The sequence below is a fragment of the Diuraphis noxia genome, unplaced genomic scaffold (genome assembly GCF_037042655.1).
Source record: "Diuraphis noxia isolate RWA-SAM2 unplaced genomic scaffold, SU_Dnox_SAM2 contig0001, whole genome shotgun sequence".
Classification (NCBI taxonomy): Eukaryota; Metazoa; Arthropoda; class Insecta; order Hemiptera; family Aphididae; genus Diuraphis; species Diuraphis noxia.
In genome coordinates, this window is record NW_028301711.1 from 48,299,504 (window position 1) to 48,428,944 (window position 129,441).

The window sequence follows — 129,441 nt, forward strand, 5'->3', positions numbered from 1 at the left end:
TTAAATATATAACAATTTACATAATATATTATACTACAGTTTCTCATTTCATGAACTATCGTCATTGAAATAATATATTTAAAAAAAAATCGAGGATTATTATAACAACCTACATACGATTACCGACATTAAAAATCGAAATTATTATTCATAAAAAAGCGGGTAAGTAAGTGGATGTCGCTCTACCGTACAGTAGGTTATAAGTGGGTTACTGCAATGGATTGTATTAAACTCGAATTCAATGATATAGGTAATATCATTGTATACGAAAAACGATTCTGAGCGTAGACGGTTTGTCAGTCTAGGAAATGCAGGTACTTATAAAATAAATTCCAAATTAATCAAATCAGATTCATTATTTATCGACTCACTCAGTCATTAACAGCATCACCTATGTTATATGTTATTCTTGGTGATTTAATATGTGATTTCATTCAAATTTTACCCAAATTTAAAGTAAGTATAAAAAATAACCTGTGTATGTATAGTTTTTAGATTTTATTAGCAACAGAATTCATTACATACGTGTAACCTTGTTTTAAAATTTTTAAAACATTAAAGAATTAGTAAATTTTCTATTAAATAAATGTTTTGAAAATAATTTAAATTTTCAAGTATTAAATTTAAAAGGATAAATTTTTACGAATTTTTTACTCAAAAGAAATTACAATTTTTTGTGATTTTTAAGTATTTTGTCTATATATTGTATCTAAAATCGATTTTCTCAAAAATTAATTTTGTGAAAAAATTGCCGTTTTTTCTTAACTTTTTTTTTGTTTTACTGGTGCTTTTCAAAATTACTGGGAATTTCAAAATTTTACCTCTCAAATGCATAAATTAAATTCACTTTTATACTGGAAAAGCTACTGAAGTTGAAAATCAAGCACTATTTCGACAAATGATCGTGTAAATAAGCACAAAAATAAAATAAAATGTAATTATATATAAACACACATCATTTTAAAATCAATTCATTCAGAATCTAAAATGTAACATTTTTAATAATATGGTAGGTACATCTATATTAAATTTTTAAACATTTTATACACTTTTTTAATTTTCTTCCCTAATGAACATTACCGAGTTTTGATTATGACTCCCATCAAATATTATAAATTACATTTATATCACCTGTACCTACATACCTATAATAATAAGTATGTTGGTCGTCACCACATCCACAACAGATCTGTGATCAGATTTGTGATAACTGTAATTCGTATTAAATAGTATAAGCGTATAATAAAAAACAATTAAATATTAATAATAATTTATATAATGCCGGTACTCGTAAATCCATATTATATCTATTGTACCTACAGGGTAAGTGTACCGCAAGTATAGGAATAATAATTAAGTATTGATCACATGTAATATTGATTATAGGGGAGAGGTGAAAAGGAATTAATTTCCCCCAAAAATAATTACAATTCAAGTTCTTTTTTGATTTTCTTGATCTGATGATTTTTAGCATGTAATGTTAAGTTTTTGTGTGTAATCTTCAAAAATACATGACGTACATTTTATAAACAATAATTTTATAAACGTGTTGTGTTAATTTAGGGTTTGACGATTATTGGTTCTATATTCATTTTTTTTTTACTTGAGTAACAACTTAAATACTATACAAACTATATTAACATAAGAATACGTCCACATAAAACGACATGTATAGTACCTATAATATAAAGATACCAATAAGAACCAATAGGTTCCCATCATTCTCTAAGATTTGATGTGGGTACATGTCGCACTGTAGTTAATTACGACAGTTTATTTACCTACGTATATAATTGTATATTATTATAACTGGTTGGCACAGTTTTGGGGGTCTCGCTTTCATCAACCATTAAGTTCAACAATTATAAGTATAATTTATTATAAAATGAAATTATATAATTTATGAAGGTTGTTTCACAGTGATGATTGCCGCCCAAGTAAATAACTTTGTTATAAATTTATAATATACAAAATATGAGTTAGGTACTTTTTCCTATTTTTTCAATCTAGATATTAAGGTTCCTTCTAACTGTAAGTTAGTGTATGTATATTTTAGAAAAGATGTAAACTTCATAGAAAATATAACAGGATCATATGAATTTACAGTGTTTGGTTATATGAAATAAATGTAGATATTTTTTAAAACAAGGATTGTCATATGAGGTCGGTAAGTTAAGTTATACTTTTGCCTCTCCATTAGCGAATAGGTAAACATATTTATTTGTTTATTATTATTTTTTACTAGCTTTTAATATCAACTATTACAGCTCGACAATTATATTATATACATCTTAGTTAGGTAGTTAGTTAATTTAACAATACGATATTAGATCATAATATTGAGTATACGGAATAGGAGAAAACTTACCGACATATTTCACATAATATCGTTTACATCGTGAATATTATACAATAGGTATTACTCATTAGGTTTGGATAGGGTTGGTTGGGTTTGGTAGTTTGGTCATCAAAATAATACAATTTGAATTCAAATGTACTCAATGACAGCAGAACTAATAGATATTATTAGTGCTGCAACGTTACTTTGAAATCTTGACGTACATACTGAACACAATGACAGGCTCCCTCTCTCACATAGACGATTTATTATTATTTTTTTTTATGTCTGTAATCTTATATAGTTAGTAATATTATTCTTGATTTCGTTTTTTAAATATATAATTTCTATGACGATAGCTTATCAAAATGAGAAACAACATTAATATAAACTAGTTTAATATTTTATGTATATTGATACCTACATATTTAATGTACTTTTTTACTCCTAACTTTTTTATCGCAATCCCCAATATATATGTACATCAATATTTTTGTAATACTATAATCTTGTTTAATCTCTAGTGTATACCTTAATATATTATGGTTATTATTATTTTTATTATCACTTTTCAAATTGACTAAAGAATTTTCTGTTCTCAAACGAAGTTTACCTTAACCTGTTTTTATTCAATTTCACTAGACGAGGACTATGATTATTGTGTCAAAACTTATGTACTGTGATCTGTGAATAAATTAAAAATCATCTGTGAATAAGATAGATTAGGTATCCTTAGAACATCTATATAATTAAATTCTCCCACGTCTCTTATATAAATCGGACTCTTGTGTCTAAACGGTTTCTCTACAGATTCGCAGAGGTACACCATCGAAAAAAAATTTCAAGAATTTATTAGTTACCAATCTTTAACGATAATACTGCTTTATATTATATTATATTAGCCGACATATTTGAATAGAATTCTCAGACGAAATTCGTTCAAGCGACTTATTTGTAATGGCCTATACAAATATAATAAATGAATGGACACGACACCATTTATTCTTATTGCAGTGAAATCTCCTTGTGTGGTCGTATGTCATCCCATGTCATCCCAAGTATATCGCCAATATAATATAAAAACATTTTTAAATCCACCGTGCACATACAACCCTGCGTAGCCCATCATATATTATTGTATTATACTACAATATTCGTTTTTTTTTTTTTTTTTACATGGGTAACAACTCGAATATGACTATAGAGGATAACAAAAGCAACAGCTGCTGGCAAAAGTAAAACGTGATATATTGTAAAACAAAAAAAATATTATATAAAAAAATATTAATATTTGGACTTTGACCCACGAAAACGTCGCGTACGGTATACACCACGCGACTGTTCCGACATCTCCGGACGACTCCCGACTCCGAGTCATTATTGTTGGCAGTGGCGAACCCAGGGGGGTGGACCCCGGGTCCGGACCCCCCCCCCCCCTTGGCTTATGTCATAGTTTTATTTTTATTTTTAAATGTTTCCGTGAAATGTTCATCGAAACTTATCGAAACGTTATCAATATATTAACTGAAGAAAAACGGCGCTTGGATTTTACACTTTAAATACCTAATAAGACTTATGAGTTATGACTATACCATAATTTAATTGGCATGATAATAATAATTAATTGACATACATTGTAAATATAAATTTAAAAATGTAAATAATATAATTGTGTGTATATAATATAATATATTATAATATAATTGTTTTTTGTATTGGTCTTAAACCCGGCAAATTGTGTTTATTAAGAAATGAAATGTATGTATATACTCAGGAAAAGGGCATAAAAACAGTAGTTAAATACATTTTTTTGGACCCCCCCCCCCTTGAATAAATCCTGGTTGCGCCACTGATTGTTGGTGTGCTGCCGATGGTCACATCCCCACCACAAGCTAGTCGCATTGAGCTTTTAGTCGTCTTGACAATATTATCGTCGTTCGTCTGTGTATTCGCTATAATATCTGCGAACCGGTGTGACGCCGCCGTCAATATATCCATTCATGATTCCGTGCTTGAATGGCTAAATGTTATTCAGTGTGTATTTTATGTGTTTTTTTTTTCGTACTAATTTTTTTCACTCCTTCCCTATCTCACTTATGATTTAACTGACCCAATACTTATGAAAGAAGTTTTACTTCCCCAGAGTGTAACTCACATACTCTCATTTTTTAAATTAATTTAACGTCAAAGCATTTGTATAATAACATTACGAATATTTGTTGATTTGCTTCTACTTTCTAGATAACTTGTAACTTTTATAAGTTTTACAACATATAACATTTAAACTCAACTTATATTATTCTGTATTAACTTGCACAGCCTTGCCATATACTGTACATACCTATAATAATAAATATGTTGGTCTTTACTGCAACCACAACAAATCTCATTTAATTTGCAAAAACTTTAATGCGTATTATATATAGTATAATAAAAAACAATTAAGTATTAATAATAATCAATAATATTTAATTAATTTTCCCAATTGGAAAGGTCGAGGGAAGAAGACCTTTATCTCTCATCTTTTAAAAAGATAAATTACTCTCGGAACATCTATATAATAATAAAATGCTACCTCGTCTCTCATATAAAACGGACCCCTGTGTAGTTTTATATATCTTTACGATAATATTGCTTTATATTATGTTAACCGATATATTTGAATAGAATTCCCAGACGGCATTCCTTCAGTCGCCATATTCGTGATGCTCTTTATAAATATAATAATATCAATGGGACTGGACACTATTCATTCGTATGCCAGTGGAATCTCTGTGTGCAGCCATATACTTCATCCCATGTCATCCCAAATATATCACCAAAATAATATAAAAACATTATTAAACCCTGCGTGGCATCCATTTTCTACTCCTACATGCTGCGTAGCCAATTCTATATTGAATTATTATAATATTCACTTATTTTTACATGGGTAACGAGTACCTAACAACTCGAATATGGCTATAGGGAATAACAAAAGCAACAGCTGATGCTGGCAAAAGTACAACGTGATATATTTAAAAGAAAATAAAATAAAATTTAAAAAAATATTAATATGACTGTTGGGTTTAAGATTTGGACTTAAATAACCCACAAAATCGTCGCATACGGTATACACCACGCAACTGTTTTGACATCTCTGGTGAGGGAGTCGTAGTCATTATCATCGGTGTGCCGCCGACGGTCACATCTCCGCCACAAGCTATAGCCGCAGTGAGCTTTATATCGTCGTTCGTCTGTGTATTCGCTATATATGTGCGACCCGGTGTGACGCCGCCGTCAACATATCCATTCATGGTTCCGTGTCCGCCGAGCCGTTGTGTTTGTAATCATCCTACTACTCGCCTTCCGTCGCATTTCGCCTATTACGACAGCGTTTAACATTTTATTAGACCTCCGTTCGAAAGGATTTATTGTTTGTGTTTACTCTCATGTATTGTTTCATTCGACTATCGAGTTATATTTTGTAATTTAATTTTTTTTTAATATTTTTTGTCCCGTTGTACATGCAAGCGACCGTCTTGCGGGGCATGTACCAGTTGCCCCAAAAAATACCTTTTTTATAACAATTCCCCCCAAACTACTTAGAACAAAATGTACCAGTTGCCCTCAATCAAATGTACCAGTTTCCCTGACATGTTAATATATACACGATAACAATATATAGCCAGTAAAATAGGGGAGGTAGACATACAAATAATAATAAAATTATTTATAAAAATAATGCAAAATAGTATAAAATGATAAAATCAAATTTTGATATTTACAATTATATATGATATTGTATTTTGTAATAAATAATAAATATAATTTATTATACAAATAGTACGGATAAAATGAAAATTGTATTAATAATAATAGCCTACTACTATAGGTGCAAAGCCAGGATTTTACAAAAACGCGTAAATTTAGACGCGTCAAAATGGATAGCCGCGATTTACATAATTATTATACTTATTTTATTTTTTTTGACAAATTATGCCACATAGTTATAATATTTATTATTTTGTTAAAAATTGCCTCATAATTATAATATTATTATTTCATTGACTTTTTCATATTATTTTGTTGGTAATTATTATAAGCATATGAATATTTTCTATAATTTTATACAAATTAGGTATCACATATTTTAATATGCCACTTATCATTATAACTATATTATTTATCATGAATTTTTTATTTCTATCGTTTTATACTATTTTACAATATTTTTATAAATAATTATATTTATTATTTGTATATTTACCTTCCCTATTTTACAGGGAATACTTTTATATTGTAATCGTGTATATATTAACATTTGAGGGCAACTGGTACATTTTGTCGAGGGCAACTGGTATATTTTAAAAATCCGATAACAGCCGTGGGGGGGGGGGGGCAACTGGTCAACCCCGTCTTGTGGTCGGCCTATACCTGCTACTAACATAGAGTTAAGTAATCACCTTTAGCGACGTATAATATATCTGTCACACTAGTTAGATAATTTTTACACAGTAACTTTTCATTATATTGTACTGTCATCCATTTGTTCCTAATACTACACAATCCATTACCATTCGAATAACAATTAACCACACACCAGCGATAGTTCGTGAGTGGACAATACCTGACGACAATATATATTATACACTCGTCGAGTTGCACGGCACGGCTGCTCTAATCAGGTTGCCCCTCACACATTTTTGTCCCACGGTCCGGATATTTCGCACATTTGTTGTTTTTCGTTCAAATTTGTTATTGAAGTAAAACTTCTTTCGTGAGGTATGGATGGAGAAAAAAATAGTCACGAAAAATGAAACGCCACGAAAGAATGAAACGTCACGAAAAAATGAATCGGTGTATGAATGCGTGTGTATGACTGCGACAGAAATCGCTTGAATGGTTAAATGTTATTCAGTGTGTATTTTATGTGTTTTTTTTCGTACTGGTTTTTTTCACTCCTTCCCTATCTCACTTATGATTTAACTGACCCAATACTTATGAAAGAAGTTTTACTTCCCCAGAGTGTAACTCACATACTCTCATTTTTTAAATTAATTTAACGTCAAAGCATTTGTATAATAACATTACGAATATTTGTTGATTTGCTTCTACTTTCTAACTTGTAACTTTTAAAAGTTTTACAACATATAACACTTAAATTCAACTTATATTATTCTATATTAACTTTCACAGCCTTATTGCCATATACTGTACATACCTATAATAATAAATATGTTGGTCTTTACTGCAACCACAACAGATCTAATTTAATTTGCAAAAACTTTAATGCGTATTATATATAGTATAATAAAAAAACAATTAAGTATTAATAATAATCAATAATATTTAATTATATTATGCTGGTATTCGTAAATGCATAATATATATTCTATGGTACGGTGGTAAGTGTACCACTAGGCACTAGTACAGGATTTAAGTATCGATTGCATGTAATTTATTCACGTAATATCAAATATAGTTGGAGAGGTAAAAAGGAATTAATTGTCCCAATTGGAAAGGTCGAGGGAAGAAGACCTTTATCTCTCATCTTTTAAAAAGATAAATTCTTTTAGAACATCTATATACATCTATATAATAATAATAAGTGCTACCTCGTCTCTCATATAAAACGGACCCCTGTGTAGTTATATATATCTTTACGATAATATTGCTTTATATTATATTAACCGATATATTTGAATAGAGTTCCCAGACGGCATTCCTTCAGTCGCCATATTCGTGATGCTCTTTATAAATATAATAATATCAATGGGACTGGACACTATTCATTCGTATGACAATGGAATCTCTGTGTGCAGCCATACTTCATCCCATGTCATCCCATGTATATCGCCAATATAATATAAAAACATTGTTAAACCCTGCGTGGCATCCATTTTCTACTCCTACATGCTGCGTAGCCAATTCTATATTGTATTATTATAATATTCACTTATTTTTACATGGGTAACGAGTACCTAACAACTCGAATATGGCTATAGGGAATAACAAAAGCAACAGCTGATGCTGGCAAAAGTACAACGTGATATATTTAAAAGAAAATAAAATAAAATTTTAAAAAATATTAATATGACTGTTGGGTTTAAGATTTGGACTTAAATAACCCACAAAATCGTCGCATACGGTATACACCACGCAACTGTTCTGACATCTCCGGTGAGGGAGTCGTAGTCATTATCATCGGTGTGCCGCCGACGGTCACATCTCCGCCACAATAGCTTTAGCCGCAGTGAGCTTTATATCGTCGTTCGTCTGTGTATTCGCTATAATATGCGCGACCCGGTGCGCTGCGCCGTCAATATTTGTCCATGATTCCGTGTCCGCCCGAGCCGTTGTGCTTGTAATCGTTATCCAAATATTATTTCGACTACTTATCGTGTATCTCTACAAAAACAATTGCAATGCTGTACAGTATAGACCACGGGTTACCAACATTAATACGTCCACGAACCACATGGATAAATATACAATGATATAAAGAGCCAACATTTTTATAAATATATTTTAACTCTAATTTTTATGATTTATCGTATTTTATCGTTAGTAAAAAAATATTGGTTTTTTTTTTTAAATAAGATATGAGCTGTATACGACTGTGACGAGAGTTGCGTGGCTTACGAACTGCAAGTTGGCCACCTCCAGTATAGGCGTATATAGGTATAGATATAGAACATATTATGATGAATGATTTGAATTCTATGAAAAATTATTTTGAGTGATTATTGTGTGTCATCTGACATCTGTTTTAAAAAATGTTTTGTTTTAATTATCAAAGTTGTAGGTTTGATTTAGTAAATACTACGTGGTTCTACGTGTGGATTAGGGGCTTTAACTGCACTGCGAAAATAGTTGTGTTCGTTGGCAGAACATAACTTACAAAAAAATTATCAAAGCTTTAAATTAATTGTTTTTATTAAATCGAAAATACTAAAATATTAAAATAATTGATAATAATAAGTTATAATAAAGGAACTATAAAAAACTAATACTGTACAATTTGGTATAAAATATAGAAATAATGATTAATAAGTGATAATAATATATGGTTATTGCTCATATAAAATGTTTATATTTATGTAGCACTGCTTACGAATTCCATCCCGTATAAAAAGGTATAACAATTTTAGATGTCACAGGTACCTATTTCATATTTGTACCTTTTTATATTGGACACAATTCGTAAGCAGTGCTACATGTACATAAACATTTTATATGTTATGATTATAATATAGTTATAATTTATAAAGGTTGTTTCACAGTGATGATTACAGGCCAATCAAATAACTTTGTCTTAAAGGTGTATTGGCGTATACGACGTATACCCTACCACCAGTTTACTGATTTAGCGTATACCCTGTATAATCAATAGAGATAACTATTAACTATTGACTATTGTTACATTTTTAATACTTTTTTATCGTGATTCCTATATTATATATTATTTATATATCAATATTTTTTTATAATACTTTAATTTTGTCTAAACTCTAGTGTATACCTACTATAATAAGTGGATTACTGATTAATTATTATTTTTTTAATCGCTCTTAAAATTGGTTAAAAATGGTTCTTTCTGATTTTAAACGAAGTTTGGCTTAAAATCGGACCCCTGTGTATATACGATTTCTCCACTGATTCGCAAAAGTCTATCCGGTACACCTATGAAAATAATATTTCAAGAATTTATTAGTTTTCCATATCTTTACGATAATACTGTTTTATATTATATTAACCGATATATTTGAATAGAATCCCCAGACGGAATTCCTTCAGTCGCCTTATTTGTGATGCTCTATATCAGGGGTGTCCAACCTTTTGTGAAGACTGGGCCACATATATTTTTTTAATAATAATACATTCAAATTTAATGATTAAATTATATTCCATAATACAACAATACATTTTTTAATAATTTTAGTATAGCAAATAATAAGCAGAAATATTTTTACAAGTGATGGGAGAGTGGTCACCTTCATTTAAAATGTTTGTCAGAATGTATATTTTAAAAAAAATATATAATAATTGCAATTACATACACATAAAATCCGTACATTTGTAATAAAGTGTCCTACTCAGTACTCGGCCTACTCGGCAAACGAGTGTAGACAGACTGCCATGACAATACTACAGACATAATAAAAATGTATAAAAAAAATAATCCTTATCGTCGTGGTCGGTTCGAGTCGTCGATCGACGCACGACGACAACATATACAAAATAATATTATAATAAAAAGTAAATCAAACAATCAAAAAATAGACTGTTAATACTGTCGCTGTGGTCTGCACAACGCACGGCGATAACACAGAATAATACTCAACATAATAATAATAATAATAATCATATTTAAAATCACTACAGTTCGGCCAATCCTGACATTTTGTTCGTCTCAAACAAGGTTTGTAGTAATTATGAACAATGAAATAAAACATAATAAAAATAATTTGATATAAAATAATAATACAATCAAATAAAATATAATACAAACAATATGATATAAAATAATAATAATACATAAAAAAAAAATATATATAATATAATAATAATAATTGAAACGGTGAAAGAAAACGTGTTATCTGCGCTCCTTTATGTATAACAACAATTAAGCATATTTATTATATTCGTTTTTTTTATAGATAATGAGAAAAAAAAATTAGACCTTAATCCACATTTTCATTCTATCGGGACCGACGATAGTTTCAAACGGGCGTTGTGTTACCTGAAGCCCATCTATATCACCAATAACGTATCTATCATGATCTAAAACTTTACGTACTACATATTTCTTGTAATTTCTTGTTGTGTCCTACAGTTACGTCCACATTAGTGATCATTACATAATCACCAATTTTATAAATAGTCGGCATCTTTCGTTTTGAGTTGTACTGAGTTGCGTTAACCTCTTACACACAGACCTTAAGTACACAGAAAACAATATTTATTTATAATAAACGTGTGCATCGGCCTTTACAGTTTATTTGATATTTTATAATTTTATATTCTTAAAATAAATTTGTATCGTGATATTCATATATATTATCTACAATTAATTCATGGTTTTTAAATTGAAGCGAGGGCCGCAATTTCGTAATCAAAAATGGTCATTCCCTAAATTAATAAAATAATAAAATACATTAATAAAATTGTTATTTACAAAATGTGTACATGTATTTCTGAAGAGTACACATCAAGACATTACATGCTAAAAATCATCAGAAAAAGAAAATTTAAATTTAAAAAAGATAATGTTTGAACTTTTAATTATTTTTTGGAACAGTTAATTCCTTTTTACTTCTCCTCTTATATTTTATAAATTACACGCGATCAATACTTAAATCCTGTACTAATGGTAAACTTACCCTGTAGGTACCATAGATATATCATGCATTTACGAGTACCATCATAATATAAAATATTATTAATTATTACTATGATACCTAATGTTTTTTTACTATATTATGCTTATACTACATAATACGCATTTAAGTTGTCGCAAATTAAATGAGATTTGTTGTGGTTGCAGTGAAGACCAACATATTTATTATTAAAGGTATGTACCTACAGTGTATCGCAAGGCTGGGCAAGTTAATATAGAATGATATAAGTTAAGTTTAATGTTAAATGTTATTTTTCGTACAACTTATAAAAGTTACAAACTATCTAGAAAGTTGAAGCTTAAAATAACTTAACCTCATTAAAAATTCAGTTATTTTTTTAAGACATGGTCGTGAAATACTGGTTTGTAAAGCGACACATAGGCACATGGAGATATCTATATCATGTGGAATGATATTACTATATTAGTACAATAGTACTGTACTATCTGAGTTCAAGATATTGCTTGAAAGATCTCCGATGAATAACTGCATAGGCAAGTATATTGTGAAAAATATTATTAGTTATTTCTAGGGCTGGAATTTTGATGCAAAGGCATCTTCTTTCTGGTGTCGAAACACTTAAAACGTCGATCCTTAACCGTAAGTATAAAATGTGTTTTGGGTGATATTGATTATTTTAAAGTAGTTTTTTTTTATTGCACTTTTGACAATTTTAGCGTATTGTTTTAGCTTTTAGAATATTTTTTACAATTTGTTCATAAAATAAACCAAAATTGTTCCAATTAACAATTAGACACTATGGACAATAACAGCTGATGGTACGAATAATAAAATGTTTAGCACAACTAATTATTATCGATTACAATTTTACTTGGCTAGGCTTCCCGCTCAAATTATCGTCGTATCTATTATTTCTTATTAATTTTATAATTCCTTACATACATAAAAAAAGCGGGTAAGTGGGTATCGCTCTACTGTACATTGGGGGTGGGGTGGACCTCTGACTAAGGTAGGTTAAATTTGAATGCAATGATAGGTATCATTGTATACGAAAAACAATTCTGAACGGAGACGGTTTATCTGTCTAGGATATATTATAGATTATTAAAAATTTTCAAATCTTAGATTTAAAAAGAAAATTTTTTATGAATTTCTAGCTTAAAATAATTTGCGAATTTTCGTGATTTTTACGTGTATTGTCAAAATTTAAATTTAAATGCTTGTAAAAAAAAAATGTGACTATTCATTTCTTTTATTTTTCAACTGCTATTGTAAAAATATTTTAGGAACCTTGTATTAAATTCTCAAATCTTAGAATTAAAAAGAAAAACTTTTATGAATTTCTATCTAAGATAATTTGAACTTTTAAACATTGCCGTAATTTTAACGTATTTAGTCAATATTTGAACTGTAAATGCTTAAAAAAAAAAATAAAAATGTGTGACTATATATTTCTCTTATTTTTCAACTGCTATTGTAAAAATATGTTAGGAGCCTTGTATCAAATTTTAAAATATTAGATCTAAAAAGAAAAACTTTTATGAAATTCTATCTAAGGTAATTTGAAAATTGCCGTAATTTTTACGTATTAAGTCAATATTTGAACTTCAAATGCTAATAAAAAAAAACTGTGCCTATTTATTCATATAACTTTTTAATCAATATAAGAATAACTTATGAGGAACTTTGTATTAAATTTTCAAGTATTTTGATTGAGCCAAAAAAAAATTATCGACAATTCAAAAAAAAACTTTCAGAAAAATTGAAAATTTCAGTCGTCTATAAATATCTCAAAAAAAGTCAAAATATTTTGAAAATTAAATCATGTAAAGAAAATGCCAATCTAAATAACTGATCAAATTTTCAAGTATCTACGACTTATAATTTTTGAATAATAAAAAATGTTTAAATCGTTTGAGGATAAATCGTTATTGTTTACACTATTTCGTAAAAATTTAAAATTCAAACGCACTTAACATTTTTCCTATAATGATGCTTCGAGTTTTCTCTATAGCTACTTGAAGGAAAACTTATGGAAAACTTAGTGTTGTATTTTTAATCCTTAGTTATAAACGCAAAAAAATTTATGATTTTTCAACTTCAAAATTACTTGCAAATTTTCGCGTTTTCGACAGATTTTGTAAAATTTTGAACTGTAAACGCTTATTAAAAAAAATTGTGACTTACGAGTTTTAATTTTTTTTAGCTACAATAAGAACAACTCATAAGGAACCGTGTATTAAATTTTCAAGTTTTTTTGGTAGTCCAACATTTTTTTACCGACACTTCAAAAAAAAATTCTCAAAAAAATCGTAAATTTCAGTGGTCTATTAATAACTCAAAAAAAGTAGAAAATTTTTGAAAATTAAACTGTATATAGATATTACTAACATTAACATTTGGTGAAAATTTCAAGTATTTACAGTTATTAGTTTTTGAATTACAACCATATAAAAATATCGATTTGGTCGAAAACTGGTTTTGAGTAAAAATTCCCGTTTTCTGTCATTTCTTTTTGTTTTTCTTGATTTTTTTGAAAATTGTTGGAAAGTGTTTACTTTTGACCTATAATGCACCAATGATATTCACTTTTACATCGGAAACCACCCCCAAAGTTTGAAATTGAAGCATTATTTTAACTAGTTATGCTGTACACAGACACACAAAAAATAAAACACACATCATTCTAAAATCAATACATTCATCACTTCGTTCAGAATCTAAAATAAATTACTGTAGTATCATTTATAAATATATTTCCATTGTTTAACCTATAATAATTTAAATTAATTTATATAGCCTAGTGCATTTTTTTGAGTTTTTAAGTCATTTTTGCATTTTTGAGATTTTTTAAGGACATCAAAATTCCAGCCATAGTTATTACATTATTATATTTTTTAAATCCTAACGTAACCTTTGTAAATTAGTTAAGAATTTATAATTTATATTTTATTTTATTCATACTTCTTGTTTTCGTTGGGTACCTATATTATAATATATCTGTACCTAAAACAAAAACGAGTGAAGCGAATAAAAGAAAAAAGGCGGGTAAGTCGTGGATGTCGCTCTGCTGTACAGTAGGTTACAAGTGGGTTACTGTAATGGATGGAATTAAATTTGAATCCACTGATATTATATCATTGTATACGAAAAACGATTCTGAGCGAAGACGGTTTATCTGTCTTGGATATATTATAGATTATTAAAAATTTTCAAATCTTAGATTTAAAAAGAAGATTTTTTATGAATTTCTAGTTTGAAATAATTTGCGAATTTTCGTGATTTTTACATATGTTATCAAAATTCAAACTTTGAATGCTTGTAAAAAAAAATTGTGACTACGCATTTCTTTTATTTTTCAATTGCTATTGTAAAAATACGATAAGAGCTATGTATTAAATTTTCAAATCTTAGATATAAAAGGAACATTTTTTATGAATTTCTAGCTTAAAATAATATATGAATTTTTGTAATTTTTACGTATGTTGTCAAAATTCAAACTTTGAATCCTTGTAAAAAAAAAATTGTGACTATGAATTTATTTCATTTTTCAACTGCTATTGTTAAAATGTGTTAGAAGCCTTGTACTAAATTTTAAAGTTTTTCTACCGAACAAATAAATTTTTATCGATATTTATAGAAAAAAAAACTAAAAAAGTTGAAAAATTAAAATGTCAGTAAACAGCTCAAAACAAATCTAAATATTTTGAAAATGTTATCAAATATAGAAAATGTCTATATAAATATTCAGAGAAAATTTCAAGAATCTGCGGTCATTTGTTTTAGACTTTTAGAGTTAAACCAAAATAAGAAAATCACTAAATGTGAAATCCAGTGGATATCCAATGTTGTAAAAATTTAAATTTCAAATGCTCATAAAAATTTAATTTTAATTTCCGGTGGAATTTTTATTGGTGATAAAGATTCAAAAACTTGTAAGGAAACTTTTATTAAATTTTCAAATCTTAGATTTAAAAGGAACATTTTTTATGAATTTCTAGCTTAAAATAATTTGTGAATTTTTGTGATTTTTACATAATATGTTGTCAAAACTCAAACTTTGAATGCTTAAAAAAAAATTATGAGTATGTATTCCTTTTATTTTTCAAACTGCTATTGTAACAATATGTTAAGAGCCTTGTAATAATTTTTCAAGCTTTTCTGCCTTACAAATACATTTTTATCGTTATTAATTTTAAAAAAACTAAAAATGATCGAAAATTTCAAATGCCTATGAATAATTCAACTTAAGTCGAAATATTTTGAAAATTGCATGGTGGATAGAATTTACTTATATAAACATTCGATGAATATTTCATGTATCTACGGTCATTCGTTTTAACGTTACATCAAAAACCAAAATCGATTTTGTCGAAAAATGAGTGTGCGTAAAATTTCCCGTTTTTCCCTTAATTTTTAGTTTGTTTTTCTCGATTATTTAGAAAAGTATTGAGAATTTTTTACTTTTGACTCCCCAAAGTACCAACTAGATTCACTTTCTGATCGAACGAGGTACTGAAGTCAAAAATTGAAGCATTTTTACTGCCCCAAAACGTGATGACAGACACAAAAAAAAAAACACACATCATGGTAAAATCAATACATTCATCGCTCCGCTCAGAATCTAAAATACAACGTGTAAAAATGAAATGCTTGGAATCTGGTAGTCAAATCAATGATGATTTTTAAAAAAATCACGACGAAAAATTGCATCATGGTAAAAAAGTAAATATATATTAAATATAATATTGTCTCGCCCAATAGTCCGTTTGAAAGTGCAACTGCAACTGCAATATTTTGGAAACGGTTGATCAGGCGCGGACAAAACAGAGCGATGCCCCCCCCCCAGTGGCGTATTTACGAGGGGGGATCAAGGGGATCAACCCCCCCCCCATAAACTGTATACACACAATTAATTATAGTCGTTACTCGTTATAATTTGATGATTACTATTTAAAAAATTATGATTTTTTTTTTTCAATTCCTAATTGATTAAATTTGCAAGAATAAAACCGCTGAGCGCTGTTCAGACGGGCAAGATTTTTATTATTCCCAATAGAAAGTAACGTTTTATGCTTGCAGACTGCAGTTCAGTCTTGTAAAATTGTTAAGTATTCGAATAAATGTAATAATATGAATATGTATTCAAATACTTTTTTTTTAGATTCTGAGCGAAGCGATGAATGTATTGATTTTACAATGATGTGTGCTTTTTTACTTTTTAACTTTTTTGTGTCTGTCATCACGTTTTAGGAGAGTAAAAATGCTTAGATATTCTTTAACAGCATCTTTTCTGATAGGAAAGTGAACCTATATGGTACTTTGGGGGTCAAAAGTAAAAGTTTCCCAGTAGTTTTCAAAAGCGCCGTGAAAAACAAATGAAAAATTAAGGAAAAAACGGGAATTTTTACGCAAACTCTATTTTGGTCAAAATCGATTACGGTTTTTGGTGTAATTCTAAAAAAAAATGTCTGTAGATACATGAAATTTTCACTGGTTGTTTATATTAACACTTTCTATATTTGATACAATTTTTAAAATATTTTGACTTGTTTTAAGCTGTTTACGGATATACTTATAGTTTCCAACTTTTTAGGTTTTTTTTTTGAATGTCAATAAATCTTTATTTGTGGGGTAAAAAAGCTTGAAAATTTAATACGATGCTTCTTATATATTGACACAATAGTGGTTGAAAAATATTAAAAATCCTTAGTCACGGTTTTCTTTTTAAAACCATTTAAAGTTCAAATTTTGACAAAATACTGAAAAAACACGAAAATTAGCAAATTATTTTGAGTTAGAAATTCATAAAAATTTGTCTTTTTGAATCTAACAATTGAAAATTTAATATAAGATTCTTCATAAGTACGCCTAATTTTATCAAAAAAAATCTCTACCGAAAAGTCAAATTAAATTTTTATGAGCATTTGAAGTTCATATTTTGTATCTTGTATTGTAATAACATGATTTTGATAATAAAACATTGAACCTCAAGTAATGTGTTGTGTATTATAATTTTGGCAAACGTAGAATGTATATTTAATATTAATAAGCTTTTATAATTCCTGGAAACTTGGGGGGGGGGGGGGGCGTAGCCACTCTCAAGTTTGTAATTATCATAAAAAGTCATACCCCCCCACATGACAAAAACCTAAATACACCAGTGCTCTCCCCCAATATCACGAAACGAAAAAAATAAACATATTTAATATGTCAATCAATATTTAAAATTATATTTTTTATAGAAAATATGAAAAAACTGTTTAGGCTGTTATTTTTTAGTTTTAATGTACATCATAAATATTAAATAATAATAAATTACTACATTTTTCTGTGGATCGTTGAATAGTTCTATTTATAATTCGGTAATATCTAATCGCGCCGACTGATTTTATTATATTCCTTAGTGGAACCTGAGTTATCCAGGACATTTGGAATGGCCCATTCCCTGCATCAGTTGTTATTTTTAAATTGAATGGGCACAAAATAACATTTATAATCAATAGTATTTACTATATTTTAGTATTAATTATAGTAGTTAATATAATATACTATATAAATAGGTAAATTAAATATATTTGAATCAAATTATTGGATCGAAATAATGATAATCATTTTAATATCTATCATTATTGAATTGTTCACAGACACAATCATCAAATGAAAAAAGAAATATAATATTGATGTACCTAGACGTGAATAAAGCCATTATGTTTTCAAAAATCAACAGAAAATTAGATTTTGTTCTATAATTTTTATTTTTATTTCATTTTTAATATTTTTTGATTTGTTTTTTTTTATATTTAATAAAGAGTTTTCTTTTCAATGTACCTACCAACGATTTTTTATATTTTTAGTTTTTAGTCGCCGCTTAGTGTTCACTGGTTATAAGAATCAGCCACTCATATATAGCGATCAAAAATGCCATGAACGGAACAAACAGTCGTTATAAGAGAATTTTTCGTCGAATACAGTGTTCAGGTTTTCGGTTATTGTGATCAGAAATATAAAATATAAATACAATTTAAAATAATACCTATCACCTTTTTGTTTACAGGGAAACTATTACGAATGACAATTATCTTAATCATGAACTTTAATCAAGCTTATATTTTCTAATGTAACCACGTAATAAGCGATACTCCATAATAACATAACATTTCGTAACGGGGTTGGTAAATTGAGAGGGGAAAAATCACAAATAAAAATTTTATAGTGCAAATTTTTAAATATTTAATGCATATAAATCGTTTTTTCCTGGGACTCAAATTACCTACTACCTTATTTTTTCCGGGACTCAACTTACCTACTACTTATTTATCCCCGGGACTCAATTTAACACTTTCAAAATGTACCAAACTTATCTCGGACTCAATTTACCTAGCCCCATTCGTACATGTTTGAAACCGTTTTTGTTCTGACAAGCACCAATATTTTACACTTTATACGCAGTTTGTTTTCGTTCGTTGTTCAGTCACTATAAGTGGCGAAAACTGTACCTAATATATAATAATGATAATAATTCGAGTGGAGTAATACATTTTTATTATTGAAAAAAGCTCTCCCACCAAGACTTATTGTCTAGGGACAACTCCGGATTTAACAAAATTATAGTATTATAAAATATTGATGTACATAAATAATAGAAATCACGGTAAAAAAGTCCGGGATAAAATAAGTCCGTTAAATATATAACAATAAACATAATATATTATAGGTACTAATTTCTCATTTTGATGAACTATCGTTATAGAAATTATATATATTTTTAAAAAAAGTCATGAATTATAATAACTACCTATATAAAATTGAAATTATTATTTATATAAAAACAATATATACAATATAATATGTATTTTAAAGATGTATTTCGTCATACAGAAATTAACTTTATTATTTTTTTTTTATAATATATACGTTAAGGAGTATGTTAAGTGACTGCAGCTTTTTGAATTTCGAATTAATCGATTTCACCCGTTAATTTACCTTTTTGTTTAAATGTGTATTGTGTAAGTAATGTTATAAATTTGTATAGTTATATGTACTTATAATTACTTTTGGTATGATTATACGTAAATATTTTAAAGACAAATTACGTCGTTATGATTTATAGATCATAATAAATAATTCGTTTAAACGATACCACAACAAACGATAGATCGCCGTTAATACTTTTTAGTGAAGAATAATATATTTTAATACAAGTACTAGCCGGCGAACTCTTAAGTAATATAAATTTATATTATGTTTAATACTTTTTCTCTATTCCTAAGTATTATAAAAATTATGAACAAGCTTAACTATGGTAACTTTACTGATGATGTTTAAAAGTATATGAAAATTGTTCTCATTCAAATACCCATCAATATAAAAAAAAAAAAAAAACAAATACAATACAAATGGAATTATTGATGAACTTTTTATTGTATATTTTAAAATATATGTAGGTAAGTATACATAAATGTGTTTTAATTATAAATTAAATTACATGTATGTTTTCATAATGTAATGATGTAAAGGTACCTATACACATATTTATGGACGATAGGTGGTAGTAGTTGGATTAGTGTAAAAGATTTTTGCCTTTCTTCCTAATAAATATAGGTACATCGATCCGTCAGGCCAATATCGAGATCCCTCGTGGACGAATGGCAGCTCATCCCGATCTAAAAGCTCTGAGAGCCCTTTGCACAGGGTTTTGTTGAATGTACCTGCTGCTACCACTGGCTTGCTAATCACTATTCGGATTATTCTGAGCATCTTGTCGTCCACGTCCCTCACATCGTACAACTGTGGACAGAAAGGAAAAATACAGATAGAGAGAAATAAATTAAATCAACTATAAATTATGTGTATGTAAATATAGGTACACTGAATCCCCCCTCCCCAATCTACAACCACAAATGTCGAGGTCACTGTTTTTTAGACCTTCAGATTTTACAATAAGATTAAAGTTAATACACGACACAGGAGTGATATTAGTGTAAATACGGCAGCACGAAGGACAACAATTAGAAACACTGCTGATGAATATTGTAATTATAATGGGGCTTTCCCCGGAATAGTTGGTGATGGTGAATGTTTATTAGATACTATGGTTACTATGGTTAACACAATGTATTATATTTACTCGGTGTAAAAAAAATTGGCGTAATTCCATTAAATTTCAGCAGGTGTAAAATTGTTATCAATAATTATAAATTAGGTAAGTCATATTACTCATATTTAAAGCTAATTGCATTGCTCGCATGTACTAAATAGGTATCTTTTTATATTTGATAACAATATAACATAAACAAAGATAAAAATCTGTAGGTACCTACATTTTAAATACTATATGAGCTGTATCTGTACTATGATACATTATGCATATAAAAATATAATATTTATATAATAAATATTTTATAAATTAATATTTATAAAATTAATTAAAGTGATAACAACATTCTTAAATAAGTTTAAAAAAAATTCAACAAATCAATGAAATATAGATGATATTGTATTTAAAGAGGTATAAAGTTCAGTATATGCTGGCACAAAAGTATATCTTTTAATCTTCAACATAATACCAGGGGGTCCAAGTGCACTGTCGTGCACCTCCGTAATTATGCCACTGATAATAAATATATATGAAATATAAATCATCAAACCGTTTAAAAACATTTGGGATTGTATACATATACAATACGAGGGCTTTAAATCTCAAATGGTTTGACTAGGTATGGAAAATAAGAAGTTCAATTATTTAAAGAGAGGTATGTGGTGGTTTAGTTATCGCATATAATAATTACAAGTAAGAACTTTTATTAGTTTTGAATTATTAAAATAAAATTTTCCCTGAAAATAGAATTAGTATACAATGATCAATTACACAAATAATAAGTATTATTCTACCAACCACCCACTTAAAAATTTTAAATCCATAATAGTTAATATTTCATGCGTGTACATAAGAATGTTCTTCAACCACATACTCACTACAACCCCCCCCCCCCCACACACACACACACACACACAAATTACCATTCAAATAATCAGATTGATTGCATGAATTCGTCTACATTATAAAGAATATATAGAATAATATAATATAATATAAAATAACGTGTAATATACTCACGGCACATCTGTGGGATCGTGGTTTGGATGGTTGACTCTGCATATTTTCTGCATTAGTATGTTCCAGTAGTGATATGTACTTAAAACCCAATTTAACTTCGTCCATGTTGGGTTGTTTAATGTTTGCCAAGCACTCAAAAGTAAAGTGGTCCATATCTGATAGAAACAATTAGATGAAATATTCATGAGTATGATTAAAGATATTGCTTGGCAAAAAATACTAGGTATAGCATTAATTATAGTACATTAATATTCAATATAATATTAAAATACATTTATATTATACTCCCCAATAAAGTAGGTACTTAATATCCTTTTAAAATAAAGAAATATGTGTGCAAAGCGCAAGTCAATCTGATAATGTTATTATATAAACATACAATATGCTGTAGAATAACGAAAATTAATACTATTGTAATTAATTTTATTTGAGTTTTATGCAGAGTTTGGTGACCGCAAATTTTAAAAAGCACGAGTCCAATACCCACCCACGCAACCCACCTTACCACCCCCCCGACCACAATTATTATGTTACAGTTGTAGTAGTTCGTTATACGTACTAGTCATGTTTCTGCAATGGCCATGTATATTTGTTGGTTCGGGACGCTCCAACCACAAATGTAACAACGGAACAGCGCTTTGTTGAGTTTTGTTTGCCATATAGGCACATCCGTACATCGGCGACTTCGTTTGTATAGTCTCTACCTCGAATTTCGCCTTTTTTCCAAATGGAGGACATACACGACCATTGAGACTATCCATTACTAAAAAAACACAAGAAGACAATTAGTACCTTATTACACTATTAGGTAAATTATACTGTTTGGTGTTTGTAATATTAAAAATAATAAATATTCTATTCTAAATGTTATTATGAGGACCACCAAAATTCTGTGCATTCCTTCGTGTGACGGTCTGCCACCGATACCGATTCTACTATTATCAGTCCCATGTGAGGATGCTTAGAAGGGGAATCCGATAATTACCTCACAATATTAACCTTTTTTTCCAAAAGGTAACGGTAATTGGGTCACTTAATTTTTATATTTATAACAGGTAGACTCGGTGATTTTATCACTTTTTCAACGATTTATTTATATTGTATGACTAATCTATAGAATGATTAAAAACTTGAAAATAAAAAATAAAACTTAAATTCGAAGTATATAACACATATCAAATATTTAGAGACGTAAAACAATAAATATACATTTTAAACATAATACAGATTTCTCAAACATCTGAATGATACATTGTAATTATTCATAAGTAACATGTGTGTTTTAAAAATAATACATAATGCTATTTACTCACTATTTTGGCGGTTTTCAATATCTTCTGTCGACCACATCCGTTCTACGTAACCATTATTTGGCAATGCCACAATCGATGAGATGATGGCAAGCGTGACGATTGTAAATGCCGTATATTTCATCGTGTAATGTAGATTTAATGAGATATAAATACTATGTTAAAAATTACGGAAAAAAATAAAGCCTATCTTGACCAAGTCTGCAAGTGGCGAGAACAATTTTAAATTAAATAGCACTGTTAGCATACGAATGACGATCTGAATTCTGCGTCCCTTTTTATGTTTCACGACGGTGGTGGCAACAGTAATGGTGTTGGTTCCTACCACCAGTTGAGCATCGAAATGTTATTGTATTATACATATATATATGAACACTTGACGCTACCTATACGCTGGTCAAGGTACCTACCTACCTACCTACCCCCACTGTAGTGCAAGAAACATATAACACAATAAGTACAATGGGCAAATGTACGTACCTACAAACGACATAGCAGGTAAAAAATATATACATTCATATATATATATATATTTTTGTATATTATTTCCTACTCAATAGAAAAAGGTACATTTGGAAGTTTCTAAACTGTAAAAAAAAGTGTGTACCTATATAAGGTCCTACACCGCAGAAAAATATATTTTTAAACATCATTATAATTTTAAATTACTTATATTACGAAATAAAGGTTGATTTGTTTTTTCGTTGAATATTTATTATTTTGAAAAGTATTAACTTTTTTCCTAATTTTTTTAAAACTACTTTTAGTCATATGTTTCCTACAGTTGTATACATTTTAAATATTTTTTACCCTTATATTTATTAAGTAAACCACTATCAACTTTTGATTTCCAAATGACAACCCATACTAAAAATTATATAAACTAATTAAGCTATTTTTTTAATGATTTATTACGTTTAAATTTTCATTTTTCATTTATCCGCTGACGATATATAGCTCCTCAAAGCTGGGTGGTTTTGGAATGTTGTGATTGAGTGTAAATGTATAATACCTTGTCATTTAGTAGATGCCCCACTATTATGATTTTTATGTCCCAGGGCAATAGATATTACACTTTTAAGATCAATTCAAGTAGTACAGTAAGCTTAAGTTGTGCCTTTAAAAATATATTGTATCATATCCATTTGACTGGGGGTCGCGCAGTACGTCTCCACTGAAGGTAATCTCGTCATAATAATAATTATCAAATATAAACACCAGAAGTTAAAAGTAATAAACTCAATATCATTTGAGCCTAATACCGAGGTATTATAGTGGTAATCATAGTACTTACTTGCTTAAATATTTTATTATAATTTTTGACGTACGATAGTAAATATAAATAGATTATTCATTTTATTTACTGATTTACTGATTTATATATATTTTTTTTTTTTTTGACTTCCAATTGTCCCCACGTCCAAACGGCTACGTTCAAATGGCTAAATCCATTTGTCCTAGATTTGATAAACTGTTGTATTTAACAACGGTGTGACACGTACCAACATCAAATCTTAGAAAATGATGGAAACCAATACTATCTTTATTTTATAAGTGTCGTTTTATGTGGACGAATAATTATTGTTATATTAATATAATTTATATAATGTATAATTCTATATTTTTCATTTTACAATACATCACGTTGTATTTTTGCCAGCAGCTTTTGTGATTATTATAATCGCAAAGACCAGCGCTTCTCAAAAGAACACTATTTTTATAAAAATATGATATTTAGCAACTTACACTTAAGCTTGTTCAGTTCATAACAGGAATATTATAACATTGTATATACTACAAAATATGTACAATTATATGAATAAAAATATTATTATACATGCCTCCCGGATATGCGGAAATCTGGGTTTTTAAATACTCGTTCGTTCAAAAGTCACAAATCACAATTATTATTTGGTATATATATATATACATTATATAATAATTATTATATACTCTGTTACTCGCTTAATCGCTCATAATGTTTTTCATATACATCTTTAAAGCCAAATTTGACAGGTGTGTACAATAAAGTGAGGTACTCACAGACCTAATTTCCAATTTCTAATCCTTTTTAGGTATCTACAACATACATTATTCTGGAAATTTACCGCAACGAGATCATTATTGATCATAATAATTTAAACATAAAATTATTATTCTCTATAGCCATATTCAAGTCATTACCCATGTAAAAATAAGTGAATATTTTAATAATACAATATATAATCGGCTACGCAGCATGTAGGTGTAGAAAATGGATGCCACAGAGGATTTAAGAATGTTTTTATATTATGTTGGCGATTTATTTGGGATGATATGGGATGACATACGACCGCACATGGAGATTTCACTGTCATCAGAATGAATAGGGTCCAGCTCCGGCAGCTCCATTATTGATTCATTACATTTGTATAGGGCATCACAAATAAGACACCTGTGCGAATTTAGTCTGAGAATTCGATTCAAGTGTATCGGCTATAATATAATATAAAGCAGTATTATAGTAAAGATAACTAATAAATTCTTGAAATATGTTTTCGGTGATGTGCCGGATGGACTTCTGCAAATCAGTGGAGAAATCGTGTATACACTGGGGTCCAATTTTATTTGAAAGATGAAAGAGCATTTTATTATATAGATTTTTCAAAAAATATTTATCTTATTCACAAATAATTTTTAATTTATTCTCAGAACACAGTACTTATAAGTTTTGTCATCATAATCATAGTCCTCGTCTAATCAAAATTGAAGAAAAACGTTTTAATGTCATACTTCATTTGAAAGCAGAATTGAACCCTTTTTAATAAATGTTCAGAGTAATTATAAAAATAATAAATCAAGAATCACTTATTAATTATTAATTACTATAGTATACACAACAGATTAGGCAAAATTAAAGTATTATCAAATATTGATATACATATAGATAATAGAAATCGCAGTATTTAAATATATAACAATTTACATAATATATTATACTACAGTTTCTCATTTCATGAACTATCGTCATTGAAATAATATATTTAAAAAAAAATCGAGGATTATTATAACAACCTACATACGATTACCGACATTAAAAATCGAAATTATTATTCATAAAAAAGCGGGTAAGTAAGTGGATGTCGCTCTACCGTACAGTAGGTTATAAGTGGGTTACTGCAATGGATTGTATTAAACTCGAATTCAATGATATAGGTAATATCATTGTATACGAAAAACGATTCTGAGCGTAGACGGTTTGTCAGTCTAGGAAATGCAGGTACTTATAAAATAAATTCCAAATTAATCAAATCAGATTCATTATTTATCGACTCACTCAGTCATTAACAGCATCACCTATGTTAAGGTAATGAAATAAATATAAAAATATAGCATTATCAATTTAGTAGGAATTTACAGTAATAACAATCTAATCGCAATTATATTTTTTTATGGGCAATCAGCTTAGGTACCTATGTTGATTAATGAATTCAATAAATATATTGAGATCTGAGTAAAAACAATATTAATGAAATTTAAAAATCAACAGGATGAGTATCAGATGACTTAAAGTTTAAAATTATTAGTATTAGCCAATAAGTAGGTACACTCGATTGCCCCATTCCACTGAGGCATAAAAAACAATGTATCAAAAGTACATAATATTATAAATACGGGACTGATATTATATTTGCCCGACACTCGAATAACAAGACACTTTATATGTGGTATAGGTTGTAAGTACAAATTTAGTACAAATTCTACTTCTTTCTTTAAATTTTTAAAAATACTATAATTTTGATTTCATTCCGTTTGTTTCTATTTTAATAATTTTTCTAATATAAATCGGTAGATGACACAAATCCGTGAAACTATATCATCAAAATATAGTGGTTAAATATTAGATTGTAAATTTTATAAAGAACCTATTTATTTAATTAAATATGTAAATATAAAAATAATCTAGTAGGTACAGTAAAGATATCAGATATCTATGCATTTATTAAAGACCTAGTCAATAGCTGCAGAAGGGGCTTATCCCCCTTGCGAATGACTATGATTGTATTTTATAATCATAGGTGCTAATAGGGGGGCTTAGGGGGTATAGCATTCCCAATCACCCTTAAATAATGTCCGTGTTTATGTATCAAAAACATATTTAAAAAAAAAAAACTAAGATCAGAAAATACATAATAGCTTAAGCACATTATTATACTATTCTAAATATTGTAATTTAATAACATTTATATTATTATACAGCAGAAACCCCTTTGGGACCAAGGTGAAATGTATCAAATAACCGATTGTTTCTAATATGCGGTTTCTACAGAATTAATAATTATAGTATTATTATACATATTGTATGCATATTTTGTATATTTAAATGCACTTATTAATACTTAAAAACAATATAAAACGGTAAGAAATTATTTTAAAAAATGAACAAACGAAAATGGTTCAACGAAAAAACAAATACAACTATATTTTTTTTTTATCGTAACGGTACCAATAACTAATAATAACATAAAAATGTGTACTTTGAAACGGTAATTAAATCATAAACATACCACATGTTTATATGTTTAAACTTTGAATAAACGTTTGTTTTTTATCTGTCAACTTATTAATCCATGCGAGTTAATTGAGTATTTCGATATATTTAATAAGACATCGATCATCCAAATAAACGGAACAATCATTCTACATGTGTGCAATGATGGCAATAAATACACGTCATATACAATATAATATAAAATCATGTTTAAATATTCACATGAGAGCTCAAATCACGATGGGTACCTATTGTACCTATGTGGCAACAGGTTATATATATAATAAAATGTCACAATTGTTTAATCTATCCATCATTAATGCTCAATCCCACATTCTAAACTTTGGGTTTACAAATACAAAATGTATTTACTAAATCGTTTGATTAACAAATTTGATGTATCATATTATGTTTATTCGTAAATATTGGTAATTCTATAATAGGTATTGGTCGCCCGAAGTTCAAACATTATTAACACAATTAATAAATTCTATTCTATAAAAAGGGCGTAGGCACGTATTTCATGACTCAACATTAGTCATAACTCATAAGACATGAGTGAAAACCAAGATAGTTAATGATTTATATATATATGTAACATAGCAATTAGGTACCTATTATCGATTATCATAGAAATTATCTCCAATTAAAGTGCCATTAAAAAAATATTTTTCTTTAAGAAAAATTCTTTAAATTCATTTGGCGAACAATAAGTATTTAGTTTATATAATTAAAATATTTGGCTTCATACAAATTCCGATCGACTGCCACTAATTGCATTTCGATTTTTTTTTCGTGTAGGTACCGCCTACTTCATATTTGTGTATAAACTGTCAGTTGCAATTATTGTGATTTATTAATTAGTTACTATCATAATTAAATTAAAATATTAAAGCATACCTACATACAAATGTAAACGAGAATTGTTTAATGAATTGGAATCTGCTAGACATCTGGAAGACAAGTACATACCTATCTAAAAAAAATATTCTATATTTTGTATATAGTATTATAAGTTTTATTATATATTTTACTTTCATAAATTTTAATAGTAAGAAAAAAAATATATATTTCAGTTTTATAATATTATAACTATAATAGGTCATCAAATTGATGATATTAAAATTATAGGTATTTAGAAAAATATAGGTAATAATGTGGGGTAAGTGATGAAATGATATAATCACATTTGTTTCAATCGCTATACATAATGGTGCCTATAAAATTATAAAAGTATAGAATCTATGAATATAGATTATCGATAAAGCTGACAAGATAACTTTTACATTGAAAACTTATAATTATAGATTACATTATTATTACCTATATTAAAATGTATGCCGATATCGTATGATAAATTGTAACCTAAATTTCTGATATTAGATTGATAACATAAATTATGTATAATATTTTATAATATATATTAATATATATTATAATTATAAAAATAATATACGCAGTATGGGAACTTACATACGTACCTATTTGTTATATAGTGTTGGAAATTACATATGTCTCTTTTTTACCTGTTAGGTCTCATTTAAGAACTTAAATTCGCCCTCATAAGTATTATACCTTTTTATTCCTTTTTATTTGGGTTGCAATAAAAACGCAGCATAATCATTTGGTTAAAGATTTACTTATTAAAATATTATATTAATTATACTCACTAGACACTTGTTAGCTAGTGGAATACAATTAATGTGGTTAATGTTACATATAATATTACATTTATATTAAAAAGACGACACACCAGCATATGCGCTGTCTTCGTCTTACAACCGTAAAACTGTAGATACCTAATAATAGATAACAACTATGTATGTGTCATAGCGTTGTTATATTTTTGATAACATGAATATAACTAAAGTTATCAGCTTTAGAAAATACATTTATTTTTTATTTTTTCATATTTTAATTATTAAAAATTATTGGCTTGTGCCATCAACAAACTAACATATAAAGCTTTTACCTATGTGTTGTGGAATTCTGATAATGCTACCATAAATACTGAGGGAGAAAAGTTGTCATGCGCAAATACAGTTTTTAAGTAGATAGGTATATAAAATGTTGTATTTTATTTAATATTATAAAAGTGTATTCTTTAGGTGTTTGTGTGCATCCGTGCAGAATACTAACTGTTGTCCATTGTGTGACACATGTATAGAGCATGTTATTATACACAATATATATATATATATATTCTAAAATGTATATACCTCAGGGGTTCAAACAGATCCTACAAAAATATTTTTTCCACCGATACAATATAAATGCCCATCACAATAAATTACACACACGTAAGACATATGTATAGACGTTTGAGATGTTTTGTTAAGTGAAAGGTCAAAACGAACTATTTCGTTTTATCTCATTATTTGGTTTTAATCAGCGGGGGGTGAATTCGGGTCGTTTGGGATTATAGTACATTGATATACAATATAATATAGACACGAAAAAATAGTGCGCAGTGTCTTATCGTATCGGCATGCATCGGTACAGGCGGTAGGTACAGTCTATTATAAAATACTGAAACGGAAATGGACGTCATGCCGTTACCTAAATGTATACAAACGAGAAAAAGAAGAAAACCTATAAGAGGTGCCATTCACTTGTATTTTGTAATTCATGGAAATTTGGAATTATGTTGTTTATTATTCTGGTCTGTTTACGGATAAATTTCGGCCAGACGTATTGTTTACGTGGAAGACCGATATATTTCGGTTCGATAATCCACTGCATACGAATTCTGTCACGTATAATAAAAAGGTATAAAAATATATAAATGTATAATACTACTACAATTGTCTCCTGATGGGTTCTCTTAGCCATACACACTGTGTATACGACCCCAAAAAAAAAATTATAAATAAATGCTGGCTTAGTTTTGATACTTAACGGAATGTCAGAAAATACCATGAAAATAAGATATCAAGAACAAAAGTTATTCACTTTAATAATAGATGTCCCGTTCAAAGATAATAATTGTTTACCAAAGTGGCCAGCTGAAGAAAACAAGGTTGCACATCACTGCTCTATACTCTGTTCGTTAGTTCGTTTTCGTTACATTTAACCCGTGTGGAAGTCGTGTTAAAAATTAAGTTCCTGCCTTACCTATAGATGTCACCAAGAGTTTCAGATAATTTTTCGTATCATAGAACCACTTCCGCCCACATTTATCTTTTCATTAGTAACACAACTATTTTACACTTTTATTAGTGGGAGCACCACCAAAAATTCCCCAAAAAGTAACCCGATGGAGCTTTGTTCTCACATCAATATTAATAAAAGTAATTATTTTTATTGCGTTTAATCTTTTTATTGGGTACTGTTGAAATATTAATTTTAATCTTAAAATATAATTTAATTGATGCCCTGTAGAATTTTCACAGTATTGCCATACTGTAGATTAGCTATATATAGTCAATAGTCATACATTTATAAGGAAAGCAATAATACAGAGGTGTCAGGTGACCTATTTTCAATATTGTGAGTATATATGACAGAAATATTAGGTATCTGGTATAGTATAATACAGCGTCCTCACTAGGATTTTAGAAAGAGCTAAATGTTATTTTTGAAAATCACTTGCAAGCCGCTTATATATATATTTTTTCATACTTATATTTATATTTACAATCAATATAAAATATGTTAACAATTATTACAATAAATGGAGTGAAGGAGTGATACATAAGAGGGCTTGGTTGGTTTGATTAAAGAAACTGTTCAATAATAGTATTTGATGCTTACGTTATTAATAATAATAATTAAAAATATAAAAATAATAATACTCTTTAATTCCCAAGTACCTACTTAATTAATAGATGTATGAAAATAGATGATCTGTAGTTCTATTCATTTTTTCAAAATTAATATACCTATTTATTTTTGTCTACATCAACATATGTGTTTTCTATAACAACTACTAAAAGTAAATATAACTAAACATACTTCCTGAAGTTTAGTTGTAATTTCGAAAAATTTGTTGTAATTAATAATATATGCTTTTTATAGAATCTTTTATGGACCAGCAGCTTTTAAACTTTTTTGTTCGTGGAGCCCTTGGGGCTTAGGGCTCCGCGGAGTGCACAATTTTATCACTGATCTAGATTATTCTCTTTTGGAATCGCTTTTATTATTTAAAATCAGATGTGCCTGATATACTTGCATTATATTTGTTATTATAATGCAAGTATTTCATGGGATTTTCAAAAGTAATTTCTTAACTTTAAAGTCCTTTAAAATTGAAGATTGAAAATCGACTTCTTAAAAAGCATAGATATACATTTTTAAATTTTTATTCATAAATATACTAAAAATTAAATCAAAAATTTTGAGGTATGAATAATTTTTCACCAGTAATTCGTCTAAAACGTATGAATAATATGTATGCTTTGATTCAACTAATCAAATTGGTAGAAAAAAATATGCTTTAAATGTTTCAAAGCAACAATAGATTGACACTAATTCTGAATTAAGTTATTATGAAATAAAATATACAGACATAAATACACTTATGGTATATGTGTATCTATACGACTATACTTAAATCTAACTTATCTTAATACACAATTTAGAAAAAATGTAATACTTTTAATATTAATAAAATTAGTTTTAAATAATAAATTTGATTTATTTTAAATAATCATGGTTACCTACAATAATTCTTCATTTGAATATTATGTTGTGCTTGAAAATAAGTCTTAATGTATGTTAAATTATATTATATATAATATATGGTGTGATTCCCCATTAAGCATGCCCCCACAGAATTTTTTCATTTAATAATTAATTTATTGAAATTTGATTTTTGAAATGTTAAAATATACTAGGACCATATCTCATATATCATATTATACACAGGCAGTGTTATTGTTACCTAAGTGGTTATAATAATATCATTTTTTTTTTAACAATTACCAAATGTTAACATACTAAATTTAAGGAATCATTTGTTCACTGCTTTTAAAAACACCAAGTTACAATTACTATCAGACTTTATTAGTTATAATATAAAATAATTATATTATTTATGGTTCACATCAATTTTATTTACATATTAATTATTATAATTTATATTAAATTATTAAATAATGAATTGCCCCGACCGGCCCACACACTAATCAATCAGCCCAAAAAATAAGGCAGATGCAGCATATGAACGTTCTGCTGCACCCGTGCGCACGCCTATGGGTGATCAAATATTCATAACACGGTGAAGGGTACTTTTTACAATCAAATTATGCTTTACTGTTAATTTAAAATAAACCAATTTTAAACATCAAATATATTAAGAATGTGATACAATAAAATTCACATATTCAGTCATATGCAAAAAGTAAAACATACATTTAGACTTTTTTACTGAATTCTATAGAACAACCATCAGTGAAATCCTATGGACTCTAAGCAATATGTGATAAAATAAAAAAAATAGTCAAAATATCAAAGTCCAAAATTATACAATGGAAATGATGCATTTAAACAAATTTTTATCAAAATAAAATAGTCTATGTAAAAGTTCAACTAAATATGTATATATTACTCATCACATGATCTGGGAAGTTAAAATACTTTTAAAAGTACAAGATAAACATTGAAATTACAGTTAAATTGAGAAAAACAATATTTTATAAAAACTCCCATTTTCTTTACAACACCTTACAACTATCAATACAAAAATATATTTAAAAATAAAATAAATTTTTACATGGACAATAATATTCAGGGTAAATGTGAAAGAATTTGAAGAGTAATTTTCAGAAATTCTAACAAAGCTCATAATAATATTATTTCAAAAATCAACCTGTTTATTTTGATTGTAATTGTACAAGAATTGAATCACATTTTATGTGCCATCAAACATATATAAAAATAATGATCAATATTGAGGTAAAGTGATGGAAGTAACAATAAATCCAAAAGTTTCGTCAAAACGTTGTTATTAGATTGAAAGCATTAAACGATTGCAAATAAATTTGAGAAATTATTTATTATTGAATAACACTCATTATCATTAATACCATGAATTCATCCGCTTTACATAATTGTTGTTGATCCAGCATTTCCATTCATGTTCTTAGTTGAATATCAGATTTGTGATTGATATAAGCGATTGCACTAGAAAAATAATTGTTTTATTATTTTGGTAATACACATGAGGGTAAATAATAATTAATACTGTGGTGATCCAATATTCATAACACTGTGAAGAGTACATATTACAATCAAATTATGCTTTACTGTTAATTTAAAATAAACCAATTTTAAACATCAAATATATTAAGAATGTGATACAATAAAATTCACATATTCAGTCATATGCAAAAAGTAAAACATACATTTAGACTTTTTTACTGAATTCTATAGAACAACCATCAGTGAAATCCTATGGACTCTAAGCAATATGTGATAAAATAAAAAAAATAGTCAAAATATCAAAGTCCAAAATTATACAATGGAAATGATGCATTTAAACAAATTTTTATCAAAATAAAATAGTCTATGTAAAAGTTCAACTAAATATGTATATATTACTCATCACATGATCTGGGAAGTTAAAATACTTTTAAAAGTACAAGATAAACATTGAAATTACAGTTAAATTGAGAAAAACAATATTTTATAAAAACTCCCATTTTCTTTACAACACCTTACAACTATCAATACAAAAATATATTTAAAAATAAAATAAATTTTTACATGGACAATAATATTCAGGGTAAATGTGAAAGAATTTGAAGAGTAATTTTCAGAAATTCTAACAAAGCTCATAATAATATTATTTCAAAAATCAACCTGTTTATTTTGATTGTAATTGTACAAGAATTGAATCACATTTTATGTGCCATCAAACATATATAAAAATAATGATCAATATTGAGGTAAAGTGATGGAAGTAACAATAAATCCAAAAGTTTCGTCAAAACGTTGTTATTAGATTGAAAGCATTAAACGATTGCAAATAAATTTGAGAAATTATTTATTATTGAATAACACTCATTATCATTAATACCATGAATTCATCCGCTTTACATAATTGTTGTTGATCCAGCATTTCCATTCATGTTCTTAGTTGAATATCAGATTTGTGATTGATATAAGCGATTGCACTAGAAAAATAATTGTTTTATTATTTTGGTAATACACATGAGGGTAAATAATAATTAATACTGTGGTGATCCAATATTCATAACACTGTGAAGAGTACATATTACAATCAAATTATGCTTTACTGTTAATTTAAAATAAACCAATTTTAAACATCAAATATATTAAGAATGTGATACAATAAAATTCACATATTCAGTCATATGCAAAAAGTAAAACATACATTTAGACTTTTTTACTGAATTCTATAGAACAACCATCAGTGAAATCCTATGGACTCTAAGCAATATGTGATAAAATAAAAAAAATAGTCAAAATATCAAAGTCCAAAATTATACAATGGAAATGATGCATTTAAACAAATTTTTATCAAAATAAAATAGTCTATGTAAAAGTTCAACTAAATATGTATATATTACTCATCACATGATCTGGGAAGTTAAAATACTTTTAAAAGTACAAGATAAACATTGAAATTACAGTTAAATTGAGAAAAACAATATTTTATAAAAACTCCCATTTTCTTTACAACACCTTACAACTAATAATACAAAAATATGATTAAAAATAAAATAAATTTTGATATGGACAATAATATTCAGGGTAAATGTGAATGAATTTGAAGAGTAATTTTCAGAAATTCTAACAAAGCTCATAATAATATTATTTCAAAAATCAACCTGTTTATTTTGATTGTAATTGTACAAGAATTGAATCACATTTTATGTGCCATCAAACATATATAAAAATAATGATCAATATTGAGGTAAAGTGATGGAAGTAACAATAAATCCAAAAGTTTCGTCAAAACGTTGTTATTAGATTGAAAGCATTAAACGATTGCAAATAAATTTGAGAAATTATTTATTATTGAATAACACTCATTATCATTAATACCATGAATTCATCCGCTTTACATAATTGTTGTTGATCCAGCATTTCCATTCATGTTCTTAGTTGAATATCAGATTTGTGATTGATATAAGCGATTGCACTAGAAAAATAATTGTTTTATTATTTTGGTAATACACATGAGGGTAAATAATAATTAATACTGTGGTGATCCAATATTCATAACACTGTGAAGAGTACATATTACAATCAAATTATGCTTTACTGTTAATTTAAAATAAACCAATTTTAAACATCAAATATATTAAGAATGTGATACAATAAAATTCACATATTCAGTCATATGCAAAAAGTAAAACATACATTTAGACTTTTTTACTGAATTCTATACAACAACCATCAGTGAAATCCTATGGACTCTAAGCAATATGTGATAAAATAAAAAAAATAGTCAAAATATCAAAGTCCAAAATTATACAATGGAAATGATGCATTTAAACAAATTTTTATCAAAATAAAATAGTCTATGTAAGAGTTCAACTAAATATGTATATATTACTCATCACATGATCTGGGAAGTTAAAATACTTTTAAAAGTACAAGATAAACATTGAAATTACAGTTAAATTGAGAAAAACAATATTTTATAAAAACTCCCATTTTCTTTACAACACCTTACAACTAACAATACAAAAATATGATTAAAAATAAAATAAATTTTGATATGGACAATAATATTCAGGGTAAATGTGAATGAATTTGAAGAGTAATTTACAGAAATTCTAACAAAGCTCATAATAATAATATTTCAAAAATCAACCTGTTTATTTTGATTGTAATTGTACAAGAATTGAATCACATTTTATGTGCCATCAAACATATATAAAAATAATGATCAATATTGAGTTAAAGTGATGGAAGTAACAATAAATCCAAAAGTTTCGTCAAAACGTTGTTATTAGATTGAAAGCATTAAATGATTGCAAATAAATTTGAGAAATTATTTATTATTGAATAACACTCATTATCATTAATACCATGAATTCATCCGCTTTACATAATTGTTGTTGATCCAGCATTTCCATTCATGTTCTTAGTTGAATATCAGATTTTGTGATTGACATAAGCGATTGCACTAGAAAAATAATTGTTTTATTATTTTGGTAATACACATGAGGATAAATAATAATTAATACTGTGGTGATCCAATATTCATAACACGGTGAAGAGTACATATTACAATCAAATTATGCTTTACTGTTAATTTAAAATAAACCAATTTTAAACATCAAATATATTAAGAATGTGATACAATAAAATTCACATATTCAGTCATATGCAAAAAGTAATACATACATTTAGACTTTTTTACTGAATTCTATAGAACAACCATCAGTGAAATCCTATGGACTCTAAGCAATATGTGATAAAATAAAAAAAATAGTCAAAATATCAAAGTCCAAAATTATACAATGGAAATGATGCATTTAAACAAATTTTTATCAAAATAAAATAGTCTATGTAAGAGTTCAACTAAATATGTATATATTACTCATCACATGATCTGGGAAGTTAAAATACTTTTAAAAGTACAAGATAAACATTGAAATTACAGTTAAATTGAGAAAAACAATATTTTATAAAAACTCCCATTTTCTTTACAACACCTTACAACTAACAATACAAAAATATGATTAAAAATAAAATAAATTTTGATATGGACAATAATATTCAGGGTAAATGTGAATGAATTTGAAGAGTAATTTACAGAAATTCTAACAAAGCTCATAATAATAATATTTCAAAAATCAACCTGTTTATTTTGATTGTAATTGTACAAGAATTGAATCACATTTTATGTGCCATCAAACATATATAAAACTAATGATCAATATTGAGTTAAAGTGATGGAAGTAACAATAAATCCAAAAGTTTCGTCAAAACGTTGTTATTAGATTGAAAGCATTTAAATGATTGCAAATAAATTTGAGAAATTATTTATTATTGAATAACACTCATTATCATTAATACCATGAATTCATCCGCTTTACATAATTGTTGTTGATCCAGCATTTCCATTCATGTTCTTAGTTGAATATCAGATTTGTGATTGACATAAGCGATTGCACTAGAAAAATAATTGTTTTATTATTTTGGTAATACACATGAGGGTAAATAATAATTTATACTGTGGTGATCCAATATTCATAACACGGCGAAGAGTACATATTACAATCAAATTATGCTTTACTGTTAATTTAAAATAAACCAATTTTAAACATCAAATATATTAAGAATGTGATACAATAAAATTAACATATTCAGTCATATGAAAAAAGTAAAACATACATTTAGACTTTTTTACTGAATTCTATAGAACAACCATCAGTGAAATCCTATGGACTCTAAGCAATATGTGATAAAATAAAAAAAATAGTCAAAATATCAAAGTCCAAAATTATACAATGGAAATGATGCATTTAAACAAATTTTTATCAAAATAAAATAGTCTATGTAAGAGTTCAACTAAATATGTATATATTACTCATCACATGATCTGGGAAGTTAAAATACTTTTAAAAGTACAAGATAAACATTGAAATTACAGTTAAATTGAGAAAAACAATATTTTATAAAAACTCCCATTTTCTTTACAACACCTTACAACTATCAATACAAAAATATATTTAAAAATAAAATAAATTTTTACATGGACAATAATATTCAGGGTAAATGTGAAAGAATTTGAAGAGTAATTTTCAGAAATTCTAACAAAGCTCATAATAATATTATTTCAAAAATCAACCTGTTTATTTTGATTGTAATTGTACAAGAATTGAATCACATTTTATGTGCCATCAAACATATATAAAAATAATGATCAATATTGAGGTAAAGTGATGGAAGTAACAATAAATCCAAAAGTTTCGTCAAAACGTTGTTATTAGATTGAAAGCATTAAACGATTGCAAATAAATTTGAGAAATTATTTATTATTGAATAACACTCATTATCATTAATACCATGAATTCATCCGCTTTACATAATTGTTGTTGATCCAGCATTTCCATTCATGTTCTTAGTTGAATATCAGATTTGTGATTGACATAAGCGATTGCACTAGAAAAATAATTGTTTTATTATTTTGGTAATACACATGAGGGTAAATAATAATTAATACTGTGGTGATCCAATATTCATAACACGGTGAAGAGTACATATTACTATCAAATTATGCTTTACTGTTAATTTAAAATAAACCAATTTTAAACATCAAATATATTAAGAATGTGATACAATAAAATTCACATATTCAGTCATATGCAAAAAGTAAAACATACATTTAGACTTTTTTACTGAATTCTATAGAACAACCATCAGTGAAATCCTATGGACTCTAAGCAATATGTGATAAAATAAAAAAAATAGTCAAAATATCAAAGTCCAAAATTATACAATGGAAATGATGCATTTAAACAAATTTTTATCAAAATAAAATAGTGTATGTAAGAGTTCAACTAAATATGTATATATTACTCATCACATGATCTGGGAAGTTAAAATACTTTTAAAAGTACAAGATAAACATTGAAATTACAGTTAAATTGAGAAAAACAATATTTTATAAAAACTCCCATTTTCTTTACAACACCTTACAACTAACAATACAAAAATATGATTAAAAATAAAATAAATTTTGATATGGACAATAATATTCAGGGTAAATGTGAATGAATTTGAAGAGTAATTTACAGAAATTCTAACAAAGCTCATAATAATAATATTTCAAAAATCAACCTGTTTATTTTGATTGTAATTGTACAAGAATTGAATCACATTTTATGTGCCATCAAACATATATAAAAATAATGATCAATATTGAGTTAAAGTGATGGAAGTAACAATAAATCCAAAAGTTTCGTCAAAACGTTGTTATTAGATTGAAAGCATTAAATGATTGCAAATAAATTTGAGAAATTATTTATTATTGAATAACACTCATTATCATTAATACCATGAATTCATCCGCTTTACATAATTGTTGTTGATCCAGCATTTCCATTCATGTTCTTAGTTGAATATCAGATTTGTGATTGACATAAGCGATTGCACTAGAAAAATAATTGTTTTATTATTTTGGTAATACACATGAGGGTAAATAATAATTAATACTGTTGTGATCCAATATTCATAACACGGTGAAGAGTACATATTACAATCAAATTATGCTTTACTGTTAATTTAAAATAAACCAATTTTAAACATCAAATATATTAAGAATGTGATACAATAAAATTCACATATTCAGTCATATGCAAAAAGTAAAACATACATTAAGACTTTTTTACTGAATTCTATAGAACAACCATCAGTGAAATCCTATGGACTCTAAGCAATATGTGATAAAATAAAAAAAATAGTCAAAATATCAAAGTCCAAAATTATACAATGGAAATGATGCATTTAAACAAATTTTTATCAAAATAAAATAGTGTATGTAAGAGTTCAACTAAATATGTATATATTACTCATCACATGATCTGGGAAGTTAAAATACTTTTAAAAGTACAAGATAAACATTGAAATTACAGTTAAATTGAGAAAAACAATATTTTATAAAAACTCCCATTTTCTTTACAACACCTTACAACTAACAATACAAAAATATGATTAAAAATAAAATAAATTTTGATATGGACAATAATATTCAGGGTAAATGTGAATGAATTTGAAGAGTAATTTACAGAAATTCTAACAAAGCTCATAATAATAATATTTCAAAAATCAACCTGTTTATTTTGATTGTAATTGTACAAGAATTGAATCACATTTTATGTGCCATCAAACATATATAAAACTAATGATCAATATTGAGTTAAAGTGATGGAAGTAACAATAAATCCAAAAGTTTCGTCAAAACGTTGTTATTAGATTGAAAGCATTTAAATGATTGCAAATAAATTTGAGAAATTATTTATTATTGAATAACACTCATTATCATTAATACCATGAATTCATCCGCTTTACATAATTGTTGTTGATCCAGCATTTCCATTCATGTTCTTAGTTGAATATCAGATTTGTGATTGACATAAGCGATTGCACTAGAAAAATAATTGTTTTATTATTTTGGTAATACACATGAGGGTAAATAATAATTAATACTGTTGTGATCCAATATTCATAACACGGTGAAGAGTACATATTACAATCAAATTATGCTTTACTGTTAATTTAAAATAAACCAATTTTAAACATCAAATATATTAAGAATGTGATACAATAAAATTCACATATTCAGTCATATGCAAAAAGTAAAACATACATTTAGACTTTTTTACTGAATTCTATAGAACAACCATCAGTGAAATCCTATGGACTCTAAGCAATATGTGATAAAATAAAAAAAATAGTCAAAATATCAAAGTCCAAAATTATACAATGGAAATGATGCATTTAAACAAATTTTTATCAAAATAAAATAGTGTATGTAAGAGTTCAACTAAATATGTATATATTACTCATCACATGATCTGGGAAGTTAAAATACTTTTAAAAGTACAAGATAAACATTGAAATTACAGTTAAATTGAGAAAAACAATATTTTATAAAAACTCCCATTTTCTTTACAACACCTTACAACTAACAATACAAAAATATGATTAAAAATAAAATAAATTTTGATATGGACAATAATATTCAGGGTAAATGTGAATGAATTTGAAGAGTAATTTACAGAAATTCTAACAAAGCTCATAATAATAATATTTCAAAAATCAACCTGTTTATTTTGATTGTAATTGTACAAGAATTGAATCACATTTTATGTGCCATCAAACATATATAAAAATAATGATCAATATTGAGTTAAAGTGATGGAAGTAACAATAAATCCAAAAGTTTCGTCAAAACGTTGTTATTAGATTGAAAGCATTAAATGATTGCAAATAAATTTGAGAAATTATTTATTATTGAATAACACTCATTATCATTAATACCATGAATTCATCCGCTTTACATAATTGTTGTTGATCCAGCATTTCCATTCATGTTCTTAGTTGAATATCAGATTTTGTGATTGACATAAGCGATTGCACTAGAAAAATAATTGTTTTATTATTTTGGTAATACACATGAGGATAAATAATAATTAATACTGTGGTGATCCAATATTCATAACACGGTGAAGAGTACATATTACAATCAAATTATGCTTTACTGTTAATTTAAAATAAACCAATTTTAAACATCAAATATATTAAGAATGTGATACAATAAAATTCACATATTCAGTCATATGCAAAAAGTAATACATACATTTAGACTTTTTTACTGAATTCTATAGAACAACCATCAGTGAAATCCTATGGACTCTAAGCAATATGTGATAAAATAAAAAAAATAGTCAAAATATCAAAGTCCAAAATTATACAATGGAAATGATGCATTTAAACAAATTTTTATCAAAATAAAATAGTCTATGTAAGAGTTCAACTAAATATGTATATATTACTCATCACATGATCTGGGAAGTTAAAATACTTTTAAAAGTACAAGATAAACATTGAAATTACAGTTAAATTGAGAAAAACAATATTTTATAAAAACTCCCATTTTCTTTACAACACCTTACAACTAACAATACAAAAATATGATTAAAAATAAAATAAATTTTGATATGGACAATAATATTCAGGGTAAATGTGAATGAATTTGAAGAGTAATTTACAGAAATTCTAACAAAGCTCATAATAATAATATTTCAAAAATCAACCTGTTTATTTTGATTGTAATTGTACAAGAATTGAATCACATTTTATGTGCCATCAAACATATATAAAACTAATGATCAATATTGAGTTAAAGTGATGGAAGTAACAATAAATCCAAAAGTTTCGTCAAAACGTTGTTATTAGATTGAAAGCATTTAAATGATTGCAAATAAATTTGAGAAATTATTTATTATTGAATAACACTCATTATCATTAATACCATGAATTCATCCGCTTTACATAATTGTTGTTGATCCAGCATTTCCATTCATGTTCTTAGTTGAATATCAGATTTGTGATTGACATAAGCGATTGCACTAGAAAAATAATTGTTTTATTATTTTGGTAATACACATGAGGGTAAATAATAATTAATACTGTTGTGATCCAATATTCATAACACGGTGAAGAGTACATATTACAATCAAATTATGCTTTACTGTTAATTTAAAATAAACCAATTTTAAACATCAAATATATTAAGAATGTGATACAATAAAATTCACATATTCAGTCATATGCAAAAAGTAAAACATACATTTAGACTTTTTTACTGAATTCTATAGAACAACCATCAGTGAAATCCTATGGACTCTAAGCAATATGTGATAAAATAAAAAAAATAGTCAAAATATCAAAGTCCAAAATTATACAATGGAAATGATGCATTTAAACAAATTTTTATCAAAATAAAATAGTCTATGTAAGAGTTCAACTAAATATGTATATATTACTCATCACATGATCTGGGAAGTTAAAATACTTTTAAAAGTACAAGATAAACATTGAAATTACAGTTGAATTGAGAAAAACAATATTTTATAAAAACTCCCATTTTCTTTACAACACCTTACAACTAACAATACAAAAATATGATTAAAAATAAAATAAATTTTGATATGGACAATAATATTCAGGGTAAATGTGAATGAATTTGAAGAGTAATTTACAGAAATTCTAACAAAGCTCATAATAATAATATTTCAAAAATCAACCTGTTTATTTTGATTGTAATTGTACAAGAATTGAATCACATTTTATGTGCCATCAAACATATATAAAAATAATGATCAATATTGAGTTAAAGTGATGGAAGTAACAATAAATCCAAAAGTTTCGTCAAAACGTTGTTATTAGATTGAAAGCATTAAATGATTGCAAATAAATTTGAGAAATTATTTATTATTGAATAACACTCATTATCATTAATACCATGAATTCATCCGCTTTACATAATTGTTGTTGATCCAGCATTTCCATTCATGTTCTTAGTTGAATATCAGATTTGTGATTGACATAAGCGATTGCACTAGAAAAATAATTGTTTTATTATTTTGGTAATACACATGAGGGTAAATAATAATTAATACTGTGGTGATCCAATATTCATAACACGGTGAAGAGTACATATTACAATCAAATTATGCTTTACTGTTAATTTAAAATAAACCAATTTTAAACATCAAATATATTAAGAACGTGATACAATAAAATTCACATATTCAGTCATATGCAAAAAGTAAAACATACATTTAGACTTTTTTACTGAATTCTATAGAACAACCATCAGTGAAATCCTATGGACTCTAAGCAATATGTGATAAAATAAAAAAAAATAGTCAAAATATCAAAGTCCAAAATTATACAATGGAAATGATGCATTTAAACAAATTTTTATCAAAATAAAATAGTGTATGTAAGAGTTCAACTAAATATGTATATATTACTCATCACATGATCTGGGAAGTTAAAATACTTTTAAAAGTACAAGATAAACATTGAAATTACAGTTAAATTGAGAAAAACAATATTTTATAAAAACTCCCATTTTCTTTACAACACCTTACAACTAACAATACAAAAATATGATTAAAAATAAAATAAATTTTGATATGGACAATAATATTCAGGGTAAATGTGAATGAATTTGAAGAGTAATTTACAGAAATTCTAACAAAGCTCATAATAATAATATTTCAAAAATCAACCTGTTTATTTTGATTGTAATTGTACAAGAATTGAATCACATTTTATGTGCCATCAAACATATATAAAAATAATGATCAATATTGAGTTAAAGTGATGGAAGTAACAATAAATCCAAAAGTTTCGTCAAAACGTTGTTATTAGATTGAAAGCATTAAATGATTGCAAATAAATTTGAGAAATTATTTATTATTGAATAACACTCATTATCATTAATACCATGAATTCATCCGCTTTACATAATTGTTGTTGATCCAGCATTTCCATTCATGTTCTTAGTTGAATATCAGATTTGTGATTGACATAAGCGATTGCACTAGAAAAATAATTGTTTTATTATTTTGGTAATACACATGAGGGTAAATAATAATTAATACTGTTGTGATCCAATATTCATAACACGGTGAAGAGTACATATTACAATCAAATTATGCTTTACTGTTAATTTAAAATAAACCAATTTTAAACATCAAATATATTAAGAATGTGATACAATAAAATTCACATATTCAGTCATATGCAAAAAGTAAAACATACATTTAGACTTTTTTACTGAATTCTATAGAACAACCATCAGTGAAATCCTATGGACTCTAAGCAATATGTGATAAAATAAAAAAAATAGTCAAAATATCAAAGTCCAAAATTATACAATGGAAATGATGCATTTAAACAAATTTTTATCAAAATAAAATAGTCTATGTAAGAGTTCAACTAAATATGTATATATTACTCATCACATGATCTGGGAAGTTAAAATACTTTTAAAAGTACAAGATAAACATTGAAATTACAGTTAAATTGAGAAAAACAATATTTTATAAAAACTCCCATTTTCTTTACAACACCTTACAACTAACAATACAAAAATATGATTAAAAATAAAATAAATTTTGATATGGACAATAATATTCAGGGTAAATGTGAATGAATTTGAAGAGTAATTTACAGAAATTCTAACAAAGCTCATAATAATAATATTTCAAAAATCAACCTGTTTATTTTGATTGTAATTGTACAAGAATTGAATCACATTTTATGTGCCATCAAACATATATAAAAATAATGATCAATATTGAGTTAAAGTGATGGAAGTAACAATAAATCCAAAAGTTTCGTCAAAACGTTGTTATTAGATTGAAAGCATTAAATGATTGCAAATAAATTTGAGAAATTATTTATTATTGAATAACACTCATTATCATTAATACCATGAATTCATCCGCTTTACATAATTGTTGTTGATCCAGCATTTCCATTCATGTTCTTAGTTGAATATCAGATTTTGTGATTGACATAAGCGATTGCACTAGAAAAATAATTGTTTTATTATTTTGGTAATACACATGAGGGTAAATAATAATAAATACTGTGGTGATCCAATATTCATAACACGGTGAATAGTACATATTACAATCAAACTATGCCTTACTGTTAATTTAAAATAAACCAATTTTAAACATCAAATATATTAAGAATGTGATACAATAAAATTCACATATTCAGTCATATGCAAAAAGTAAAACATACATTTAGACTTTTTTACTGAATTCTATAGAACAACCATCAGTGAAATCCTATGGACTCTAAGCAATATGTGATAAAATAAAAAAAATAGTCAAAATATCAAAGTCCAAAATTATACAATGGAAATGATGCATTTAAACAAATTTTTATCAAAATAAAATAGTCTATGTAAGAGTTCAACTAAATATGTATATATTACTCATCACATGATCTGGGAAGTTAAAATACTTTTAAAAGTACAAGATAAACATTGAAATTACAGTTAAATTGAGAAAAACAATATTTTATAAAAACTCCCATTTTCTTTACAACACCTTACAACTAACAATACAAAAATATGATTAAAAATAAAATAAATTTTGATATGGACAATAATATTCAGGGTAAATGTGAATGAATTTGAAGAGTAATTTAAAGAAATTCTAACAAAGCTCATAATAATAATATTTCAAAAATCAACCTGTTTATTTTGATTGTAATTGTACAAGAATTGAATCACATTTTATATGCCATCAAACATATATAAAAATAATGATCAATATTGAGTTAAAGTGATGGAAGTAACAATAAATCCAAAAGTTTCGTCAAAACGTTGTTATTAGATTGAAAGCATTAAATGATTGCAAATAAATTTGAGAAATTATTTATTATTGAATTACACTCATTATCATTAATACCATGAATTCATCCGCTTTACATAATTGTTGTTGATCCAGCATTTCCATTCATGTTCTTAGTTGAATATCAGATTTGTGATTGACATAAGCGATTGCACTAGAAAAATAATTGTTTTATTATTTTGGTAATACACATGAGGGTAAATAATAATTAATACTGTTGTGATCCAATATTCATAACACGGTGAAGAGTACATATTACAATCAAATTATGCTTTACTGTTAATTTAAAATAAACCAATTTTAAACATCAAATATATTAAGAATGTGATACAATAAAATTCACATATTCAGTCATATGCAAAAAGTAAAACATACATTTAGACTTTTTTACTGAATTCTATAGAACAACCATCAGTGAAATCCTATGGACTCTAAGCAATATGTGATAAAATAAAAAAAATAGTCAAAATATCAAAGTCCAAAATTATACAATGGAAATGATGCATTTAAACAAATTTTTATCAAAATAAAATAGTCTATGTAAGAGTTCAACTAAATATGTATATATTACTCATCACATGATCTGGGAAGTTAAAATACTTTTAAAAGTACAAGATAAACATTGAAATTACAGTTAAATTGAGAAAAACAATATTTTATAAAAACTCCCATTTTCTTTACAACACCTTACAACTAATAATACAAAAATATATTTAAAAATAAAATAAATTTTGACATGGACAATAATATTCAGGGTAAATGTGAATGAATTTGAAGAGTAATTTTCAGAAATTCTAACAAAGCTCATAATAATAATATTTCAAAAATCAACCTGTTTATTTTGATTGTAATTGTACAAGAATTGAATCACATTTTATGTGCCATCAAACATATATAAAAATAATGATCAATATTGAGTTAAAGTGATGGAAGTAACAATAAATCCAAAAGTTTCGTCAAAACGTTGTTATTAGATTGAAAGCATTAAATGATTGCAAATAAATTTGAGAAATTATTTATTATTGAATAACACTCATTATCATTAATACCATGAATTCATCCGCTTTACATAATTGTTGTTGATCCAGCATTTCCATTCATGTTCTTAGTTGAATATCAGATTTGTGATTGACATAAGCGATTGCACTAGAAAAATAATTGTTTTATTATTTTGGTAATACACATGAGGGAAAATAATAATTAATACTGTGGTGATCCAATATTCATAACACGGTGAAGAGTACATATTACAATCAAATTATGCTTTACTGTTAATTTAAAATAAACCAATTTTAAACATCAAATATATTAAGAATGTGATACAATAAAATTCACATATTCAGTCATATGCAAAAAGTAAAACATACATTTAGACTTTTTACTGAATTCTATAGAAAAACCATCAGTGAAATCCTAAGGACTCTAAGCAATATGTGATAAAATAAAAAAAATAGTCAAAATATCAAAGTCCAAAATTATACAATGGAAATGATGCATTTAAACAAATTTTTATCAAAATAAAATAGTCTATGTAAGAGTTCAACTAAATATGTATATATTACTCATCACATGATCTGGGAAGTTAAAATACTTCTAAAAGTACAAGATAAACATTGAAATTACAGTTAAATTGAGAAAAACAATATTTTATAAAAACTCCCATTTTCTTTACAACACCTTACAACTAACAATACAAAAATATGATTAAAAATAAAATAAATTTTGATATGGACAATAATATTCAGGGTAAATGTGAATGAATTTGAAGAGTAATTTACAGAAATTCTAACAAAGCTCATAATAATAATATTTCAAAAATCAACCTGTTTATTTTGATTTTAATTGTACAAGAATTGAATCACATTTTATGTGCCATCAAACATATATAAAACTAATGATCAATATTGAGTTAAAGTGATGGAAGTAACAATAAATCCAAAAGTTTCGTCAAAACGTTGTTATTCGATTGAAAGCATTTAAATGATTGCAAATAAATTTGATAAATTATTTATTATTGAATAACACTCATTATCATTAATACCATGAATTCATCCGCTTTACATAATTGTTGTTGATCCAGCATTTCCATTCATGTTCTTAGTTGAATATCAGATTTGTGATTGACATAAGCGATTGCACTAGAAAAATAATTGTTTTATTATTTTGGTATTACACATGAGGGTAAATAATAATTAATACTGTGGTGATCCATTATTCATAACACGGCGAAGAGTACATATTACAATCAAATTATGCTTTACTGTTAATTTAAAATAAACCAATTTTAAACATCAAATATATTAAGAATGTGATACAATAAAATTAACATATTCAGTCATATGCAAAAAGTAAAACATACATTTAGACTTTTTTACTGAATTCTATAGAACAACCATCAGTGAAATCCTATGGACTCTAAGCAATATGTGATAAAATAAAAAAAATAGTCAAAATATCAAAGTCCAAAATTATACAATGGAAATGATGCATTTAAACAAATTTTTATCAAAATAAAATAGTCTATGTAAGAGTTCAACTAAATATGTATATATTACTCATCACATGATCTGGGAAGTTAAAATACTTTTAAAAGTACAAGATAAACATTGAAATTACAGTTGAATTGAGAAAAACAATATTTTATAAAAACTCCCATTTTCTTTACAACACCTTACAACTAACAATACAAAAATATGATTAAAAATAAAATAAATTTTGATATGGACAATAATATTCAGGGTAAATGTGAATGAATTTGAAGAGTAATTTACAGAAATTCTAACAAAGCTCATAATAATAATATTTCAAAAATCAACCTGTTTATTTTGATTGTAATTGTACAAGAATTGAATCACATTTTATGTGCCATCAAACATATATAAAAATAATGATCAATATTGAGTTAAAGTGATGGAAGTAATAATAAATCCAAAAGTTTCGTCAAAACGTTGTTATTAGATTGAAAGCATTAAATGATTGCAAATAAATTTGAGAAATTATTTATTATTGAATAACACTCATTATCATTAATACCATGAATTCATCCGCTTTACATAATTGTTGTTGATCCAGCATTTCCATTCATGTTCTTAGTTGAATATCAGATTTGTGATTGACATAAGCGATTGCACTAGAAAAATAATTGTTTTATTATTTTGGTAATACACATGAGGGTAAATAATAATTAATACTGTGGTGATCCAATATTCATAACACGGTGAAGAGTACATATTACAATCAAATTATGCTTTACTGTTAATTTAAAATAAACCAATTTTAAACATCAAATATATTAAGAATGTGATACAATAAAATTCACATATTCAGTCATATGCAAAAAGTAAAACATACATTTAGACTTTTTTACTGAATTCTATAGAACAACCATCAGTGAAATCCTATGGACTCTAAGCAATATGTGATAAAATAAAAAAAATAGTCAAAATATCAAAGTCCAAAATTATACAATGGAAATGATGCATTTAAACAAATTTTTATCAAAATAAAATAGTCTATGTAAGAGTTCAACTAAATATGTATATATTACTCATCACATGATCTGGGAAGTTAAAATACTTTTAAAAGTACAAGATAAACATTGAAATTACAGTTGAATTGAGAAAAACAATATTTTATAAAAACTCCCATTTTCTTTACAACACCTTACAACTAACAATACAAAAATATGATTAAAAATAAAATAAATTTTGATATGGACAATAATATTCAGGGTAAATGTGAATGAATTTGAAGAGTAATTTACAGAAATTCTAACAAAGCTCATAATAATAATATTTCAAAAATCAACCTGTTTATTTTGATTGTAATTGTACAAGAATTGAATCACATTTTATGTGCCATCAAACATATATAAAAATAATGATCAATATTGAGTTAAAGTGATGGAAGTAATAATAAATCCAAAAGTTTCGTCAAAACGTTGTTATTAGATTGAAAGCATTAAATGATTGCAAATAAATTTGAGAAATTATTTATTATTGAATAACACTCATTATCATTAATACCATGAATTCATCCGCTTTACATAATTGTTGTTGATCCAGCATTTCCATTCATGTTCTTAGTTGAATATCAGATTTGTGATTGACATAAGCGATTGCACTAGAAAAATAATTGTTTTATTATTTTGGTAATACACATGAGGGTAAATAATAATTAATACTGTGGTGATCCAATATTCATAACACGGTGAAGAGTACATATTACAATCAAATTATGCTTTACTGTTAATTTAAAATAAACCAATTTTAAACATCAAATATATTAAGAATGTGATACAATAAAATTCACATATTCAGTCATATGCAAAAAGTAAAACATACATTTAGACTTTTTTACTGAATTCTATAGAACAACCATCAGTGAAATCCTATGGACTCTAAGCAATATGTGATAAAATAAAAAAAATAGTCAAAATATCAAAGTCCAAAATTATACAATGGAAATGATGCATTTAAACAAATTTTTATCAAAATAAAATAGTCTATGTAAGAGTTCAACTAAATATGTATATATTACTCATCACATGATCTGGGAAGTTAAAATACTTTTAAAAGTACAAGATAAACATTGAAATTACAGTTAAATTGAGAAAAACAATATTTTATAAAAACTCCCATTTTCTTTACAACACCTTACAACTAACAATACAAAAATATGATTAAAAATAAAATAAATTTTGATATGGACAATAATATTCAGGGTAAATGTGAATGAATTTGAAGAGTAATTTACAGAAATTCTAACAAAGCTCATAATAATAATATTTCAAAAATCAACCTGTTTATTTTGATTGTAATTGTACAAGAATTGAATCACATTTTATGTGCCATCAAACATATATAAAAATAATGATCAATATTGAGTTAAAGTGATGGAAGTAACAATAAATCCAAAAGTTTCGTCAAAACGTTGTTATTAGATTGAAAGCATTAAATGATTGCAAATAAATTTGAGAAATTATTTATTATTGAATAACACTCATTATCATTAATACCATGAATTCATCCGCTTTACATAATTGTTGTTGATCCAGCATTTCCATTCATGTTCTTAGTTGAATATCAGATTTGTGATTGACATAAGCGATTGCACTAGAAAAATAATTGTTTTATTATTTTGTTATTACACATGAGGGTAAATAATAATTAATACTGTGGTGATCCATTATTCATAACACGGCGAAGAGTACATATTACAATCAAATTATGCTTTACTGTTAATTTAAAATAAACCAATTTTAAACATCAAATATATTAAGAATGTGATACAATAAAATTAACATATTCAGTCATATGCAAAAAGTAAAACATACATTTAGACTTTTTTACTGAATTCTATAGAACAACCATCAGTGAAATCCTATGGACTCTAAGCAATATGTGATAAAATAAAAAAAATAGTCAAAATATCAAAGTCCAAAATTATACAATGGAAATGATGCATTTAAACAAATTTTTATCAAAATAAAATAGTCTATGTAAGAGTTCAACTAAATATGTATATATTACTCATCACATGATCTGGGAAGTTAAAATACTTTTAAAAGTACAAGATAAACATTGAAATTACAGTTGAATTGAGAAAAACAATATTTTATAAAAACTCCCATTTTCTTTACAACACCTTACAACTAACAATACAAAAATATGATTAAAAATAAAATAAATTTTGATATGGACAATAATATTCAGGGTAAATGTGAATGAATTTGAAGAGTAATTTACAGAAATTCTAACAAAGCTCATAATAATAATATTTCAAAAATCAACCTGTTTATTTTGATTGTAATTGTACAAGAATTGAATCACATTTTATGTGCCATCAAACATATATAAAAATAATGATCAATATTGAGTTAAAGTGATGGAAGTAATAATAAATCCAAAAGTTTCGTCAAAACGTTGTTATTAGATTGAAAGCATTAAATGATTGCAAATAAATTTGAGAAATTATTTATTATTGAATAACACTCATTATCATTAATACCATGAATTCATCCGCTTTACATAATTGTTGTTGATCCAGCATTTCCATTCATGTTCTTAGTTGAATATCAGATTTGTGATTGACATAAGCGATTGCACTAGAAAAATAATTGTTTTATTAATTCGGTAACACACATGAGGGTAAATTATAATTAATACTGTGGTGATCCCATAGGCGTGCACAGATTTTCATTGCAGATGCAGCATATAAAATTAAGCAGCCCATTTTTTAACAATCGGCCAAATAAATGTTGAATAGTCAAAATAATAATTATTGATCATATTATACACAGGCAGTGTTATTGTTACCCAATTGGTTATGATAATATCATTTTTTTTTTTAACAATTAACAAATCTTTACATACAAAATTTAAGGAAAAATTTGTTCACTACTTTTGAAAACACCAAGTTACAATTACTATCAGACTTAATTATTTATAATATAAAATAATTATATTATTTATGGTTCACATCAATTTTATTTACTTTATTAATTATTATAATTTATATTAAATTATTAAATAATGAATTGCCCCAACCGGCCCATAGACTAATCAATCAGCCTAAAAAATGTGGCAGATGCAGCATATGAACCTTCTGCTGCACCCGTGCGCACGCCTATACTCCCCTTCAACCAAAAGAGATAATTATATATTTTGGTACAATTAAATGTAAAGTGTTCACTATACTAAGAGCTATGATATGTGTTTTAAGATTATACATATTACATTTATTTAATTTAGAGTACCCAATTGAATCATGTGCTGTATGGCAATTTATACAATATTAAAACTATATTTGATAAATCCCACCTCAGTTTAAATCAATTTTTAATTTAGAAGGATTGATAAAATATGAATTTAATTTAATAACTGTATACGTATATATGATTGAATATTAAATCTATTATTTATTTGTGATTATATACTTATGAATCTTTATATTGTATTTATTATATTGTATATTTTATATAAACTTCATTATTTTATTATATATTTTTATACCAACATTGTTTTACCTATATAATTTATATTTCTTTATGTTTAATACAATTTAAAAACATATACTAAATAAAATAAAATGTATTAAATATTTAAATGAACGATAGTTTTTTATTTCATTACCTAAAAACCTATAAATTATTTGAAATTTGCTTACCACTTTTTGATGCAGCAATAATAATTTCAGTTATTATATGATCAGAAAATTTTATTGAAATTATAAAATAAACCTATTTGTTGGATATGAACAGATTATTTTTTTATCAGTAACAAATATATTTTATTGAAATGATAAAATTATTAATCTTGACAATAATTTTCTTTTGATTTGTTTATCAAATAATGTATCTTATTAATAATATATTTTATTGTATTGATCAGATATTTTTTTTAAATAGTGTTAGCCATGACAATATTATGTGATCAAATTAATAATGTAAATTTAATCAATATGATAAAATATTTGTTATTTTTCAAGATGATCATAAATTGACACTTTAATGTTGTTAGTTGGACAAATCTGTTTGTTAACTGAACAGTGACAAATATTGTGTTGATCAAATCTATATTTTTATCAATAATACCAAGGTTTTTTTTCCTGTGTGTATCAGGATCACTGTGTCTATTTCAAATGCGACCTTATATCCTAGTCCAAGGTAAGGTTATGTATGGAGCTTCATCCAGTCAAACTAAGTGTAAGTAAAATATTAATAATTGTAAATTGACATATATTTAAGTAAGCTCGTGAATTTTGACCGCAACATAAAATTTTGACCACAACATAAATATATTTTGTTAATTTAAAACGGTTATTAGTTATTAATTTCAAAAATGACACATGGTGTTAAGTCTAAAAATAAAGAACAAATTAGGGATACAATTTTTTGATTCACAAGATTTTCATATTAATGATTTTTTATGTTGTAAGTTATGGAAGTTTGACAACGATCCTGCTTTATCATTGTTTTCATTTTTCTAAGTTCTTTTTCCAAGTTTTAATATGAAAAATCAAAGTATTGTAATGGTCTGTTGTGTTTTTGTTTGTGACGATAACAAATGCATTAGCTTGATCCATGTGTTTGTAATGCAAACACTGACTAACTTCTTGATCCACCTGGCAGTCTTTATTGTGTCATGATTTGAAGCAGTATTTATTATCGACTGATAGAAAATGTTATATAATATATACATATTTATAAAGATTATAATTTATAAGTTATTTAATCAAATGAGTGCAGAATTTGAGCATAAAAGTTTGTATTTTCTTAGAAATAAATAATATTATCAAAAATGTTGTAATTGTACCCAGACTCCCCTACAGTATCCTTGCTGTATTCATTTAATATAATACATAATTAATAATTATTTACATTTTACACATGTATTTCAGAAACCATAAGAATTTTAAGAAATCACAAAAAATTATATTGATCAAGGTATATGAAATTTTATATGGCTGATGCCAAGTTTTGAGAAGAAAAAAACAAAAATATCAATTCTAAATTTATATCTTATAATGTATTGGTGTAATCATTTAGTTTATTTTATTTTACATAGTTAAAGTTAAAGTTAATATTTTAATTGTTTGTTTATATGGAGTAAAACTAAGTTCTAAATCACAATTTGGTGTTACATAACAGATTTATCCAATCTTACGCCTACCATCATTAAGACTTTAGGAAATAGAATTCAATCAGTGTCATTAAGATATGCATTATATATTACTTATGGAGCTAATTATTATTTGATCGTTTGATTATTTTATAATTTATTGTAAACATATTATAATATTATATTTATTTCAGTTACCTTTATAAATAAATTATTTATTCATGTTTCGTTAAAAAAAAATTGTAACCAATTAGAGAGTTAAATCATTTACCTTTTACATAAAAATTAATAATGAATATATAAGTGTAGGTACACTTGCAAGTAATTTACCAAACTAAATTGTTGTTCCTATTTTCTTTGAAATTAGGTTTCATATAGGTATAATAAAAAGTCAAGTTTTTGTTACAAATAGGTAACATTTTTTTTTTAAATAATTACCTATTTTTTGACACTTTTTTTTCAGTTGTTTCTGGTTCATCTAAAACAGAAAATACTATTAATTTCTGTTTTCAACAGTGTTGTGTATTTGTGTACTAAAATCTATTTGAAACTTACAACATGAGGTCCTAAAGCAGCCCAATCTCCTGTTTTTTGGCCTGGGAGGCCTTATCCTTAACAGTGATCGTTGTTGCTCTGAAACATAGATTAATCAATGAATTAAAAGTACTTTTTTAGTAGTTTAACATAATGATAATACCTTTATTATTGTTTAGATTCACGGACAACAAGTATAAAATATAAAAATATATGTTTGCTAAGTAGTACTTATGTTTAATAATATGCTTATTTCAATTAATAAAATCAAAATCATTAAATATAACACCTAGGTATTAAGTGTAATGTATATATTAATTATTATTAATGTTATGTTTGGCGAAGTTAGAATTAATGTCATGGATATTTTATGAGATTAAAAATTTAAGTTTTATTTACTGAAAATATTTATTATTCAATATTCATGATAAAAATTAAAACATAATTTTTCTGAGAACCAAATACAATATTATTATTATTATTATTTTTTTTTTTGAGGCTTCAGCAGCAATGGTCATTAGCTTGTGGAACTGTAGATTAATTCAATATTATTATTATTATCATTAAGAATTTGTTGTTTTACTTATTTGTCTCATTTATTTTATTATAATAATGTTAATGTATATTTAGTAAACGGAAGACAATTGGATAATGTTTTTGGCATTTATAATGGTGTTAAAGACATAACTCAATGCCATGAGTTATTGTTCAGTGACTTTGACACACTATCAATATATACACGTGAAAATATTAAAAAATGTGGTTGAGTAATTTTGTGATTAATATAGCACTGGGTGTAATTAATGAGAGAAACATATTGCGAGTTTATAAATAAAATAAAAAAATATTGAGCTGTGATGTAACGGGTCATTTAAATAATGATCCTTCAAAAAAGATTTAAAATTTGGATACTATAGTTGTTCCAAAAGAGAGTTTACTTGTAATGCCATTACATGTAAATGGAAATCATTGGGTAATTATGTTTGCAGACTTTGATAATCAATTCTATTTCTTTGACCCATTCGAAACTATGGAATATAATAAATGTAGACATAATTTTGTGTCCATACTAAGTGAACTGAAAAAAAATCATGTGTACGGGGAGATAGGAAATGCGTGGCCTGAGATGAATTTTCAACTATTTTCTGATTATTCTAAACTAACTGATGGTTATAACTTATAACTGTGGAGTTTATGTGTTGTATTATGCAGAGTGTATGATGAAAAATAAGATTAACAACGTAAAATTCAATAAAGAATTCAGCCCAGGAAATGATATTTAGAAAGGTGTTAAAAGATCTATTGTTGGAAAAATCTGATTTCATGAGAGATATTTGTTTGTATTGTGGGTTAGGAAACCACAATAAAAAACCGCGCCAAAATGCAGTACCTCCAGTTTTGTTGAATACAATGCTAAGGTGGTGTGGAAATCTGTTAAAATGTTTAAATATACTGGTATATATTTAACTTAGATAAATGTCTAGATACTGTACGTGTAAGTTCTGAAAACCAGATTTCACTTGTCATCCAATCTAAATATATATATATATAATATATGTACATAATATAGACATAAAAATTATATTCTTTTGGTTATCACCAACTAGTTATTGTTATTTCCATTACTACATAGAATTATGACACTGCATCAGTTACTTTTTCTAATTCACTGTTTAATACCTAATATGATGGCCAACTATTTGGATAATAAAATTTTTGTGGTCCAACTAATACACATTGACATGATCCTTCAACAAACAAATTATGTTTCAATTATTTTGAGACATTATATCTAAAAATTAATAGGTCATATTCTCAAAAATATACAAAAAATTGATTCTGGATAAACATGTTTTATGTATGTTGCGACTGGGCTAGAGATAAAACAAACAGTGCGGTAACATCCACTTAAGGATATTATAGATTTTATAAAATACATACAAATTTAAGAAATATTCATTAATATCATATATATTATATACCTTATGTCCTTATGAGTATACATAAAAATCAAAAGATTAATTTTCCTCTTACATATTATATTCATTAAACTTGCACAATTATATGAATTTTGGAGATTTAATAAAAACATAATTTTTCTTTCTTGAATAATTCTATAAAAAAAATATTAATTGCAATTACCTAGTTAACTAATACCATTACGATTTTAAGATTACCTTAACTCTTAAGTGTTATTCTTATTACATTTCTAGTGTGTTTTCTTGATTGAACTTCCATAATTAGGTAATTGCACGGATCACGGCTAATCATTACAAAAACAATTTTATGTTAAATTGACTGTAAAACACTAAAATGTCACGGACCAAGATACTAAGACTAAATAGTAAATACCACTTATAGTATAACTATACTTAGTATAGAAGTCTGTGCTAAATAGTAAATACCTACCAAAATGTAGATCATACTATCATAGTATTTTAGTTCGTGATTAATATACTGAGTATAGATTACGATAATTCCGTTATCAAAATATAATGATTAAACAACTATTGAACAGTGTAGCCGCAGAATTGATTGAAACCTAGTTTTATTCAAAATATCATTCAAAATTAATCCATTCTACCCGCCAGGATGGAAATTAAAAAAAAAAAAAAAACATTTATTAAAAGGTTTGTTTGCGCCGTTACCGATTCTGTGATTATTGCGATTGTCAGCAACAGCATTTGTGTGGTGGATGGGAGCGGGAGGGGTTACCCACAGTGTAAACTTTAATATACAACATAATATTATAACTAATCTTACGGACGCAGTGCGACAAGGGTATATTATACACAAAAAATATGTATAATAATAACAATAATAATAGTAAGCAATAAGCATCCTGGACATTATGACACAAATAATAATAATAATAATAAATCAAAACTTGTGATTTTTAGAAACATTAAACAATAATAAAAATAAGACCGGAACTGAAACTTGGTAGGACGACGTATACCCTAAACTGCAACAGCGCCCTTTTCAATCATCGACATACATCACTAGTGTGTTCTACAAAAGTTCGAAATATGTCACGCACACACACCGGTAGAAAAACGTGAGACTTGAGCTGTATGACAGACCAACTAAATGAGTAAATTAATATTGAATTAATTTTGATTTTTAGCAATGGATTTTATGAAAATTGAATTAGTTATAAAAAAAAGAAATTTAACAGTAGCAATAGATTTTTTTAAATTTGAATAAGTAATAAATAAAGAAATTGAACAGTGGCAATAGATATTTTCATAGGTCAGAAAAGTACAAAATACATTAATCAAACAACAATATATATTTGATAATCGGATAAGCAATATAATTTAATTAACACACAATTGGACGTTAGCAATAGATTTTCAGGGTTGAGATAGACAACTGACAACTTGAGTACAAATTGACGATTAACAATAGATTTTTGGGAACCCTTGAATACTGTAATCAAATATTTCTAGCGGGACGTACATATCACTATATCAGTCATCAAGATAGTTTATGGGAAAAAAGCACAACTCACAGGACTATCCGAGGAACGAGAGAACCTTTTTCCGTTCAATGTTGACTGTTGTTACGGTGTTGTACGATTGAGAATGATTTTTCGAGCGACATTGTCATTTATCTTAAATTTTAGAAAACATTTTTAGGGCTGGGATTTTGATGCATCTTTTTTTGGTGTATTGAACTGTTACTGATTTTTTTTGTTTATAATAATTGTTTTGATTTATGATTTTGGTATGAATTGATTTTTTTCAATATTTTTAATCTTAAACTGACAAATAAAAATAAAAATATGTTATAAATAAATATATATTTTTTTTGATTTTAATATTTAAAAAATGCCTTAAGCTGACAAATAAGTGATAAATGTATTGATTTTACAATAATGTGTGTGTTTATTTTTATTTATCAAATTTAATTTCACATAAGTTTATTATTCTGTAACCAAAAACTCAAAGAAATATAGTAATTGATATCTATTAAATATATTGTATATTTTGTATTTTTAATAATGTGGCAACGTTGCAAAAGTTAACAGGTAAAAACATTCTCAATCGTGTCATTAAAAAAGGTATGGCTGATAAGGACCATTCTCAATCGTGTTATACCCTTTATTGTCCCGTAGATTTTTAGTTTTTACCTTTAAATGGTAAATGGGGTAACAGGGGCGCATGAATACGACGTCATCGTTGCGTTGCAGCTGCACAACATAATGCCAGCGTTGCGGCGGCGACCGGCGCTCGTCTACAAAGAATTACAGCTGCAAGTGTCTACTAAGTTCCTGATGATGGCTGGTACGATACAAAACTGCTTGTAAAATATTTCACAAAAAAAAAAATTGAGCCAGCCGAAGGAATAAAAATAAATAAATGTTATCACAAAAATATTGGTCATCTATACAAAAAACTACTATAAATAAGTTAGATTAGTTAGAATTAGAAAAGTTAAATTTTAACTGTATTATATCAGCACTATACTATACTCCGTGTCAAATAAGAGCGCACCGGCCGGCCACAGGCAAAACCGGTTTTGTTACGTAAATTTGGTGCGCTCTTATTTGGTACAAGGTATAGTATACTGTATACTGTATCAGCCATCATCACATATTATACCATCATAAACAATTGTTACCAATTGGCAATTAGTCTGTAATAAAATAACTTATAGTAGTCAATAGATATATTATTATGTCACATACATGTTGTTCGATACCTAGACTACTAAGTACCTATATTTAATAAATTAAATTGAATATAAATTTCCTAATAGACTCTAGTATAATACAGAATTGTAGCAAGAAACAGAAACGACCCTAGCAGTAAACCAAATTTGTGTCCCTCATTAAATTACGCTTAAAATAAAAAACCGACAGGTATTATTTTTAATTTTGTAGATTATAATATTTGAATTGAGAATGCCACTCGATTGCGCCTTTGATATAATTTTGCCCCTGGCAAATGGTGCCTACGACGCTGGTATTATATCCCACTTAGACTTGAGATTGGTAGGTATTACTCTGGGTACTCATTGTTAGTTGATACTTTGATAGCACAAAAAGAATAGCTTTAAAATAAAAAGTTGAAAAATGTTGGAGATACATCAGAAAATGTGTGGTGGGTTTAGTTTCGTTGATAAATAGATGAATTTTTAAAGTTTTTTCTCATGACATACGATTATTTAACACCGGTCGTCACTTCTTCATGAGACAAATTATGTAATATGATATATATTAATTATTAGGTAGTTAATCAATTTGTTATACACGAAAAACACGAGTTTAAATTATTTTAATGACACGAACAGGAAAATGTACTAATTTTTTTTTTAAACAAGACACATCGAGTTTCCACAACGATTTGTATTCGTTAATAACAATAATAACATAGAAAGATAACTATGACCAAAGTGGATTCGATTATTTTTATATTTTTAAATTATTACAAAACAAAGTATTACAAATAAATATTATATAATTAATTATAAAATTTTTATTTAATCAAAAATATAGAAATTATTTTTTTTTTAACTGAATAAATCAAAACAATTATTGGTTGCTCAGATATTGAATAATATACTTTTCTGACATAAATTAAGCCACTGTATTCCCTACCAATGAGATGATATGAAATCAACAGTATAACATAAAATATTTTTAAATATCACCGCATACGCATTTTTTCCTTAAACCTACAAATTACAATTTGTTATATTGTGAGTAAAACTCAATATTGAAAACATATAAGGCCTTTAAATGTAATAGTAGATGTATAGGACTGTAAATATTATCTAATTAACGATACAATTTATTTTAATGGTGAAAATGTTATCCTCTCTGAATAATACATCCATGTCTTTTTTTTCTCAATTTGTTTGGCAACATAATTTATATCTCTATCGTCTGTTTGATTACATGACAATATTCCTATGGTCCAAACTACAGCCAATAACAATCTATCAAAACTGTGAAAATTATTTTACTTATTACTTATTATGTGATCCAATAAATAATATATGGTACCTATAATACTGAACGTACCTCATTAATTTTTGAGACCATAATTAGAAGACATGAGGAACTTGGGAATCCCATATTTGATAATAATCGATCAAATTGTCGGGATTTCAACGAACAATAATTTTCATTAATCAAATAATAATAAAAAATCTGTGGAAAAAAATTTATCGATTACAAAACTATTTAATAATTGAAAATTCGTACTACATATTTTACTACATTTATGTATTTAAGCTTATACTAGAATGTGCATAATACCTATTATGAAAAATAAATTGTCTAATATAGGTATGAAACGTATTTCAATATATTAGTAAATAATTGATTATTTACATGAACTTAAAATAATATTCTTTCAATATATTTAATATTTATGGGATAAAATTCATGTTAACATATTTTACATAGATTATGTAATTGAAAATAGAGCCCTTCGCAAATTTTAAAACCCTTAAAAATGTAAATTATAAAAAAAAATAATTATAAATGTTGTGCATTATAATGTTACATAAATAAATAATAATGATAATAGTGAATAAAAAATAGATAATAGTATGTGAACATTATGATGAAAGACATATATTTTAATCAATACAATTTACCATACCTAGTGAGAAAGCTGAATAATCAACAGAATAATAAAAAAAAAAGTAGTGTATTATTATATTAACAAATTTTTGTATATTCTAATTTTGTGCATCTTAAATTCTTAATTGTTTTTTTTTAATTATCTAATGTATTGATAGAAATGTTTTAAAAGTTGAATGGATGTTTTATAGTTTATGAAATAAGCAGGCATAGGAATAGGCAGGCACCAACTTGAGAATTATGACTGCGAGAATTATGTACGGAGTAAATAACAACCGGGATAACAACATAGTTTTTAAAGATAATCAAAATTAGAGAAAACATTTTTTAGTGTTTATTCAAATAATTTTAAAATGATAAATTGAAATTAATCCATCTAATTTAATTTAAATATAATAAATTCATTTATTTTACTTTACCGGGTTGAGTCCTATTATCTCGGTAATATCAATTGCTAACATAATCATAAATAATATAATCCACATGGAACAATGCAAATAAAAGAAAATAATTTCAGCATAATTTATTATGTTCAGATTCCACAAGCATATCTCGGGAATTTCTTGCCAAAAGCCAATAACTCCCTAACAAAAATATGTTTATACCTAATTACATGATACCGAATTATTGTACAAAAAAGAAAAAAAATTGTTAATTAGTAACTAGTTTTTACGTTTAAAATAGTTGAAAGCAAGACAATTTTAGTAAATTTGAAATAACAATCAGGCAATCCACATGAGTTGCCAATACGTTTAATGACAACCCCAACTATTGAAGGTAAATATAAATAACAAGTTGCGATTGTCCAGTTCACAATTATCCTAAAATAAATACCTAAAACAATTGGGTTTTTAAAATATAGTTAGTCATAAATCATAATATACATCCACATATAAATAGCATACAAAATGTACTATAATAATTAATAGGTAGGTTTATAAGAATTACAATCTTTTTTTACAATTTATTATATGAACTTATTGAAAAGTCAATTAACATATTTACAAAACAAAAATAATAATGAACAAAAAACGATATTGAAAACTGAATATATATATATATATTAGGCGCAAATCGTGAAGCATTTAAAATTCAAATTTTGACAATATTTGGTATAAAAATTGAATATAAATAAAACCACAATAAAAATATCTCGAACATTTAAATTAGGTGATGAAACATGAATCATGATGCTCTCATGATAAAAACATTATTTTTTATAACACCTACCAAAAGACAATGTTGTGAATAATTTATCTAAATCAAGATTATAAATATATGAAGTATTAATAATAATTAATGGACTTGTAAATTCTTAAATTTTTAATTGATATAATTATACGAGTATAACCTACAAAAGGAATTTTTAATAGAAATATTATTTTAAAGATACACATTTATTCACAACTGATTGAATTGTGTAACTTAAAAATAAACATTATTGACTTATTCTCCTGTTTTACTACTTACACCAAGTATATAGTTTCTGTGGTGGATAATTTTAATTACTAGTGGCAGTAGGTGCATTGTTTATTAGATATTATTATTAAGTGTTTGGTTATTATAGTACTTTACTACTGATAATAAATCTTATATAAATATTTTGTGATTTTTATTGTGTTATATGTGTTGACTTTATTGTATTATATTTATGTTACTAATACTGTTTAAAATTCTAAGAGTTTATAATGAGTCCATCAGTAATAACATAAAAATATAATTACAATCATATAGATGAACATTAAATATTAATTAGCTGAAGTCAGGAGACTTAATATTTTAAAATTTAATTCAATGGATATAATATATACTCTTAGGTACTTTGACCTATAACTGGCTAGCTTAAATATGTATTTAGTAAACAGTTAATTAAATTAACACATATTATAATTTACAAGGGGCAACTTCATTTGTCTATAATTGTCTATTATATTTCATTCTCCAGATCTCTCCCTGGAATGCTATACCAATAGATAACAATTAAAAATTAAGAATACTGCAGGTTCGTAACACACACCAACAACCCCAACTTCCGACTTACTTGAACCGGATGGTAATAAATCATTATCGGATGGCAGCGCAGTGTTGAAACCGACGAGGAAAAGGCCGAAACGCAAGACGGACACAATAGTAACGTAAATGCCGGTGATCACGGAGATTATAGCTATCGATATACAACAGATGCTACCATTGCTACCGCGTCCTCGGAAAACTGTCGTATTACCCATATCCATCGTCGTCCGCCAAACACGAACCATCTGAACTTGTTGAAGAACTAAAATGATATATTAATTGCACACATCGTTATATTACGTAGTAGTGCAGCACGTCCTGTATAATATCGAGATCTATTAGCAATAGTAAAATATTTGAGTATTGTGTTATTAACTATTAAGTACCTAATGTTTATCAATGTCGAAAAACAATTTTTAATATTTTTATCACTTATTATTAGTAGAATAGTTGTTGTAGCTAGTTGTAGGTGGACTACCGGACACCAGCTGGACTACTGTCGTTCGTTAGTCGTTACAAACTTACAACGGTTCAGAATATGACGTTAGTAAAGATAATTACCAATAAATAGTTAAGCAGGTTTGCAACAATAACGATTTCGAGTGTTGATAATTAACTTTTAAACACAATTAATATGTACTTGTTTGTATCATATTAGTACAAATTTAAAATCAATTATTATCTGCAGTTAACAAGTACTATTTTTGGACTGCCAAATAATCACAGAATATAATATTAATCTTATTACTTATTATCTTAAATTTTGGTTGAGTCTTGAGTAGTATTTAAGATCTATGGTATTACCACAGAAGAAAGTGCATTTATCAAGTGTCTACAGTGTCTACACTCCCATCGGCCTCTCTTTGAAAGAATAAACCTTGAGTAGGTATTGCCAAAGAACCGAAAGAACAAAGCTATTATCTGTTCACAGATTTATAAAAATAGTATTTTTATACATAATTATGGTAATTGGTAATTAGTATTGATAAAACTGAAAACCCAAGGTAAATGGATAACCTATTAATCCTCCTTGCAGTAGAACCGTCCGAAACGTATATATAGTTAGGGTCATCATTCACCACAAGTCTTGTTTAAAATAGTATGGTCTCTTTTATGATAATCCAATTTAGTTTATAATAAATTAATAAAAATAATATATATATATATGTATATACAAGTATATACATCATACATAGTACACACAGGTTAAGGTGTATGTAATTAAATTAAAAATATAAATTTCAAAAATGAACAAGTTTTCACAATACTACCCAAATACACAAAAAGTAAATTAACACACCCTCACGCACGTAAATGTATGTTGAGCATATATTAATCTGTGAGTTATTGAGTTATAAGAACTTTTAAATCGTAATATTTTACATAACTTCTTTGGAAATTAAAATATTCTAAAAAACCAATGTTCAAATACTGATAATGTTAGAGCCATAAAGTTTTATAATTAGTTCTAAATTCCATAGTAATTATAAAAACAAAATATAAGCTATAATATTTTTTTACTTTAAGCAACAATCAACTATGGCCATTAGCATTTTTTAAGGGTTAAGGTTAGTTAGTATGGTACATGGGTTATGTGAGGCAAGGACCACTATATATTAATTTACATGAAACAAATTTAAATAATTACATAAGTATATTAAACCCTTTAAATTCTAAGTAATATAATAAGTACTCAATTGTAATTCCTACAGGAGACTCTAAATTTCCAATGTAAATTTTGTAGCAGATACGCCCAAATATTTTCAATTTAGTCATTAATTAACTATTAAGGAAATTCTCATATAGATCATGGTTGATTTGTTATTTAACATAATAATATAAAAGACTCTATTATTCTCAATATATTGTGTATATTAATTGATTTATCTTTATTTTTTTTTGTTCTAGTGAAAATTAGATTTTAAATTATTTATTTATTTCACATGAGTTGGTACATATACATTTAAAAAAATTGCACTCTAAAATTGCACTTATATGCCACTGTTCTGCCATACTCAAAAACCATAATGTCAACACACTAATCATAATTCATAAACTATTAAGATACTAAATTATTGTACATAAATAATGTATTTTATTATATAGCTTTTTAGAAATTCACGACTAGGGCTCAGAAATGATAGGAGTTAAAACTTAAAATACGAGAGCAAGAATATTAAATATGCAACTCCTACAACTTCCTAAAATATATTTATAATACCATTTAGTATAGAATATAGACAGAACTATAGTATCATAGTAGTACTATTTATACTCAATTATAACACATCGAATATTTAAAATATGATAAGCATAATAACTAACAAATATAATAACCAAAATAAAGCGTAAATAATGTTAATAATTAATATATATAAGATTCAATCCTCTTTTTTACCAAAATATACCTAAAATATCTTATGAAAAATTGAAAATGGTCCTGACTTTTGTTATCATCAAATAAAACTTCTGGTAATATACTTGAATTCAACACAAAGTTAACTTGAAAACAAATTTTCCACTTTTTTATAAATTGAATTTCTGAGACCTAACTCTTTAAGATAAGATTTATAAATGTTAAATATTAAGAATTTAAAATGTTAAGGTAAAATATTAATTTAAAAATGCAAAAATTGTTTTCAAAAAATTGCATGGAATAAATAGGTTATAAATAATATAACTGAAAAAATATTGATCCTTTTGACAAAAAAAAAAATATATCAACATAAACACACTCAGAACATTGCCTTATTTACTAATTAAAAACAATCATTATTAAATTTTCTTAATGTTTAACAATAAAAATTCTGACTTATACAATTATACCATATGATATTATGCTTATGTATTTTGTTGCTAATGAATTTAATTTGGAACTGCTGTTGTAATTGACCAATTCTACAATTGTGCATAATTGAATCTGAATTTGAATGCTTCTTAGTTCTTTATTGAAATTTTTCTTTTTTCCATTATTTAAACTAAAATATAAATCGATAAAAATAAATGTACATGTATATTATGTATAAAAATTAAATAGGTACTTACCCTTTTCATAATATTTTAAATTTCTTTGGATTGAGAAATGAAAAATTACGGTTTTCTGAGCTTAAATCATTTCTAATATATTTTAAATACCTCTCTTTCGTGGATTGTAATGAACGACAATTAAATACCTGAAATATAAAGGAATATAATTTGTTTCATAAGTTTAGTAAAAATTCTTTTTTGATGTTATAATTGTTGTTATTACATAATACATTTAAGTATTTGGTAGAAATAGATTGATTTTAGATTTAGAATTTAAAGAAGAATGATGAATTAAATTTTTGAATCTTACAAACTTGGATTGAAAAATTAACTACTATAGAAAGTAATAATATGTAAAAAAAATATTGAGTATGTAAAAAATATCAAGTCAAATGTAAAAAAATAAATGTATAAAAATATTAAAACTCTTTAGAGAACACTACACACATAATTGTTGTCTCCGTCTTTCAACTGTTAGTAACTGTTGTAATAAACAAATTTACACTTAGCAGATCAATTTAATTCCGTTAGTTTAAAAATTAGAGTAAATTTACCTATTATGAAACTTGATGGGAAGAACATTATCTGTGTTTGTATATGGGTTTATTAAGATAACTTAGTTTTTAAGTGAGTTATGAGCATTTTTAATTTACATTTTGTATATTATATGCATAACTTGCTACAAAATTGAACTATTGTAAAAATAACCACATATAATTTTCTTAACATCAAGTTTCATAATAGATCAATTTACTCTAATTTTTAAACTAATGGAGCTAAACGTGATATGCTAAGCTAAATTTGCTAAAATATTATGCACTTGTAAGACGGAGCCAACAAATGGTTGTGTAACGTCCTCTTAAGGTATGTAAAATGTTATTTTAGTTATAACATCTGCCTACAGTACTGAATTGTTATATAATAAGATGTAACAATAATGACGTAGAATACAGTTTTTTTATTTACATATTTACATAATTTTTGTGTTTTAAATGAAATTTAATCTAGTCTTAAAAACATTTTAGACATAAATCACTTCATAGTAGCCATAATACGCTATTACTTACTAGTTTTCAATTTATTACATATTTTATTTTTACTTCAATCAGTTAACTTCTATGAAATATTAAAATGAAAAAGAAAATATATATATGTAGGATTGGGCACCAAAATATACACTTGAATAACCAACAGTACACTAGTAACGAATCAACTATTTATTGATGCACAAATAACAAAATACAAACTTAAACAATCAACAACAACAAACGACTAATGGAACACTCGCACGTCAAAACAACACTAACGCTTAGCTTCCACCCACCACCCTAGCTGTATCAGAAACCGGCCCTCTCACTGGTAGACAACTCAACTCCACAAATACAACATGAATTTTAACAATTTTCAAACAATAAATCATACAGTTTTTTTATGTTGATATAAGGGCAATAGACAAAAATAAATAAAAGTTCCCTTATAAATTAGTTTCTAATAACCTTGCTAAATTGGTTAATTTAAGAATTGTTAAAAAAAACTATAAAAATGCAAATAATTAGATTATGTTACCAGTGTATGCTGTGATCATGATGGCCATTGAACAAGCTACTGGCATTGTTGCCATCACTGGTACAGACGCCGCAGGCAAGTTACTAAAGATCAGAAAAGTGACCTGATTTCGTAAACCTGTTTCAGTGTTTCATATCCCAGAACTGGTAGTTTAATTAAGCCACATCAGTCGAGTTTGGGTTGAATTTATGACATGTAAATACCACCAATTCATTTTTTAACCTATAAAAAAAACAAAGTTCAATAATATTTCAAAAGATCAAATTCAAATCTGAATGCACATACATGACAAAATATAAATATAATAATAATAATATACATATATACCTACAATAAAAAGAAAAGAATAAAATATAAAAACTAAATTTCACAAGGCTAGATACAGTTAGGAAAATTTAGTATTTAGAGTATTACACTTCACACAATTTATGGACACAGAGCGTCAACCATACAATGTTATTGAAAATGTATTGGTCTATTACTATCATAATAATATATACTTACAGTTTTATACGATAATAATCAAGAATCAAACATTTAAACAATAAGACAGAACTCGTTGTGTTAATAATAATGTTGGCCTTAAATTGGAAAATGAAATGTTTAAGGATAATCAAAACCAAATTTTTAAATGAAATTGGCCGAAAGATAATATTGGTGGAGTGTGTGGTTGTTTTACAGTTCAAAAAATTATGCCAATGGAATTTATATTTAAAAAAGTGCTGTCACCCTAGGCAGGAGGTCAGATACCTGCGGCTGGCTCATCTGTTGCTCTTTGGAAAATGCATCAATATCTTTAACTCATAAAATACAAATTGAAATTTGGTAATTTTTTTATATTACAGGTATAATTTCTTTTAGATGCTTTATTTTTATTTTCAAACATTTTCTAATATGAACTTTATTAAAAATAAATTAAGAAGCAAATATTAGCCAACTGAATAGCTCAGGGATAAACTGATATCAGCTTAGACACATGTTTGAAGTTGAAAACTATACATTATTCTACAGATTTAATAATAATAATAATGTATAAATGAAACTAAGTTTTTATAAATTTAACGGTATTAAATGTTTTTAATACCTACCAATTTCTAATGAAATTGCTTAGTAAAATATATTAATCGTTTTATGTACTATGGTATGTATTTTTATCAACCATTGTTGCTCTTCAAAAATCATGATTTTTTTTTTTTTAAACAGCTTATTTACTAGAAAAAGTGTCCGGTCCGTGCCCTAGGTTATTCATTCACTCAATACGTACAGTTAGGTATGTTGATTATCTGATCACTTCCAGGCCATGGTTCTTCTCTACCAATACGTGGACTTCAAACGAGTACAAGCTGGTATTTTTAAGTGATATAGACTTTCCTTTCGAATGTTGATAGTTTGATGTAGCCAACGTGCCAACGTAGCAATTTAATTAAAATTTGAGAAATATATTAAACTGATCAGAGAAACGAATAAATAATAATGTTCAATGTTCATGTGTGAGGTGTGACTACTGACTATCACATAATATATTCATATTATACGTTATCAGTTATGAATGATAAACTATATACACTGACTTCTATAATATTTATAGAATATTTATATATCATGATTATACCACAGATTAGGTAGGTTTGTAATCTGTGATTATACAGAACCGGACTGGCACCGGTTTGTTGTATTATGGCACAGGCGCACAGCCACGATAGTTCGGCTACTTACCACTATGTTGGTGGTTGTAAGTTAATCGTGATCCAATAAAATGTGTTGGCAATAAATCTGGTAAGTGGATGTTGCTCTGCTGTACAGAAAAAATAAAAATTCAAGATCAGTATAATTATATCAAACACTGATATAAACTAGAATAATTTAAAATAATAATATAATGTATTTTATCTATATAGAATATACGTCGTATATAAATATATTATATATATATAAAAGAAAATCAAATTTTAAACTTATAGGTAGTTATAAAAAATTGTTTAAAAATCGTCATACTACTCATACTTAGGCCATGACTCGAGAGTAATGACTGATGAGTATAAAATGAAATGTTTACAAATTGCATAATTCCATGCGATCTATATTATATTTTATATTATCTATATTATCTATCTTATATTTTGCGTTTTTTTTAATAATATAACTGAAGTATACTGAGTAACCTAATGTAATGTAGGTACTTATTGAATAGGTAATTTGTGAATGTGCTTTAGAGAAACAATTATTATTTAAAGCACACAAGAGGGATCATAAAAAATGTTTTTTCGAATGGGCCGATACTTTGTTGAGGGCCGGTAGAAGTTTAAAATCTCGGTGGGCCGAAGTCTATCCGGCCCTGGCAGAAGGATACAAGTGGGTTACTATAATGGATGGTATTAAATTTGAATTTAATGATATAATATCATTGTATACGAAAAACGATTTTGAGTGAAGACGATTTGTCGATACAGGATATTTTATATTATATTACTTAATTATATTGTTATTATTTATAAAAAAAAAAAAAAAATGAAGATCCCTATAAAATAAATTCCAAATTAATCAAATCAGATTCATTATGAACCCGACTCACTCAGTCATTCATAGTAGGTATATACAATTTATTATTAAGTATTAATATGAGTCATTACCAATATTAACTGCTAATATTAGAATATAAAGTATACTTTAAAAATTTAAGTAAACAAAAATAATATTTTTAAATTACAACTTTAATTAAAATTGTTATTCTTGATTATTTAATATGTAATTTCATAAAAATTTGAAGTTCAAATAACTAAAAACAAAAAAATTGTGTTTGAATAGTTTTTAAATTTTTCTTGCAGCAGAATTATAACTACTTGTGTGGAACCTTGTTTTAAATTTTCAATCCTTAGCTATAGTTGAATCTTTATACATTAATGACAACTAAAAAATTTGTTAATTGTTAATTTTGTAAAAATTTGAAATTTAATTGGTTATTACAAAAATCATGGCTATGTTCTTTTTAATATTTTCCAACTGCAGATATAATATCAACATAATGGGGAACTTTGTATTAAATTTCCAAGCTTTTTGACCTAACGAATAAAATTATTGTAATGGCACTAGAATAAAAAACTAGAAATTATTTATTTGATAAAATTTGAAAAATTCATGAACAATCCATCTGTTGAATTTTAAAATCTTAGATTTTAAAAGATAAAATTGTAAGAATTTTTAACTAAAAAAAATTGCAAATTTTCATGATTTTTACATATTTTTTCAAAATTTGAAATTAAAATGCTCATTAAAAAAAAAATGTTGACTATGTATTTTCAATATATTTAAATGAACATTGTAATATTAGGAGCCTTGTATTAAATTTTGAAGCTTTTTTACCAATCGAATAAAAATTTATTGTCATTTATAAAAAAATAATCTAAAAAGATTGAAAATTTCAAATGTCAATAAAATAATTTTAATAGATTTGGGATATTTTAAAATTTTTATCAAAGATAGAAGTTGACAATATAAGCATTCAGTGAAAGTTTCAAGTATTTGTTTAAGAGTTACACCAATATCTAAAATCGATTTTCTCAAAACTTTATTTTGCATAAAAATGCCCGTTTATTCTTAATTTTTTTTTGTTTTTCCGGTGCTTATAAAAATTATTGAGAATTTCAAAATTTCACCTCATCACACCAACAAGATTCATTTCCAATCGGAAGAGCTACTGAAGTTGAAAATCGAAGCATAATATCAATAACTTATCGTGTACACAGATAAAAAATAATAACGCTCATCATCGTAGAATCACTACATTCATCGCTCCACTCAGAATCTATTATATTATATTATAAAATAATAAATATCTATAAGGCTATAGGTAATTCAGACGGACCTTATTAATTACCAAATGAATATAACATTAAAAATGTGTAATTACGCAAAAATGTTTAAACAAAAAGGTGGTAAATTAATATGAATAAAGACGGGAAATATAAATATAAATAAGACTCTAACCAATAGCTATATTATAATTGGAAGTTAGGGTATAAGATTTGTATCATTCTATGTCTTTATAAGTTGAATCGGTAAAAACATTAAAAAACAACTTACAAGCAAATGTTTTAAACTTTCACGGTATTAGAAGTAATTTATTAACGGTCTTATTTAAAAGTGGCCTGAAAATATCGATTTGCCCGGTAACTATAGTATGTATTTTAGAGTCTCCTCGGATCTATAGGTGGAACCTAAGCTTAAAAAAAAAGGGTGTCCACGTTTAGTAAAGTAGATAATATATTATATATATTATAGAAGATCTACCTAATAAGAGGATGACCAAAATATGCTCATCAAATCTGTCGTTTCCCTCGTATAAACGTACAATATTAACTTCTTCACTCTCAGTCATATGCAATGATTTATCATTGAATTCAAATATAACAAGTAGGTAAAAATTACATGCTCAAAAACTGCTATATAGAGCAGAGCGGGGAATCCAATTACCCACCTATTTTTATATTATTGCACCAAGAAATTTAGTATATTATAGTATATTTCATAAAATAAAAAATTTAAAATTATAATGATGTTTAAAAATATATTTTTCTGCAGTATAGGACCTTATATACACACTTTTTTTTACAGTCTAGAAACTTCCAAATGTACCTTTTTCTATTGAGTCGGAAATGATATATATAAATATATATATATATATGAATGTATATATTTTTTAGCTGCTATGTCGTTTGTAGGTACGTACATTTGCCCATTGTACTTATTGTGTTTCTTGCACTACAGTGAGGGTAGGTAGGTAGGTACCTTGACCAGCGTATAGGTAGCGTCAAGTGTTCGTATATATATGTATAATACAATAACATTTCGATGCTCAACTGGTGGTAGGAACCAACACCATTACTGTTGCCACCACCGTCGTGTAACGCAGAATTCAGATCGTCATTCGTATGCTAACAGTGCTATTTAATTTAAAATTGTTCTCGGCACTAGCAGACTTGGTCGAGATAGGCTTTATTTTTTTCCGTAATTTTTAACATAGTATTTATATCTCATTAAATCTACATTACACGATGAAATATACGGCATTTACAATCGTCACGCTTGCCATCATCTCATCGATTGTGGCATTGACAAATAATGGTTACGAAGAACGGCCGTGGTCGACAGAAGATATTGAAAACCACAAAAATAGTGAGTAAATAGCATTATGTATTATTTTTAAAACACACATGTTACTTATGAATAATTACAATGTATCATTCAGATGTTTGAGAAATCTGTATTATGTTTAAAATGTATATTTATTGTTTTACGTCTCTAAATATTTGATATGTGTTATATACTTCGAATTTAAGTTTTATTTTTTATTTTCAAGTTTTTAATCATTCTATAGATTAGTCATACAATATAAATAAATCGTTGAAAAAGTGATAAAATCACCGGGTCTACCTGTTATAAACATAAAAATTAAGTGACCCAATTACCGTTACCTTTTGGAAAAAAAGGTTAATATTGTGAGGTAATTATCGGATTCCCCTTCTAAAAATCCTCACATGGGACTGATAATAGTAGAATCGGTATCGGTGGCAGACCGTCACACAAAGTAATGCACAGAATTTTGGTGGTCCTCATGATAACATTTAGAATAGAATATTTATTATTTTTAATATTACAAACACCAAACAGTATAATTCACCTAATAGTGAAATAAGGTACTAATTGTCTTCTTGTGTTTTTTTAGTAATGGATAGTCTCAATGGTCGTGTATGTCCTCCATTTGGAAAAAAGGCGAAATTCGAGGTAGAGACTATACAAACGAAGTCGCCGATGTACGGATGTGCCTATATGGCAAAAAAAACTCAACAAAGCGCTGTTCCGTTGTTACATTTGAGGTTGGAGCGTTCCGAACCAAAAAAAATACATGGCCATTGCAAAAACATGACTAGTACGTATAACGAACTACTACAACTGTAACATAATAATTGTGGTCGTGGGGTGGTAAGGTGGGTTGCGTGGGTGGGTATTGGACTCGTGCTTTTTAAAATTTGCGGTCACCAAACTCTGCATAAAACTCAAATAAAATTAATTACATTAGTATTAATTTTCGTTATTCTACAGCATATTGTATGTTTATATAATAACATTATCAGATTGACTTGCGCTTTGCACACATATTTCTTTATTTTAAAAGGATATTAAGTACCTACTTTATTGGGGAGTATAATATAAATGTATTTTAATATTATATTGAATATTAATGTACTATAATTAATGCTATACCTAGTATTTTTTGCCAAGCAATATCTTTAATCATACTCATGAATATTTCATCTAATTGTTTCTATCAGATATGGACCACTTTACTTTTGAGTGCTTGGCAAACATTAAACAACCCAACATAGACGAAGTTAAATTGGGTTTTAAGTACATATCACTACTGGAACATACTAATGCAGAAAATATACAGAGTCAACCATCCAAACCACGATCCCACAGATGTGCCGTGAGTATATGACACATTATTTTATATTATATTATATTATTCTATATATTCTTTATAATGTAGACGAATTCATGCAATCAATCTGATTATTTGAATGGTAATTAGTGTGTGTGTGTGTGTGGGGGGGGGGGGGGGGGTTGTAGTGAGTATGTGGTTGAAGAACATTCTTATGTACACGCATGAAATATTAACTATTATGGATTTAAAATTTTTAAGTGGGTGGTTGGTAGAATAATACTTATTATTTGTGTAATTGATCATTGTATACTAATTCTATTTTCAGAGAAAATTTTATTTTAATAATTCAAAACTAATAAAAGTTCTTACTTGTAATTATTATATGCGATAACTAAACCACCACATACCTCTCTTTAAATAATTGAACTTCTTATTTTCCATACCTAGTCAAACCATTTGAGATTTAAAGCCCTCGTATTGTATATGTATACAATCCCAAATGTTTTTAAACGGTTTGACGATTTATATTTCATATATATTTATTATCAGTGGCATAATTACGGAGGTGCACGACAGTGCACTTGGACCCCCTGGTATTATGTTGAAGATTAAAAGATATACTTTTGTGCCAGCATATACTGAACTTTATACCTCTTTAAATACAATATCATCTATATTTCATTGATTTGTTGAATTTTTTTTAAACTTATTTAAGAATGTTGTTATCACTTTAATTAATTTTATAAATATTAATTTATAAAATATTTATTATATAAATATTATATTTTTATATGCATAATGTATCATAGTACAGATACAGCTCATATAGTATTTAAAATATAGGTACCTACAGATTTTTATCTTTGTTTATGTTATATTGTTATCAAATATAAAAAGATACCTATTTAGTACATGCGAGCAATGCAATTAGCTTTAAATATGAGTAATATGACTTACCTAATTTATAATTATTGATAACAATTTTACACCTGCTGAAATTTAATGGAATTACGCCAATTTTTTTTACAGTAAGTAAATATAATACATTGTGTTAACCATAGTAACCATAGTATCTAATAAACATTCACCATCACCAACTATTCCGGGGAAAGCCCCATTATAATTACAATATTCATCAGCAGTGTTTCTAATTGTTGTCCTTCGTGCTGCCGTATTTACACTAATATCACTCCTGTGTCGTGTATTAACTTTAATCTTATTGTAAAATCTGAAGGTCTAAAAAACAGTGACCTCGACATTTGTGGTTGTAGATTGGGGAGGGGGGATTCAGTGTACCTATATTTACATACACATAATTTATAGTTGATTTAATTTATTTCTCTCTATCTGTATTTTTCCTTTCTGTCCACAGTTGTACGATGTGAGGGACGTGGACGACAAGATGCTCAGAATAATCCGAATAGTGATTAGCAAGCCAGTGGTAGCAGCAGGTACATTCAACAAAACCCTGTGCAAAGGGCTCTCAGAGCTTTTAGATCGGGATGAGCTGCCATTCGTCCACGAGGGATCTCGATATTGGCCTGACGGATCGATGTACCTATATTTATTAGGAAGAAAGGCAAAAATCTTTTACACTAATCCAACTACTACCACCTATCGTCCATAAATATGTGTATAGGTACCTTTACATCATTACATTATGAAAACATACATGTAATTTAATTTATAATTTAAACACATTTATATATACTTACCTACATATATTTTAAAATATACAATAAAAAGTTCATCAATAATTCCATTTGTATTGTATTTGTTTTTTTTTTTTTTTATATTGATGGGTATTTGAATGAGAACAATTTTCATATACTTTTAAACATCATCAGTAAAGTTACCATAGTTAAGCTTGTTCATAATTTTTATAATACTTAGGAATAGAGAAAAAATATTAAACATAATATAAATTTATATTACTTAAGAGTTCGCCGGCTAGTACTTGTATTAAAATATATTATTCTTCACTAAAAAGTATTAACGGCGATCTATCGTTTGTTGTGGTATCGTTTAAACGAATTATTTATTATGATCTATAAATCATAACGACGTAATTTGTCTTTAAAATATTTACGTATAATCATACCAAAAGTAATTATAAGTACATATAACTATACAAATTTATAACATTACTTACACAATACACATTTAAACAAAAAGGTAAATTAACGGGTGAAGTCGATTAATTCGAAATTCAAAAAGCTGCAGTCACTTAACATACTACTTAACGTATATATTATAAAAAAAAAATAATAAAGTTAATTTCTGTATGACGAAATACATCTTTAAAATACATATTATATTGTATATATTGTTTTTATATAAATAATAATTTCAATTTTATATAGGTAGTTATTATAATTCATGACTTTTTTTAAAAATATATATAATTTCTATAACGATAGTTCATCAAAATGAGAAATTAGTACCTATAGTATATTATGTTTATTGTTATATATTTAACGGACTTACTTTATCCCGGACTTTTTTACCGTGATTTCTATTATATATGTACATCAATATTTTATAATACTATAATTTTGTTAAATCCGGAGTTGTCCCTAGACAATAAGTCTTGGTGGGAGAGCTTTTTTCAATAATAAAAATGTATTACTCCACTCGAATTATTATCATTATTATATATTACTATATTAGGTACAGTTTTCGCCACATATAGTGATTACCTTCGTTCAAAAGTACAGCTACTTGATCACTATAACCGGAAATCACTAAAAGCGGCGACTGGAGAAACATGTATAAAATAATGTAAAAATATTTAAATATTAAAATTATATTTATTTAGTATTATCATTTTTTATTTTTAATAATCTAAATATTTTTATTTTTTATACTATACATACATACGGTATACTGAACAACGAACGAAAACAAACTGCGTATAAAGTGTAAAATATTGGTGCTTGTCAGAACAAAAACGGTTTCAAACATGTACGAATATAGGTATGTTATTATGAAGTATATATCGCTCATTACGTGGATTACATAAGAAAAGATAAGCTTGATTAAAGTCATGATTTAGATAATGGGTTGTCATTCGTAATAGTTTTTCCTGCACACAAAAAGAGGTAATATTATTTTAAATTATATTTATATTTTATATTTCTGATCACAATAACCGAAAACCTGAACACTGTATGCGACAAAAAATGCTCTTATAACGGCTGTTTGTTCCGTTCCTGTCATTTTTGATCACTATAAATGGCTGATTCTTATAACCAGTGAACACTAAGCGGCGACCACTGTATATACTTCTCATACGCATACGAGATAGGGATATATAGGGATACATGTTCAGTTCCTATTTATAACTATTAACTCTTCATCAATACATCATATCAAAAAACATTTTTAGGTATTAGTTAGCATTAGCAACAGTAGGTATACGCGGTTAGGTAAATTAATAATTTACAACTTACAATTTTATAAGTGTTTAATTTTTAATAGTAAATAATATATATGTTGAGTGTATCAAATGAAAATACCATTTTTAAATTCAATTCTCCTTGGTTTTGTGTGGACGTGGACCACATAACTAACTTACATCATCTGCAGGCGCGGATTTAAATTAAATATTATCGTGGCCCGTGGGGAGGGGGGGATTTTATTTTTGGACATAATATAATACATACTATTTAATAATTCTATTATATTATAATATTAGGTACCATATAAAATATTTCTTAACACTGTAAAGAAATACACTTTTAACTACAAATATAAAAAAACGTTGGTAGGTACATTGAAAAAAAAACTCTTTATTAAATATAAAAAAAACAAATCAAAAAATATTAAATATGAAATAAAAATAAAAACTAGAGAACAAAATCTAATTTTCTGTTGGTTTTTGAAAACATAATGGCATTATTCATGTCTAGGTACATCAATATTATATTTCTTCATAGTTTATGACTGTTTTTTAAAATATATATAATTTTGATTAGGATATGTAACGTCCTGTTTATATTAACGAGGTCTCCGGGACTTGACGTCGGTGTGTGGAATCAAGGTTACCTTATGTGAAGCAAAGTACTCAACCTATTTATACATATATGTGTAACTGTTATTAAATATTTATGTATTATTATTACTACAACATCGAGTCTTATAAATTATAATATATCAAACATCAATAATAATATGTATGTTAGGCATACCTATAAATTATAACCGAGAGTTACCGATCGGGCCATGGTGTGTCTTGGGTGTCGGTATCCAATGTGGGTTGAGGTGGTCGTCCGCGGGTCTTCTTTGGGTTGTTGTCCAACTATCGACTTCTGACTCTAGCCTGTCTCTCTATCCACCATCGACTCTACTCGTCCATCGACCCTACTAGTCAGCCGTCCCGGTCGGTTATTAACACGACGTGTGCTAAACGTCGCGTCAGCATAATATATATTGCATACATATGTACACCTTGGTATTATTAACACTCAGCATATTAGCCATGCTTAACGTACAGATTAATGTATGATGTCGATGATGACAATCGTTACAGATAGTTCATCAAGATGAGAAACTACTATAATAGTATATTACGTTTATTGTTATACCTATATTTAATGGTCTTATTCTATCCCGGACTTTTTTTACTGTGATTTATATTATCTATTATGCATATCAATATCTTATAATACTATAATTTTGTTAAATCTCAGGTGTTTACTTTTTTGAGTGATTAATTATTATTTTTATAATTACTCTCTAAATTTTTTAAAGACACTCTTCTGCTTTTCAATGAACGTTTTTCCTAAATATTTTACTAGACGAGGACTATGATTGTGATGAAAAAATTTACCTATTGTTATATATTGCGAATAAATTTAATAATCATCAATAACGGCCGGATTGACTGCATTGTCTATTCGGTAAAGTTATCGCCTCCTCGACATACCATTCATTCTATTTTATTTATATAATTATCTAAGATATATCAAGAAATAACTTAAGAAATCAAATAGTACAGTACAATCAACAGTATATTTTACTGTAGTTATGATAATATGATATTTATGGCTACCTCTATTGATAAACTATAATTATCAATACAATAATGCAATTTGTCAATATGCAGCATAGAGTAATACTCTATACTATTACTCTAAGTTACAATACCGACCAACACGCCCCCTCCCACATTTAGCATGCATATATATATTATATATATCTTTACCATTTAATTTAGGTATATTATATTAAATTACTATAAAAATATATTAATATATTATATTATTACAGATTCAAATTAAATTTTCCGTAGGAAGGTAGGTAAGTATCAGTAAAAATACATTTTTAAAATGGTCTATAAACTAATAAACTAAAAGCAAATAATGAAAATAATATTTTTGGCTCACTTTATTAATTATATTAAAATTTCTTATAAATACAATATAGATACAAAATATTAAATATAAAATGATAAAAAAATAAATATTCCATTTAGATATTATAATTATCTATGTTTTTTATACAACTTTATCATTTAAATACAAATTATATACTTATTTAATCTTATTAAATTATTATTATAATAAAAACAATGCAAAATTAAAACTATGAAATTATAAGAACAATGTATAGGTATACTTATTAATAGTTTTTGTATTTCATTATAATTATTATGAATACTGCAAACCAAAATAATACAACTATTTAAAAATATTAATAATAAAACCTATAAGGAATTTTACATTTTTTAGAACGTTAATTTTTTAAAAACTATTTTGTACACCAATTCAAATAATACATTATACATTTTTACTTTTTGTACAAGAAATAATCAAAAAGGTAAATATTAATATTAACTTACTTTAAAGTTGAAATTAGATTAATTAGAAAAAAATTTATTGGAGAGGACACAACTTGTCTGACACTATTGGTTATTATACATTATTAAGTACTTATTCAATAAATATTAGTTTAAGGCAGTTTAACAGAGTTGACAGTTAATATTTGTGTTAGTTTAGGGTGAGGTATATTGAAATTGATGAGTGATTAAAAAAATAGTTTTGAATTAACTACCATACTGTTAATGATTCTGGTGAATATTGTAAATTAAATAATTGAAATATTTTGTAACAAACTTCAATTGCTCTTACAATTGAATGAACCTTATACTTAATACAATCGAAATAAACTAATATTTCTTTAATATTAAAAATTGACCCAACAACAGGTATAAAGTGTTGTATAAGATTTCTCTGTTTTTTAAGTTTTTCATTGTGACATTCCATCATTTCCACAGATTCTCCAAACATAATAAAACTTTCATGAGAATATTTTATAGAAAACTTAATAAGGTTTTTTCTACCATTATCATCTTTTGTTACTTTTTTATATACCTATTGGTGCAAACATTCCATGTAACAAATACATCAAAGCAGCATTCTTTACATCTATAAATAAAAATATTTGTTTTTAAACATAGATATAGAATTAATCAATTAATTATTTAAATAGTAAAAAAGTATTAAATGTAGTTTTTTATTGGTTTACCTATGAAATTCCCTAGTATGGCTTAACAACTCTCTCTCTCTCACACACACACTCTCTCTCACTTTAAGATAATACAATTTATTAAAATAAATTGTTTGTACTTGCCTTCATTTAAATTGTTGGCTTTATTTATTTGATCTAATATTTTAAGACAGCTGGAATCCTTTACTTTCTCATTTAGAATGTTGTATATTTTTTCTGATTTTTTTTCAAATTCAAAGTAAATATTATGTCCTGGGAATAGGGCACTATAGTCAATGTCGATCTGAAACAGGGTTTAAATAAAAAGTTTTATTTATAGATTAGGCATATCCATACTCAATTCAGTAGGTATAGTTATTTACTACTAATACTTTTGTCAATGTAAATGCAACATATTTCAAGTTTAAATTTCAATTCTGACAGCATTATAAAAAGATTTTTAAAATTTAGTATAAAATTAAATTTTTTTATTCAGTAATCCGTATGTTGAAATCGCGGTAGATTATACAATTATATAATTATATTTCAACCATGGTATAATCTACTGTGGTTGAAATTAAATGATAACTTCAGTTTTAAATGTTTAGATACATATTATATTTTATGTATAATTTCATTATTCATCTATCAATATTCATATTAATAATTTATAATATTTTTTTTTCTAATATACTTACTAATTTGTGTCCATATGGAATCAAATATTGTTTCCAATTTTTGAAAATTTCTTTTATTGAAGTTGATTTTTTTATTTCATTTAAACGATAATAAGTAGTTGATTTCCAGTTCACCTCTAAGTCAGGATATGAAGTTGTGTCGTACTTTAAAACATCTAATATAGAATCTATATTATCTTCTGATGTTGAAAACAACAATCATTAAAATATAAATCAAACAAAAATATAACAAGTAACTTAATTACTAAAATTTCTCTGCGTCCAAATGTTCCCATTTCTTGATTTTTCAAATCCTTGGTTAATTCTAATAGTTTTAGCTGCAGAAGTTGTAACGAGTCCATTATTCTTTAGTGTCCTCATGGAATTGTAGAATTTGGTGTAGAGTTTACCTTTAGGATTTTTGTTAGATCCGACTTTCAAAAAATACACATCCTAAAAGTGATGGGATTCATTACAATTATTTGATTTCAGTCACGGTTATCTACTCAGGTTGGAGCTTGCGGATATGCTGCACGTGTAGCTGCCGTGTCGAAGTGGCGACCAGAGGTACTAACAGCGCTAGGTGTTACTGGCCCGACATTAACACGTCTCATATAGGATATTAAATGGTTTTTTGTTTCTATCTTCTAAATAACATAATTTAGCAATAATTAGTACATAACTAAATTTGTTGGCCACATTGTTTTCTATCGGTTGATCAAATTATATTATTTTTATCACCAATATACAACAATTTATCGGCGTTGTGATGTGATCGTGACTACCGACTCGTGAGCCTGTTTGACCGCCGCGTTAATGTATTGTCTGATGTTTACATTGCCAATAAATAATTAACCTTGATTGTAATATTTACTATTATAATATATTTTGTATTATATATAATGTATAATAAACTATATATTTATATTTTATTTTTTATTCATACATACAATTTCCAGATATAACATTTAATAGTTTTGTTTTTTAACTTTTCCTTCACAAAACTGTATATATAATAATATTGTTTGTTAATCGGAATGTAATTAGGGAAAGGGGTCATTATGATTACTTCTGAGTCTTTAATATTGCTTAAAATTTTTTTACCATTTTTAAGTTTTTTAATCTAACCTAAACTTTTTTAATTTTTAAGCATTTATGTATAGGTTTAATAATTTTAACATTTAACCGTCATTAAAAAATGTGTAGCTCGCGACTGCCGACCATATCATAACGCCGATAAATGTCCGTATATTGGTGATAAAAACAATATGATTTGGTCACCCGATAGAAAACAATGTGACCAACAATTTTAGTTATGTACTAATTATTGCTAAATTATGTTATTTAGAAGATAGAAACAAAAAACCATCTAATATCCTATATGAGACGTGTTAATGTCGGGCCAGTAACACCTAGCGCTGTTAGTACCTCTGTTCTCCACTTCGACACGTAATAAGGTCGCGAGCTCCAACCTGTGTTGATAGCCGTGATTTCAGTACAACAAAGGAAATAATATATTTGTTAACAGATGTCTAACACATGATATAACTCATCCATTGTTTTAAAATATATAAAGTTTTTGGTTTGCATTTATTAAATTTTAAATGAGTGCCAATTAATTTTTAGTTAGTTAATTATTAAAATATTAATGTAAAGCAATTTAAACTTTATAAAATGATTGAACAGTTGTTGTTACTTTTTTAAATTTTATTTATCCTCTTATAATCTCTATAGTTCTATAGATAATAAATACCTACATTTAACGGATATATTATACATAGGTATAAATAAATCATATATTTTTGAACAAAACTATTTTTTACCTTTATTTCTGATGAGAGCATGGCAACTATTTGATTTGACAATGATTCCGCTACATTAACTTACATTGCAATATTATTGCTAATAATAGTATAATATACCCAATTACTATATCTACTAATGTAGTCCTTATTCCATCATTCAATTTGTTATTTGTCCTCTAATACTCTAGTATTAAATTTTCCTGTGGAGAGGAGTACAATATTTCATCTATCTTTATTGCACAAGGTAATTTTGACTGCATTGATAGTGATTTTTCTGTAGTTAGTTGTACATTTTGTATCCCTTGGTTTGAATCATTATAAGTATTTAGAGAAATATTATTTCTACCTTTTTGCCATTCTTCAAGCTCATGGTGAAATAAAATAAAGATTCCTTATGGAAATTTTTCTAGCAACTTATTAGCATCCTCTGGCATAGTGGCATCATGTAAGTAAGAACTTTTAAATCAATTAAGTTATCTAAATAAAGCCATAATTGAATAGCTATAGGTACTAGAGGATAAATGTATTAAACAGTTAGATGTAATTATGTTTATCCTTACCAGTGCACGTTTGATAAACACATTCCATATTCTATTTATCCAATAAATTTTTTAATATTATCAAGTCCTCAGTGGGGTGTTTAACTATATGCTTCAACTATTGGAATCAAATTGTCATTATTTTGAAAATAATCAATCGTCTGTTGAATATTAGTTACATCCTATAATAAGTATTTGGATGTATTTGTTTGTCACACAAACAATAAGTAATTTTTTTTTTCAAAATGAATGTTCATAGTATCAAATACCGCAATAAAAACAATATATATATAATCCTACAGTTTAATATTTTTAAAATTCATATTACTTTTTAAATACAAATTCCAAATTTTATATTAATTACATTTTTTTCAATAAAATAAAAAAGTACCTAGAACTGTTTCATAAAAAAAAAAAATAGAAAAAAATGAGTTTACATTTTAATTAGAACTCTTGAAATAGTAATTTGTCTTCATATTCATTATATATAGTACAGTAGATATATTCACACTGTACAGTTATTTCTGCCTTAATTGGAATTGATTTTACTGCCAAATCATCATATATTTCCCAATTATTATTTAATCTTCTACAATATGCTTTATAGTGCCCAATACCGGCAATACCACTTATGTCACGGGCCAATGACCAAATTCCTTTTAGCTCATAGTTCATATTTTGAACACTTATTACAGGGGGTATATCTGATAGTTTATTAAGTACAATAGTCCTCGGATTTTGGCTGGTAAATCCTAAAATTATGTTAATTATTAATTACTTCATTATTAAGACTTATAATATTATTTTAAACAATATTATGATTATGCGTACTCAGTACTCACTATTTCGTCATTTGGAATTATTTCTATAAATAAATGCTGGTTTGATAGAAATGATGTTAATGTTTTAATATTTGTACATGTCTTATTGCCATTCTTATGTTCACAAATACTGGTGCTGATACAAGTACCTTCATAAATAATTTTTTCAAGTTCATTGAAGTTCCCATCATATGTATATAGGTTATATGGGAATATTGGTAACTCGTTTTATTACATTTTGAATCAGCACATTCTGTTTAATCATAAATTCAAAATTGTTGGGAGGTCTGGCATAACACATGTAATTAAATTGTTGAAAGTTGTTTCACATTTGAGTAGTGTCTGATTGTACTTTAAGGGAGTTTGAATTGGTTTCTGTAAATCAATTAAAATTTTTGCTCTTTCTCTATATGTGTCACCTGTGATTCCTTTTGATAGAATTTTTTTGATAAATTGGATAAATATAGAACAGATATGTGTTTCTCCGTTTGATTTTAAATATTTTCCACTGTCACACATAGCAACCATGATCAAGAAGACTGCACTGTCAAAGGCACATGTATTAGTGAGAACAATTTTACCATAACCTTTTATTTGTAGAGCTTTCAGATCTTCAGCTCTTGATCCATTTTTTATTGTTGGTAAAGATCTGTTAATCTAGCCAAACAGTTGAGTATTTTATAGTTTGTTGTTAATGGTCATATTTTTTATTTAATTTTCCATACATTTATTCTCAAATAATATGACCAGATAACCATTGAAGGATGACAAAATTAAATATATTAAAATAAATGTAGCGATTCACCTGGTTCCATTAAACGTAATGCTTCTTCTTCTCTAAGGAGTTCAGAAGATTTCCCTTGATCCAACATCTTAATTAATTAATCTATAATTACAAAAAATTTAAAATTAAATTTTGGTGCATCAGTATCTTCAATTATGGATTATAAATTATCACATTAAATAAGTATACAATCTGTTCAATTTAATATTTTTATATGACATTTAAGTAAATACAATGTTTCAAAATTCAGATATTTCATAAATAAATTATTATAGGGTAAAATGAGGATGAGCCCTTTTCTTTTTAAAACAGCCCTTACTATAATATGGATAATATAATATTGATCGTCTCCATGGCAATGTAATCACTGATCAAGAATATCATCTATGGTGGTCGATTATTTGTCAATATGTTGTAAGTGTTGTTTTTCTTGGATTTTCTGTTACCTACTCTACCGAGTTTGCTTTTGTCAACTGATACACGAATTAAATTTGTATATCGTGTTTTGTGCAGAGTGTTAAGTTACCTATGATCACTAATTATTGCACGTGACTCAATAATTTAATTTTGACATGCCTCCTATATGACGAAGCAATTTAGGTAGAAAAACCCAAAATGCTACAAACCAAGGTAATTACCGATCTAACCAAAGTGCACAAGAACGTGACGACCGAAATGAACGTGAAAGAATTCGGATATCACAAACGCGTGAAGCGCGAGCGCGACATTCAACTAATAATCACGCAAGTTTGAATCGAGCTGAATATAAATATAAATATAAATACCCAGATGTATATTCCACCGATGCGATTGTTCGAATTTATTCAGTACATCCAAGCAATGATGAATGTTTTTATTTACGGCTGCTATTAGTCAATGTATGTGCAGGCCCAACATCATTCCAACATTTACGAACTGTTTATGGTGATTTGTGTGGATCCTATAGAGAAGCCTGTCAACGTTTGCAATTGCTAGAAAATGACGATCATTGGGATCAAACTCTCAATGATGCTGTAATATCATCACATGCTCATCAAATACGAACATTGTTTTCTATTCATATGTACATGTTTCCCATCAAACCCAATTTATTTGTGGATCAAGTACAAAGATTAAATGTGTGATGATATTTTGTATCAAATACGGAATAGAATGGGAAATCCAAATATACAAATCAGTGAAGAAATTTACAACGAAGTATTGATTTCAATTGAGGACATGCGCTTGATGATGTCAAACTATTAATTCTGTTGCCGCCATAAATTAATATAATACAATATAGTAAAATACTATCGGTTACGGAGGAACAGCCGATCGACACAATCACACACATACACAAACACTCGCGAGCACCAGCCGTTATTTTTATATTTATTTTGTTTTAATTATATTTTGTGTCTTGTGAATTATATAATATTATGCGAATCGAGTATCGGCGCGTTATCTACTGCCGCCGGCTCACCGGTGCGCGCAGCTTAACACGGCCGCCGCAATGTTGTTCTCCTCCGTCCGTCGTCGTGATGCTAGGCCGTTGCGAATAATATATTCTTTTTTATGCACGAATTGCTATTTCTTGTTATTAACTTATAATTATTTTTTGTCATATTATTATACCTTTTATATTTGTTGCGTGAATTTATATACGCGTAATCGCCATATATTTTACTTTATATTATATACGTGTGCGACATTACTAGTCATTAATTTCATTGTAATTATATTATATTTATTGGGTGTGAATTTTATTTAGTGTATATAGGCTTAGGTAGCAGCTGGCCAGCAGTGCACCGACAAGCCGTGAGTTATTGTTTATTGTTATTTTGTCGTGCCAGAAGGGCCGCGTATTATTTTTATATTACAATTTTTCTATATAAGCTTACAGCTCTGATAGCTACCTAATTTATATATTTTATTCTGTTTGGTCATAAGGGCTGTGCATCTATGTAACAGATTTTAATTATTATACTTATTTTTACTCTGTTGGGCCAGAAGGGTCAAATTATTATATATTTATTTGTCAACCATAAGGGCTGCACATTTATAATTGTATATTTATCTTGCTTAGCCATAAGGGCTTGATTTATTATTATTATATTATTAAGTATTGTAACATCTATTCTGTTGAGCCAAAAGGGCTATGTAATTTTTATATCAATTACCCGAGCTTTCAGCTCTAACAGCTGTTTTTATATATTATAATTGTGTTATTGAGCCAGAAGGGCCTTAACTACTTTTTATTATTTATCATATACCTGTATACTAATATTTTATTCTATTCGGTCATAAGGACCATATAGTTATCACATTTGTTTTTTTTATACCTTTTAGTGTGATTTTTTATATAATTACACTTTTTTCATATCTATATACACCTTTTATACCTGGTTTTGCCGAACCGGCATTTTGGTTTATTATATACATTTTTTACTTGTTGGGCCAAAAGGGCCGTAATTTGCTTATTTTATTATTATATCATATTTTATACCATATTTGCATTTGAGTTACCATTATTTATTATAGAGTTACCTATTCGTCTTAGATTTAAGTATACACACAAACATATATACACACTTACACACCACCACATTACATAGCTCACTAGTATTTGCGCGGCGAACCCAACCAATTCTAGTTGAGCTATATACAACTAACACAAATTTACAAAGGTCGGTCGGTGTGTTAGTATAATACTTATTAAGCGCGAAGTATTTTGGTAACCGGGCGCACGGCCTATTATTGTTCGTTCCCGGCCCATACAAATTCAATTAGGCTTGACCGCGCCCAATCGTCCAATACATGATGCTTTTAAACAAGAGGTGCACTGAGAAAAACTGTATGATTTCAACACTTTGAAAGAATTAATTCAAACAATTCTTCCACTGTTGAATGAACAACAGAAGTATGTATTTGATACTCCTATGAAAGTAACAAATTATGAAACTGGAGGGATATCGTACTTCTTAGATGCACCTGGTGGTACAGAAAAACTTTTTTGATTTCATTAATATTAGCAACAATACGCTCACAAAATAAAATTTCATTTGCACTCGCTTCGTCGGGAATCGCAGCAACCTTGCTTGAAGGTGGTCGAACAGCCCATTGAATTAGATTTGTTTGTCCATGCGTCAGGTAATCAAACAAAAAACATGAACATCATATATCACAAAGCACTACAATGAAAATAAAACTGATTTTTGTTAATAATTATGATTGACATGATTAACAATAAAGCGATTACTTACTGTTAAATGCTTATATATGTTTTATTTAATTATTTTTTATTCACACCGCCCTATCACCAGGGTGGCGGTTCTGTTCAGGAGAATTTTTCGCTCCGATAGGACGAGTACGGTGACAGGGAGGTGATACAAATTAAATTAAATAACAAATAACAAATAAAATTGAATAAAGTTTGAGTCATATGGAGATGGTACATATTTTAACGGGCCACGAAGTGCACGGGATCAGCTATAGTTAATAATATATATTCATAATACAAAAACATGCTAAATAAAAAATAGATTTTATTTCTATATTATAGATATTTTCATAATTTTAGATTTTTCATTCAATATGGTTTGTCATAAAATCTAGATTTTTCTTCATATTAATTTTTTTTTTATTAAAATTAGATTTTTTTAATCATATGAGATTCATTTTTTTCTTCAAGACGAATGTTATCAATTTAGTTTTTTTATTCTACTAAGTTTTTTTTATAAATTCATTGATATATATTAAAGTTTATATTTAAAAAATATAAATTTTTATTTATAGTTTTGTTTTTAAATTCTGATTTTTTATTCAACATGTTTTTGTATTATAAAAATATGTGTTTTAATTTTTGATGTTTTTAATTTTAGATTTTTTCTTATCAATTTAGTTTTTTAGATTCTGAACGAAGTGATGAATATATTGATTTTACAATGTTGTGTGTTATTTTTTTAAATTTTATTTTTTTTTTCGTGTGTGTACATGATAAGTTGTCAAAATAATACTTCAATTTTCAACTTCAGTAGCTTTTCCGGTCCAAAAGTGAATCTTTTTGATGCATGGGGAGGTCATTTTTTGAAATTCCTAATAGTTTTCAAAAAAACTGGGAAAAACCAAAAAGAAAATTAAGGAAAAATGGGAATTTTAAATAAATTAAAGTTTAAATCTATAAGTATTGAATTATGGTCTATGTAAGTCTACCACTGATAATTCATTAAAACGATCTAATAATCAATTATTCAAACTACGATTTAAACACATAATGCAACATAGCATGTATTGTACGACATATAAAATAATAATTCCATTGCTATGGCCGAAAACGCTGGTGAGACGCGTGAAATAGTTGATCAGGATTTGCTCGCGAAAAAGATATTTGCGAATTTTGGAAATAGTTGTGCAAGTTCATGCCAATCAGGTGTTAAAATTGTGTGTGTATCAAGTTTTTTTATTATTAATAATTTTCCATGTTTGGTGGTGCTGTTGAAAACTCTCCAGCACAGCTCATTATTTTTTCTGATACGGGTGTAAATTTTGTCAATAGTCGTGAAAATTCATGCTAATCACATGTTAATTTTCAGTAATAGAAAAATGAAAAATGTTTTGAGGACGGTGAGACGGTCGTTGATAATATTATCATTATTATTTATTATATGCTTCTCATAAACATATATGGATACATATTCAGTACTTACCTATTTATAGCTCTTCACCAAAATACATTATGTCAAAGAAAATGTTTGGGTATTGGTCAGCACTAGCAACAGTAGGTGCATGAGGTTAGGTAAAATAACAATTTACAACTTACAATTTTATGAGTATTTAATAACTAATAGTAAACACTTAATATGATGAGCGTATCAAAATATTATACCATTTTTAAAATTTAATTCTCCTTCGTTTTATATTGGACCACTGTGTTGCTAACTAATAGTTACTTACATCAACTGTATCCAAAATAGTGTAGTTTCAGCTGCACTTTCAAATGGATTTTTGGGTGCACCAACATGTTTAATATTTACCAGTTTACCATGGTGTAATATTTCGTCATGGTTTTTTTTAAAAATCATCATTGAATTGATTGCCACATTCCAAGCATCCCATTTTTACAAGTTTTCTGTTATTCACTTCACTCATTTTTGTTTTACGTATAAATGTTTAATATAACGAAAACAAGAAGTAGAATAAAATTAAATATAAATAATAAAAAGCGGATAAGTGGATGTCGCTCTGCTGTACATTAGGTGATGGGCTGGATCTCTGACTAGGGTAGGTTAGATTTGAATGCAATGATAGGTATCATTGAATACGAAAAACGATTCTGAACAGAGATGATTTGTCAGTCTAGAATATAATATAATATTTAAATATTTGTCATATTTTCTATTTTGAAACAAATATTTTATTTTTCAATTAGGAAGCATTTTGCATAAGGCATGGTTAATCAATTTTTCCAAAAACATTGCATGTAGTTATCATAATTCATAATACCTTAAATTATCATAGATTCATAGATATACATATACCTGGTTAGAGGATAAATCGTTATCAATACGCGATTTCATAAAAATTAAACGCTCAAAACATTTTTTTTATAATGACACTTCAAATTTCTCTATAGTTATTTGAAGCAAAACTTATGGGAAACTTGGTGTTGAATTTTATAACCTTAGATATAACTACAAACAATTTTATGAATTTTTAACTACAAAATTATTTGCAAATATTCATGGTTTTGACGATTTTTTGTCAATATTTGAACTTCAAATGCTAATAAAAAAAAACTGTGCCTATTTATTCTTATAACTTTTTAATCAATATAAGAATAACTATTATGAGGAACTTTGTATTAAATTTTCAAGTATTTTGATCAGTTGTCTATAAACATCTTAAAAAAAGTCAAAATATTTTGAAAATTAAATAATGTAAATAAAATGCCAATCTAAATAACTTATAAAATGTTCAAGTACCTACAACTTATACTTTTTGAATAATAACAAATATTTAAAATCGTTTGAGGATAAATCGTTATCGTTACGCTATTTCGTAAAAATTTAAAATTCAAACGCACTTAAAATTTTTCCTATAATGATGCTTCGAGTTTTCTCTATAGCTACTTGAAGGAAAACTTAATGTTGTATTTTTAATCCTTAGTTATAAACAAAACAAATTTTATGATTTTTCAACTTCAAAATTACTTGCAAATTTTCGCGTTAGTCAAAAATGTCAAAAATGTTTTAAAATTAAACTGTATATAGATAACATTAACATAAACATTTGGTGAAAATTTCAAGTATTTACAGTGATTAGTTTTTGAATTACAACCATATAAAAAAATCGATTTGGTCGAAAACTGGTTTTGCGTAAAAATTCCCGTTTTTCTGTAATTTTTTTTTTGTTTTTCTCGATTTTTTTGAAAACTGTTGGAAAATGTTAACTTTTTTGACCTTTATAATGCACCAAGGATATTCAGTTTTCCATAGGGAACTATCCCCAAAGTTTAAAATTGAAGCATTATTTCAAGTAGTTATGCTGTACACAGTGTACACAGACACATAAAAAACACACATCATTGTAGAATCAATACATTCATCACTCCGTTCAGAATCTAAAATCTAGTTTAATGTAATTGATGGAACATATACTTTGAACTGACGTTTTTTCCTCTGTAAGTATATTAGGTATATATTAAATCTGTTGAAAAAAAATATGGTAATAAGATTTAAAAAAAATTTTAACGTATACAGTCCAGTAGATTAGTTAATAGTGATGATAATGGGGACTGGGGGGAGTTATTTATACTTATACTTACTTACCTGAAACATGACATTATTTTTAAAATTAACTTAACACACTAATTCACTGAGTTATACGTTCACGAGATATTAGATTCAAAACTAACACATATAAGTTGTTTATAATATTTTTTTTATTTATTACAACATACAATGAAAGAAAATGATTTAGTAAACGGTTTCGTATGACCTAGTTTCACAATTACAAATATTATATTCATTGCTACATATAAGTTAAATATAATAATATAGAATGATAAAACTATAACTACCTATAAAGTATTGTACTAATCAAATATCATAAATACAATGTTTTCGCCAAAATTAATTCAACCTACCATATTACTAATAGTTCAATAAATAAGTATAATTGAAAATTAAATATGAGTATATATTATATTATATGCTTTGTATTATAGAGTGATATATAGAGTGATCAATAGCTCAGAATTGTTTTTCGTATGCATATTTGAAGCCAATTTTAACTTGTAGACGATACTTACTCATTGACCTATTTTCCAATTTTTCCCCTAACTTATATTCGATAAATAATTCTATTTTAGAACTGTAATTTTATGTAACTTTTTATATAATTCAGATGTTAATGTATTAACTGTATTTGTTCAATATATTTCAATAATTTTGAGATACAAATTGTATTCCGGAAATTCACCACAGCGAGATCATTACTGATCATTATAATTTAAATATAAAATTATTATTGTCTATGACCATATTCAAGTTGTTGCCCATGTAAAAATAAGTGAATATTATAATAATACAATAATATATAATCGGCTATGCAGCATTTAGGTGTAGAAAATAGATGTCACAGAGCACTAAGGGTTTAAGAATGTTTTTATATTATGTTGGCGATTTATTTGGGATGATATGGGATGACATACGACCGCACATGGAGATTTCACTGCCATCAGAATGAATAGTGTCCAGCCCCATTGATTTATTACATTTGTATAGGGCATCACAAATAAGGCACCTGACGCCTGTACGCATTCCGTCTGGGAATTCTATTCAATTGTATCGGCTACAATATAATATAAAGCAGTATAGTAAAGATAACTAATAAATTCTTGAAATATATTTTTTTCGGTGGTGTAGCGGATGGGCTTCTACGAATCAGTGGAAAAATCATGTATAAACAGGGGTCAGACGAAGGAGCATTTTATTATATAGATGTTTCAAGAATAATTTATCTCATTAACAGATGAGGTGTTAAGGTCTTTACTATTCTCCACTTGGCTTTTCGTAATCAAAAATGGTCATTCCCTAAATTAATAAAATAATAAAATACATTAATAAAATTGTTATTTACAAAATGTGTACATGTATTTCTGAAGAGTACACATCAAGACATTACATGCTAAAAATCATCAGAAAAAGAAAATTTAAATTTAAAAAAGATAATGTTTGAACTTTTAATTATTTTTTGGAACAGTTAATTCCTTTTTACTTCTCCTCTTATATTTTATAAATTACACTCGATCAATACTTAAATCCTGTACTAATGGTAAACTCACCCTGTAGGTACCATAGATATATCATGCATTTACGAGTACCGTCATAATATAAAATATTATTAATTATTACTATGATACCTAATGTTTTTTTACTATATTATGCTTATACTACATAATACGCATTTAAGTTGTCGCAAATTAAATGAGATTTGTTGTGGTTGCAGTGAAGACCAACATATTTATTATTAAAGGTATGTACCTACAGTGTATCGCAAGGCTGGGCAAGTTAATATAGAATGATATAAGTTAAGTTTAATGTTAAATGTTATTTTTCGTACAACTTATAAAAGTTACAAACTATCTAGAAAGTTGAAGCTTAAAATAACTTAACCTCATTAAAAATTCAGTTATTTTTTTAAGACATGGTCGTGAAATACTGGTTTGTAAAGCGACACATAGGCACATGGAGATATCTATATCATTTGGAATGATATTAGTATATTACTATATTAGTACAATAGTACTGTACTATCTGAGTTCAAGATATTGCTTGAAAGATCTCCGATGAATAACTGCATAGGCAAGTATATTGTGAAAAATATTATTAGTTATTTCTAGGGCTGGAATTTTGATGCAAAGGCATCTTCTTTCTGGTGTCGAAACACTTAAAACGTCGATCCTTAACCGTAAGTATAAAATGTGTTTTGGGTGATATTGATTATTTTAAAGAAGTTTTTTTTTATTGCACTTTTGACAATTTTAGCGCATTGTTTTAGCTTTTAGAATATTTTTTACAATTTGTTCATAAAATAAACCAAAATTGTTCCAATTAACAATTAGACACTATGGACAATAACAGCTGATGGTACGAATAATAAAATGTTTAGCACAACTAATTATTATCGATTACAATTTTACTTGGCTAGGCTTCCCGCTCAAATTATCGTCGTATCTATTATTTCTTATTAATTTTATAATTCCTTACATACATAAAAAAAGCGGGTAAGTGGGTATCGCTCTACTGTACATTGGGGGTGGGGTGGACCTCTGACTAAGGTAGGTTAAATTTGAATGCAATGATAGGTATCATTGTATACGAAAAACAATTCTGAACGGAGACGGTTTATCTGTCTAGGATATATTATATATTATTAAAAATTTTCAAATCTTAGATTTAAAGAGAAAATTTTTTATGAATTTCTAGCTTAAAATAATTTGCGAATTTTCGTGATTTTTACGTGTATTGTCAAAATTTAAATTTAAATGCTTGTAAAAAAAAATGTGACTATTCATTTCTTTTATTTTTCAACTGCTATTGTAAAAATATTTTAGGAACCTTGTATTAAATTCTCAAATCTTAGAATTAAAAAGAAAAACTTTTATGAATTTCTATCTAAGATAATTTGAACTTTTAAACATTGCCGTAATTTTAACGTATTTAGTCAATATTTGAACTGTAAATGCTTATAAAAAAAAATAAAAATGTGTGACTATATATTTCTCTTATTTTTCAACTGCTATTGTAAAAATATGTTAGGAGCCTTGTATCAAATTTTAAAATATTAGATCTAAAAAGAAAAACTTTTATGAAATTCTATCTAAGGTAATTTGAAAATTGCCGTAATTTTTACGTATTAAGTCAATATTTGAACTTCAAATGCTAATAAAAAAAAACTGTGCCTATTTATTCATATAACTTTTTAATCAATATAAGAATAACTTATGAGGAACTTTGTATTAAATTTTCAAGTATTTTGATTGAGCCAAAAAAAAATTATCGACAATTCAAAAAAAAACTTTCAGAAAAATTGAAAATTTCAGTCGTCTATAAATATCTCAAAAAAAGTCAAAATATTTTGAAAATTAAATCATGTAAAGAAAATGCCAATCTAAATAACTGATCAAATTTTCAAGTATCTACGACTTATAATTTTTGAATAATAAAAAATGTTTAAATCGTTTGAGGATAAATCGTTATTGTTTACACTATTTCGTAAAAATTTAAAATTCAAACGCACTTAACATTTTTCCTATAATGATGCTTCGAGTTTTCTCTATAGCTACTTGAAGGAAAACTTATGGAAAACTTAGTGTTGTATTTTTAATCCTTAGTTATAAACGCAAAAAAATTTATGATTTTTCAACTTCAAAATTACTTGCAAATTTTCGCGTTTTCGACAGATTTTGTAAAATTTTGAACTGTAAACGCTTATTAAAAAAAATTGTGACTTACGAGTTTTAATTTTTTTTAGCTACAATAAGAACAACTCATAAGGAACCGTGTATTAAATTTTCAAGTTTTTTTGGTAGTCCAACATTTTTTTACCGACACTTCAAAAAAAAATTCTCAAAAAAATCGTAAATTTCAGTGGTCTATTAATAACTCAAAAAAAGTAGAAAATTTTTGAAAATTAAACTGTATATAGATATTACTAACATTAACATTTGGTGAAAATTTCAAGTATTTACAGTTATTAGTTTTTGAATTACAACCATATAAAAATATCGATTTGGTCGAAAACTGGTTTTGAGTAAAAATTCCCGTTTTCTGTCATTTCTTTTTGTTTTTCTTGATTTTTTTGAAAATTGTTGGAAAGTGTTTACTTTTGACCTATAATGCACCAATGATATTCACTTTTACATCGGAAACCACCCCCAAAGTTTGAAATTGAAGCATTATTTTAACTAGTTATGCTGTACACAGACACACAAAAAAAAAACACACACATCATTCTAAAATCAATACATTCATCACTTCGTTCAGAATCTAAAATAAATTACTGTAGTATCATTTATAAATATATTTCCATTGTTTAACCTATAATAATTTAAATTAATTTATATAGCCTAGTGCATTTTTTTGAGTTTTTAAGTCATTTTTGAGATTTTTTAAGGACATCAAAATTCCAGCCATAGTTATTACATTATTATATTTTTTAAATCCTAACGTAACCTTTGTAAATTAGTTAAGAATTTATAATTTATATTTTATTTTATTCATACTTCTTGTTTTCGTTGGGTACCTATATTATAATATATCTGTACCTAAAACAAAAACGAGTGAAGCGAATAAAAGAAAAAAGGCGGGTAAGTCGTGGATGTCGCTCTGCTGTACAGTAGGTTACAAGTGGGTTACTGTAAGGGATGGAATTAAATTTGAATCCAATGATATTATATCATTGTATACGAAAAACGATTCTGAGCGAAGACGGTTTATCTGTCTTGGATATATTATAGATTATTAAAAATTTTCAAATCTTAGATTTAAAAAGAAGATTTTTTATGAATTTCTAGTTTGAAATAATTTGCGAATTTTCGTGATTTTTACATATGTTATCAAAATTCAAACTTTGAATGCTTGTAAAAAAAAATTGTGACTACGCATTTCTTTTATTTTTCAATTGCTATTGTAAAAATACGATAAGAGCTATGTATTAAATTTTCAAATCTTAGATATAAAAGGAACATTTTTTATGAATTTCTAGCTTAAAATAATATATGAATTTTTGTAATTTTTACGTATGTTGTCAAAATTCAAACTTTGAATCCTTGTAAAAAAAAAATTGTGACTATGAATTTATTTCATTTTTCAACTGCTATTGTTAAAATGTGTTAGAAGCCTTGTACTAAATTTTAAAGTTTTTCTACCGAACAAATAAATTTTTATCGATATTTATAGAAAAAAAAACTAAAAAAGTTGAAAAATTAAAATGTCAGTAAACAGCTCAAAACAAATCTAAATATTTTGAAAATGTTATCAAATATAGAAAATGTCTATATAAATATTCAGAGAAAATTTCAAGAATCTGCGGTCATTTGTTTTAGACTTTTAGAGTTAAACCAAAATAAGAAAATCACTAAATGTGAAATCCAGTGGATATCCAATGTTGTAAAAATTTAAATTTCAAATGCTCATAAAAATTTAATTTTAATTTCCGGTGGAATTTTTATTGGTGATAAAGATTCAAAAACTTGTAAGGAAACTTTTATTAAATTTTCAAATCTTAGATTTAAAAGGAACATTTTTTATGAATTTCTAGCTTAAAATAATTTGTGAATTTTTGTGATTTTTACATAATATGTTGTCAAAACTCAAACTTTGAATGCTTAAAAAAAAATTATGAGTATGTATTCCTTTTATTTTTCAAACTGCTATTGTAACAATATGTTAAGAGCCTTGTATTAATTTTTCAAGCTTTTCTGCCTTACAAATACATTTTTATCGTTATTAATTTTAAAAAAACTAAAAATGATCGAAAATTTCAAATGCCTATGAATAGTTCAACTTAAGTCGAAATATTTTGAAAATTGCATGGTGGATAGAATTTACTTATATAAACATTCGATGAATATTTCATGTATCTACGGTCATTCGTTTTAACGTTACATCAAAAACCAAAATCGATTTTGTCGAAAAATGAGTGTGCGTAAAATTTCCCGTTTTTCCCTTAATTTTTAGTTTGTTTTTCTCGATTATTTAGAAAAGTATTGAGAATTTTTTACTTTTGACTCCCCAAAGTACCAACTAGATTCACTTTCTGATCGAACGAGGTACTGAAGTCAAAAATTGAAGCATTTTTACTGCCCCAAAACGTGATGACAGACACAAAAAAAAAACACACATCATGGTAAAATCAATACATTCATCGCTCCGCTCAGAATCTAAAATACAACGTGTAAAAATGAAATGCTTGGAATCTGGTAATCAAATCAATGATGATTTTTAAAAAAATCACGACGAAAAATTGCATCATGGTAAAAAAGTAAATATATATTAAATATAATATTGTCTCGCCCAATAGTCCGTTTGAAAGTGCAACTGCAACTGCAATATTTTGGAAACGGTTGATCAGGCGCGGACAAAACAGAGCGATGCCCTCCCCCCCCCAGTGGCGTATTTACGATGGGGGATCAAGGGGATCAACCCCCCCCCCCCCATAAACTGTATACACACAATTAATTATAGTCGTTACTCGTTATAATTTGATGATTACTATTTAAAAAATTATGATTTTTTTTTTTTCAATTCCTAATTGATTAAATTTGCAAGAATAAAACCGCTGAGCGCTGTTCAGACGGGCAAGATTTTTATTATTCCCAATAGAAAGTAACGTTTTATGCTTGCAGACTGCAGTTCAGTCTTGTGAAATTGTTAAGTATTCGAATAAATGTAATAATATGAATATGTATTCAAATACTTTTTTTTTAGATTCTGAGCGAAGCGATGAATGTATTGATTTTACAATGATGTGTGCTTTTTTACTTTTTAACTTTTTTGTGTCTGTCATCACGTTTTAGGAGAGTAAAAATGCTTAGATATTCTTTAACAGCATCTTTTCTGATAGGAAAGTGAACCTATATGGTACTTTGGGGGTCAAAAGTAAAAGTTTCCCAGTAGTTTTCAAAAGCGCCGTGAAAAACAAATGAAAAATTAAGGGAAAAACGGGAATTTTTACGCAAACTCTATTTTGGTCAAAATCGATTACGGTTTTTGGTGTAATTCTAAAAAAAATGTCTGTAGATACATGAAATTTTCACTGGTTGTTTATATTAACACTTTCTATATTTGATACAATTTTTAAAATATTTTGACTTGTTTTAAGCTGTTTACGGATATACTTATAGTTTCCAACTTTTTAGGTTTTTTTTTTGAATGTCAATAAATCTTTATTTGTGGGGTAAAAAAGCTTGAAAATTTAATACGATGCTTCTTATATATTGACACAATAATGGTTGAAAAATATTAAAAATCCTTAGTCACGGTTTTCTTTTTATAACCATTTAAAGTTCAAATTTTGACAAAATACTGAAAAAACACGAAAATTAGCAAATTATTTTGAGTTAGAAATTCATAAAAATTTGTCTTTTTGAATCTAACAATTGAAAATTTAATATAAGATTCTTCATAAGTACGCCTAATTTTATCAAAAAAAATCTCTACCGAAAAGTCAAATTAAATTTTTATGAGCATTTGAAGTTCATATTTTGTATCTTGTATTGTAATAACATGATTTTGATAATAAAACATTGAACCTCAAGTAATGTGTTGTGTATTATAATTTTGGCAAACGTAGAATGTATATTTAATATTAATAAGCTTTTATAATTCCTGGAAACTTGGGGGGGGGGGGGGCGTAGCCACTCTCAAGTTTGTAATTATCATAAAAAGTCATACCCCCCCACATGACAAAAACCTAAATACACCAGTGCTCTCCCCCAATATCACGAAACGAAAAAAATAAACATATTTAATATGTCAATCAATATTTAAAATTATATTTTTTATAGAAAATATGAAAAAACTGTTTAGGCTGTTATTTTTTAGTTTTAATGTACATCATAAATATTAAATAATAATAAATTACTACATTTTTCTGTGGATCGTTGAATAGTTCTATTTATAATTCGGTAATATCTAATCGCGCCGACTGATTTTATTATATTCCTTAGTGGAACCTGAGTTATCCAGGACATTTGGAATGGCCCATTCCCTGCATCAGTTGTTATTTTTAAATTGAATGGGCACAAAATAACATTTATAATCAATAGTATTTACTATATTTTAGTATTAATTATAGTAGTTAATATAATATACTATATAAATAGGTAAATTAAATATATTTGAATCAAATTATTGGATCGAAATAATGATAATCATTTTAATATCTATCATTATTGAATTGTTCACAGACACAATCATCAAATGAAAAAAGAAATATAATATTGATGTACCTAGACGTGAATAAAGCCATTATGTTTTCAAAAATCAACAGAAAATTAGATTTTGTTCTATAATTTTTATTTTTATTTCATTTTTAATATTTTTTGATTTGTTTTTTTTTATATTTAATAAAGAGTTTTCTTTTCAATGTACCTACCAACGATTTTTTATATTTTTAGTTTTTAGTCGCCGCTTAGTGTTCACTGGTTATAAGAATCAGCCACTCATATATAGCGATCAAAAATGCCATGAACGGAACAAACAGTCGTTATAAGAGAATTTTTCGTCGAATACAGTGTTCAGGTTTTCGGTTATTGTGATCAGAAATATAAAATATAAATACAATTTAAAATAATACCTATCACCTTTTTGTTTACAGGGAAACTATTACGAATGACAATTATCTTAATCATGAACTTTAATCAAGCTTATATTTTCTAATGTAACCACGTAATAAGCGATACTCCATAATAACATAACATTTCGTAACGGGGTTGGTAAATTGAGAGGGGAAAAATCACAAATAAAAATTTTATAGTGCAAATTTTTAAATATTTAATGCATATAAATCGTTTTTTCCTGGGACTCAAATTACCTACTACCTTATTTTTTCCGGGACTCAACTTACCTACTACTTATTTATCCCCGGGACTCAATTTAACACTTTCAAAATGTACCAAACTTATCTCGGACTCAATTTACCTAGCCCCATTCGTACATGTTTGAAACCGTTTTTGTTCTGACAAGCACCAATATTTTACACTTTATACGCAGTTTGTTTTCGTTCGTTGTTCAGTCACTATAAGTGGCGAAAACTGTACCTAATATATAATAATGATAATAATTCGAGTGGAGTAATACATTTTTATTATTGAAAAAAGCTCTCCCACCAAGACTTATTGTCTAGGGACAACTCCGGATTTAACAAAATTATAGTATTATAAAATATTGATGTACATATATAATAGAAATCACGGTAAAAAAGTCCGGGATAAAGTAAGTCCGTTAAATATATAACAATAAACATAATATACTATAGGTACTAATTTCTCATTTTGATGAACTATCGTTATAGAAATTATATATATTTTTAAAAAAAGTCATGAATTATAATAACTACCTATATAAAATTGAAATTATTATTTATATAAAAACAATATATACAATATAATATGTATTTTAAAGATGTATTTCGTCATACAGAAATTAACTTTATTATTTTTTTTTTATAATATATACGTTAAGGAGTATGTTAAGTGACTGCAGCTTTTTGAATTTCGAATTAATCGATTTCACCCGTTAATTTACCTTTTTGTTTAAATGTGTATTGTGTAAGTAATGTTATAAATTTGTATAGTTATATGTACTTATAATTACTTTTGGTATGATTATACGTAAATATTTTAAAGACAAATTACGTCGTTATGATTTATAGATCATAATAAATAATTCGTTTAAACGATACCACAACAAACGATAGATCGCCGTTAATACTTTTTATTGAAGAATAATATATTTTAATACAAGTACTAGCCGGCGAACTCTTAAGTAATATAAATTTATATTATGTTTAATACTTTTTCTCTATTCCTAAGTATTATAAAAATTATGAACAAGCTTAACTATGGTAACTTTACTGATGATGTTTAAAAGTATATGAAAATTGTTCTCATTCAAATACCCATCAATATAAAAAAAAAAAAAAAACAAATACAATACAAATGGAATTATTGATGAACTTTTTATTGTATATTTTAAAATATATGTAGGTAAGTATACATAAATGTGTTTTAATTATAAATTAAATTACATGTATGTTTTCATAATGTAATGATGTAAAGGTACCTATACACATATTTATGGACGATAGGTGGTAGTAGTTGGATTAGTGTAAAAGATTTTTACCTTTCTTCCTAATAAATATAGGTACATCGATCCGTCAGGCCAATATCGAGATCCCTCGTGGACGAATGGCAGCTCATCCCGATCTAAAAGCTCTGAGAGCCCTTTGCACAGGGTTTTGTTGAATGTACCTGCTGCTACCACTGGCTTGCTAATCACTATTCGGATTATTCTGAGCATCTTGTCGTCCACGTCCCTCACATCGTACAACTGTGGACAGAAAGGAAAAATACAGATAGAGAGAAATAAATTAAATCAACTATAAATTATGTGTATGTAAATATAGGTACACTGAATCCCCCCTCCCCAATCTACAACCACAAATGTCGAGGTCACTGTTTTTTAGACCTTCAGATTTTACAATAAGATTAAAGTTAATACACGACACAGGAGTGATATAAGTGTAAATACGGCAGCACGAAGGACAACAATTAGAAACACTGCTGATGAATATTGTAATTATAATGGGGCTTTCCCCGGAATAGTTGGTGATGGTGAATGTTTATTAGATACTATGGTTACTATGGTTAACACAATGTATTATATTTACTCGGTGTAAAAAAAATTGGCGTAATTCCATTAAATTTCAGCAGGTGTAAAATTGTTATCAATAATTATAAATTAGGTAAGTCATATTACTCATATTTAAAGCTAATTGCATTGCTCGCATGTACTAAATAGGTATCTTTTTATATTTGATAACAATATAACATAAACAAAGATAAAAATCTGTAGGTACCTATATTTTAAATACTATATGAGCTGTATCTGTACTATGATACATTATGCATATAAAAATATAATATTTATATAATAAATATTTTATAAATTAATATTTATAAAATTAATTAAAGTGATAACAACATTCTTAAATAAGTTTAAAAAAAATTCAACAAATCAATGAAATATAGATGATATTGTATTTAAAGAGGTATAAAGTTCAGTATATGCTGGCACAAAAGTATATCTTTTAATCTTCAACATAATACCAGGGGGTCCAAGTGCACTGTCGTGCACCTCCGTAATTATGCCACTGATAATAAATATATATGAAATATAAATCGTCAAACCGTTTAAAAACATTTGGGATTGTATACATATACAATACGAGGGCTTTAAATCTCAAATGGTTTGACTAGGTATGGAAAATAAGAAGTTCAATTATTTAAAGAGAGGTATGTGGTGGTTTAGTTATCGCATATAATAATTACAAGTAAGAACTTTTATTAGTTTTGAATTATTAAAATAAAATTTTCCCTGAAAATAGAATTAGTATACAATGATCAATTACACAAATAATAAGTATTATTCTACCAACCACCCACTTAAAAATTTTAAATCCATAATAGTTAATATTTCATGCGTGTACATAAGAATGTTCTTCAACCACATACTCACTACAACCCCCCCCCCCCCCCCACACACACACTAATTACCATTCAAATAATCAGATTGATTGCATGAATTCGTCTACATTATAAAGAATATATAGAATAATATAATATAATATAAAATAACGTGTAATATACTCACGGCACATCTGTGGGATCGTGGTTTGGATGGTTGACTCTGCATATTTTCTGCATTAGTATGTTCCAGTAGTGATATGTACTTAAAACCCAATTTAACTTCGTCTATGTTGGGTTGTTTAATGTTTGCCAAGCACTCAAAAGTAAAGTGGTCCATATCTGATAGAAACAATTAGATGAAATATTCATGAGTATGATTAAAGATATTGCTTGGCAAAAAATACTAGGTATAACATTAATTATAGTACATTAATATTCAATATAATATTAAAATACATTTATATTACACTCCCCAATAAAGTAGGTACTTAATATCCTTTTAAAATAAAGAAATATGTGTGCAAAGCGCAAGTCAATCTGATAATGTTATTATATAAACATACAATATGCTGTAGAATAACGAAAATTAATACTATTGTAATTAATTTTATTTGAGTTTTATGCAGAGTTTGGTGACCGCAAATTTTAAAAAGCACGAGTCCAATACCCACCCACGCAACCCACCTTACCACCCCCCGACCACAATTATTATGTTACAGTTGTAGTAGTTCGTTATACGTACTAGTCATGTTTCTGCAATGGCCATGTATATTTGTTGGTTCGGGACGCTCCAACCACAAATGTAACAACGGAACAGCGCTTTGTTGAGTTTTGTTTGCCATATAGGCACATCCGTACATCGGCGACTTCGTTTGTATAGTCTCTACCTCGAATTTCGCCTTTTTTCCAAATGGAGGACATACACGACCATTGAGACTATCCATTACTAAAAAAACACAAGAAGACAATTAGTACCTTATTACACTATTAGGTAAATTATACTGTTTGGTGTTTGTAATATTAAAAATAATAAATATTCTATTCTAAATGTTATCATGAGGACCACCAAAATTCTGTGCAATCCTTTGTGTGACGGTCTGCCACCGATACCGATTCTACTATTATCAGTCCCATGTGAGGATGCTTAGAAGGGGAATCCGATAATTACCTCACAATATTAACCTTTTTTTCTTGAAAATAAAAAATAAAACTTAAATTCGAAGTATATAACACATATCAAATATTTAGAGACATAAAACAATAAATATACATTTTAAACATAATACAGATTTCTCAAACATCTGAATGATACATTGTAATTATTCATAAGTAACATGTGTGTTTTAAAAATAATACATAATGCTATTTACTCACTATTTTGGCGGTTTTCAATATCTTCTGTCGACCACATCCGTTCTACGTAACCATTATTTGGCAATGCCACAATCGATGAGATGATGGCAAGCGTGACGATTGTAAATGCCGTATATTTCATCGTGTAATGTAGATTTAATGAGATATAAATACTATGTTAAAAATTACGGAAAAAAATAAAGCCTATCTTGACCAAGTCTGCAAGTGGCGAGAACAATTTTAAATTAAATAGCACTGTTAGCATACGAATGACGATCTGAATTCTGCGTCCCTTTTTATGTTTCACGACGGTGGTGGCAACAGTAATGGTGTTGGTTCCTACCACCAGTTGAGCATCGAAATGTTATTGTATTATACATATATATATGAACACTTGACGCTACCTATACGCTGGTCAAGGTACCTACCTACCTACCTACCCCCACTGTAGTGCAAGAAACATATAACACAATAAGTACAATGGGCAAATGTACGTACCTACAAACGACATAGCAGGTAAAAAATATATACATTCATATATATATATATATTTTTGTATATTATTTCCTACTCAATAGAAAAAGGTACATTTGGAAGTTTCTAAACTGTAAAAAAAAGTGTGTACCTATATAAGGTCCTACACCGCAGAAAAATATATTTTTAAACATCATTATAATTTTAAATTACTTATATTACGAAATAAAGGTTGATTTGTTTTTTCGTTGAATATTTATTATTTTGAAAAGTATTAACTTTTTTCCTAATTTTTTTAAAACTACTTTTAGTCATATGTTTCCTACAGTTGTATACATTTTAAATATTTTTTACCCTTATATTTATTAAGTAAACCACTATCAACTTTTGATTTCCAAATGACAACCCATACTAAAAATTATATAAACTAATTAAGCTATTTTTTTAATGATTTATTACGTTTAAATTTTCATTTTTCATTTATCCGCTGACGATATATAGCTCCTCAAAGCTGGGTGGTTTTGGAATGTTGTGATTGAGTGTAAATGTATAATACCTTGTCATTTAGTAGATGCCCCACTATTATGATTTTTATGTCCCAGGGCAATAGATATTACACTTTTAAAATCAATTCAAGTAGTACAGTAAGCTTAAGTTGTGCCTTTAAAAATATATTGTATCATATCCATTTGACTGGGTGTCGCGCAGTACGTCTCCACTGAAGGTAATCTCGTCATAATAATAATTATCAAATATAAACACCAGAAGTTAAAAGTAATAAACTCAATATCATTTGAGCCTAATACCGAGGTATTATAGTGGTAATCATAGTACTTACTTGCTTAAATATTTTATTATAATTTTTGACGTACGATAGTAAATATAAATAGATTATTCATTTTATTTACTGATTTACTGATTTATATATATATTTTTTTTTTTTTGACTTCCAATTGTCCCCACGTCCAAACGGCTACGTTCAAATGGCTAAATCCATTTGTCCTAGATTTGATAAACTGTTGTATTTAACAACGGTGTGACACGTACCAACATCAAATCTTAGAAAATGATGGAAACCAATACTATCTTTATTTTATAAGTGTCGTTTTATGTGGACGAATAATTATTGTTATATTAATATAATTTATATAATGTATAATTCTATATTTTTCATTTTACAATACATCACGTTGTATTTTTGCCAGCAGCTTTTGTGATTATTATAATCGCAAAGACCAGCGCTTCTCAAAAGAACACTATTTTTATAAAAATATGATATTTAGCAACTTACACTTAAGCTTGTTAAGTACATAACAGGAATATTATAGCATTGTATATACTACAAAATATGTACAATTATATGAATAAAAATATTATTATACATGCCTCCCGGATATGCGGAAATCTGGGTTTTTAAATACTCGTTCGTTCAAAAGTCACAAATCACAATTATTATTTGGTATATATATATATACATTATATAATAATTATTATATACTCTGTTACTCGCTCAATCGCTCATAATGTTTTTCATATACATCTTTAAAGCCAAATTTGACAGGTGTGTACAATAAAGTGAGGTACTCACAGACCTAATTTCCAATTTTTAATCCTTTTTAGGTATCTACAACATACATTATTCTGGAAATTTACCGCAACGAGATAATTATTGATCATAATAATTTAAACATAAAATTATTATTCTCTATAGCCATATTCAAGTCGTTACCCATGTAAAAATAAGTGAATATTTTAATAATACAATATATAATCGGCTACGCAGCATGTAGGTGTAGAAAATGGATGCCACAGAGGATTTAAGAATGTTTTTATATTATGTTGGCGATTTATTTGGGATGATATGGGATGACATACGACCGCACATGGAGATTTCACTGTCATCAGAATGAATAGGGTTCAGCTCCGGCAGCTCCATTATTGATTCATTACATTTGTATAGGGCATCACAAATAAGACACCTGTGCGAATTTAGTCTGAGAATTCGATTCAAGTGTATCGGCTATAATATAATATAAAGCAGTATTATAGTAAAGATAACTAATAAATTCTTGAAATATGTTTTCGGTGATGTGCCGGATGGACTTCTGCAAATCAGTGGAGAAATCGTGTATACACTGGGGTCCAATTTTATTTGAAAGATGAAAGAGCATTTTATTATATAGATTTTTCAAAAAATATTTATCTTATTCACAAATAATTTTTAATTTATTCTCAGAACACAGTACTTATAAGTTTTGTCATCATAATCATAGTCCTCGTCTAATCAAAATTGAAGAAAAACGTTTTAATGTCATACTTCATTTGAAAGCAGAATTGAACCCTTTTTAATAAATGTTCAGAGTAATTATAAAAATAATAAATCAAGAATCACTTATTAATTATTAATTACTATAGTATACACAACAGATTAGGCAAAATTAAAGTATTATCAAATATTGATATACATATAGATAATAGAAATCGCAGTATTTAAATATATAACAATTTACATAATATATTATACTACAGTTTCTCATTTCATGAACTATCGTCATTGAAATAATATATTTAAAAAAAAATCGAGGATTATTATAACAACCTACATACGATTACCGACATTAAAAATCGAAATTATTATTCATAAAAAAGCGGGTAAGTAAGTGGATGTCGCTCTACCGTACAGTAGGTTATAAGTGGGTTACTGCAATGGATTGTATTAAACTCGAATTCAATGATATAGGTAATATCATTGTATACGAAAAACGATTCTGAGCGTAGACGGTTTGTCAGTCTAGGAAATGCAGGTACTTATAAAATAAATTCCAAATTAATCAAATCAGATTCATTATTTATCGACTCACTCAGTCATTAACAGCATCACCTATGTTATATGTTATTCTTGGTGATTTAATATGTGATTTCATTCAAATTTTACCCAAATTTAAAGTAAGTATAAAAAATAACCTGTGTATGTATAGTTTTTAGATTTTATTAGCAACAGAATTCATTACATACGTGTAACCTTGTTTTAAAATTTTTAAAACATTAAAGAATTAGTAAATTTTCTATTAAATAAATGTTTTGAAAATAATTTAAATTTTCAAGTATTAAATTTAAAAGGATAAATTTTTACGAATTTTTTACTCAAAAGAAATTACAATTTTTTGTGATTTTTAAGTATTTTGTCTATATATTGTATCTAAAATCGATTTTCTCAAAAATTAATTTTGTGAAAAAATTGCCGTTTTTTCTTAACTTTTTTTTTGTTTTACTGGTGCTTTTCAAAATTACTGGGAATTTCAAAATTTTACCTCTCAAATGCATAAATTAAATTCACTTTTATACTGGAAAAGCTACTGAAGTTGAAAATCAAGCACTATTTCGACAAATGATCGTGTAAATAAGCACAAAAATAAAATAAAATGTAATTATATATAAACACACATCATTTTAAAATCAATTCATTCAGAATCTAAAATGTAACATTTTTAATAATATGGTAGGTACATCTATATTAAATTTTTAAACATTTTATACACTTTTTTAATTTTCTTCCCTAATGAACATTACCGAGTTTTGATTATGACTCCCATCAAATATTATAAATTACATTTATATCACCTGTACCTACATACCTATAATAATAAGTATGTTGGTCGTCACCACATCCACAACAGATCTGTGATCAGATTTGTGATAACTGTAATTCGTATTAAATAGTATAAGCGTATAATAAAAAACAATTAAATATTAATAATAATTTATATAATGCCGGTACTCGTAAATCCATATTATATCTATTGTACCTACAGGGTAAGTGTACCGCAAGTATAGGAATAATAATTAAGTATTGATCACATGTAATATTGATTATAGGGGAGAGGTGAAAAGGAATTAATTTCCCCCAAAAATAATTACAATTCAAGTTCTTTTTTGATTTTCTTGATCTGATGATTTTTAGCATGTAATGTTAAGTTTTTGTGTGTAATCTTCAAAAATACATGACGTACATTTTATAAACAATAATTTTATAAACGTGTTGTGTTAATTTAGGGTTTGACGATTATTGGTTCTATATTCATTTTTTTTTTACTTGAGTAACAACTTAAATACTATACAAACTATATTAACATAAGAATACGTCCACATAAAACGACATGTATAGTACCTATAATATAAAGATACCAATAAGAACCAATAGGTTCCCATCATTCTCTAAGATTTGATGTGGGTACATGTCGCACTGTAGTTAATTACGACAGTTTATTTACCTACGTATATAATTGTATATTATTATAACTGGTTGGCACAGTTTTGGGGGTCTCGCTTTCATCAACCATTAAGTTCAACAATTATAAGTATAATTTATTATAAAATGAAATTATATAATTTATGAAGGTTGTTTCACAGTGATGATTGCCGCCCAAGTAAATAACTTTGTTATAAATTTATAATATACAAAATATGAGTTAGGTACTTTTTCCTATTTTTTCAATCTAGATATTAAGGTTCCTTCTAACTGTAAGTTAGTGTATGTATATTTTAGAAAAGATGTAAACTTCATAGAAAATATAACAGGATCATATGAATTTACAGTGTTTGGTTATATGAAATAAATGTAGATATTTTTTAAAACAAGGATTGTCATATGAGGTCGGTAAGTTAAGTTATACTTTTGCCTCTCCATTAGCGAATAGGTAAACATATTTATTTGTTTATTATTATTTTTTACTAGCTTTTAATATCAACTATTACAGCTCGACAATTATATTATATACATCTTAGTTAGGTAGTTAGTTAATTTAACAATACGATATTAGATCATAATATTGAGTATACGGAATAGGAGAAAACTTACCGACATATTTCACATAATATCGTTTACATCGTGAATATTATACAATAGGTATTACTCATTAGGTTTGGATAGGGTTGGTTGGGTTTGGTAGTTTGGTCATCAAAATAATACAATTTGAATTCAAATGTACTCAATGACAGCAGAACTAATAGATATTATTAGTGCTGCAACGTTACTTTGAAATCTTGACGTACATACTGAACACAATGACAGGCTCCCTCTCTCACATAGACGATTTATTATTATTTTTTTTTATGTCTGTAATCTTATATAGTTAGTAATATTATTCTTGATTTCGTTTTTTAAATATATAATTTCTATGACGATAGCTTATCAAAATGAGAAACAACATTAATATAAACTAGTTTAATATTTTATGTATATTGATACCTACATATTTAATGTACTTTTTTACTCCTAACTTTTTTATCGCAATCCCCAATATATATGTACATCAATATTTTTGTAATACTATAATCTTGTTTAATCTCTAGTGTATACCTTAATATATTATGGTTATTATTATTTTTATTATCACTTTTCAAATTGACTAAAGAATTTTCTGTTCTCAAACGAAGTTTACCTTAACCTGTTTTTATTCAATTTCACTAGACGAGGACTATGATTATTGTGTCAAAACTTATGTACTGTGATCTGTGAATAAATTAAAAATCATCTGTGAATAAGATAGATTAGGTATCCTTAGAACATCTATATAATTAAATTCTCCCACGTCTCTTATATAAATCGGACTCTTGTGTCTAAACGGTTTCTCTACAGATTCGCAGAGGTACACTATCGAAAAAAAATTTCAAGAATTTATTAGTTACCAATCTTTAACGATAATACTGCTTTATATTATATTATATTAGCCGACATATTTGAATAGAATTCTCAGACGAAATTCGTTCAAGCGACTTATTTGTAATGGCCTATACAAATATAATAAATGAATGGACACGACACCATTTATTCTTATTGCAGTGAAATCTCCTTGTGTGGTCGTATGTCATCCCATGTCATCCCAAGTATATCGCCAATATAATATAAAAACATTTTTAAATCCACCGTGCACATACAACCCTGCGTAGCCCATCATATATTATTGTATTATACTACAATATTCGTTTTTTTTTTTTTTTTTACATGGGTAACAACTCGAATATGACTATAGAGGATAACAAAAGCAACAGCTGCTGGCAAAAGTAAAACGTGATATATTGTAAAACAAAAAAAATATTATATAAAAAAATATTAATATTTGGACTTTGACCCACGAAAACGTCGCGTACGGTATACACCACGCGACTGTTCCGACATCTCCGGACGACCCCCGACTCCGAGTCATTATTGTTGGCAGTGGCGAACCCAGGGGGGTGGACCCCGGGTCCGGACCCCCCCCCCCCCTTGGCTTATGTCATAGTTTTATTTTTATTTTTAAATGTTTCCGTGAAATGTTCATCGAAACTTATCGAAACGTTATCAATATATTAACTGAAGAAAAACGGCGCTTGGATTTTACACTTTAAATACCTAATAAGACTTATGAGTTATGACTATACCATAATTTAATTGGCATGATAATAATAATTAATTGACATACATTGTAAATATAAATTTAAAAATGTAAATAATATAATTGTGTGTATATAATATAATATATTATAATATAATTGTTTTTTGTATTGGTCTTAAACCCGGCAAATTGTGTTTATTAAGAAATGAAATGTATGTATATACTCAGGAAAAGGGCATAAAAACAGTAGTTAAATACATTTTTTTGGACCCCCCCCCCCTTGAATAAATCCTGGTTGCGCCACTGATTGTTGGTGTGCTGCCGATGGTCACATCCCCACCACAAGCTAGTCGCATTGAGCTTTTAGTCGTCTTGACAATATTATCGTCGTTCGTCTGTGTATTCGCTATAATATCTGCGAATCGGTGTGACGCCGCCGTCAATATATCCATTCATGATTCCGTGCTTGAATGGCTAAATGTTATTCAGTGTGTATTTTATGTGTTTTTTTTTTCGTACTAATTTTTTTCACTCCTTCCCTATCTCACTTATGATTTAACTGACCCAATACTTATGAATAGGGTTCGGGACTTATTGCACACAAATTGTAGGAAATATGCATGCACATATGCACTTAAAATAACCGAAATATGCGCAAAAATATGCAACTAAATATTTTTTTTAAATAAAATTGTTCGTTATTTTCGGCGTCTTTAAAATTACGAAAGCTACAAGAATTCGCTACACGATTTTAAAAGCCACGACGCACGAAACCAAACTGAATTCTTATTTTCCTTTTATATAGTATTACCTTAGACGATTTACGATAAACGATAGTATACGCAGAAATAATTAGGTATTTCCCTAGTGGCCAAATCCAGTTAATAATGTTATTATCTCATCTTTATTAATAAACCGAGCTATACGGAGAAACTGATTAGTGATTGATTACCTACTAATCAGTGATTACTGATTTGTCTATATTGAACAACACATGAGGGTAAAAAAAAATTGTAGTTCTTTAAAATAAATGTACTTAACATGAAACAAAAACTGCGTAAATATGCTATAAATAACATTTAAACTGCCAAAATTTGGCAAATATGCATTTTGCTCAGAAAATGGCAAAATATGCGAAAATATGCAATTAAAATTTTTGTATTTCAATCCGTTATGATTTAAAACAAATTTAAATCTTACTTAGACTATTCTGCAGTCATTATTAAGCAATATGCAAATGCAACAAGTCCCGAACCCTACTTATGAAAGAAGTTTTACTTCCCCAGAGTGTAACTCACATACTCTCATTTTTTAAATTAATTTAACGTCAAAGCATTTGTATAATAACATTACGAATATTTGTTGATTTGCTTCTACTTTCTAGATAACTTGTAACTTTTATAAGTTTTACAACATATAACATTTAAACTCAACTTATATTATTCTGTATTAACTTGCACAGCCTTGCCATATACTGTACATACCTATAATAATAAATATGTTGGTCTTTACTGCAACCACAACAAATCTCATTTAATTTGCAAAAACTTTAATGCGTATTATATATAGTATAATAAAAAACAATTAAGTATTAATAATAATCAATAATATTTAATTAATTTTCCCAATTGGAAAGGTCGAGGGAAGAAGACCTTTATCTCTCATCTTTTAAAAAGATAAATTACTCTCGGAACATCTATATAATAATAAAATGCTACCTCGTCTCTCATATAAAACGGACCCCTGTGTAGTTTTATATATCTTTACGATAATATTGCTTTATATTATGTTAACCGATATATTTGAATAGAATTCCCAGACGGCATTCCTTCAGTCGCCATATTCGTGATGCTCTTTATAAATATAATAATATCAATGGGACTGGACACTATTCATTCGTATGCCAGTGGAATCTCTGTGTGCAGCCATATACTTCATCCCATGTCATCCCAAATATATCACCAAAATAATATAAAAACATTATTAAACCCTGCGTGGCATCCATTTTCTACTCCTACATGCTGCGTAGCCAATTCTATATTGAATTATTATAATATTCACTTATTTTTACATGGGTAACGAGTACCTAACAACTCGAATATGGCTATAGGGAATAACAAAAGCAACAGCTGATGCTGGCAAAAGCACAACGTGATATATTTAAAAGAAAATAAAATAAAATTTAAAAAAATATTAATATGACTGTTGGGTTTAAGATTTGGACTTAAATAACCCACAAAATCGTCGCATACGGTATACACCACGCAACTGTTTTGACATCTCTGGTGAGGGAGTCGTAGTCATTATCATCGGTGTGCCGCCGACGGTCACATCTCCGCCACAAGCTATAGCCGCAGTGAGCTTTATATCGTCGTTCGTCTGTGTATTCGCTATATATGTGCGACCCGGTGTGACGCCGCCGTCAACATATCCATTCATGGTTCCGTGTCCGCCGAGCCGTTGTGTTTGTAATCATCCTACTACTCGCCTTCCGTCGCATTTCGCCTATTACGACAGCGTTTAACATTTTATTAGACCTCCGTTCGAAAGGATTTATTGTTTGTGTTTACTCTCGTGTATTGTTTCATTCGACTATCGAGTTATATTTTGTAATTTAATTTTTTTTTAATATTTTTTGTCCCGTTGTACATGCAAGCGACCGTCTTGCGGGGCATGTACCAGTTGCCCCAAAAAATACCTTTTTTATAACAATTCCCCCCAAACTACTTAGAACAAAATGTACCAGTTGCCCTCAATCAAATGTACCAGTTTCCCTGACATGTTAATATATACACGATAACAATATATAGCCAGTAAAATAGGGGAGGTAGACATACAAATAATAATAAAATTATTTATAAAAATAATGCAAAATAGTATAAAATGATAAAATCAAATTTTGATATTTACAATTATATATGATATTGTATTTTGTAATAAATAATAAATATAATTTATTATACAAATAGTACGGATAAAATGAAAATTGTATTAATAATAATAGCCTACTACTATAGGTGCAAAGCCAGGATTTTACAAAAACGCGTAAATTTAGACGCGTCAAAATGGATAGCCGCGATTTACATAATTATTATACTTATTTTATTTTTTTTGACAAATTATGCCACATAGTTATAATATTTATTATTTTGTTAAAAATTGCCTCATAATTATAATATTATTATTTCATTGACTTTTTCATATTATTTTGTTGGTAATTATTATAAGCATATGAATATTTTCTATAATTTTATACAAATTAGGTATCACATATTTTAATATGCCACTTATCATTATAACTATATTATTTATCATGAATTTTTTATTTCTATCGTTTTATACTATTTTACAATATTTTTATAAATAATTATATTTATTATTTGTATATTTACCTTCCCTATTTTACAGGGAATACTTTTATATTGTAATCGTGTATATATTAACATGTGAGGGCAACTGGTACATTTTGTCGAGGGCAACTGGTATATTTTAAAAATCCGATAACAGCCGTGGGGGGGGGCAACTGGTCAACCCCGTCTTGTGGTCGGCCTATACCTGCTACTAACATAGAGTTAAGTAATCACCTTTAGCGACGTATAATATATCTGTCACACTAGTTAGATAATTTTTACACAGTAACTTTTCATTATATTGTACTGTCATCCATTTGTTCCTAATACTACACAATCCATTACCATTCGAATAACAATTAACCACACACCAGCGATAGTTCGTGAGTGGACAATACCTGACGACAATATATATTATACACTCGTCGAGTTGCACGGCACGGCTGCTCTAATCAGGTTGCCCCTCACACATTTTTGTCCCACGGTCCGGATATTTCGCACATTTGTTGTTTTTCGTTCAAATTTGTTATTGAAGTAAAACTTCTTTCGTGAGGTATGGATGGAGAAAAAAATAGTCACGAAAAATGAAACGCCACGAAAGAATGAAACGTCACGAAAAAATGAATCGGTGTATGAATGCGTGTGTATGACTGCGACAGAAATCGCTTGAATGGTTAAATGTTATTCAGTGTGTATTTTATGTGTTTTTTTTCGTACTGGTTTTTTTCACTCCTTCCCTATCTCACTTATGATTTAACTGACCCAATACTTATGAAAGAAGTTTTACTTCCCCAGAGTGTAACTCACATACTCTCATTTTTTAAATTAATTTAACGTCAAAGCATTTGTATAATAACATTACGAATATTTGTTGATTTGCTTCTACTTTCTAACTTGTAACTTTTAAAAGTTTTACAACATATAACACTTAAATTCAACTTATATTATTCTATATTAACTTTCACAGCCTTATTGCCATATACTGTACATACCTATAATAATAAATATGTTGGTCTTTACTGCAACCACAACAGATCTAATTTAATTTGCAAAAACTTTAATGCGTATTTTATATAGTATAATAAAAAAACAATTAAGTATTAATAATAATCAATAATATTTAATTATATTATGCTGGTATTCGTAAATGCATAATATATATTCTATGGTACGGTGGTAAGTGTACCACTAGGCACTAGTACAGGATTTAAGTATCGATTGCATGTAATTTATTCACGTAATATCAAATATAGTAGGAGAGGTAAAAAGGAATTAATTGTCCCAATTGGAAAGGTCGAGGGAAGAAGACCTTTATCTCTCATCTTTTAAAAAGATAAATTCTTTTAGAACATCTATATACATCTATATAATAATAATAAGTGCTACCTCGTCTCTCATATAAAACGGACCCCTGTGTAGTTATATATATCTTTACGATAATATTGCTTTATATTATATTAACCGATATATTTGAATAGAATTCCCAGACGGCATTCCTTCAGTCGCCATATTCGTGATGCTCTTTATAAATATAATAATATCAATGGGACTGGACACTATTCATTCGTATGACAATGGAATCTTTGTGTGCAGCCATACTTCATCCCATGTCATCCCATGTATATCGCCAATATAATATAAAAACATTGTTAAACCCTGCGTGGCATCCATTTTCTACTCCTACATGCTGCGTAGCCAATTCTATATTGTATTATTATAATATTCACTTATTTTTACATGGGTAACGAGTACCTAACAACTCGAATATGGCTATAGGGAATAACAAAAGCAACAGCTGATGCTGGCAAAAGTACAACATTTCGACTTAAGTTGAACTATTCATAGGCATTTGAAATTTTCGATCATTATAAGTTTTTTTTAAATTAATATTGATAAAAATGTATTTGTTAGGCAGAAAAGCTTGAAAATTTAATACAAGGCTCTCAACATATTGTTACAATGGCAGTTGAAAAATAAAAGAAATTCATAGTCACAATTTTTTTTAATAAGCATTCAAAGTTTGAATTTTGACAAAATACGTAAAAATCACGAAAATTCACAAATTAGTTTAAGCTAGAAATTCATAAAAAATTTTCTTTTTAAATCTAAGATTTCAAAATTTAATACAAGATTCCTTACAAGTTTTTCAATCTTTATCACAAATAAAAATTCCACCGGAAATTCTAATTAAATTTTTATGAGCATTTGAAATTTAAATTTTTACAACATTGGATTTTCACTTTTAGCGATTTCCTTATTTTGGTGTAACTCTAAAACAAATAACCGCAGATACTTGAAATTTTCACTGAATGTTTATATAGGCATTTTCTGTATTTGATAAAATTTTCAAAATATTTAGATTTGTTTTGAGCTGTTTACTGAAATTTTAATTTTTCAACTTTTTTAGTTTTTTTTTCTATAAATATCGATAAAAATTTATTTGTTCGGTAGAAAAGCTTGAAAATTAATATAAGGCTCATAATATATTTTTACAATAGCAATTGAAAAATGAAATAAATAATATATAGGCACAATTTTTATTTATAAGCATTTAAAGTTCAAATTTTGATAACATATTATGTGAAAATCACGAAAATTCGTAAATTATTTTATGCTAGAAATTCATAAAAAATTTTCTTTTTAAATCTAAGATTTCAAAATTGAATACAAGATTCCTTACAAGTTTTTCAATCTTTATCACAAATAAAAATTCCACCGGAAATTCTAATTAAATTTTTATGAGCATTTGAAATTTAAATTTTTACAACATTGGATTTTCACTTTTAGCGATTTCCTTATTTTGGTGTAACTCTAAAACAAATAACCGCAGATACTTGAAATTTTCACTGAATGTTTATATAGGCATTTTATATATTTGATAAAATTTTCAAAATATTTAGATTTGTTTTGAGCTGTTTACTGACATTTTAATTTTTCAACTTATTTAGTTTTTTTTTCAATAAATATCGATAAAAATTTATTTGTTCGGTAGAAAAGCTTGAAAATTAATACAAGGCTCATAATATATTTTTACAATAACAATTGAAAAATAAAATAAATATATAGTCACAAATTTTATTTATAAGCATTTAAAGTTCAAATTTTGACTAAATACGTAAAAATTACGGCAATGTTCAACTTACTGACTGCCGTATTAATAATAACTAATAAGTAATAATAATCTATAATATATCCTAGACAGATAAACCGTCTCCGCTCAGAATCGGTTTTCGTATACAATGATATAATATCATTGGATTCAAATTTAATTCCATCCATTACAGTAACCCACTTGAAACCTACTGTACAGCAGAGCGACATCCACGACATACCCGCCTTTTTTATAGTTAAAACTTAAAATACCTAAATGTTAAAATGTGTTATTATAATATTATATATATTTATTTTAAAAAAATGTTAATTAATAATTAATAATTTTAATAATGTATGTATAGGTACCTAACAATAATTATGACCTAATGGCTAATAGGTATACCTATTATAATATAATTATGTTCAATGATAAATTTGAAAATTAATAATAAATAAATATCGGTATTAAATTAATTAATGTAAAACATACTACAAATTTGACTATAAAATACCCAAATTATAATATATTATGGGCATCATAATTATTTTAAGCTTACCAATTCTTTCTAATTTTCTTTTCTTGGAGAAAAAATCTTTTATTGAAATATTATTTAAAGTTCTTTTTGGTTTAGGTGGTATAGGAGTTTTTAAACTACAGCTTTTCACATGTCTGGTCCAATTCGTAAAGTTCATGACTCCTCTTTCGCGTCCACAAATTTCGCAATTTTTCATTGTTCACAAATCAACTTTAAAATATATTATGAAATTATGAAACAAACATAAACCAATATAGGTATTAAATATTTGAAACTTTGATTGATAGGTTCATTTGGATATTAATGAATATTAAATAATTTTTACTTACCGGTCACCGTTTTAAATATATAACAGAAAATTAAAAATTCTATGTTCGTATTTTCGTTTCTCGTAGATATTGTTTTTTCTTTCAAAACACACGTTACACACTTTAACACTAACACACATTGAGTACTGAGTACTGACTAAAGCCACTGACTGATAGGCGATAGCAAATAATATTACGATAATATAATAATTTCAAAATCCCAATAAGTTTTTAAAAATAACATTCAATACCTACTTGTTTTGTTATCGATTGTCGACATTCGACCACCACCGCCAAGCCAAAATGGCAAAATGATAATTATTAATGACAGTTATAGAATGAGGGAAAATAGTTGGTCAGTCGTTGTCTAATGTCTAAAAATAAATAATCACTAGATGTATAGATAATATCAATAATAATATGTACCTATTTAATATATTATTATATCTTGTTCACTTGTCTTGTTGAATCTTTTTATTAATCTATATTTCTACACGTATTACAAATCATCCATTAATTATTAGTTATACCTTATACTAGTTATAATACAATATTACATAATTTTATTTTAAACTATTAAATCCACAAATTATAATGTTCCAACTTCCAAATGCCACCAGGCACCCACCCCAAAAATAAGTGTAGCTTAAGCCACACTTAGTATAACGTGTGGGCGCCACTGCACGAACCACATGGATAAATATACAATAATATAAAGAGCCAACATTTTTATAAATATATTATTTTATCTCTAATTATTATGATTTATCGTATTTTATCGTTAGTAAAAAAATATTGGTTTTTTTTTCAAATAAGATATGAGCTGTATACGACTGTGACGAGAGTTGCGCGGCTTGCGAACTGCAAGTTGGCCACCTCCAGTATAGGCGTATATAGGTATAGATATAGAACATATTATGATGAATGATTTGAATTCTATGAAAAATTATTTTGAGTGATTATTGTGTGTCATCTGACATCTGTTTTAAAAAATGTTTTGTTTTAATTATCAAAGTTGTAGGTTTGATTTAGTAAATACTACGTGGTTCTACGTGTGGATTAGGGGCTTTAACTGCACTGCGAAAATAGTTGTGTTCGTTGGCAGAACGTAACTTACAAAAAAATTATCAAAGCTTTAAATTAATTGTTTTTATTAAATCGAAAATACTAAAATATTAAAATAATTGATAATAATAAGTTATAATAAAGGAACTATAAAAAACTAATACTGTACAATTTGGTAAAAAATATAGAAATAATGATTAATAAGTGATAATAATATATGGTTATTGCTCATATAAAATGTTTATATTTATGTAGCACTGCTTACGAATTCCATCCCGTATAAAAAGGTATAACAATTTTAGATGTCCTATTCTATATGATAGTCTAAATAGGTACCTATTTCATATTTGTACCTTTTTATATTGGACACAATTCGTAAGCAGTGCTACATGTACATAAACATTTTATATGTTATGATTATAATATAGTTATAATTTATAAAGGTTGTTTCACAGTGATGATTACAGGCCAATCAAATAACTTTGTCATAAAGGTGTATTGGCGTATACGACGTATACCCTACCACCAGTTTACTGATTTAGCGTATACCCTGTATAATCAATAGAGATAACTATTGACTATTGTTACATTTTTAATACTTTTTTATCGTGATTCCTATATTATATATTATTTATATATCAATATTTTTTTATAATACTTTAATTTTGTCTAAACTCTAGTGTATACATACTATAATAAGTGATTACTGATTAATTATTATTTTTATAATTGCTCTTAAAATTGGTTAAAAATGGTTCTTTCTGATTTTAAACGAAGTTTGGCTTAAAATCGGACCCCTGTGTATATACGATTTCTCCACTGATTCGCAAAAGTCTATCCGGTACACCGATGAAAATAATATTTCAAGAATTTATTAGTTTTCCATATCTTTACGATAATACTGTTTTATATTATATTAACCGATATATTTGAATAGAATTCCCAGACGGAATTCCTTCAGTCGCCTTATTTGTGATGCTCTATATCAGGGGTGTCCAACCTTTTGTGAAGACTGGGCCACATATTTTTTTTTAATAATAATACATTCAAATTTAATGATTAAATTATATTCCATAATACAACAATACATTTTTTAATAATTTTAGTATAGCAAATAATAAGCAGAAATATTTTTACAAGTGATGGGAGAGTGGTCACCTTCATTTAAAATGTTTGTCAGAATGTATATTTTAAAAAAAATATATAATAATTGCAATTACATACACATAAAATCCGTACATTTGTAATAAAGTGTCCTACTCAGTACTCGGCCTACTCGGCAAACGAGTGTAGACAGACTGCCATGACAATACTACAGACATAATAAAAATGTATAAAAAAAATAATCCTTATCGTCGTGGTCGGTTCGAGTCGTCGATCGACGCACGACGACAACATATACAAAATAATATTATAATAAAAAGTAAATCGAACAATCAAAAAATAGACTGTTAATACCGTCGCTGTGGTCTGCACAACGCACGGCGATAACACAGAATAATACTCAACATAATAATAATAATAATCATATTTAAAATCACTACAGTTCGGCCAATCCTGACATTTTGTTCGTCTCAAACAAGGTTTGTAGTAATTATGAACAATGAAATAAAACATAATAAAAATAATTTGATATTTTACAATCAAATAAAATATAATACAAACAATATGATATAAAATAATAATAATAAATAAAAAAAAAATATTTATAATATAATAATAATAATTGAAACGGTGAAAGAAAACGTGTTATCTGCGCTCCTTTATGTAACAACAATTAAGCATGTTTTATTTTTCGTTTTTTTATAGATAATGAGAAAAAAAAATTAGACCTTAATCCACATTTTCATTCTATCGGGACCGACGATAGTTTCAAACGGGCGTTGTGTTACCTGAAGCCCATCTATATCACCAATAACGTATCTATCATGATCTAAAATTGTACGTACTACATATTTCTTGTAATTTCTTGTTGTGTCCTACAGTCACGTCCACATTAGTGATCATTACATAATCACCAATTTTATAAATAGTCGGCATCTTTTGTTTTGAATTGTACTGAGTTGCGTTAACCTCTTACACACAGACCTTAAGTACACAGAAAACAATATTTATTTATAATAAACGTGTGCATCGGCCTTTACAGTTTATTTGATATTTTATAATTTTATATTCTTAAAATAAATTTGTATCGTGATATTCATATATATTATCTACAATTTCATGGTTTTTAAATTGAAGCGAGGGCCGCATCAAAATCTACAATGGAATGCATGCGGCCAGCGGGCCGCGGGTTGGACACCCCTGCTCTATATAAAATATAATAAATCAATGGGACTGGACACCATGTATTCTTATGGCAGTGAAATTTCCGTGTGCGGTCGTATGTCATCCCATATCATTCCAAATATATCACCAAGATAATACAAAAACATTCTTAAACCCTACGTGGCATCCATTTTCTACACCTACATGCTGCGTAGCCAATTCTATATTGTATTATTATAATATTCACTTATTTTTACACGGATAACTACAGTGGCGCATTTAATGTTTAGGGGCAAAATAACTTTTCCATTCTCCCTCATTACAAAAAAAAATATATATAAATAGTATATATATAAATATATATAAATATATACCAATATATAAAAGTTAGAATCTTTTGCCACACCAAAAAATTTGCCACTTGGTTTATTTGCAGCCTTTCGCCTTCCCCCTTAAATTCACCACTGGGTAACAACTCGAATATGGCTATAGAGAATTATAATTGCATATTTATATTATTATGGTCGCAGTGGTGAATTTCCAGAGTACAATTTGTGTCGTAAAATTGTCGAAATATATTGAAAAATTACAGTTATCACATTAACACCTGTATTTTATAAAATTATACTTCCATAATAATCCATCTAATATACATAGCCACATAGGTATAATAAATGTTGTAAATACCAAAAAAAAAATTAAAAATTGAAAATTAAGTCGTCCGTGAGTAAGTCACTGTATTATCGACTATCGTATACATGTAAATTTGGCTTCAAAGATTCATACGAAAAACAATTCTGAGCGATTGAGCGAAGATCACTTTATATAAATCTCTGTATTACAAAACAAATATTAACTATAATATAATATATACATGTATATATATATATATATAATTTTCTATTATAATAATAATTGTGATCTGTGACTATTGAACGAACGAGTATTTAAGAACCCTGCAGATTTTCGCTAATCCGGGAGCCATATTATTATAATGTTGTTATACATACTTGTACAGTTGTTGTACTACAATGTTATAATGGGTGCATGTAATCTGGCACAACAACCATTTTTTACTGTAAATCTCGTTAGAAAAAAAAAACAGGTAAATTGGATTCATGTAAACTACGCCAATGAAAAAAATCAGGTGGAATGTTGTATATAAACTCTGCAGCTTGTGAAGAAATTCAAGTTGGTATATCCAGTATAAAATCAATACAATTTACAATATATCACTATTATAAAAAAATCATTATTTTCATAATAATAATTAATAATCGACCACATTAAATGTTTATGAGCTTATAATTAATATAAAAATATTATAGTAAATAAATAATGTTGATATTATGTTATAATAATATCAAATATGTAAGCTATAATGATGCGGCACACTTTTTAAATATTCTAAGCTTGATATTAATTCTCTAGAGTATCGATTTATAGAATTCTGAAACGTATTTTTTTTAGATATGCTCAGTTTCTGATATGATGAAGATAAAATTAAATAAATGGATCGATCTAACCATGACAACTTCGTCAACTTCAATGTATGTAATTGCAAGTTGCAACGAATGTCAATGTAGGTATTTAATATAAGAATTCCTTATATAAATATTATAATACCTTATTATATCCAAATATATTGGTTTCTATCATAAACCTTATACTACTATGCCCAAACACCTATATTACAGATAAAAAAATAAAACTGGTGTAGTTTACATTAGACGTTTTTAAATTTTCATTACCTTTTTTACATAACCGGTATTGTGTTGGAACTTACAGTCGGTGCAACCTAAAAACGCAAATCAACCATTTTTTTTTCGATAACTCTAAAGCGCAAAACAAATTTGCGTTATTGTACCTTGATAGTAAGATAAAAGCGCTAAAATAAATTCTAAATCTATAGTCATCTTCAATACATAAATTTAGATCTTGAATAAATAAAAAAAATCCAGATTGGAATACTTGATGACAGTTGGCTTCAAGTTTTAAATTTAATTTTGAGGTACCCACTCATTATTATATTTATGATACTTGTTTAACTAATTTATAATAATACTCAAAATTATTATTTTTATTTTTACTGATTTTTAAACTAATTTTTATATCACTGTTAATGCTTGATTAAATATTAATAATAATGAAGATTTTAAGAATATACACATTTTTATGAAATTAATTTGCACTTATGTGTGGGCTATTAAAAAGTTAATTTTTTTGCGCTTATGGATTATTTATTTCTGGATTTTTGGATTGCGTTTGTGTCATATTTTGCGCTTATCGGCTACAGTTCTTGCAATCTCTCGTTATAATATTCCTGTTATGTACAGGACAAGTTGCCGCGTGTTATATTTTTGTAAAAAATTGATCTTTTTAGGAGCGCTGGTCTTTGCAATTATAACAATAACAAAAGCAACAGCTGCTGGAATAAGTACTACGTGATATATTGTAAAATGAAAAATATATACTAATAAACTATAATATTAATATAACAATAATTGGCGTCCACATAAAACGACTCTTATAATATAAAGATAATATGGATTCCCATAATTTTCTAAGATTTGACGTTGGTACGTGTAGTCACACGCTGGCAATACCATTATGGAAAAAAAGGTAAGTAATTTATTATTTATAGTATTGGAAATTCAGAATCATAAAATTTTATGACATGTGATGTTGATTAGAATTTTGAGTGATGTGTTATTGTTATATTGAAATTTTAGTATTCGAGTATCAAGTGCAGTTGCGTATATATTATATAGGAATAATTTTCATTATTGACCATTTTACCATCAGTCAAAAAAGTTCGTTAAAAACTTTTTTTTCGATATAATATAGTTGTTAGGGGTACTATGTGGCTTGATTTGGTGCCGAACGAGACCGATTGCCACAAGCCGATGTGTGGAGAGCCCGTGATTAATCTGGATAGGCAACTTACTCTTCTCGTGTCCTCCCGATACCCCTTACAACTATGTCAATAGGCAACTAAACTTACTACTCGACGATTTATAATGTACGACAATGACGGCGGCCGTTCGGATCAACGGTTGTACGACAGAGGAACGGAAATAGGTTACATGGGAAGCAGAATGGTATAGATTATGTATGGGGGCTGGGGGGCCCTGTGGTCGATTCGGTGTGGTGCAATGACGCAGCAGGGCTTACAATGAGATGGGCACTTAAAATTAACTTAAAACTACGATGAAAACGTTGCGTGTTGAGACTGGTGAATAGAAACTAGATGGCCATGGCGGCTACTCACACACCATTCATTAAAGTATTTATTTTGTATTTTCAATTATATTATGTAGGTACTATTTATTATATTATTAAACTTTTATCGCGGGCCTGACGTAGTGGAGTGATGACCGAAAAAAAAATTTCGTAACGAAAAAGCGTGACCACTACTACAGACACCCAACCGGCGGGCATCCTCCGTTCCGTCACAGAACTTAAAACCGTCTGTAAATATTTTTTTTTTAAATATTCAATTATGCAATTATTATATTATAGTTATTATAGATAATAATAAATATTGAAAAAAAAAAATAAAAGTCAGAGTGGCTGACAACTTTTCTTTCAGAAAAATTAAATTTAAATGTACCTACCTATAATGAGCCATAAAACTCTACCACAAAATATGGATATTAAGTCTCAAATTTATGTTTCATATTTCAATTATCATAAGCCTATATAGTTTCCAATGTTTCCATGATACAAATTCATGAATACATGAACTGTAAGTAATTCTATTCTGCATGCATAAAAATGAATGCAAATAAGTTATAATAATAAAAATATATTAACTATATTAACGTTTTATTTATTTTATAAAAATTTTTTTTTTCGGTTTCTGCGCTCAAAAAGTGTAACTTAAATTAATATCATACACGAATACATGATACATAGCTACAAAATTGGTATCAATTATATAGCTTCACCACGGCATTCACCCCGAGTGACACTCATCTTTTTATATTATATTATAGTTAGGTTTAGGTAGGTCATAGGTATATAGGTAAGTTTATATTGGTTAATTATTATATATACATAGGTAAATGTGATTAGTTAATAATCATGTACGATGTACCTACACTCTACACATTTGTGCAAGAACTACAATAATGTGTTTAATTTATAGTAAATCAAATTTAAACAATTTCAATAATTTCAATTTCGCATAAATATCCAAACATATGAGTATAAGAGTGTTAGCATATTTTATTTTTTTTAATCATCCAGCCATAACTATTTGGTTACCTACCATAAAAAACAATAATATTAATTAATAATATTTTATTTAATAAAAAAAAATTTACGGTTAATATTTTAGTTTTTCATCAATATTTAATTTAACACAAGTTATACTGTGTATACAACTGTAAATATGTTTGTCCCTATTTGATTTATTTATTTCTCTTTCTATGCAAAAGGAGTGATTTATTTTAAAGTTTCAAATAGCTCAATTGGAAATTATCAATGGCATATTTACCTTCAAAGTAAGTATAGATGTTTGTTTCATTTTTTGTTTAATAAGGTGTAAGTAGTAACGTAATAATATAATTATAATAGATCACTTTAATTTTGTATCCAACATTTAGAAACTGACGATGTCGAAAATTAAACTAGTATTCATTATTATTAAAATATTCTCTTGTATTTATACGTAGAGATCATTTTTATCACCATAAGACTTAATGGCTTTAACAACATCAACAGCAGAGCAGTTATTATTTTTTCACCTATTTTGCATGTTATTTAAAATAGGTAGGGCAACAGTCTTGGGTAGTATTCGGAATACTATTTAGGTATTCCAAATACTATATTCGGAATACTTTTAATAATATAACAATACTTTTTTTTAGGATTTTAGTATTTTAGCATCTAAATTTGCAAAATGTCAAGCTATTTTGAACTAACAGAACCGTTCTAGTCAAATGGCCGACATAGTTAAAACCAATTTGTATGTATACTTAAAATCTCCTAATGATACCCGTTGGAATTCCTGGTTTGATGCTATGAATTTCCTTACTATTAATTTTAAAATGAGCCCTTCTAAATTTTAAAAGGTATGTGATGCTGTTACAGTTAACCGTTTTTCTAAAGCCGATATATAATTTTTAGACGAGTATTTTCTAGTAATGGAGCCTCTGTGTGTGTCTAGATGTATTACAAGGGGAAAAACATATGTATTTTGGTTACTTATTGCCATCTATCACATCACTCAAACAAAAATATGATGATATTCTATCGGAAAAAAAATTAATATTTTGCGATTTCCTGGTTATTTTTTTTTAAATAAATACTTTTTACATTCCTTATTTAATATGTATTGTTTTAAACTGTGCCTGTCCAGGTGAAAGATTTTATGCTTTAATAATATTATTAATATTATTCATAGAACTATAGAAGATAATAATTGCAGATAATTATTAATAAATATTATGAACAATTATTATAATATAATATTGTTAATCATAAATAGTAATAGTTATAGTTAGGTATATTATAAATTTAATTTACAAACAATATATTATATATTTAAACATTGGCTATAGTTTCCTAAAAGCAAATATTATTTTATTAATATCTATAACAAAAAATATTTTAAAAGTATTTAGAATATTTTTATAGTATTCTAAATACATTATTCAGAATATTATTTTTATTATGTATTCGAATACATATTCGGAATACTATTTTTCATGAGTATTCGAGTATTTATTCCAAATACTTTTAAAAAGTATTTTAATATAATGCATATTGTTGAACATTGTATATAATGATTATGATAATTTATGGAATTTTTGAATAAAAGTCGTAATATAAAATGCTAGATTGCAAGTCATATTATGTGCATATTCAAAAATAAGTGTTATAAAAATGATTTATATGTCATTTTCTTAGAATTCTTGTATATCTAATGTATATTTAATGATAAGTTC

The 129,441-nt window shown here is 27.0% G+C and overlaps 2 protein-coding genes, 3 long non-coding RNA genes and 2 pseudogenes across 5 annotated transcripts; 1 reads left to right on the plus strand and 6 right to left on the minus strand.

Moving 5' to 3' along the window:
- Nucleotides 1-20,217: 20,217 nt before the first annotated feature.
- Nucleotides 20,218-23,671, minus strand: LOC149060812 (uncharacterized). The gene is made up of 4 exons (XM_089230748.1): nt 23,116-23,671; nt 22,362-22,565; nt 21,803-21,957; nt 20,218-20,472 (listed from the first exon to the last, which is right to left on the minus strand). The coding sequence occupies exons 1-4, from the start codon at nt 23,234-23,236 to the stop codon at nt 20,218-20,220; spliced, it is 735 nt and encodes a 244-aa protein (XP_089086874.1). The 5' UTR covers nt 23,237-23,671.
- Nucleotides 23,672-34,544: 10,873 nt separating this feature from the next.
- Nucleotides 34,545-41,712, minus strand: LOC149060813 (uncharacterized). The gene is made up of 4 exons (XR_016189404.1): nt 41,609-41,712; nt 36,646-36,743; nt 35,654-35,750; nt 34,545-34,758 (listed from the first exon to the last, which is right to left on the minus strand). It is a non-coding gene; the product is annotated as an uncharacterized LOC149060813 (long non-coding RNA).
- Nucleotides 41,713-55,491: 13,779 nt separating this feature from the next.
- On the minus strand, nt 55,492-58,072 carry LOC149060814 (uncharacterized). Its single transcript, XR_016189405.1, has 4 exons — nt 57,848-58,072; nt 57,653-57,784; nt 55,692-55,769; nt 55,492-55,614 (listed from the first exon to the last, which is right to left on the minus strand). It is a non-coding gene; the product is annotated as an uncharacterized LOC149060814 (long non-coding RNA).
- LOC149060815 (uncharacterized) lies at nt 56,181-57,137 on the plus strand (annotated as a pseudogene).
- Nucleotides 58,073-61,225: 3,153 nt separating the features above from the next.
- On the minus strand, nt 61,226-64,649 carry LOC149060816 (nurim homolog; annotated as a pseudogene).
- A 2,383-nt stretch (nt 64,650-67,032) lies between these two features.
- Nucleotides 67,033-70,350, minus strand: LOC149060817 (uncharacterized). Its single transcript, XR_016189861.1, has 4 exons — nt 70,139-70,350; nt 68,875-69,096; nt 67,327-67,454; nt 67,033-67,259 (listed from the first exon to the last, which is right to left on the minus strand). It is a non-coding gene; the product is annotated as an uncharacterized LOC149060817 (long non-coding RNA).
- Nucleotides 70,351-82,988: 12,638 nt separating this feature from the next.
- Nucleotides 82,989-106,596, minus strand: LOC149060818 (uncharacterized). Its single transcript, XM_089230749.1, has 7 exons — nt 106,041-106,596; nt 105,409-105,612; nt 104,851-105,005; nt 103,321-103,527; nt 86,453-86,519; nt 85,343-85,578; nt 82,989-83,129 (listed from the first exon to the last, which is right to left on the minus strand). Exons 1-7 carry the CDS (start codon nt 106,159-106,161, stop codon nt 82,989-82,991), a joined length of 1,131 nt encoding a protein of 376 aa, XP_089086875.1. The 5' UTR covers nt 106,162-106,596.
- Between the last annotated feature and the right edge of the window lie 22,845 nt (nt 106,597-129,441).

What these genes read in the sequence shown, in the direction of transcription:
- LOC149060812 (XM_089230748.1), bottom strand. Translation starts at nt 23,236, where the DNA reads ATGAAATATACGGCATTTACAATCGTCACGCTTGCCATCATCTCATCG. An exon ending in TATTGAAAACCGCCAAAATA is followed by an intron (nt 22,566 to 23,115) that starts GTGAGTAAATAG and finishes GTGTTTTTTTAG; the next exon opens with TAATGGATAGTCTCAATGGT. An exon ending in CACGATCCCACAGATGTGCC is followed by an intron (nt 20,473 to 21,802) that starts GTGAGTATATTA and finishes TTCTGTCCACAG; the next exon opens with TTGTACGATGTGAGGGACGT.
- LOC149060818 (XM_089230749.1), bottom strand. Translation starts at nt 106,161, where the DNA reads ATGAAATATACGGCATTTACAATCGTCACGCTTGCCATCATCTCATCG. An exon ending in CCATTGCAGAAACATGACTA is followed by an intron (nt 105,006 to 105,408) that starts GTACGTATAACG and finishes TGTTTCTATCAG; the next exon opens with ATATGGACCACTTTACTTTT. An exon ending in CACGATCCCACAGATGTGCC is followed by an intron (nt 103,528 to 104,850) that starts GTGAGTATATTA and finishes TTCTGTCCACAG; the next exon opens with TTGTACGATGTGAGGGACGT.